At 46.2% G+C, this 144,179-nt stretch overlaps 5 protein-coding genes across 8 annotated transcripts in view; 2 read left to right on the top strand and 3 right to left on the bottom strand.

The window, feature by feature from the left end:
- Positions 1-8,497: 8,497 nt before the first annotated feature.
- LOC119440383 (uncharacterized protein K02A2.6-like) lies at positions 8,498-12,631 on the top strand. The gene has a single exon (XM_037705297.2). The coding sequence runs from the start codon at positions 8,552-8,554 to the stop codon at positions 12,629-12,631; it is 4,080 nt and encodes a 1,359-aa protein (XP_037561225.1). The 5' UTR covers positions 8,498-8,551.
- A 22,778-nt stretch (positions 12,632-35,409) lies between these two features.
- On the bottom strand, positions 35,410-82,131 carry LOC119441762 (serine/threonine-protein kinase PAK 3). Of its 3 annotated transcripts, none has more exons than XM_037706371.2 (12): positions 81,984-82,131; positions 74,924-75,038; positions 72,228-72,346; positions 70,408-70,674; positions 68,782-68,811; positions 65,143-65,216; positions 64,121-64,210; positions 59,385-59,477; positions 57,150-57,383; positions 52,304-52,673; positions 48,360-48,694; positions 35,410-45,634 (listed from the first exon to the last, which is right to left on the bottom strand). In XM_037706371.2, exons 2-12 carry the CDS (start codon positions 74,980-74,982, stop codon positions 45,551-45,553), a joined length of 1,755 nt encoding a protein of 584 aa, XP_037562299.1. In that variant the 5' UTR covers positions 74,983-75,038; positions 81,984-82,131; the 3' UTR covers positions 35,410-45,550. The 3 variants fall into 3 exon arrangements, with proteins under 3 accessions (XP_037562299.1, XP_049517550.1, XP_037562300.1); XM_049661593.1 differs by lacking the exon at positions 81,984-82,131 and adding an exon at positions 80,792-81,937; XM_037706372.2 differs by lacking the exon at positions 68,782-68,811.
- Positions 82,132-84,233: 2,102 nt separating this feature from the next.
- LOC119441761 (uncharacterized) lies at positions 84,234-107,123 on the bottom strand. Of its 2 annotated transcripts, none has more exons than XM_049661596.1 (6): positions 107,006-107,123; positions 103,581-103,895; positions 95,274-95,429; positions 92,125-92,298; positions 88,980-89,346; positions 84,234-84,327 (listed from the first exon to the last, which is right to left on the bottom strand). In XM_049661596.1, exons 2-6 carry the CDS (start codon positions 103,851-103,853, stop codon positions 84,314-84,316), a joined length of 984 nt encoding a protein of 327 aa, XP_049517553.1. In that variant the 5' UTR covers positions 103,854-103,895; positions 107,006-107,123; the 3' UTR covers positions 84,234-84,313. The 2 variants fall into 2 exon arrangements, with proteins under 2 accessions (XP_049517553.1, XP_037562297.1); XM_037706369.2 differs by lacking the exon at positions 107,006-107,123 and adding an exon at positions 106,821-106,999.
- Positions 107,124-107,280: 157 nt separating this feature from the next.
- Positions 107,281-128,702, top strand: LOC119441759 (negative elongation factor D-like). The gene is given in 6 exon segments (XM_037706368.2): positions 107,281-107,669; positions 108,789-109,013; positions 111,493-111,687; positions 115,065-115,301; positions 115,303-115,716; positions 122,149-128,702. Coding segments are annotated over 6 exon segments (1,785 nt in total). The 5' UTR covers positions 107,281-107,378; the 3' UTR covers positions 122,572-128,702.
- Positions 128,703-141,706: 13,004 nt separating this feature from the next.
- The window catches only part of LOC119441757 (E3 ubiquitin-protein ligase rnf168), a 10,298-nt gene continuing 7,825 nt past the window's right edge, over positions 141,707-144,179 (bottom strand). Inside the window, exon 5 of the mRNA XM_049662897.1 lies at positions 141,707-141,955. Within this exon, the coding sequence (XP_049518854.1) occupies positions 141,707-141,955 (249 nt within the window). The remainder of the gene's footprint in view (positions 141,956-144,179) is intronic.

Here is a 144,179-nt window from a genome sequence, read left to right as displayed (position 1 = left end):
ACTCATGACATGAATGTCATGACATGCGTGTCATGTAGGTCATGAAAGAGCCGCCTACGTCTTGGTGCTCTCACGGTCGTTTTGTTAACTTGGTAGGCTCCCCACACACTGCTTCGCATAACATCGATTCCCACAGGGCGTGGGATCTGCCGGCTTTCATTTACAATAAGTCCTTTATGGCCAGGCGCCCAAATTAAATGCACACTTCTCAAGTAGCCAGGTACCAATGAATGAAACGTCCTCATTACGCGAGAGTCACAAGCAGCAGTGAGGGATGAGCACAATGATAATGAATCAGTGACCATCACGGCTGACGTAATAGATGGTCCTAATTTGCGTAGAGCAAGCACCATCGCCATGAATTCGGCTAAAAAGATGGGTATAAAATCTGGCAGCCGAAGAGAAAATGTCCAATTAAGAATAGGGGAAAATACACCAACACCTGACTTTTCTTCACATTGCGAAGCATCTGTCCCAATAACGATGTTTGTTTGGAGGCTCTGCAGATGATCTTGTAATAGATCATCTAGAATACTATGTGGAAGAAATTTTAAATTATTAGGAAAGATGTCATCGAATTGAATATCAGTGGCAACAGATCTGTCGGAAATCGTAAGTACTCGTACATCGCAGATGCGCACGTCCAAAAGGTCAAGTAAATGTTCCGTGAATTTAAATTGCGGAGTATGTGATCGCGGCCAGTTTACACCAAAAAACGACTCAGGTTGGGAAACGAATATTGTTTGAGAAAGTCGCAGCGGTGATTCATAAATTCTCAAGAACGCCTGCACTGTCAAAAGGCGGAACCTGCACGAAAAAGGAGGAACACAGGATTTCATATAAAGAACAGAGTTTGCAACAAATTTAGGAAGCCTTAGGCACACACGTAATGCTTCTCTTTTCAAGAGGATCAGAGGGCGGGACGTGTAAGCTGGAGCTCCAGACAAGAGTGCGCAACCGAATTCTAATACAGGGCGAACGTACTATCAACAAAAAAAAAGTTTACGGACCACGGAATCTCAAAAACCGCTAAATATCCAAGCAGTTTTTAAAAGTAGCCAGTAAAACCGTACATCACAATGTTGTTCGCATATACCAGCAGAGGCTGGAAATGAGAATACCGGGCTGCGTTTTGAGGCTGCGGAGATATTCAGCTTTTTGTCAGATCCCTTGGTTCGTAAACTTTTTTGGTCGATAGCACATGCGATATATCATTAGAAGTGTATCTCTTCTCAATTCTAGTCGACGACTGCTCAGCCTACGCAAAATGCCAATTGCACGGGTACCTTTTCCAGTCACATGATCTATATGTGGCCGCCAGTTGAGAGAGGCGTTATAAATTATTCCAAGCTATTTAGCAGACTCTACCTGTGGTATGTCTTGAAGGTGGTAAGAGAGTGAGATATGCACTAGGTCATGTATCGGAAAAACGAGAATGGCATATTTACTAGCATTCAGTAAAAACTGGTTAACACCTAACCACCTCTCGAGGGCACAAAGTTTGCAGTCGTTGAGTGGATGTCGTTCGCAGAATATCATCTGCATAAACATAAGTTGTTACTTCTTTACTATATGGAATTGTGCTCATGAGAACATGAAAAACGCCTGGGAAAGGACTGAACCTTGCGGTACTCCTCTCGTTTGTTTACATCTAGAAGAAGGAAAGCTGTTTATGTGTATATATTGTCGCAAGATGCGAAGAACGGCACACAGAACGACGGTGGTGCGACAACAAACACAGGCTCTATATTCAAGCCCCAACAATAATTGTCCGCGCTAACTTTAACTTCTTCGGAGAGAGAGATGCTTGCGCTCGTGTCCATCCCTTCATTGTCTTCTTTAGTCGTGACATTGCCTCCCTTCTAAGAAAGCATCGTCTCGATGCTTTATCGTGACGACGCCAGGATCTGTCCACGCGTACGCTGCAGTGATGTCATTCGGACAAATAAGGCTTCATCCGGACGACGTGCACAATCTCCGGTGGATTCTGTCGACGCCTTGAGGAATGTGGACTATCGGAAACGACTTCATAGTTGACATCAGAGAGACGTCGTATGACTTTATACGGACCGAAGTACCGCCTCAGTAGTTTCTCTGAAAGGTCACGACGGCGGACAGGAGTCCAGACCCAAACTCTCTCTCCAGGCTCGTAGGAGACTCTTCGGTGGCGAAGGTTATAGCGCCCTGCATCGTACTCCTGCTGCCGACGAATACGTATGCGTGCAAGTTGTCGGGCTTCTTCAGCACGCTGAATGATGTAGTCAGCATCAGTTTCGACGCCATCGCATCCATGTTCATGCGGCAACATTGCGTCGAGCATGGTTGTGACATCGCGACCGTGGAGAAGGCGGAACGGTGTCATCCTCGTAGTCTCTTGCTGAGCCGTATTGTATGCAAAGGTGACATATGGCAATATCTCGTCCCAGTTTTTATGCTCCACATCAACATACATGCAAAGCATATCCGCAAGTGACTTATTAAGGCGCTCCGTGAGTCCATTCGTTTGCGGATGGTACGCCGTTGCCTGCCGATGAGATGTGCCACTAAGTCTTAAAACAGTGCCCAATAGCTCGGCTGTGAATGCAGTTCCTCTGTCGGTTATTAATACTGTGGGGGCGCCATGTCTCAGTACAACATTTTCTATAAAAAATCGAGCTGCTTCACTGGCCGTTCCCCGCGGCAGAGCTTTGGTTTCGGCGCAGCGCGTGAGATAGTCCGTGGCTACGATAATCCATCGGTGTCCCGTAGCAGAAGTTGGAAATGGGCCTAGCAGATCCATTCAGACTTGTGCAAACGGAGTTCTGGGTACATCGATAGGATGGAGGAAGCCTGCTGGTTTGACGGCTGGCACTTTCCGCCGCTGGCAATCAAGGCATGTGCGGACGTACTGTTGAACGGTCGCCGTCAATCTTGGCCAGTAATACTTTTGTCTCACTCTGTAAAGCGTTCGTGTGAAGCCCAAATGGCCGGATGTTGCTTCATCATGGCACGCCTGCAATATTTCATTCCTGAAAGATGGTGGGACGACGAGCAAGTATAGGGGCTGCCATTCGGAGAAAAGTTCACTTTATAGAGGACGTCGTTGCGTAAGCAAAACCATGGAAGTCCTCTTCCAAAACGTTTTGGCAGAGTAGAAGTGCGACCCTCCATGAAGCTAATAATAGGCTCCAATTCTGGGTCCTCGCGTTGCTGCTGTACAAGCGTAGTCGTGTTGACAACCGCAACAAACGCTGTAGCATCGTCATCTTCTGGACTTGCAGGTTCGAATGGGGCACGAGAAAGACAGTCGGCGTCCGTATGCCGCTTTCCCGACTTGTACACAATAGTCATGTCGAACTCTTGAAGTTTAAGGCTCCAGCGCGCCAATCGTCCTCATGGGTCTTTTAAGTTCGTCAGCCAGCAAAGTGAGTGGTGGTCACTGACAACAGCAAACGAGCGGCCGTACAAATATGGGCGAAATTTGATCACCGCCCAAACCACCGCAAGACACTCTTTTTCTGTGGTAGAATAATTTTCTTCTGTGCGGGAAAGGCTTCTACTTGCATAAGCTATTACTTTTTCAGCGCCGTCTTGCCACTGCACACGTACAACTCCTAAGCCGATATTGCTGGCATCGGTGTGAACTGCTTGTAGTGTCCATGCAACGCCTCCTATAAAGACAATGCCTGGAACGTCGCTCTTTTTCCCATAGAGAGGTCCCTGCCGCGTGTTGTGACCAGGCGCCGTGCGAGGGCGCTCGCCTACCTACTGCCTGGTCACGTGACGCCATTCGTGTAGCCAATGGCGTAGCCCGGGAGCAGCCGGCCTGCGCGCTGTCCGCCGGCGGAGAGCGCGAGCTCCCGCCGGCTCTCCCCGGCGTAGGTTTTCACGTCGCCGACGCCGCGCTGAAAGCTTCCTGCAGCTTCCTGCAGCAAAGCTACCTGCAGCTCTGGAGCAAAATTTTGTACTAAAACAAACTGACCAGTGACAATTAACCCACTAAGGTGACTCGCACGAAGTAGTTATCCAGGCACGTAAGCACAGCAGGTTTTTTTTTTTTTTTCTGGGGGATTTTGTGCGTGCATGCGTGCGTGCGTGCGAACGCACGCACGCACGCGGCGAACTCGGCGAACCGAAGGCACTTTGACCGTGCCTATCTCGGCCTACGCCCCTACGTCTTGATGCTGTTGTAGACGTTTCGTTTACCTAATTTGGTACACACCAAAATTGGCGTGGTATGACATACATATGTTTTCTAACTGTCAAATACAAGCGTACCAATAGGTTTGCTAATGTTGAGTTGTGCTGGCGAGGTTACTCCTGAAATGGACTTTGTCCAACCGCCAAAATCCGGATCTTAAAGCCTGAGCGGGAAGAATGCGGCATATGCATCTTCCCGCACAACGGCATAAGCTGGAATTTTTGACACGCAGGATTAGCCTATTAGCAAGGAAGGTGAGCTCACTGTGCGTCTATTGCCAATATAAATTGCGGAGTGTTATATATTTCTGGTAGAAATAAACTTAACTGTTTGTGTGTAATCGTGCACATGTTTTGTGCTGCTCCGCCTACTAACACGCCAGAAAATATAATTACTCGATTATTAGCACGACTCAGCTCGAGGTGAAGAAGAAAGGAAGGCGCAGATGTGAACACATATAAACGGCGTATTTTAATTGAGGATGAGGGGAACGAAACACAAAAACAACAAAATAATTAGGTACACACGATGACCGCGAGAATCGAACTCAACAGTCCAAAAATAGTTCTTGGAATGGTTCAGTGCTAGCTTCGCATTGTTCACATGTGTCGCATACGCTGTTGATAACAACAACAACACGTGCCATGTGGTTCATCCCAAGACCTGATGAGGATTGCACGCACTTTTGTGCAGAATAAGTCGGTGCTATATGGCACGACGCCTCTAATACTGCGGGGACCAGGAACACCTACAATTTCAAAATTTTTCTTGACAGGAAGCCGCTCACCTTACTTCGTATGACATTGCTGTGTTGCTATCGCATTCATTGCTTCGCCCTTAGGGCGAAACTGTGACATTTTTTTTTCTGAAGGAATTTCACGGTAGCGTTTGTGTCGGTTTTCCCTCGCGCATAATTTGAAAAAAGTGGCTTGATGAGCTTTCGTGCAATGAGCTCCAGCAGAACCTTGCGGTGCTCCGAATCGATGTTGCCGCAGCACAACACGGGCAGGCTCATGAGCTCTTGTACCGACTTCTGTACGCATAGTTCAAGAGACTTCTTCACTGACCGTTGTTGCGAGAGTACGCAGTCAGCAAATCTCCGCAGGCCTACAAGAACTTTGACAAGTTCCTGCGTCGGATAGTAAAGGCCGCCGCGGTCTTGGTGCGTTATGAGGCCATGATTTGGAGCACTGCTATTTGGTGCCTGAAGCAATGCGATGCACTCAGCACAGGCAATGCGCTCGCTGACAACGCGAACTACAAAACCTCCAATCATTGCCAGGCTGGCAACGTCGGGGTTCGGTAGAATTGGCCTGTCTGACAGCAAGTGCTCCCTTAGACGCATTGCCGCTGTGTTCAAAATACGGTCTGCGGTGGGTGTGCTAGTACAGCGCGCCTGCCGAATTGGGAGAAGCTGTGTTGATGTGAATGTCGTCGAACTCTGTACATTACTGCCACTGGAAGCGGCTATGATTCCTGTTTTAAGCATTTTCTCGATACCGCACGTTGCGCTCCTGACGTCCAAGGCATCGTCGCATCCTGCACTCCGCCTCAAGAATCCGAACATGGCTTCTATGGAGTCACTTGACATTTTGCGAGTCAGAACAAATTTAAATTTCTTATCAGTCAGCAGGTGTCGTATGCAGGCAATATTTGATTGTGTTGTGAAGAGTAAGGCGTGGCACGTTTCCTTGCTGAAGAAGTTTTCTGCTTTGCTTGCATCCCTCAGATCTTCTACATAAGCGATGAAAGCGTGTTCCAGCCAATCGAGCCTTGCGTCGTCTACATCAGTGAATGGGCGGCAATCAATATTGTTGCAATGAACGTACTGCTGACAGTTGCTGACGTCCATTAAGGTAATATAAACCATCTTCGCATCACTTCCAGGAAGTGGATCGTAGCACCTGCCGATGCGAATTCTACATCTGAAGTGTGTCCTGCCTGTTCTTTGAAATATTTTAAGGCTCCAATTACTGCGGCTGACAGCAACTGTACGGCTAGTTTAACGCTCATCATTTCAATGTTTGAAGGGTAGAGGTGCTTTCTTGTCAGGAATCTGATTGGCTTTACTGTTGAGTTCTTCTGCATTTTGTAGATCTTGTTTAGGTACACTGATGATATTTCTTTTTTGCCACCGATTTCTTTTGTCAGAAACTGAGATCTAACATTTTTGATTATATGGCTCTGATCAAAAGCAAAAAAGATGTTCTTCGTGACATCCGCGGGGTGCGGAGCGCATATGTGCAGCGCTCCACCACACAGAACTTCCATGGCTGTCACGTTAATCTTGTGATTGTCCGTGACAACACGGACGACATCGAAGCCGATCTCCGACGTTTTCTTTATCACATGGCGTGTGACTTCTGCTAACTCCTCCCCTGTGCAACCTTTTGTGAAAAAATACCCTACAGGTATTTTGTATCGGCCGTGGAGGCCGCATAGCAAAAAGCACAGGACAGAGTTTGCCAGGCGCTCATTCTGAGAGCTTTCGACAAGGTGTTGCAGCTCAGCGCCCATGTCAACGTCGCCAATGAATGCGTCCCGTTGTTTGTGATACTGCAACTTCTGGCGTATTCTCATTTCATCTATGATAAGCGAACAAACTTTTGATTGAGGCGTTTCAAGGGCCAACACTTCTGTTTCAAGGCGGCAACGAACTAGCTCAGTAAACCCAACTTCTCCTGAAACCGCGCCTATGTACTTTTGGAGGGTCTTGTTGCAAGGCAACCTCAGCAGGTCTTCCGAGCGCAAATACTCATACGCCTTCGTTGACAGATTTTGGAGTATGACGCTGACCACTGCGGCCTTTTCTTTTTGTAATTCTTGACCTGGTCAACGATTAGGCGTGCCTTTAAATTCCCCTTCTCGGCGTCGGACGTTACTTCTATAAATGCACTAACGTGCGCGGTTTCTTTTAGCTTCAGTAGTTCTTGTTTGTACGAATCCACTGTCTTACTCAATCTCTCATTTTTTGCTTTCAGTGCCCGCTCTCTCTCGCGCCATCGCTTGCGGTGGACGAAGTACGTCGAGGGATAGAGCATTAATGGTGTCTGTGTCTTGATCGAACGTTTAGCATACACCATTCTCGTTCTTGTAGCATTGAACGTACCCGGACTCTCGGCTGTTACATCCATTGCCACTTGCTGAGGTTGGACGAGATTGTTTGTCAGCTCGCAACCTGCAGTGTTGCTGTCGTCACTGTGTTTATGCGCTAGAGACTTGGCTGGCCCTTCATTTGCGCGTTCTAGTTGTCCACACGACAACGAAGCGCTTGAGGGAGTACGCTTACGCTTTTGCGTTGTGGAAGGCACGAAACTAGTTCGCCGGGTACAGTTGGCACTGTCGTGCTCGCGGACACACTGGCCGCTGTCGTGCTCTCGACGTTTCGGGCAAGGCTCGGCGCCGGTTCGCCGAACACACTAGGCACTGCACCGGGCTTGAGTAACCGCCTCGTGAAGTCTTTCTTGAAGTCGGTGGTAAGAAAGTGCAGGCTGCATACAACAGAGCGCTCCTTGATTGCGGTGCTGGGAAAGACGTCTCCTAATATTGCTTGCAGCCACTTCTCACGCAAGGAGATATCGGCTGGCACTTCGTGAAATGACACACCCGGTTGCTTCCGTTGGCAACTCGAAGAGCAGCCTGGCACACAACAGCACCGAATTACTGTTCAAATGAAATGAAACACTGGCTCTGCAATAACAGACGGCGAAAAACATCACGCAAACCAACGCAAAGCTGGTGCGCTGAGCCAACGGCTCCTGCTAAGCAGACGAAATTACCGCCATTCGTGTGAAGCTTTGTTTCCCGTAAAAAATGAGTTTCAAGAAAGTGGACTTTATTTCATTTACGAATTTGTTATCTCACAACAGCGATACATAAACAACTTGAGTGTCGTCGTCTGCATATAGCAGCGGAAACAACGCGCGGTTGGCAAGGTGTCGTCTGCTCACGACAAGCCAGCTGCTCAGCTCCCGGCCGCCGCGCGCCGGCATGTTTACAAGGATCGCCCGTCAGGGGCGCTCGCCTACCTACTGGTGGGGGAGAGAAAAATCCGAGGGTAGGGCAGCGAGTTCGCGGCTCATTTTCTAGGCATTGTCTTTATAGGAGGCGTTGGTCCATGCATAGCACCTTTTGGAATGTAGAAAGGCAACCCTGGTAGAGAGCAGGGGAGCTTCCAAGATGGCTGCGATGTAGCACAAATGAACCCGTGTGCGTTTCCGACATAATCGGTCGTAATCAGTCTTATAACTCCACCTACGGCACGTTACAATGGCGACGAGAATGCGTCTGAACTACGTGAAGGCTGCCTAGCAACTATTTTAAACGGAACGAAGATATCAGCACACATCGACCGAACTTCTACTTTGCGGTATGGCGCACAGCATGCTTCCCTCGTTTCCTTTCTTCGACGCGCGTGCCACTGACGCCAATAACGTCGGCACCGAATGGTTGAAGTGGGTGAAACGCTTCGAAAACTTCATCGTAGCCTGCGGCATCACAGCCGACGCCCGGAAGACGGCCCTACTACTACACTACGTTGGTGAAGAAGTTTATGACATTTACTGTTCGCTACCTGATTCTCCCGCAGCCGCAACTGCGTCAACCGTTTCAAGCACGGATGGCTCCAGCAACTCAACGCCTCTCTACACCGCAGCACGCAAGAAGCTCGATGGCTATTTTGCACCCCGAGTGAACACTACCTTCGAGATTTACCGCTTCCGTCAAGCCAAGCAAATGGAAAACGAATCACTCGACGCGTTCTACGCCAGACTACGACAGCTCGTTAAGCACTGTGCTTTCGCCGATGCCGACACCGAAATCAAGAATCAAATCCTCCTGTCTACAGTGTCAACACGTCTACGCCGGTATGCCATGCAGCATGACCTCGACTTGCAAGGAATTCTCAAACAAGGCAGGTTGTTTGAAGAGGTCGAGCACAACATCTCTGTGATCGAGCAAGAACGTCAGCAGTACAAAGAAAACTCAGCGTCAGCGTCTACACTTGCAGTGAACTCCAAGCGCACCTCGCGACCTCATCAACCGAAGTACCACGGGAAAGCGCCATCACGGCCTCGCGAGCCTCCGCGCCATCAAAGGACAGACGCAACATGCTACAACTGCGGAAAATCATGGCCTCATAGTGAGGGACGCTCCAGCTGCCCCGCTCTTGGCAAACAGTGTAATGCTTGTCACAAAACTGGACACTTTGCTAGTGTGTGTCGTTCAACACGCAAAACCGTGCATGCAGTCGTGCGGGAAAGCAGCCCTGACAGTGATGAACACGCCTTCATGACTTCCTCTCACTGTCTCCCAATCACGGCCTCTCCCCAGGTGGATCTCAAACTCGATGGTGAGACCGTCCGTTTTACCATTGACACTGGTGCTACCGTGTCTGTCATCGGTTCGAATAGCTTGAAAAAGCGTTTGAGCACGGAAACGCTGTCCAAGACGTGCAAGAAAGTATTTGCTTATGGCGCAAATTCTCCTTTACCGCTACTCGGAAAGTTAGATGTTCTCATCACCTACAAGAACAGCAGCAGCCATGAAACTTTCTATGTTGTGTCCGGAGACTGTCCCCCACTACTTAGTTTCTCTGCAGCTTCCCGTGTAGGACTAGTCCAGATCACGTATAGTGTGGGAGAGGTGCCAAACAGACTGGATCCGAGAGTGGCCTACCCAGACCTTTTCAAGGGAGTGGGCTGTCTAAAGGACTTCCAAGTACACCTCCATGTTGACCCCCTTGTTCAACCAGTAGCACAACCTCACAGACGCATCCCCTTCTCCATGCGAAAGCCACTGGAAGAAGAGCTTGAAAGGCTACAGTCCCTCGGCATAATTGAAAAGACTGAAGGACCAACCCCTTGGGTATCTCCAATCGTGGCAGTACCGAAACCACATGACCTCGAGCATATTCGAATGTGTGTCGACATGCGCTGTGCTAACCAAGCCATCCAGCGTGAGAGACATGTCACACCGACAGTGGGCAACATCCTTGTTGCTTTGAATGGATCCATCTTATTCTCGAAACTTGATCTGAAAGATGGATACCACCAATTAGAACTTGATGCATCATCTCGTGTGATCCCCACATTCTCTACACATGCTGGACTCTTCCGATACAAGAGACTCAACTTCGGAATCAACTCAGCAGCCGAAGTGTTCCAGGACACCATCCGTCAGGTTCTAACCAACATCCCCAATGTGCTCAACGTAAGCGATGACATATTGGTGTATGGAAAGACTGAGAAAGAGCATGATGAAGCTTTGAAGGCGACACTGGAATGTCTACTTGCAAGTGGCCTCACATTGAACGTCAAGAAATGCAAATTCTACCAACAGGAACTTACCTTTTTCGGGCATGTGTTCTCAAGCAAAGGTGTACAACCAGACCCCACTAAGGTGTCTGCAGTAATCTGTGCCTCACCACCCACCAGTGCCAGTGAAGTGAAATCTCTCCTTGGTCTTGTTAACTACTGTGGTCGGTTCATACCGAATCTGGTCCACCTCACCCAACCACTCAGGAAACTCACAGCCAAAGGAGAGGACTGGTGTTGGACAGACATACAGCAAGATGCCCTGGACGAACTGAAGAGAAAGCTTTCCGAGGCCACAGCTCTTGCCTACTTTGACCCAGGAAAGGACATCACACTCATTGTAGATGCTGCTCCTCATGGCCTAGGTGCCATTCTCACGCAGACATCCGGAAGTGAAACCAGGGTGGTAGCATATGGGAGTCGTGCCCTTTCTCCTGTGGAGGCACGCTACTCTCAAATTGAAAGGGAAATGCTGGCTGTAGTGTGGGGAATTGAGCACTTTCACATCTACCTGTATGGGACAGCATTCCACCTACTAACGGACCACAAGCCATTGGTCAGTATTCCCAGCAACCCCCGCTCCCTGCCTTCAGCACGGCTAGAGCGTTTGGCACTTCGAATTCAACAATACACCTTTGAAGTGCAACACACTAGTGGTCCAAACAACCCATCTGACTACTTGTCCCGCCACCCAGTAAACTCCACAGAACCATTTCGGCGCATGGAGTCTGTCGCTGAGCAGTATGTGAACTTCATCATGTCTCACAGCCTACCTCGTGCCATGACCATAAAGGAGGTAACCGAAGCGACGTTAGCTGACCCGGTGATCAACTCACTCAAGCAAGCCCTAAAGCAACCCCAGAAAGGCAAACATTGGAAGAACACAACTCTACAGCCTTTCTCTCGCGTTGCGACAGAACTGTCAGTCTCCAAAGAAGGCCTTGTGTTAAGAGGCACGCGGATAGTACTGCCAGCACAACTTCACACAAAGGCGGTGCACCTTGCACATCGAGGCCACCAAGGCATTGTCAATACAAAACAGCTGTTGCGTGAGGTGTGGTTCCCAGGGATAGACTCTCTAGTGGACCAGACAGTTAAGAGCTGCCTGGCATGCCAAACTAACACACCGCTACACCATCGAGACCCTTTGCCAATTCAGGAGCTTCCTCAAGGCCCGTGGACAGAACTGTCATTAGATTTTGCTGGCCCTTTCCCTGATGGCAAGTATGCCATGGCAGTTGTGGATGATTTCTCCAAGTACCCAGTCGTTAGCATCTTACACACTCTTGCAGCACCTACAGTCATCAAGCAACTGCGCACTATATTCGCTCAGTTCGGCTGTCCGGAAATTGTAAAGTCAGACAATGGCCCACCCTTTCAGAGCGAGGGTTTTGCAGAGTTTGCTAGCGAGCTTGGATTCAAGCATCACCGCATCACTCCACGGTGGCCAGAGGCTAACGGGGAAGCCGAACGATTCATGCGCACCCTCAAGAAGTCGATACTCGCAAGTCGTGTCAGCCACTTGGATTGGACCAATGAGCTTCAGTCGTTCCTCCTGGCTTACAGGTCCACACCCCATGGTTCCACAGGAAAGTCTCCGTTTGAACTTCTATTTGGGAGACCCATGAGGAATCTTCTACCGACACTTGCTGCTGATACTCAGAACTCAGCTCACTCTGAGGCGAGACAGAATGACACCCAAAGAAAAGCATACAACAAGCAGTACGTCGATTCTCGGAGACACACCAGTCACAACCAGCTGCATGTTGGACAACAAGTCCTCTGCAAACAAGACAGGTCAAACAAGTTCTCGTCTTACTATGACCACCACCCATACACAATCAGCAAAGTCACTGGCTCCAAAATCACAGCGTCCAGAGATGGAGTGTCGATTTGTCGCAACTCTAGCTTCTTCAAAGATGCGAGCACAGTTCAAATGGAACGACACCAGGACCAGCCCGACATGCCAGATCTGGACGATGCAGCTGTGCCAAGTAACTGTGACCCTCCAAGCCACAGCACAGCTACTCCTGGTGAAGCTCCACCAGCAACTACCAAGACCGCCTCACAGCGGTACCCCCAACGAACAAGGCAACGACCTAAGCGCCTGAAAGACTATGTGTTTGAACAAAACTGAATTTTCCTTCCCTGAGGGGATGATGTAATGTCCATGCATAGCACCTTTTGTAATGTAGAAAGGCAACCCTGGTAGAGAGCAGGGGAGCTTCCAAGATGGCTGCGATGTAGCACAAATAAACCCGTGTGCGTTTCCGACACAATCGGTCGTAATCAGTCTTATTACTCCACCTACGGCACGTTACACTGCTGTCGGGACGTCTTCATCGAAGTGTCCCAGGACCGGTGGATTTTGAAGGCGTTGCCGTAGCTCGTCGAATGCTTTCTGCTGATCTTCATCCCATACGAATGCTACGTCTTCTCTGGTGAGGCGTGTCAACGGCGACGCAATGCGCGAAAAGTTCTGAATAAAACGCCGGTAATATGCGCATAAGCCTAAAAATCGTCTCACTGCCTTTTTGTCGGATGGCACAGGAAAATGTTCAACGGCAGCTATCTTTTCCGGATCAGGCCGTACCCCCTCATTACTGACAACATGGCCTAGAAAAAGAAGCTCTTCGAAGCCAAAATGGCATTTTTCCGGCTTAAGCGTGAGACCGGCGGACCGTATGGTTTGAAAAACAGCACGTAGTCGCCTCAAGTGCTCGTCAAATGTCGCAGAGAATACAATCACATCGTCTAGATATACTAAGCACGTTTGCCACTTGAGTCCTGATAAAACGGTGTCCATTGGCCGCTGAAATGTTGCCGGCGCGGAGCACAAGCCGAAGGGAAGTACCCTAATTCATAGAGGCCATCAGGTGTCACGAATGCTGTTTTCTCGCGGTCTCTTTCGTCTACTTCTATTTGCCAATAGCCGCTCCTTAGATTCATCGACGAGAAATAGCGTACATGCCGTAGTCTATCGAGAGAATCGTGTATGCGGGGTAGCGGGTAAACGTCCTTCTTAGTGACCTGGTAGAGTTTGCGGTAGTCGACGCAGAAGCGCAAACTGCCATCCTTCTTTTTGACTAACACTACCGGCGATGCCCAAGGACTTTTCGACGGCTGAATAACGTCATCTTGAAGCATGCATTTTCTGAACCTGGTTTTCTATCGCTTCGCGTTCTCGCGCTGCCACCCGGTATGGGTTTTGCCGTATGGGTCTGGCCGTTTCGTCTGTAATAATTCGATGTTTGGTCAGTGGCGTTTGGCCAACTTTGGACGTCGAAGAGAAACAGTTCCGAAACTCATCAATAAGCTCGAGGAGTCTTTCTTTTTGTTTAGGTAGCAAACTTGGGCCGACATCAACAGATAGAGGCACGTTCGGCAGACCGGGGGAATCGTCTTGTTCAACAGTCATGCAGTCGGTAACCTCATTCAGCTCTTCCACGTACGCGACTGCCATACCCCTTGTAAGATGCCGGCGTTCAGGACTAAAGTTTGTTAGTAGGGCGTCCGTCTGTCCGCGAGTGATTTCAACTACACCTCTTGCAACTGATACGCCATGACTAAACAGCAGACCAGGAATTTGTTCGGCGATCATGTTGGAGCACCTTGGCGAGTCCCATGTTACAGGCACAAGAGCGCTCGAGTGCGGAGGGATGGTCACATCGTCATCGAAGATACGTAAATGCGCACGTCGCTGATCGTCACAGGGTACGGCCAAATCTGCATTCATCCAAAACGTGACCGACCTGTCCGGTATGTTTATAATAGCGCCGTATTCGTGCAGAAAATCCATTCCCAGTATCACGTCTCTGCAGCACTCCAGCAATATAACGAAAGTTGCAACAAACGTCGAGTTACCAATATCAATTCTGGCTGTAGGGGTCATCAATTGACCTCCCGCCGTTCTTATGTGGGGACCAGTCCATGACGTCTTGACTTTATTAAGGCTATCGGGGAGTTTCTGGCTAATTATTGAGAAATCGGCCCCAGTATCTACTAACGCGGTTACTGGGTGTCCGTCTATGAAAACAGCGAGGTCGGCACTTACGACTTCCCTTGGGGTCGGCAGAGGCATATTGTCCGATTGCACAGATAGTGTTGGGGATGTTGAAGCATTTCGACGGTCGGCAACCTCCCCCCCCAAAGGTCGCTTCTGTTAGTTTCCCCGACGAGGGCTAGGGGACCTGCCGCCCCTGACTACATCGGCGTAACTGCGACCTTGCGGCGAAGAGCTCGGTGCAGGTGACGGAGAGCGGGTTCGACGATTGAATGGATGTCCTTGTGGAGCAACATCGTCACTGTAGCGCCTGTTTTCGAAGCGAACTCGAGGAAAGGTAGGTGGAAAGCTCTGGTATATCCGGGGTCACGATACGGGCAAAAACGGTAAACGTGGCCGGCTTCTCCACAATGAAAGCACAAAGGACGGCGGTCGACGGTGCGCCACATTTCCGTCCTGCGAACAAATGGTCGACTTGTGGGCGTCCTCTGCGGCCAAGCTGCAGTCGCCTGCGGAGGAAAGTAGGCCGATGTTTCCACAGGTACACTAGGTTGCGTGGTCAGTGGCTGCGCGTTGTACGGCGGGGATGGCGGCTCGTTGAAAGGACGAGCTATTGGTTGTGAGTTGTAGGCTGCTGCTGGAGGAGGACGACGAACAGCCGAAGCGTAGCTGAGAGACCGTTTGTCCGGTAGAGATTCGGGCAACGAGAATGCCTGCCTGATTAAAGTTAAAGTTGGCGCGGACAATTATTTTTGGGGCTTGAATATAGAGCCTGTGTTTGTTGTCGCACAACCTCTGCTACAGAAGCCCCTACTGACTCCTGCGGGGTCACAAGGAGGTTGTGAATCTCTTCACGAACAACCTCCCGGATGAGCTCACGAAGCTCATTGCCGGCAGCCAGAGCAGAAACGTTGCTCGAGGCGTTGCTTGGGCGATCGAAGGGTCGGCAACGTTGTTGCAGTGCTCGTTCGATGAACGTAGCCTCTGAGATGAATTCCGCAACGGTTGTCGGCGGGTTGCGAAGAAGACCGGCGAAAAGTTGTTCCTTGACGCCTCGCATCAGATTGCGGATTTTCTTTGCTTCCGGCATCTCTGGGTCAGCGCGGCGGAACAGGCGGGCCATGTCCTCCGCAAACATGGCGACGCTCTCATTCGGTTTCTGGATGCGTGACTCGATTAGTTGGTGGGCAGAATCGCGACGATTGTTGTTTGCGAAGGTGGTGGTAAGCTGCTGTCGAAACTCATTCCAGGAAGTCAGTGTGGCTTCCCGGTTCTCGTACCACGTACGAGCGCTGTCCGCCAGAGCGAAGTAGACGCGTGAGAGTTTTTCTTCTGCAGTCCACCGATTCGCCTTGGCGACTCGCTCGTATTGCACGAGCCAATCTTCGACGTCCTCGTAAACATCACCATGGAATGTCTCGGGAGTCTGAGGATGCTGCAGAGTCACCTGAGAAGGTCCTGCGGTCTCGTTAGGTAGAGGTCCGGTTGGTGGGGAGTTCTCCAATAAGATTACCTCCGGGCTGAGGCCACGCAGTCGGCGACTGTAGCGGTGGACAGGAGTGTCCACTGGAGGAACTGATTGCGGGTTTGAACTGGGCGTTGCACTCCGTACAGGAGTTCCGGGCATCAGAGAGAGTACCCAGCACCTCCACCAGTGTCGCAAGATGCGAAGAACGGCACACAGAACGACGGTGGTGCGACAACAAACACAGGCTCTATATTCAAGCCCCAACAATAATTGTCCGCGCCAACTTTAACTTCTTCGGAGAGAGAGATGCTTGCGCTCGCGTCCATCCCTTCATTGTCTTCTTTAGTCGTGACAATATATATATATATATATATATATATATATATATATATATATAGCAATAGAATTCTCTTTCGCTTAAAAATGGATGAATGCACGCTACTATATACCCAGGAACACCACTAGGTGCTAGCCAATTCATCAAAACAGTGTGTTCCACGATATCCTATGCTTTAGCGATATCGAGCGTCACTAAGGCAGCGTATTGCTTATGACGTCGAGAAATTTTTATCCGGCTTTCTGGATATGGTCATGCAAGATGGAGCCGCCGGCCCTAAAACCAATCTGGCATGGACTAAGAATTGAATTATCGTTTACAAATTTCATGATAGGAAAGTGAATAAGCCTTCCAGCGGCGGGAATGTGACCGTCGTCTTCTTCCACAGCTGGCTCCGTTGCTGCTCATCATTCCAGCGTAGAATTTCACGTCTCTTTTGTCGCCGTGTTTACGGGGGTGTGAGCCTAAGGGGCTATGAACCATTCATTGTCTTACGTGACGGACAGATTTAATAACGGAGGTGATACGCGAATGTGCGTGCGTACCTATCGTCACGATTACCATCAATAAGGACAATAAATACGTTCGTACCTTTGCTCATAATTCTGTGTCACCTTCCTTGTAAATAGTGTAAATACATCTTTATATGTGACTTCCGCAACGTTACAATATGATTATAATGAGGTACGTCGGAGTCGGGGACTCAGGATTATTTTTGTCCAGCTGCGGCTCTTTAAACGTGCACCCAATGCACGCGGTACCCGAGCGTTATTGTATGTCGCCCCTATCGAAATGGGGCCGCCGCGGCTGGGATTTGATCGCGCGCCCTCGGGCGCAACGTGAAAGGTTCGTTCCACGCGAAACGACCCAGTCCAAAAACCGACCTTCGTTGATTTTCTTGAAAAAAAATTCGGCTACATGGCTATTGGGTGAATAAGGTTTCACCAAAGTATTTCGGTCGAAAAAAATATTTACATCATGTGAGCACTATTTGAAGTTTCCGCAAAGAAGCAATAGTTGGTTGGAGGTAATTTTTTTTTTTCATGTCTGAAACTAGGTGTAATAACAAAGTTTATTTTAGAGCATTCTAGGGCCATCCTTCTTTCATATAATGTGATAACTGAATTGATAACTGAATGCATTTTAGAATTTATCGCGTTTATTTGGCTCAGTAAAAAAGCAAGAAATCTTGCGTTTTCAGAATTTTTTTCGCATAAACTGCGCAAATTCTTCAACTACAATATTCTTTCTTCCTTTCCGCATGTTGCTATAGTGTATGCTAAAAATAATTTGAAATTCTTAAGGCATATATTTTTTTATAAAAACACCTCCAAAGTTGGCAAAAAGTGGATTTTTTGCGAGATTCATGCCACATTTAAGCCTTAAGGCCCTCCAGGTAAAATTGGTATATCCGGGGTCACGATACGGGCAAAAACGGTAAACGTGGCCGGCTTCTCCACAATGAAAGCACAAAGGACGGCGGTCGACGGTGCGCCACATTTCCGTCCTGCGAACAAATGGTCGACTTGTGGGCGTCCTCTGCGGCCAAGCTGCAGTCGCCTGCGGAGGAAAGTAGGCCGATGTTTCCACAGGTACACTAGGTTGCGTGGTCAGTGGCTGCGCGTTGTACGGCGGGGATGGCGGCTCGTTGAAAGGACGAGCTATTGGTTGTGAGTTGTAGGCTGCTGCTGGAGGAGGACGACGAACAGCCGATGCGTAGCTGAGAGACCGTTTGTCCGGTAGAGATTCGGGCAACGAGAATGCCTGCCTGATTAAAGTTAAAGTTGGCGCGGACAATTATTTTTGGGGCTTGAATATAGAGCCTGTGTTTGTTGTCGCACAACCTCTGCTACAGAAGCCCCTACTGACTCCTGCGGGGTCACAAGGAGGTTGCGAATCTCTTCACGAACAACCTCCCGGATGAGCTCACGAAGCTCATTGCCGGCAGCCAGAGCAGAAACGTTGCTCGAGGCGTTGCTTGGGCGATCGAAGGGTCGGCAACGTTGTTGCAGTGCTCGTTCGATGGACGTAGCCTCTGAGATGAATTCCGCAACGGTTGTCGGCGGGTTGCGAAGAAGACCGGCGAAAAGTTGTTCCTTGACGCCTCGCATCAGATTGCGGATTTTCTTTGCTTCCGGCATCTCTGGGTCAGCGCGGCGGAACAGGCGGGCCATGTCCTCCGCAAACATGGCGACGCTCTCATTCGGTTTCTGGATGCGTGACTCGATTAGTTGGTGGGCAGAATCGCGACGATTGTTGTTTGCGAAGGTGGTGGTAAGCTGCTGTCGAAACTCATTCCAGGAAGTCAGTGTGGCTTCCCGGTTCTCGTACCACGTACGAGCGCTGTCCGCCAGAGCGAAGTAGACGCGTGAGAGTTTTTCTTCTGCAGTCCACCGATTCGCCTTGGCGACTCGCTCGTATTGCACGAGCCAATCTTCGACGTCCTCGTAAACATCACCATGGAATGTCTCGGGAGTCTGAGGATGCTGCAGAGTCACCTGAGAAGGTCCTGCGGTCTCGTTAGGTAGAGGTCCGGTTGGTGGGGAGTTCTCCAATAAGATTACCTCCGGGCTGAGGCCACGCAGTCGGCGACTGTAGCGGTGGACAGGAGTGTCCACTGGAGGAACTGATTGCGGGTTTGAACTGGGCGCTGCACTCCGTACAGGAGTTCCGGGCATCAGAGAGAGTACCCAGCACCTCCACCAGTGTCGCAAGATGCGAAGAACGGCACACAGAACGACGGTGGTGCGACAACAAACACAGGCTCTATATTCAAGCCCCAACAATAATTGTCCGCGCCAACTTTAACTTCTTCGGAGAGAGAGATGCTTGCGCTCGCGTCCATCCCTTCATTGTCTTCTTTAGTCGTGACAATATATATATATATATATATATATATATATATATAGCAATAGAATTCTCTTTCGCTTAAAAATGGATGAATGCACGCTACTATATACCCAGGAACACCACTAGGTGCTAGCCAATTCATCAAAACAGTGTGTTCCACGATATCCTATGCTTTAGCGATATCGAGCGTCACTAAGGCAGCGTATTGCTTATGACGTCGAGAAATTTTTATCCGGCTTTCTGGATATGGTCATGCAAGATGGAGCCGCCGGCCCTAAAACCAATCTGGCATGGACTAAGAATTGAATTATCGTTTACAAATTTCATGATAGGAAAGTGAATAAGCCTTCCAGCGGCGGGAATGTGACCGTCGTCTTCTTCCACAGCTGGCTCCGTTGCTGCTCATCATTCCAGCGTAGAATTTCACGTCTCTTTTGTCGCCGTGTTTACGGGGGTGTGAGCCTAAGGGGCTATGAACCATTCATTGTCTTACGTGACGGACAGATTTAATAACGGAGGTGATACGCGAATGTGCGTGCGTACCTATCGTCACGATTACCATCAATAAGGACAATAAATACGTTCGTACCTTTGCTCATAATTCTGTGTCACCTTCCTTGTAAATAGTGTAAATACATCTTTATATGTGACTTCCGCAACGTTACAATATGATTATAATGAGGTACGTCGGAGTCGGGGACTCAGGATTATTTTTGTCCAGCTGCGGCTCTTTAAACGTGCACCCAATGCACGCGGTACCCGAGCGTTTTTGTATGTCGCCCCTATCGAAATGGGGCCGCCGCGGCTGGGATTTGATCGTGCGCCCTCGGGCGCAACGTGAAAGGTTCGTTCCACGCGAAACGACCCAGTCCAAAAACCGACCTTCGTTGATTTTCTTGAAAAAAAATTCGGCTACATGGCTATTGGGTGAATAAGGTTTCACCAAAGTATTTCGGTCGAAAAAAATATTTACATCATGTGAGCACTATTTGAAGTTTCCGCAAAGAAGCAATAGTTGGTTGGAGGTAATTTTTTTTTTTTTCATGTCTGAAACTAGGTGTAATAACAAAGTTTATTTTAGAGCATTCTAGGGCCATCCTTCTTTCATATAATGTGATAACTGAATTGATAACTGAATGCATTTTAGAATTTATCGCGTTTATTTGGCTCAGTAAAAAAGCAAGAAATCTTGCGTTTTCAGAATTTTTTTCGCATAAACTGCGCAAATTCTTCAACTACAATATTCTTTCTTCCTTTCCGCATGTTGCTATAGTGTATGCTAAAAATAATTTGAAATTCTTAAGGCATATATTTTTTTATAAAAACACCTCCAAAGTTGGCAAAAAGTGGATTTTTTGCGAGATTCATGCCACATTTAAGCCTTAAGGCCCTCCAGGTAAAATTATGTCAGATAGCTCAATATGCGCACCGGCCTCTTAGCTTGTGATATAGAAATTTTTATTCGAGTAAATTTGTTTGAAGCGAGCAAAAAATTTTTGAAGTCAACAACCAATATCACAAGTAGGCATTGCGTACGTGCCGCCGCTCCCCTCGTCGTCTGCTCGTCGTCCGCTGCGTGTCGCCGTCTGCCGCCCAGCAGACGGCGGCTAGTATATGGGGTGATCATTTTTAAGATTTATGGAATTTTTAAAAATCGCCTGTAGCAGATATAATTCTAGTCCTTGAGCTGGATTGTTCAGAGGCGGACAATACTTGCACGAGAAATCGAAATGCATATTGAACCAATTAACAAACAACTGCTCATTAACTAATTAATTTCTTCATGGCGCATATATTGCAATTTACGAATTGCAGCCGCCGAGTTTGAAAGACGCACCCACTTGAAATAATTTCCAGGATGACACCAATTTTGAAATATTATTTCCTAAAGTGTGAGACGAAATAGGTGGGCGGTTACTTTTGTGCTTCAATGCCTAGATGAGCATTTTGTTAAATAAATCACAGTTTCGCCTGAAAGTCGAAGCATCGATTGCCATAGTAAATTAGTGGACACAAACATGAACACATCTCACTCGGTGACCGCTAGAAACCCGCTGTCAAAACACTGGGGTGAGTAAGCGCGCCAGCAGCAGCGAGCGAATTGACCTTATTCGTGCTGGCACTCCCATCAACGCGAACTATGCTGCGAAAACGCAGTGCAGGGCGGACTCTGTCCCCGACGCAGATCGCTTTCAAGATACAAGCCGCCCGGAATAGAACGTCCCCCCCCCTTCCAACCCCCCCCCCCCCCCCATACTTGCCGAGTGGGGAGGGCAGGAGCCTTCTACTCCGGGTGGCACGAAGGTCAATTTTCTCGCTGCTGCCGCCGCGCTGCCTCACCGCAACGTTTTGACAGCAAGTTTCCGCGGTCATAGAGTGAGATGTGTTCATGTTTGCTTGTGCGCGCATGACACCGTGCTTGTTAGTTTACTTAGTATGCCTATGTTTACAAGTTTATACGGCCGATAAAACTACTATCATTACGTCCTATCATCATCGTCATCACCAGCCTATATTTAGTATGTCCACTGCAGGACGATGCGTCTCCCTGCGATCTCCAATTACCGCCGTCTTGCGCTAGCTGATTTTAACTTGCGCCTGCAAATTTCCCAACTTCCTATAGCTGTCCACTAATTTGCTATGGCAATCGATGGTTCGATTTTCGGGCGAAACTGCGATTTATTTAACAAAATGCTCATCTATACACTGAAGCACAAAAGTAACCTCTCACCTATTTCGTCCCATACTTTAGGAAATAATATCTCAACATTGGTGTCATCGTGGAAATTATTTCAAGTGGTTGCGTCTTTCAAACTCCGCGGCTACAATTCGTAAATTGCAATATGCGCCGTAAAGTAATTAATTAGGAAGTTATTTAGCAGTTGTTTGTTAATTAGTTCAATTTGTGTTCCGATTTCTCGTGCAAGTATTGCCCGCCTCTAAACAATCCCTTTCAAGGACTATTAGAATTATATCTGCTACAGGAGATTTTTAAAAATTCCATAAATCTTAAAAATGATCACCCCATATACTAGCCGCCGTCTGCTGGGCGGCTAGTATATGCTGGGCGGCCCAGTAGACGGCGACGCGCAGCGGACAACGAGCAGACGACGAGGGGAGCGGCGGCACGTGCGCAGTGCCTACTGGTGGTATTGGTTGTTGACTTCAAATTTTTTTTTCTCGCTTCAAACAAAATTTACTCAAATAAAAATTTCTAAATCACAAGCTAAGAGGCCGGTGTTCATATTGAGCTATCTGATATATTTTTATCTGGAGGGCCTTAAGGCTTAAATGTGGCATGAATCTCGCAAAAAATCCACTTTTTGCCAACTTTGGAGGTATTTTTCTAAAAAAATATGTGCCTTAAGAATTTCAAATTATTTTTAGCATACACTATAGCAACATGCGGAAAGGAAGAAAGAATATTGTAGTTTGCGCAGTTTATGCGAAAAAAATTCTGAAAACGCAAGATTTCTTGCTTTTTTACTGAGCCAAATAAACGCGATAAATTCTAAAATGCATTCAGTTATCACATTATATGAAAGAAGGATGGCCCTGGAATGCTCTAAAATAAACTTTGTTATTACACCTAGTTTCAGACTTGAATAAAAATTTTACCTCCAACCATCTATTGCTTCTTTGCGGAAACTTCAAATAGCGCTCACGTGATCCAAAATTTTTTTTCGATCAAAATGCTTTGGTGAAACCTTATTCACACAATAACCATCCAGCCCAATTTTTTTCAAGAAAATCAACGATTGTCGGTTTTGGGCTGGGACGTTTCGCGTGGAATGACCCCAAAGCCACTTCGCCAACACGGCGGGCTCTTTTTAACGTTTTCACTGCGTTTGGCGACGAGCGTGATAATGTCGCGTTCGTTTCCTCTCCCCTTGCCCCAACGCTGAGTAGCTGGCTTCAATAAAAAAGCACTCTGGTTCAGATGGACGTCTCAACTGACTATCATTTAATATATCCTTCTTTGCCTCTCAGTCTGTGTCTCTCGCGCCACTCATGATGCAGCAACTTTACGCGGGGCAAGGCTGTAATATCGTGTTGCAGATATATACCACGTCGCATAAGTAACGGCTGTATGTAAAATCGGCGTAATCCGACCCGCCGAGAGATTGGAACAAGTTTCGCCGCATTCAACTCGAGTCCGTGCTGCTTGCGTAACGGCCCCAGCAATGCCGGGTACTGATTTGGAGCAAACCGATCGTCGTATATATAGAGTAGCACGAGGCTCAAGGGAGCGACTTAACCGTTGGGGACGGGCCCCACTGAGCAACGAGATGCGCGTCACGGCGTCGAGTGTTCTCGTAGTCTTCGCACTGGCGGGTGCAACGGTCATACCCTAACGTGTCAGAACATTTGTACAAAATCGTCAAAATCATTACAGGGTCCCTTTAAAATTGTCAAATGACCCATTGAGCGAAATGCAGCTCCACTAACGTGAAACCTGGGTAGGTGCGAAGCATGCAGTGATGCACCGCTAATGGGCTCACACTGCCTTAAGGGGCTCATAACCCCGTAAATGCGGCCTCTCCATTACGACGACAGAAGAGAAGTGAAATTCTACGCTGGAATGATGAGCGGCAACGCAGCAAGCTGTGGAAGACGACGACGACGACGACGAACGCGGGAGCAGTGGCACGAGCGCGTGCCGAGCGAGAGCACGAGCCGCTTGCTTTACCGTGACGACGACGACAGGAGACGCCGACAGCCTGAGCGCATAAGGTGCTTAGCACGTAAAAGCCCGTTCCTGCGTCGAGCGTCGGCGTTCCCGGCGTAACCGAGCGAATGAGCCCAGCGGATGAAAGAGCCCGTGTGCTTGCGTTGTAGTGCACGTTAAAGAAACCCAGGTGGTCAAAATTAATCCGGAGCCCTCCACTACGGCGTGCCTCATAATCAGAACTGGTTTTGGCACGTAAAACCCCAGAAAGACGAAGAAGGATGAAAGAGCGAACGCGGAGTACCGCAAAGGATGAAAAGAGCGGCGAAAGCGAAGAGAGCGCGAGGAGGAAAGCGGAGGAGGAGGGTTTGGCGAAATCGTGAGAAGAAAAGCGTAGTGCCGCACATGACGCGTATTGCAGCGATGAGATGGCTACGAGACGGCGCCAGAGCAGCGAGCGTCTTCTGGGAGGTCTGTCTGTGGTGGTTGCTGTGAATCGCGCCCACGCGTCACCCACGCGCTGCTTCTTGCGATCTCTCGATTAGCGAGGCAGCCGCGCCACACTTCGCTCCGTTTGCAACGTGCCCCACAAGACATTGTCCGCGCCGGCCAATATATCGCAAAATGAAAACACATATAGAGCTGCGCTTAAAATTTCGCATTAAAGGGACAATAAAGAGAAACAGGAAGTTCAGCTGGAATAAAAGAGGAACCTTCAGGAATGCATGTAGTTTTTGTTGGGTGCAAAAATATGAGTTACTAGTGGAGAAATTCGTAAACAAAGACAAAACATCTCTTCCTCAATTTTTCTCACCCCAGATTCGGCGCTGAAGCAGTGTCGTCACGGATTTCATTGCTCTCAGCGAATCAGAGGGCGCCATGATACGTCACCGCTTGCGTAAACGGGCGAGGCACTGGCTGCATCATAGGCAGCATGGCCGCTGCGTTTGCGTTCGCTGCGACTTTTGCTTAGGTGTTCTGTGGCCGCGATGGATACCGTTGCTGACGCTGAACCTTGCAACGAAGAGCTCGCCAGGGAAGCAGGACTGCATTTGAGCGACTTCAGTGCAACGGAGCACGAAATGATCGTGCTCGCGCGGTAGGTGTTTCTGCGTACGATGGCGGTGAGCAGCCGGCCGCGCCGACGGAAAGCGAAGCCTCGTTTTCGTCGGAAGGCGAGGCGGCCGGTCCGCCAGGCGACGATGTTCCCGACTAGGGTGCCTTGATGCCCAGCGCCGCTTTCAGGGTGGGGACACCCACGCTTTTCGGCGCCATCTTGGTTCTTTCTAATACGGAGGCGCTGCAGGGCGTGTGGCGGCTGCATATTAACCATTGGGCAGAGAGAAAGGGCGGCGGGCGTGCTAAGGGCGATACCGACGCGATTTAAATGCAGATTTTCTGCTTTACCATCTGATAAACAGTTTGCTTGCATGGAGTGCTCGTTTCAAAAGAGGTTGTCCGACACTTTTCGCGTGTATCGCAACCTGAAGGTAGCACGATTTGTTTGCGAGGTTACCCCCTTTTTTATTTACTCATTTCACTGGTGAACGACCCATGAATATTATTGTAATTGTACACTTGATGAAATGTTAAATTTGAAGCTCTTTTAATAGTAATCTTCTTAGGGTTTTCCCGTCATATTTATGAAACTGGGAGAAAAATTAGGAGACGTCGCGTGACTAGGCCTGCAGCAGCTCAGGTGCCTGCTGAAGAAGAAAAATGCATTGAGAACAGTTTTCAACAAACACAATTTATTTACAAAAGTAAGCACTAATTAATCCACTTTATAAGCTATCAGCGAGGTTATCTGGTTAAAATGTGGTTGGCCCTACTGCACGCTCGTACCTGCTACAGTCTTGCTAGCATAACACTCAGCTGCCTTTTCAGGAGTGTCAAGCCATCGCAGATAGATGCGGAGATGTGTGGACACAAATCGCTCAACAAGTTTTCCAGTCACATCTTTGTGATGATAACATGGGTTTTCTGGCAAGGTTACATTATTTCCAATAATTTCCTTCAGGGCTTTTAATGGTGTTTCTCAGACAGCTCAGATCTTGAGCTTTAGCAAACGACTTGAGAACACCCTCACATTAAAAAACAAAGACCAGAATTTGTCCTTTTGCATAAACTAAAATTTTCCGCCTTGGACACAGTCATTTAGTTGAGCAAGGTGGTGTTCCTGTCCAGGTTCTTCAGCCGCTAGCATGTACATACACACAGAGTAGTGTTCCACAGTGCGGATAATCGGCTTTAACAAAAAGCCTGCCAAGTGGGCGAGCACATCTTCCCCAAGAGAAGAAACTTCCTCTAAGTCGAGAATGAAGTCGCTTCTCTCATCATTCTCTTCCGACTGAGTGATGCTTTGTGCTTGTTTAATATTTGCTGAGAAAAAATAGACCAGGTAGGTACTGTCATCGATCGCGTATCCAGGAAACGTGTTTACAAGTGCCCCAATACTTGTAGCTACAAAAAAAGACAATTCACAAACGTCTAGAATAAATCTACGCCATTGCGACAAGTCAAACACGGCGATCACACCATACTGCAGCCTTATAATCACTAGAAAAGGCACGCCAACATATACGAGCAACTTATCTGTGAGAATGAAAAAGATTAGAAAGGGACATTATCCTTGACGAAATCATGATCCTCACTCGCATATCTTCGTTGTGTCAGTCTGTCACGTTTTACTTGCGCTGCCCTTTTCTTGTTCAACGTCGCGGGGGTAACAAAATAACCGCGGCTCTTTTGCGGTCGATCCAGTGCACAGAGCGACAAAGCAGCCAGTCATGTTTCGTTAACAAGCACGAACATCACAAGGGACTACACAAAACACGAGCTCTCGCACCACAACGCCACAAAGAAAGCAAATGAGCGCGCATCCGTTCAGCTCGACAGCCGGCGCGAAAGAACCAACATGGCGCCGAAAAGCCAGAGCGGCGGCGCGGGGCGGTTCAAAGGCTGTCCCCACCCTGTAAAGCGGCGCTGGCATCGAGGCGCCCTATTCCCGACAGAATAAGCGTAGAAAGTTGAGCGCGTACTCGGTATGGTTTTTTCGTGTCTTCTTTTAATGACATGCAGCACTCACCAAGCCGCCGCTTTGCTGCTGCAGGGGCATCAGTAGGCGATTTGATGAAGGTAACATTGATGGGACAGCTGCTCGAGAAAGGACTGGCCTCTGGGGCACGCCAAGATACGTTCCGAGGGCAGGATTATATACATAACCCGAGAGCGAGAAATGCAGAAAGCACACCATCGGTTTCTCTGACTCTTTTGCCGTTTTATCATCGGCAGAGCACTGAGCCATTGCGAACGCCGGGGCTCATCGCGCGGCACCACATGAAAGGACACAGTCGGGTCAACACTGCCGCTGCCCCAGAGCAAGCGCCTTGCGCCGTTTACACAGGCCTCAACACTACACACACGAGGAATTTTTCGGCTGTTTCCCGCGAAGTCAACGTTTTTCGAGCCACGCAAACGCAACCAAACACTGCAACACTGTAGAGCGGAACAGGCGCGCGCCATGATGCATGGAGCAAAAACGAAACTACGAAACTATCACAACCGCATGTAGCGCCACCGTTCCTAGATCTAGTAACGTTGTGTAGCGCCACGCGATTTTTTCTTATTACTTATTTAATTTTGCGCTAAATTTGTACGTCCTCGCTTGAAACAAAGTTGTCAAATGCTGTTTATGTACGTTTAAGGTGTATTTCATTTCGCGTTTTATTAACAGCGATAAATCGCTCTCGGCCAATCGCGGCCGGGCTGCGTTTGTGATCTCCGACGTCGTGAACGTGTAGTGCGGGTAATTCGAAGGGGCATCAGCACCTATCATTCAGTTTTTCTCTATTTTCTCGCTTATTATACCTCTGTTCGCAATAAGAATGGTATGTCTGCGATCGTGATAGGATAATCTACCATTAAAGCTGAACTTCCGATTTCTCTTTAGTGTCCCTTTAAGGAATCTCGTAATCATCGGTGATTTTTTTTCTAACAGCGGAGCTGTTTAAACCGGCCGTAATGTGTGCCGCCTGCCACTGCGTTGCCGAATAACTACCTCGCGGAGCGTCGCGCGCTATGCTCGGGAGAGAGAAAGAGAAAATGAGAGCGAGAGAGAGTGCGCGTGTCGCGCGCTATGCTCGAGAGAAAGAGAAAATTAAAGCGAGAGAGAGAGAGAGAAACAAATTGTAGCAGCACCAACGAGGCAACGTGCAGAAGTGCTGCCGACGCCATCCGCGCTTCTCTGTTTCCCCGCATTAGCGCCGAACGCTCGCGGTATGGTGACTAGACACCATAGCTCGCGGTGTCCGTGACGGCAGCAGGCGGCTCGGCCGAGCCAACACCACCTAGACTATAGTCGGATACAGCTTTAGCATAGCCTCCTCTATAACGAGGCTATGGCTTTAGAAGACAGCGGCATTTGCCCCTCAAAGGCGGATGCACACGAGCCGGCACCAATAGGCGCGCACTTCAGGTGACGTCATGAGCCGGACGGCCGGTGTCCCCGCCGACGGAGAACATGCCTAACATGGCCGCCCTCGCTTCGAACTGGGCCGAGTCGCGTCAGCTCTGTGCGTCTCCCTTCGTCAGAGTGAATTCGAATTGTTTGTGGTGGTCTGTCATGCCGGAAATATTATTGTGAGCTTACGATGCACAATTTGTGCCACGTGCGTTTGTTCTGAGCCGTGAGCCGGCGAAGAAAGATTGCAGCGAACATCGGTGACGCTGCGCTGCGCTTCGTGTGGAAACAGGATCCCGCGGCGACATACCGCTGCAAAGAAACATCGTACGTGTTTGTTCCGTGGTGTTTTCTTTTGTTCCTAAGTGAAGTTACGACGACGAGAGTTCGCCAAAGTCTGGTGCCTACTGTGAGCGGCGGGTGTGCTTGTGTACTGTGCCCCTGCGTTTCTCGTCGGACGTGGTGAAGTGATGGAGCAAAACCATTATCAGGATTAATGAGGAAAGCGTGCGCGGATGAAACCAACCTGCGAGTTTCTAAACAGAAAAGATTTGTGAAAGCAACCTCCAACGCAAAGATTCGTTGCTGCCAGCTCAGCGTGGAAACGACCGATCGTTGGCAGCAGTGTGATAAGATAGCCGAGCGTCTAGCGGCGTCGTTCGAGTGTTGTGTAGCACCGTCGATTGATTGCTTTCCACCAATGCTAACAATCAGTGACCAACACGCGCTGCTTGAGCGAATGTCATTGGATTGTTAACGGTCAGGCGTTTGGAAGCAGTGTTTGTTTCCTTAATGTCAGCCTGAATGCTAATATAAAATTATGACTGATACACTGGTGCCGTTGCAAGGGAGCTTGGCATGAATTCGCGTCGCTGTGTGGCTTAGAACTCTTCGCTCACTGCACGCGCCAGCTGTAGAAAGCCTGCTGTGACACAATCGCGCATAAGCTGTGCTGTCAGCGCTCGACTTGCTTTCCCACAACACAGCTTTGCGCTTTGTCGTGATATGTCGCTACTAAAATATTCCTATGACAGTGAAGGCAACAGAGCCAATATGTACAGCGGTGAGCACTGTTAGGGTGAACACGCGAGCGCGTGGCCGACAGCACTATCAGCGCCGCGTAACAGCCATCGTTGGAAACATTGCACATGCGCAGCATGTGCTTTGCGAAACACTCTTTCCACCGCGCGCATCACGTCATCGATACGCTTGTTCGTCGTCTGCTAGCCGCATTTTTTGTTCGCTGAGCTGATACCTTCTGCATTTCAAGGTCCATCTGGATTGAAGATTGGCGCGTGAAGGAAAAAAGTGAGTCTAAGAGGGATAATTATTAAACTTTTTATTCAAGAAAATTGCACTTTTGCAATTCAAGTTAAACAAGACCACGAGAACAAATATAAAAACATGAGCAAATCTAATAGCGAGTCATGTGACCACTTACAGCAACGACTGCAGCTATTCTGGACGGTAACGAGTCGTAAAGTGATCGAACATATTCCCGATCGGCTTTCAGCCTTTCCCACTCGTTGCTGACTTGCGCCCACAACTGGTCCGAAGTCGCGGAATAAAGGGGCTTCCTTGCCAAAGAAGCTTTCAGACGGCCCCACACGTTTTCTATCACATTCAGGTCCGCTCCTTTCGGAGGCCATTCCAGTAGCTGCATGTGCTGCTCCGCCTGGAACTCCTTGACAGCCCACGCCGTGTGTATCGGTGACCGGTCCTGTTGGAACAGGTAATCACCGTCTGGGAATAAACTGCTCGCATATGGCAACAGCACATTGTTCAAAATGTTGCGGTATTGTTCCGACGATAAGTGTCCACGTATACGTTGCAGGGGCCCTAAACCATATCTTGAAACAGCACCCCACACGTTCACACTCGATCTCCCACTGGCAGAAACACCTTGCACATTGTCCGGGTCGTTCCTGCGTGGCATTGTGACGTTAACTAAAACAATTGCTTTTCAAAGCAGGAAGTTTGCCTCACCGTGTGCCTGGTAGTCTCCAAACACGCAATCTTTGGTCTTGTCGCGTCGAAAACGTCGACTCATCCGAAAAGATGACGCGACCCCACTCTTCTGATGTCCATGCTTCGTGCAGATCAGCGAACTGCCGTCGTGCGTCCTTGTTTGCCGCCGTTAGTAGTGGCTTCTGCGCTGCGACGCGACTGCGAAGGCCCGCAGTACGCAGGCGACGTCGAACAGTGGTGTCCGAAACGTCCAAATCGAAGTTCTCGCGTATTGCTGGGGCTGGCAAGAAAGGGTTACGAACAGCAGCTGCAACTATGAGGGCGTCTTCATCGTCTGTGGTAGCTTTAGGGCGGGGCGCGCGGGGTGCATCCTGAATGCGACCTTCATACTTGTAGGCTTGAATTATCCTGTTCACAGTCTTCAGGGGCCTATTAACTAAAGCGCCAATATACCGCTGGGAATAACCTTTCAGGGAAAGATCGACAATTGAGCGCCGTTCATCATCGGGAACCCTAGCCATAATACGATCTGGCGACAGAATGAACGGCTGCGAAAGATGTTTGGTTGTTTTATATACGGCGTTGCATGCACAACAACTTTGAAGGGAACGAATAGACATGCCCCCATAGATATACAAGTTTTTTTTGTCTTGTTCTGTTCAAGCACAGATGTTTAAAGAAATCTTAAAATGCAGGATGCCTGGGCTTAGAAAACAAAAATGCGGCTAGCAGACGACGAACAAGTGCATTCATGACGTCATGCGCGCGGTGGAACAATTATTTCGCGGAAGGCGTGATGCGCATGCGCAATGTTTCCAGTGATGACCGTAACGGTGCGCTGACAGTGCCGTCGGCCACGCGCTCGCGTGTTCACCCTAACAGTGCTCACCGCTGTACATTAAAAAAAAAGTACGACAAAGTAGGCTCATGCTGCTTGTGAACTGACTCCTAATAGTTCTACTCGCGTCTGCGTTAAATGTGTGTGCGTGTTTTCTTGTGCGTTTATGTATATTTGTTATTTTGCCGTTTTTGTATTTTAGATCTTAGTTTTCGTGCTCGTGTTTGTGTTCATGTGTGTGAATATGTGAGTTCTTCCGTGCGTGTATGTATTTCTATCCTTTTATATTTGCTTTTGTTCTTATAAGCATGCTGCAGCCACGACTTTCTTTACAATTCCATTAACTCGTCTCATTCAAAGCACCAAGTCCAGTGAATAGCAGGGCTGGCCTCTTCGATGTCATTAAAGCCATTCTCTCTTGTCTACCTTGCCTCCTCAGTCTGTCACCTTGCTTTGTTTTCTCCTACTATTCTGACCTTGCTTCTTGTGCTGTTGCCGCCCACCACATTAAAAAAATCAGGTTGTGCAAACATACAAAAAGTATATATGAATCTTATGCTATTAAGCCAGCGACTACTACGCCCGGTGCCGTCGATCTTGCTCCGTCGCAGACGACGCACAGCGTTGTAGAAGGCACGGAGTTATTTTTCTCTCGCGATCCGGCATGTGCGGTAGCATTTCCATCATGATAGTTTTACCAAACCACTCGTCAAGATACACAAATCTTATTTATACCGACAAATACGCGTTTTAGAAGCAGTCACAATTTTTTGAGCGGGACTATTTCTTGAGTCGCGGAGGAACTGGCTGCAGCGCTTCGGTCAACTGGGCGGGGCCGCCTCCTGTCTTCTAAACCAGCTGCGCGCTACTGCGCATGCGCCGTGACGTCATCCCGGCGTGTCGTCTGCTGCGCGCCGCCCGCACACTGTGCATAGCTTTCGCCCCACTTCCCCTACGTGTGCTCGGACTGCAAGTGCTTCGCGAGGCGTTCCGCTATGCCACGGACAACGAGGAAATGCTTATACACTTCGTATAACTTAGCATCACTTCGTATAGCCAGGACCAGCTAGGAACCGATCAGCTCCGCAGTGTCTTTAGCCTTGCGCCACTATTGCAAGCTACCGCGTGTTTTTTTTTTTCTGTTTTTTTTTTTTTTTTTTTTTGCGATAGCAATACTATGGGCACTCCAAGTGTATTTCTGCCGTCGCCGTGATGTTCTGTATGAAGTCAAGGGCGATAACATGGTCGCCGCGCGCTGTATTCTGTTAGCGCGAGTGAAAGCATGCGAGGGTGAGCCGACGATGGCAGCTCAATCGCGCGCGCAAGGGAGGTAAGCGGGGAGGAAGCGCGACGTCTTAATTCCGTCGCGCGCAAGGCGCTGAGGGAGGGGGGGAGGGGTTCTACTCCAGCCATGGAGGAAGACCCCGGCGGCTGCTGCGTATGGCGCGGCCGCGGGGGCCCTATATCTTAAAAGCAATCTGCGATGAATACAGTCTAGGTCGCGGTGTAAGATATACATATATACTATTTAGGTGAGGACACTCGCGAAAGTAGCAGCGGCGCGCGTTCATCGGCCCGGTGACGGCAGCGGATACCTATCGGCGGGACGACGCAACTTCAAGACAGAAAAGGTTAATATCTCCCGTTGGTATAGCAACCGGCGCTTCGAGGGAAATCCGAAATGATTGTGTGACGCGCGAAAGTAGGTCACCGTGGTGATGGGAGAGCGTGGAGGAGAGGGCATACGCGCATTGTCCGCGAAAGCTCGAGCTCGCCTGCGTTGTAACTGCAGTAGCGTCGTTCCGCCGATAGGTATCCGCTACCGTCACCTGGACGATAGATGCGCGCCGTTGCTACTTTATCTGGACGAAAGCGTCTGGCAAGCAAGTCGAGATCGAAGTATCCCTACCTAAAGCTTACACCATGGTCTAGGTGCGCCGGGTGCTCATAGCTTCGTGTGCGTTGTGTTCTCGCCGCTAGTTGGCGTTGAAGCGAGAGGCAGCAGGAAGGTGAATTTCCTCGCTGCTCCTGCCACTCTTCCTCACGCTGTTTTGACAGCGAGTGTCCGCTCCGATTGAGTGAGACGTGTTCATGTTTGCCTGTGTGCGCGTGCATGACACCATGCTTGCTAATTTAGATATTAGGCTAATGTTTACGAGTTTATGCGGCCGATAAAGCTACTATCCTTACTTCGTATAGCTGTCTACTATTTCTTGCAATCGATGCTTCGCCTTTTAACGCGATAGCGTTTAGGGCCCCGTGTCGCAGAAAATCCGGCGTCGGCAACCGGCGTGTGATCAAGGTGGCGGAGAAAATAATCCAACCACATCGACCGCGCAGGCCCTCCACGTGGTGCAAGGTTTTAGTGAACAAAAATTGAATTTCTCACAGTGAAATCCGTCAGAAAAATAGTAAAGTACGACTTTACCATTCGGCGTCGGATTCACCGTCGGATTGTAATTTTAATGTACGAGAAAACCTAATTCTGCCACGAGGAAACTCAAACATTTCTACCAGGCCTGCGCGCGTCGGGGCAATAGCAAACAATTAATAAAATAATAAAAAAAAAAGGTGCTAGGGCCTTCACATTTTAATATAAGACCACAATGTCTCCGGGAAAAACGTCTTTCCAGCAGCAATGCATTTCTGTTTAAAAGTGAAGCCGGCTTTAAGGGGATCGGTGTAAGCTTGGTGTTTGTGAGCCCCGGCTGGCTTTCCCGCGTTGTGTTGCAGCGAATGATGCCTACTTGCCGTATGCGAACGGGTCCCGATAACGCTATCGCGTTCTACTCTTAAAGGCGAAGCTTGAGCGTCTCCAAGTTTTTATTAATTTTTTCTGCCTGCAGCACATTTTAATTGTCTCTAAGGCAAAATATGTTTTGATAAAGTAATTCAACAGCTAAGTAATTGTTAGCATTAGGTCAGTTCCTTTTATTTTTTCAAGGTAATGAAATGATTGCAACTGTAGCTTAAATAAAGGCGAGCGTTGACGCTTATGGCAATTTCATGCTTCTAAATAAAATTCGAGTCAGCGGGAGGTTATGTTCACTCTCAGATGTCTACAGCGACTGTGGACCGGTATATTTATTGATCTTGTGTGCGTCCTGTTGAATTTGCATTCCGCACTTGGAGCCAGAAGGCTGTGATTTAATTATTCTAGCTCTTTACTGCGTTTGTTTTGCGATATGTACGCAAAATGAACAGATCATTCACACTATTTTCTCTGTTATGCTGAATGTGATAAGTATACATATATGCATAAAGTTGTGTTGTTATTCCAGTACACAGCAGTGTGAGAAGTGTAAAGTTGTTTTAAACTGCGGGGTTTTAACGTACAGAAGCTGAAAAGTGGATGATGGAACACCGTGGTGGAGGCCTCTGTATTTATTTTCCCTATCTGGTATTATTGACTGCACACCTTTACCACGGCACGTACACGAGCATTTCCAAATTAAATCTTTTGAAATGCAGCCGCCGTGGGCGGGATTCAAACCCATGGCCTCGTGCTATAGCCACTGAGCGGATTGAGTAAGTAGAGCCAATGTGAAATGAAAGCAGTGAGTTCGTGTACGAGTCTATTGATATTACACATTTTCTGTAAAAAATTTTAGTGCTCGTTTTCTCACTGTCAAAAAACAGCACAGCCACTCTTCCTGTTTTCGCGAAACATTAGGCCCCTGGGATTGAGAGGGCCTGCTTACATGCAAGGACTCTTGTCTACATTTTGTATTCTTACTACCACTTGAAATAATCAGCTGCAACCTCCTCCCTGCTTTCGTGGCTCACACAGCACTCATTTCTGAACATTTCGACTTCTGTCACCATATCTACCCGCCCACATAGCAATTGCAAGGCTACATGAAATTTTTCTTGTTTAAAAGGTTCCGTCAGCGTACAGCGGCGAGCGTTTCACAAAATCAAAAGCTCGTGCAGTTCTGCTGGCATGCTCAAGAAACGATAAGACTTGTTGCGCGGCTACTTCTGCGCGCACAACTACGATGATGAATTAGCGCTGACAGCTGCATTACAGAAAGCAGTCATTTCGCTGACAATGCAGCAGCAAATCTCTGGTGATGTGCTGCGGGCTTTTGAATCAGTTTCGGCTTACTCCTTGGTGGGCAACAATTGCCTTGAGGGATGGCAACGACTACAACAAAACGTTGCAAGGAAGTAACTTCGGCTCACCCTTCAATTTCGTTATAGCGATGTTTCCCTGTATCACCACAGACAGCATCGACATCTGTACTGGAAAATGTGCATAAGCTCACGCAGCATACACGTCTGGCAACGAAAGGAAGCAGTCAGCGGCCCAATCACCAATCGCACCTCCTATAAAATTCTTTATTCACCCAGCGTTATTGCATCCTTGTTGTTCATTACCTCTAAAGTGAAAAGTCACATGCAAACTAGCACTTGTGCACACGCAAACACGCGCACACACTTATCAGAGAAAGCCAGTCCCAGGTGTAGCTAGAGGTCAAATGGATCGTTCCAGCGCCACACACCACACAATTCATAGGGCAGTGGTGACGACAGCACTGCAGCAGATGACACAGTGTGTGCGACACTTTGCAGCGGTATCAGTGGTACTAGCATAGTGGTTGACAACAGAGGAGCAACAGCGCATAGTGCTACAAGAGTGTAGCGAGTTGTATGACCCGGTCACGGCACATGCACACGGCAACATTTGCATTGCCAGCAGTCAACTGCACACAGCGTGCAAAAGGCATGCACCCACATGCCCATCCCAAGAGACACATACACTTTCTTGATTCTCACAGTGTCTTCAAGCTCACTCAGACAGAGAAGTTGTGGGAGCAAAACCACAGCGTACTCTCACATCCTTGGGCCTTTGCTGAATCGCCACACCCCCCCCTCGATGACAGCATCAGCGACCAGACAGCAGAAAGTTAATCACACTGTGCTTGGTGCCAAGGCCTTAGGCAAGCGCCATACATGAAGAACTACCAAGTCTTCCATGTAAGTGACACAAGTGATACGCAGCCACTAGTGCAGTAACTGGTGGATCGCACTGGAACTATAGAAGGTTCACTTCCAAGCCACTAAGGCAACATCATGAAGAAAGACAAATGAAATAAGAATGGGCACAAGTGATAAACAGCGCGATAGGCCTACTGTGACAGAGTATGCACCTTCGGCCAATATCGACAGTATGTTGCAGTCAGTAGTATAAACCAGTAATGCTGGCCTCAGCTATTAGCCATCATGGAAATGGCAACCAGCAACTTGAGAAATGTGACAACAAAATGTGACAGCAAAATGCATGTGCACTCCACTTTCAGTACTGTTGGGTGTTGAGGCATGATATGGTTTTAGGAGCACACAAAGAGTGCTTACAGCTAAAACAGCATGCTACAAACCGACTCGGAAGCTTTAGGTTTGACAAAAGGAGCTATCTATTAGTCTTGGCTGCATCAGTCAGAAATGTGAAAAAAAGTGATGCCAACACCTAAGCTGATGTCACTACCTAGTGCTGAAGCCAACCTTGGAGCTTACTTATACACCAAAAGTGGTTTTATAAGCCGCAATGAAAGAAGTGGCAACCTTGGTGTTGTGTTTTGTCACATGTCAGTTCTGGTAAAGATAGTTGTCGTAATCACCATAAGCTGTGCTAACTGAACACCAATATTTATGAAAATTCAGCTAGGAAGATAACACTGCCAGAACCAAACAACCCGTACCTTCACAGTAAAAGATGGCCAGAACTGATAAACCAGTTGCACAAGCTGACATGACTGTGCCCTCGGTAAAGAACACACTCGTGCAATACTGCATTTAGAAGAAGCCTGCTGAGAGTGAAATGATGTCTACAAATGCTTCAACATTGATTGCTCAGTAGAGAACTTCACCTTTAGTTCAAGTTGGACTGCAATGCTCTCAACTCGTATATAATGAACATTTTGTTTTTTTACCTTTGTTATGAAGAATCAACTAACTTGCACATTCTCTGCTTTGAAGGCCCTCTCTTCAAGGTCTGTTTAGACTGTAGCATAACTCAATCATATGCTACACTTATAGTGAGACAATGCTAACACTTTAGGTCTGTGTACATTTAAAGGTGTTCCTTTTCACACAGGGCATACTACCATATCAGACCGCTATACTGCAGTTACATATCGTGCACTGCCTCAAGGTAAAAGCAATGCTGACCTGTGTTTGCCCCGAAACCAGTCTTCTGAGGACTTGCTCTTCTGATACATTTTGCAGGCCAAGAGCAAGCAGTAACTCATTGAAAGCTACCTATCAGCAATGCTTGCAATTACACAAATTGGACTATGCAAGGTGGCTTGACTTGAAAAGCCTTACGTCAGAGCAGATTAGTAATTTCTTCATTCGAAACAAGAAGCAAAGATGCAACCATAAACTGTAGTACAATACAGTTGCAGAATGAAAGCTCCAACCTCCAACCAAAATTCATTCAAACCGAACATTTCAGAGCCAGTTCAGCTCCTTCTTCAGGGACTCCTGAAGAAGGAGCCACAGAGGCTCTGAAACAACAGGTTTCCATAAATTTTGGTTGGCACTTTATGAGCTTTGATTCAGTCAGTTGAGCCAACCAGGCAGTCTCTGCCGAATGCTTACCTTTGACAACTTTGACACAGCTCAGATCAAAAGTGAAAACTGCAGACCAAATTTAAATGGCTTGCAGTCATGCCTTCATTCGTTGTTAAGCCAAATACTCTGGCAATTTTTATGGGAAAACAAAAAACGCACTAGTCAGATAATAATGCTCGCAAGCAACTACACTACAGGTAGTTCCACTTCCCTCCACGACATTAAAAAAAAAAAAAAAACTTCATGAAACAGTCACGGCAGTTACATAACCTCTTCAGCAAATCTGTCTTTCAATACAATAGGAATGCCATGCTCTGTAGTCACACGGCTGTAGCGTCTGAATATGCTACAAAGGTACGCCAGCACAGACATGCATGCCAGTACAGGCACCAGAGTGACATGGTGCCAAAGCAGCCTTGCTTCAAATGTGCCTGCATAAAGATAATGCAAAATTTTTTTGTGTGTGTGTGTGTGTATGTACATGTGTGTCCAATTACCAAGCTAACCATTTTGCTCTGCGTTACACATGCATCCAAGACTTCCATGAGGTAAAAAGCAAGGCTCACTGAAACGTAAAAATGTGAAGAAAAAACCAGACTCCAACACAATACTACTGTAGAGAAAAAAAAGGGAGCCATCATAGGGCACCAATATATTTACATCTCATTCATGACTCACAGCTAACACAAGGTTGGTGTATGCAAGAAACGCAGCCAAGAAGTACACCCAATGGTAAAGCCCCACACAATTAACATCACTGCTGAGAAACTCCACCAGCTGCACATCAAATTGAGAGGGTTGTTTGTCCAGAAGCCATAAGTCAGCCGAAGCAAAAACAGCTACCTCAACACAACCTATGTACATGCAAACACTCCATGTCAGCAATCATTAAAGAACTTTAAACATTAAAAACTTTTATGCCATGCTATGGCCCTATTGAATTCAAATTTCAGTGATCACGAAAGGGTTAGACGATTCTTGAAAGTAAGAAAATGAAGGGCAATTTGCTGTGGTGCTTTGCCCTAGCAGCAAGTATGCAAATCATTTAATAGACAACATAGGTTTTTTTTCCCCTAGGTGCAATGAGTACAACAGTGACTTGTTCTGTTATTAACCATTTGTAAAGAGTATGGGTAAAACTTGAAGTATACTGTTAATTACAACTGTTTGAAATGCATAAAGTATGCGTGCAAATGAGGCCAGTATCTTGCAATACACTTCCCCAATTCTTTGGACAGGACAGGTATAAATAAAACTTCAAACAATTTTCACACACAGGTATAGAATTTACCTCTTTTTTCTTTAACTGTAATTTTTTCTCATAAAAAAATGTTTTTTGCTGCCTCAGATGTAAGCCACAACATAGACCATGTTCACTGTGATTAAGCCATAACTTCTTATACTGCCGATCAGTCGACAGTTAGTTGAATGAATATTCCACCAGAACAAGAAAAAAATTCTGCGCTTCAATAGGCACAATCAGTAACATAGCTGCTTGACTACATGCAATAATATAAGAGGTAAGACCCTATGTACTGCATCATTCTTTTTTTAGAAAATATCTGTACAAAAAGGTTGTAAGGCTGCATGGGAAAGCAGTAAGCTAGGTGATGTCAGCTTACAAAAGTTAAGAATTAAATGCAAGACACAAAATGGGGGTGGGGAATGAGGAAGAAACAAAAATAAAACAGTCTGCCATTATGCAAAAGCTCTTAAGACCCATCCAGAAAAAACACCAAAGAATGTAAATGGCTAACTGCGCATAGATATAATACCACCAGGCAATATTTTTTTTTTTTTTTTTAAGCAGGAGGCAACAGTTCTCATAAGCACGAACAACCCACTAAAAGTTCGCCTATCAAATCGTCATCATGGAGCACTGCATTCTTTCTTATCCCAATGGTCAATGTTCAACGAATGTGCACAAGAATACTTAAAACAATCCACCATCTAAAGAACAAGATACACAACTTCACACTTCTGAAGCAATGATAAAAGAGGCCAACGGCAACACTGAACCACAAATCACAAATGCCAAAGTTGTTTCAGTCGGCAAGTAAAAAGAAAGAAAAAGCTCTTCAAATGCAACTATAAAAAGTGCGACTACATTTCATCAGAAAGCACAAATGCAAATGAAAAAAATAATAAAACAAAAATAATAACAGGATAGCAAGAGCGCAATACAATACAAAACATAATAGGTTTAAGAAGAGGACTAAAGTGCAATAAAATGTGCAAAAATATAGAAGCTACCATTCCACAGCATCCACAAGTGGCAAATACTAAAACTAGATCAGCCCAAGGGCGCCACCGTGACACTCACTTCCACTATGTATCTCATTGTTCATTTCATACACAACATGACATTCTCCAAAAATTCTGCAGGAAAAATAAAAGCGGTGAAAACATGACATTCGCTGATATTGCACAAACATGTTAATGTGACCGAAACATTTTTCAAGTGTCTGGGCTGCTAAAATCTGATTGTTCAAACCTTTGGTGCAAGTTCAAGAAGCGGGTCTTCGGCAGAAAGACAAAGGAAACGAGTCTCGCCTACACTGCTTCAGACTGCAACACATAACCGGACTATAGCCACAATCTCGCAAATAAGCCCCAACCAATACTTTTACCAACTCTTCTCAGAGCCCGGCAACCAATTGTTAATATTTCGGTCACTTCTACTCTTTTCTCCAGCATTAGTAGTGTGTTAAAGAAATATTGCAAATGATTTAAGAACCAAATGACAAAGACAATGCTGCAGCCAAAATTATGAATAAGCGAACTGCGTGCTAAGTCACCGATCTCCTCATCTCTTCTTGATCTTTGGTACCACTTGCATATTCGACTAAGACACTGCCTGGTGGGACTGCCCCTACAGGCAACTATTTTCCCATTTTCACACCCAGCTAGTTTGTTTAACAAAGCTGTGCAGGTAGGGAAGGGCTAATTAATAAAATAGCATAAATATACTCATACGTCTGCAAGATAAATACTAGACAGAAAAGCAGTAGGACAAGTAAATAGCGCCACATGCTCTCTATAAGACTGAACAAACTGCAAAAGGCACAGCTTGATGCAGCATCGTGAACACAACTAAACGAAACCGTTGCTCAAGGAAATTGGAAAGCTAAAAACCCATCTGGGAGATGAAGTACTCTATGCAGCATATTCCAGCTATATGCGTGCAATGCCGACAAAACACTGCTGCATTCTCATTTCTGAAGGAAGCGGTACAAGTCCGTAGGCGTCCATTTTTTTTTTACATTATTATTTCAAGGACATGCAACAACCCTTTGACTGCCAAGCAGCGACTTGCATGCTACGCTTCTGTCACACAGTGGCCCCCTTGAGAATATTAAAGCCAACGAAAACCTTCAACGTTTTCAAAGCTGCCCGAAAAGTGAAAAACCTGCACTGTCACGAGGAAAGCTGCCAAGAGCAAAATGAAATCGAAGTGTTCTGCCGGCCTAAAGCACCCATGGGCATGCGAGGAAAAGGCTTGAGTTGTCAGCAGAACCCCCAATAGACGCGCAAGATGGCAAACAGCCATAAGAGTCGAGCTGCTTAGAAGAATAGAGCTGCCACAAAACCAGCATCATCCTAGCGGAACGCTGGTATGTCTAGAGCACATCTACACTAAGTCCACAGAAAAGAGGTGCCTCAATGTTCAGAAGACTTGCAGACTTACGCTCCAGTGCAACTAGACAAGTTAACCTTGCCGGTACCAGAAACCAAAAGGCAAGTGAGCTTGGGGTGTGCTTCCAATGACGACACAATAATGAGAGGCAGCTAATCCCGAGTTGCACAGGCACAGAGCACTTGTCAATCTCCTGGGCACACAGGATAAAGAGTAGTGAAAAACCGACGCCTTTTTCTTCACCTTATACACTAGCGGCAGTTGTAAAGTGCCAACAACATTGAAAATACAAGTTATACCGTCTCCATTTGCACTTGTCTCTCGACATAGGCAGCGGATGAAACTGCTGTGCATATGTCACTTCTCACGTCTCTGCCACTTTCGTCCGCATTCACACTCCACCTACAAAGCAGTAGCTCTCAAACGGCTCAAGTCAGCAGCTTCGCTACGGCAGCTGAAACCAGAACAGTTCATGCAGACTGACACACCTACAAGGTGTGCCTGAATGAACGAAACACATAGTGGCACGTTATCGGGGACACTCGTTGTTTGAATCATCGGCTGATCCACTGTCAAGGACTGTGTCTTATTCCGCAGAGTTACAGCTCCCCTGTGACAAGGGAAAATTTAATGTCATTTGTGTTAAATTCCACTATACAAGTGGATATTTAATTTTGTTAAATTAAATTTATATTCAGAACCAAATGAGTTCAAAGAACTCATACGAATGTGCTTTAGAGACCTCAATAAAGAGTATCGGAAAAGACAAAAGAATAACAAGAAACAACATACATAGAATATTTTTTTCTATATTTCTAAGCAGTTAGCTTTGTGGAATACAAGATCACTAAGCATTCCACCTGCCGCTGTATGCTGCTGCATATTCATCGTACTCCACCCTATCAGTCATGTTTGTTGAACACTTGTTGCATTCATACCTGGTTGTGGAGTGCTGTCTCAATTCGGCATAGATAATTATCATTTGATTATTTGTGTAAGCATGGCATGAAAGTTCAGATTATTACCATAAAACAGTAAAATTATTGTAAATAAAAGCATGCATTGTTGAGAATATTTTACACACATACTTTGACCTTTTTGTGTATTCTATTCATTGACACTTCGTCATCATTGCCTTGTGCAATTTTTTTTTTTAGCCCAATGTGATTTGATGAACGGGCTTAACTACAAATGACAATGAATTTTCTTAAGTGACAGGGGCATTACTGCATCATGACAATGAAAATGGGAAAATTCAATTCACAAGCACTCTCGTATCATCCTATTCAGCCTACAACAGCGTTAGCAAATCGTAGTGCACCCTAGAAGCCGCACTTCATAGGGTTGCAAGCTCTTACTGCGCTTATTTAAAAAAACCATTCAAATGCTGAAGAGAGACATGACAGCAATCACAGTGTATCCATAAAGCCCACTATAAACCCGTTTTTCATGGCAAAAAGAACAACAACTCGCACACTGATGCACAATAGCATACAGTATTGGTCCTGCATCCACGGACTGAACGTTGACAAGCCAACTTGATCTAGGACCACAGACACATTATAGACTCCCATTAAAACAAACATAAAGACACTTCGAAAATCTGGGGCCGCACTGCTGACGTACCACTCTCAGGAATACATGACGTAATGTCCAGCTCGACACTTCACTGAAGCGACAACTTAAGAGCTACACAAAGTGAAAATCATTCTGATAGGAGGCATGGTATTCACTTCACAACGTGCCTACATTTCCATTGGTTTAGCCCATCAATGCACACTAAACGAGATATCCCTGAAAGTGATCAATCTTATCAGAAGTTTGTCTCCGCATGAGTGCACTGAAAGCCTAGTCGAGCATACTGCAGAAGTCGGCTGCACAAAGTTCGTCTTAAAGGGAGTCTACCACACCTACTATACAGACACATCTGCACGCTTACAACATCAACACTTCGGTCACGTGAAACAACTTCCCTTGACAATGAGTCTCCACACTCAGCGATGACACTGATCCTGGAAGATGCAGCCACCAAGACAAGTGACAGAGCCAATTTTCAGACATCTGGATGCAAATGATTACATCGAAGAAAAATTTAAAAGGTATGTGCCCAAACAGTACAGCCACCAGTACTTGGCTAATGCTACGCTGAACTGACTGGATGCTGTCAAACTTCTCTCCTCTGGCTAGCTTTTAATATGCGTGCATTTTAATTGGTTAGTCCTTCAGCCACCGTAATGCCACTTCAAAGTAACAACCACATACCGTGACTGCCTTGTTCTCTACAACCAAGAGATATCACACAGAACATGAGGAGCTCATTCTGCGTGCATGTAATTTGTTCGAACGAAAAAAAAAAAAGGATGCCGTAATGTGGGAAAGAAATAAATGCTGAAATTTACGGAGTGCCTGGTCATACAGATTTACAACCCTTGCTTGGAAGATCATAGTGTCCCTGTCACTCACCTCAAATCACCTTTATCTACTATAAAAGACTACTTTCCTCGTGTCACTGACATGGAGCACAGTGCAAGTGCAGGAATATACAGCAAAGCCTGTTTGCAAATGAATAAATGGGAATTGCAATACACCTCTCTATGTTCATGTTTTTGTCTTAACTGACATGTCTTTTGTAATAAATCCTGGCTAAACGATTATACGCATAAAAACAATTTCTTTTTTTGTTAAAGCTTCCCTAAAGTTCACTGCACTGTGACAGGGGTAAATTGAGAATAAATTTCTTGAGTGAACCAGTAGCACGCATCGGGGAGTAACGTCTGCCATGTTCTATGAGCAATGCAAAAGCTGTTGGCCACATAGAGCTGCATTTTGCCTTGCTGTCATTTGATGCAGCACATAGAACTCCGTGAAACACAGCCTTGTTTTGTCGTGCACACCGCCTTAAAAAATTTATACAGATTTTAGAATGTATCCTTTCATATAATTTAGCTGCTTACGCTTTTGATGCTATGGTACTGTAGCTTATTTGTCATGAATGCTCATACACACAACCATTCGCAAGTGTTGAGTATCATTCGTGAAAAGAAAGTACTTGGCAAACACCGTTAAGAAGGAAGGAATTATCACTGCGAGAGCAGAAATGATTACCGTTGTGTGGTCCAAGTCCACCCAAAGTGACGAAAAGCATTTGAAAGTGCACTAAATGTGTACCACTCAGAAAGCCCTACCCCTGACCACTCACAATGCTTAAGCTTTAAAAAACTATGTTGCATGTGTTGCCGCATGTGATTCCGATGTGCTTGGTTTTGACAACTTGCACTTGTTTGTAAATGCAATGTAGCAGTCAATGCTTAAGTTTTTCCTTCCACAGACTTTGCCGTAAAGCTCATTTTGCAGCCAAAACACAGCGAGTGCTCCGGACACAAGAGCACCAGCACTTTGCACAGGCTCGCCCAATCCCTCTTGCTTGAGATCTTTCTTGCAACATGTTGCATGCAAGGCTGCCGAGTGGCCCACGGTCACCGCATGCTGTACCTTAAGCAGCAATGTAAACATTTTCCAAGCTTGGCTTTGGAGTGAAGTTCACAAGGCATCGTTGCGTACGTCGAAGCTGACAGCAGGAGGTTGAGCTCAGCCCGAGAATGCGTGTGCCTCTGTCTATCAGACCATACACAGAGCAAGTGTGATCAGTAAATACAGCTCTGCACAGAAAAAGAAGAAACCTCAAGAAGGCATCTGCAGGGCATACAATGAAAGTGCCATTTTGCACTAGTATTCTTCACTGCAGCGGCAGGTTGCAGCAGAAAGCTTTCCCGACACCGACAAAAAAAAAAAAAAAAAAAAAAAAAAATAGATCACCATCATTGCGTCAGGTGGCAGGTGCCTGCACTACTGGTTCTGGTGCACACCTACCAGTTATATCACTGCTGGTGAAGCTTCACTGAAAAGTGACTTCAGCACTGACCAGTCGGAGCGACCGGGCGAACGCATCGGCTTTTGAACACCAGCGCAGGAAACTAATCATCATCACCACCACAGTCTTGCGGATGACACTTGCTCTGCCAGCATGCCAGATCCTGATTCCGAAGGCATTCTGACACACGGCCTGAAACTGCACTATCCAAGGTAACGAGTGCAGGCCCAATCTTGGCCCTGCTTTCTGGGGGGTCAAAGCAGCTGCATGGCCTTCTTGTGGAAAGGCAGGGCACTGTCTCAAGATAGCTCGGCCGTGCAGCAGAAGGCAGAACCAGAACGGCAGGGAAACCTGCTTGGGTCTACAGTGCCGGGCGCTCAGTGGCTCTTGGCTGCCTCCTTGGCAGCGACAATGAGCGGGTGCAGGCTGGTGAGTGGCCGTGCTAGCTTCAGAAACGGGTGCTGGGGACATGGAACAGGCAAAGAGAGGGGTGAGGAATGAGGCAAGGTTGGCCACTGTACAATTTCACTGTCCAATGCTACTGCAATAGGTCGACATAACTCTAAACCCTAAATTCACAGGCTCCCCTTGGCTCCACAAACTCTCCATCACTTCATCAAGCAATGAGCCACTGCCACCCTTTGAAAGAAGCATTCAGTGCACTTTGCTACCACTCCTTTCAAACAATGTTGCCATGTCCCAAGCTCAAGAAGTAGCTTTGAAATTCCAAAACTAACCAAAAAAAGTACCCAGTCTAGCTTACAAATGAGAAAAGTAGCGGAGAAATTAGCGAAGCTACTAAGAAATGATCCATGCAGTGCCCACACTCCCTGCTAGTCAATGTGGACATGAGACGACTCACACTGTTCACTCGAGCATGGCGTCACAGCCTTGCTACATAGCACTGAAGACAAATACAGTACTAAGTACAGCTGAAGGCATGATACCACTACAGTGCAACAAATGACTATTTATGCAAAACCGCTATTAGTGGCAATGTTATAGCAGTACTTTATAGCTGAGGTAGTTGAGAAGTACACTCTAAGAACAGTTGCACCCTTTGGGGTGCATTTTTGCCACACAACAATAATCGTCATCTGTCTTGCTTGCGTTTCCTATCTTGAAAACTCTGCACTTGCTACTTTCCTGTCGAGAACGCTGTGTCACGCTGATAACGCTCTTGTCGTTCATGACCGAGAAGTGCCGGGCACAGAGCGTTAAAGAAAGGAAAGCCACGCAAGTCAGATGACGATTATTGTTCTGTGGCAAAAATATGCCCCAAAGGGTGCAACTGTTTTTAGAGTGTAGCCATCCAGTGACATGCCAAAATCTACAGCTAAGACAGCCAATTTGGCACAAAGTAGCCAAAGCTTTTAACACTAGAGGTGCTCAGCGATTCCTGCGATGGAGAGTCATCAGCAAACACCTCTCTACCCTAGTGCCTGTGAGTGTGAACACTGAAGGTGCCAAATATTACAATATTACAGTAACGTTACAATATTTTAGCCCACGAATCACAGAGCAGCATTTGTGAACTGTGGCAAGTACAATATTCATCATGCACATTGTAGCACCTGGCTGTGAACTACATGCACCATCACCGAACCATCTGCTGCTCATGACATCTAGTCCGTACACATCGCACAACTTCCAGTGGATCTCCGCTGGTATCAGCCTTCTTGGCATGCCAAACCCTATCATGCCACAAAGTTCGTACCTGGCAGGAGACCGTGCCAGAGCAGCCATTTACAGTTCCTCGTTGTGCAGTAAAACTGCTCTAACAGTGCCTTGTTCAAGGCAAATTCACAAGTGACACCATCTTTTGGGTCTTTTGAAAAAGAAACACGGTTTCTAGCAGGGCAATGTTTGCTAAGCAGTACTGCAGTCTAGGCAAAGATGAATCACTGGTGGCAGATCAGTATGAAAATGGTATACACAGCTTAGTGTTGTGCTACAACCAATTCCTAAAACAAGGAGGGTTCATATCTAGAACAACCTATAGCCTAGGCATCACTATCTCACAATACAAACATTTGCCTTTTTCTGATGTTCATACCCTGTTAAAAATTAATTGCAACTTATTTTCTGGATGCAATTCGTAACTGGAAAAATCGCATCAGTGAACAACATTCAAGCAAGGTACCACTTTATTGCGGGTCTGCTTCATGATTTCCTCACACCTCCTGATGTACACCTTCCCTGCATGACAATCACTTGGTGGGGAAAACCTGCCGGCAAGTGAATTAAGGTGATTGGGATCAGGCAGTGCTAAATCTCCACTGGTGGTGTAGAGGACACGGAGCTATGTCGGCTGGCATGCCAACACCCGGCACACCGTCATGGTACAATCGGTACAATGGCTAGCTTTGTAGTTGCAAGAAGTTTGCAAGACGGAGGCACACCGCCACTAAATGGCTCCTTGCATACAGACAGCACCACATTTCAATAAAGCTATTTGTAGATTGCAAGTACACAGATAAATATACATAATTTGGAATTTTAGGAAAGATACATTCTTGGGAATTTATAGATGTTGTATTTGAAACAGACAGAGGCCTGTACATTTATTTAGAATTGGACACGGTTTTCGTGGGCTTAATGACAATGTTTCCCCACAGAGGGTCGCTTCCATACATGTCATATTCACACGAGTTTTAGGGCTGATTTAAAAATATAATCCCTTACTTAAAGGATAAAAGTATGCTTGTTCCTATCACTGTGAGTCACAATCTTTCCATCGGGACAATAATCTCAAGATACATTCTAGAAAATTGTCAGTCCATTTAAGGTTGGCTCAATTGCGACATAATTGCATGTGGTTTTTCAAAATTCCGTTTGCTCTCATTATTTCCATGCCCTTGTAGGTCAGTACAGCCATACTGGATAGTGATTCACGAGTGAAAATTAGGCTGCGAGGTGAAAAGACACAAGGGCATAAAAGAAAAAGAAATCATAACAGTAATGGCTGCAATGTGCTTTGGAACTGTTTTTCTTTCAGCCTCATCTCTAAGTGCAGTAGCTTAATCTTCAGACAAGGCAGTTTAAAGGAATAAATACTTGGGTATATTTCCCATTTTCACTTTTTTTTCTAATTTAATATGCAATGGTCAGGCTGTACATAGTGGGGCAGGAATGAGAGAGCAAGTTGTTCACTTCTGAGAGACACGAAAGAGAAAGCATACGCACCTTGAGCAGCTCAGCAGCTGAGTATCGTCGGTCGACGTCGACCTCAAGGCAGCGATCAAGCATGTCCTGGAAGACGGCGCTGAGCTTCTCACGCTCCTTGATCTCGGGCTTGCCATTGGTGGCGATGAGGTAGAGGGCGCGCAGGGGGTTCTCATTGAGATAGGGGGGCTCCCCTTCAACCATCTCGATGGCCATGACCCCCAGCGACCAGACATCCACCTTAGGGCCATACTGTTTGCGTGTCACCACCTCGGGAGCCATCCAGTATGGCGTGCCCACCATCGTGGTGCGCTTGCTCTGCTCCGGCGAGATCTGGGCGCAGAACCCAAAGTCCGCTGCACACACGGGGAAAAGTGTTTTAGCAAGGGCAGCAAAAGGATACGGAAAATGCCATGTGTCAAAAGCAATGCACATTTGCACGAAAGCACCTAGCCATCATGAATTTAACACAGAACCCTAATGCAGAGCATTTTCACGGTGGACTACTAGGTGCACTATTTCTCCCTAGAGCCCAAGTTCCATTTCCCGGCAAAGCATGCAAATATGCAAATATAGTGTGAAACATACAATAGTGAAAATTTACACAATGCAGTCGAACCTACTTATAACGGTCCCAGATATAACAATATATCGGTTATACCAACTATATCTCAGTGCACTTACAATTCTCCTACCCAAGCTATTCAAACCGTGTCTAGATATAACAAACATTGTTTAAAGTGCCCACTATTACAATGAACACTTCAAACATGGTCACAGTAAAAAAAGGAAGCATGCAAATGGAAAAAAAAGACATCAAAACAGGCCTTCTGAAGCACAAAAGGGGTCCAGTCCAACCACAACAAAGATGCGACATCCTAGATGAGCAAGAGCCACGCACAAATTTTGGAAGCAGCAAGCGAGGTCACTCACCTTTCAGGCACTTCTTTAGGATTTGAGACTGGGTTAGGTGGTGTGCCTTGTTACTATGAATTACGGTGCACACCGGGACAAGGTCAGAAAATGACAAGGGCAAGTGTTGACTTCCAACTGTTTTTTATTTCCCGCCTGGAAAGCAATGCACCCACTTAGGTTGTTTCACAGTTGGCACATAGTCACACACGGGTTATCAGGATTTGGTTGTATCATTTTTTCATGATTATATATTACACGAGTGCATATACAGTCAACGTCCAATTTCAGGACTCCCTAGGGGCCGTGAAAATGTCCGAAAAATCAGGGCAGTCCGAAAAAATGAATGCACGCCTTTTACTGCCCCCAAGGGCTCAAATCGCCACAGGCGCATCCGAAATAGCCCTTAAGGCCTGCTAATACACTTATTAATACACGTGCTAATAGTACAGTTATTAAGCGTATCAGTGCTCGTATTGTGATAGGAGATGGCGGGCGCACGCTAGTATAATTAAGGGAAACATGCCGTGACAATTACCCCTTCCCACTCTTGGTATGCTACACCGCAGTACTTTTGCATATGCTTCACCGCGTAACACTGCTGTATTGAGGCGAAGTTCACTTTCGGCAACCAGCGTTATGCAACCCGCCGTGCTTTCCGAGCTTCGAAGCCACTGGCTTCGAACCCAACTCCACACCCGACCAGTGGGAAGCCGTGCTCACTAGCGTGGACCCTCATGACCAGCAACAACTGATGCGGCGGGCCCGGGAGACAGCGAGAGCCACAAGAGCCCTGGACTTAGGGCCCCTCCCAGCACAAGCAGGAAGGCACCTGCTTGCTCTTTATTTTTTTATTTTTTTTTCAATGGATGTTTTCCTCCTCCTCCTCCTCACTTGGCGAGGATTACAAAGGCGCAGTCGGCGCCATTGCTAACAGCAGCGAATTGTTTCAACGAAAACACGGCACCAAACAGCAAGACGCTTGGTAGCGAACATCAAAGTAGCTAGGCTTAGCGTTGCCGTGATGGTGGCTACGTGGATCTGCGTGCGAGAGCACCGGTTCGAGGCAGCGAGATTATCAAAATGGTGGAGGTGGTGGCGTCAATTAATGCCGTTTCGGACCTGTGGTCACGGCAAAAAGTCCGAGAAATAGGACGGCGAAGGTGTTTTGCGTCCAAAATTTCAGACGTTCTTATACACTGACTATACGGGGTACCGGTACCGGCGGTGCGCATCCGAATTATCGGGCATGTCCGAAAAATCGATCGTTGACTGCATATATGTTACTCGTGGGAAATAAAGGAACAGTTGCAAGCCAGCGCTTGTCCTTGTCCCGGTGTGCGCTGTAATTCACAGTAACATCTTTAGGGGCAGTACGGCAGTGAGGAAAGGAAAAACTCAGGAGGGAGAACGGGGCAGTCGGCTTACACAAGGCGACCTCCTTCGACGCTGTTCTCCCCTTACCATCCCTGCTTTCACTCGCGAGTATCATGGGAAATGTACACATTGCACATTGAATCCTGGTGCTGAAGCATTGCTATTGCTACTGTTGATGTTTACGTGGCCTGAATCGCCATGAATGCAATGCACACTAAGGCGCAAAGGGTTGGCGATTACTACGCCGTTATCTGGAAATCCCGGTTTGTCTACACTTTGTTTACGACATTGCTGATAAGATAAATTGCGATGACATTAACCTTTCAAACCTCGTACTTTTACACCGAAGCATTACAGAAAACGTGACTTCACGGCTCTCAGTGTGCTCAGCCTCAGTGTGGCTGATGCGCAGTCGTAAAGGCCATGATGGTGTGACCTTTGCAGAATGGAGGCACGCAGGCCAAACTAGTTTCCGCTTCCAGCCACCTAAAACATTTGATTCTTGTACCCAGAATCCACTAAGTTACACACTCTCGAAGAAAAATGGCAGTTGTACTCACAGTTCTGAAATGAGAGATGATAGGATTCAGAAGACGTTTTGAAAAAACGATGATGACGGATTTCATTTTTTAGATTGACGTGCACAAATTAGGAGGACTCTTTAATCAAATATTCACAGGTACCATAAAAACTGAAATATAGGTCATGCTTTTTTCCAAAAAGTTTATTGGAAATATGCCCCCTGTTGACTTTGAACTGTCAAAGTGGAAACAATGTTTTGTGGTCGCTACGCTATTTACACTGGACACCCTGGAGGAATTTCTTCGCCGGCATCACACATGAGTTCTTCTGATAATGGCAGATTTTATTCATTGCAAAGGCAGTTCAATATGCTCATAACCTCAGAGCAGGCTTCATTGCTTCGTGAAGCGAAAAGGCTTGACTTATCCCCAAAAGGGTTCTTAGTGCTTTGTAATCAGACTGCTGACAGAAGAACGATGGTGTCGCTAATTTTTGCACATTTGGGAAGAGTGAGACAACATATAACAAACAACTGATATAACGGCCACTTTTTGCAGAACCATTGAATTCGTTATAAGCAGGTTCGACTGCATACATACTGTGTGTTGCACTGCACAGCACACACAAGTGCTGCCAACCATAGTGTAATTACCTTACACATAGGGCTTTTTTTTTTTTTTTTTTCAGCATTTTCAGTGCTCGATAGGGTTGTAGGGCTGTCGGGCCATTTTTCTTCCTGATGTAGGGGTCTTTTTGTGTCCCACATTTATTCAGAGTCAAGCAAAACAATGGCCTTAAAATTGCACTGCAGCAAACCAACTCAGTGCATTGTTTTCCTCTTTTGCCTGCAAATATCTCGCAACAACATTGTTTTCACAATGGTTCTAGGATTACCTATAATTAGCAACAATGTGGCAATATGTGTGCTATCTACAAGAGTCTCATTTTCCTATTTTGTTTTTAAACTTTTAGTCATGTGATACAGCTTGACATCAAGACAAGTTGCCCAAAGAACAGTGGAAGATGACAGAAATGCAAATCGAGTCTAGTTTACTGCCAGTGGCATGTTTTTTTTCTCTCTTCGACTCTGCTGTCTTAGATTGCCCAGCTGTCGATTTGTATTCAGTACTAAACAAGTGAGGCACGGAACTCACTCAGCTTGACACTGCCGTCCATGCCAAGTAGGATGTTGTCGCTCTTGATGTCGCGGTGAATGACGTGATTGCGGTGCAGGAACTCGAGTGCTTGCAGCACCTCGCGGCAGACGGCTGCAATCTGGCCCTCATCCATGCACGTCTCGGTGACGACGTCCGTCAGCGATCCCCCCGCCAGGTACTCCATGACGACCCAGAGTTCACCGTCGCCCACCAGATAGCTGTCTAGATAGTTGACCACGTTCGGGTGCTTGTTCTCGCGCATCACCAGGATCTCGTTGATGATGAGCTCCTTCTTTGGCTGCTGCGACAGGTTCATCTGCTTGATGGCCACTTCCGCACCTGTCGACGTCTCGATTGCCGTGAACACCTGCAAGACAATGCGTGCATGCAACCCTGTAAAGCATCCACATAAATCATAGAAAGATACCAATGATGTTGAAAGGCCTAGTTTACAAGACAGGGGTATGGGCAACCGCATATGTAATGAAAGTGCAGCCTATGAAGGTTTTTAGCAGTCAATAGTTACAAGTTACACTGTGTCATGAAGATGCTGAGGAACTTGAGCGGAGTGTAAAGGATGGGTTCGATTAGTTTCACTGCTGCGGATGGTTACCTTATCTAATAAGCTAAGTGATGCTAACTTTCTGTAAGCATCACTATAAATAATTAAATGGATCGGCAGGAATAAAACCTGGGCCCTGTCAATTCTGAGACGTTCACTTAAAGCGAAAAGTAGAAGAAGCAAAACAGCAGTGCTGGTTAAACAATTGGCTGCCCAGTCTGCCATCAACACGATAAGCCCGTGAACGCATCACACTTGCTATGACTTGGCCAGCTACTACAAGTTTAAGACATCATTCTGCTGCCCAAGTCACGATGGAAGACGAAAATGCAAGAAATAGCTGAATGGCACCTCGTATCACGCACTCCCTCCTGTGACAGATAAGCATGGAGATATTTTAACGCCGCCCATCCCCTCGCACTGCTACAGGCCATCCCATCAATAAAGACGTTGCTACAATAATGATCACAATTGTCATAGTAAAATTTTATTTAGAGGTGTGCAAATACTCGAAACTTCAAATATTTGATTCGAATCGGTTGGTATTTGATTCAACTCGAACGACAACTTTTACTATTCGAAATATTTGAACACCAGAAAATTGCTGTTGTTGGTTCTTAAAGTCAGCTTCGCCGCTGTACAGCCATGTTATGCAGCAGATCATGCAAAATGTATTGCGGTGAAGCATATTTTCAGTGCAGTGAAGCACATCAAAAGCAAAAAAAAAAAAAGAGCACCGTCACGGGACCACTGCTGGTGCTTATGGCTACCAGGTGGAAACCTCTGTATCTGCTACTAATCTGGCTAAGTGCCTAAACACACTGTGTCAAAACTACAAATTTGACCACATAGCTAGCTTGGCCATGTTTTTGACCCTCATGCTAATGTAGTTGAGCACCACATCCTGCTTCAATGGCAGACTGAGTTAAGAACCTGGCTTTAGAAAAAGCAAGGAAAATTTCAACACCAGGGAACCCAGATATGTCCTCAACAATGAAGGCCCCCAAAGAGGCTCCTTCCATGTCAGCACTGTTGTGGGGATGCGCGACTCTCACGCGTCCCCTGATGTTGTTTTCCCCGCATGTCTCCTGTAGTCCGGCTTCTCTGCGTGGCTAAGCCCTGCGGTGGTTGCGGCGCGTTGCGAGAGATGGCGCTAGTGTCCCGATGCTAACGCCACCGAACGGCGAGGTCACTTGGAAGAAAAAGGTCGGAGGCGCTCGCTCTTTCGCTTGGGATCGGCGGCCAACACACACGGACGCCTCGCGCGTGCGCCGGCCCGCTTCGCGCGACCGTCGCGCGAGGCTGAGAGCGGGACACCGGTATGGACGAGCACGGATCGTTCGAGCGCGCCACCATTCGCGTGACTGTACACGTGAACGACTAGGCGATGGTGTCATAGCATGGGGCGAACGTATTCGCTCGCTATCGGGTCGCGGTGAGTCGGACTTCCTTGATTTGTCGCGCGCCCATGTGACTGTTCTATTGGTTGTAATTCGGCTAGTGTGCATTAGTGTATGAAAAGTGAAATAAATGCCCTTTTGATTGTTTGCACTACTGCGTTGTCGTTCCTTTGTCCCAAGAGCACATGTGAAACCCCACATCTGGCTGCCCAACGTGGGGCTCTTGGGGCATCGGACGATAATTTTAACAGCTTTGCTCGGTTCGAGATGTTTCAACCGAAGCGTAGTCCTAGCGTGGATTTTGATCGCTAGTGTCGGCGGTGTGCTTTCTTGAGCGAGGCGACGGTTGCTGTAGCGTGTTTGAACTTTTCAACATGCTAAGCCTTTTCGCGAGTGTTTTGAAGTACACTCGTCGGTACGAGAGCCACATGGTCTGCATCTTGGGAGAGCGAGGCCTAGCGACCGCGGAGCATTGGCAAGCCTGAAGCGAGTGAGTATGGAAGCCTCATGGGTGGTCCGAATTTCTTATGTAAATAGCTTCTTCTATATCTTTGACTTCGGAAGTCGCGGCTCAAGGAGCCGGGTGGCCGCGGGCCACGGGTGCCGCTACGGGCTGACTGGTATTGCGGCCTGGCACCGGGCGCTCCGACACCGTCTGGGACGGTGGGCGCCGTCAACTCGGATGCTGTGTGCACCGAGCGGAGTAGGACCACCTCACAGAGCTAACGTCTCCTCGCGGCTGCCTGTTCTTGTGCCCATATTGGGTGTCGTTTTTTTTTTTGGATGCCGGTTGTTGTCAAAGTAGCGACGCATTAGGCCTAAGGCTTAACAAAGCCGCCTGTCGCACGTTGAGGGACACAACCTGGTGGACCGTGGTGTTGAGGTGTCGCACATTGCTTCCCTCATTAGTTCGCCTCGCACGAATTGAAATTACTCGTTCGACTCAAGAACGCAAGCTTTGTTCACGTGAACTTAGCATCTGAAATGCCACCCGAAATTTTTGCTAGCCGAATTGAACATCGTACCACGTGGGCGATGCATGTGCCGAATTCCTCTCCCTTGCACTACTTTAGTGTTTGTCGAGTACGTTGAGTGTACGCAGCGTGAGCTGAGTCGCCCCTGGTTTGCTGTCACCTGCACATCATCTGCGCTGTTGCCCCGGCCTACGAACGAGCCACCCCTGGCAATGGAGATGCCTGTGGCCAGTTCGGCGCAGCGATTTCGGCGGCCGCCTGTGTCCGGCTCGCTACCCTCGGCGGCTGGGAAAAGAGCTGGCAATCACCAGCGGCTCTCGCCGACAGGGCGCGTCGGCGCAAGCGACGCTTGCTCGCGCCGACTTCTGCGTCGCCGTTTCCGGAGTCCTGTGCTGGAGTCGTGCCATCGAATCTGCGGAGCTGATGCTGTGACCAACGGACGCCAGCGGTGAACCCCAGAGTCAATGTCGGCTCGCACGTTGTGGATAACGCGTGGACATTTACTCGGCGGCGCCACTGTCGCATGTACTAACTTTTGTTCACGACGCGCGCGTTGATAGGCCTTGTGACATGTTTCGCCGGCGTATGTGTAGTGATTTAGGGTTGGGGGGATGTGGGGATGTGCGACTCTCACGCGTCCCCTGATGTTGTTTTCCCCGCATGTCTCCTGTAGTCCGGCTTCTCTGCGTGGCTAAGCCCGGCGGTGGTTGCGGCGCGTTGCGAGAGATGGCGCTAGTGTCACGATGCTAACGCCACCGATAGGCGGGGTCACTTGGGAGAAAAAGGTCGGAGGCGCTCTCTCTTTGGCTGGGGATCGGCGACCAACACGCACGAACGCTTCGCGCGTGCGCCGGCCCGCTTCGCGCGACCGTCGCGCGAGGCTTAGAGCGGGACACCGGTATGGACGAACACGGATCGTTCAAGCGCGCCACCGTTCGCGTGACTGTACACGTGAACAACTAGGCGATGGTGTCATAGCATGGGGCGAACGTATGCGCTCGCTATCGGGTCGCGGTGAGTCGGACTTCCTTGATTTGTCGCGCACCCGTGTGAATGTTCTATTGGTTGTAATTCGGTTAGTGTGTATTAGTGTATGAAAGGTGCAATAAATGCCCTTGTGATTGTTTGCACTACTGTGTTGTCGTTCCTTTGTCCCAAGGGCACATGTGAGACCCCACACTGTGGAAAGACTTCGATTAGCTCACCAAACAGCAGCAACTTTCATTGCCACAAGCACCGGCTGAAAGATGTGTGCATGATGAAATTTTGGGCCAAAAAGAAAATCCGCGTGAGTGGTGGTGTAAGCATGGCGCTCACTGTTGGCTTGACCTTGCGAAGAGACACCTGCCAATACCAGACACTAGTGTGCCCAGTGAGCGGCTATTTCAGGTGTCTGAAGGAACAGTAACATGCAGGGAGGTGCCGCTGTTCCCCGAACATGTCGAGCTGCTATTCTTCCTTCATAAAAACATTAAATAACTGTAGTTGTGATACTGTCAAGCAAAAGTGTTATAGTAGACAGTTTTGTTCACCACAAAGCATAATTTTTGCTGTGCAACTAACTTGCTTATTTTTCTTTTGTACTTCTGGTTGGTGAAAACAATCGCATTTTTGCAAAACCAATAAATATTCAAAAAATATTTTTAGAATATTTGATTCGATTCACACTAGGTTCTCATCTTTTGAATCAGCTTTAAAATTGAAAATTTGATATTTGCACACCCCTAATTATAATTTAAAAGCACACATACTTGAGAATGCAGGCTATCAATCGTAAATTAAGGGTATTAAAACAAGCAATTATAGTGAGTGGAGTAATCACATAAAAGAAATAATGCACACTTAACGCCACATGCAGCTGCCTCACGCTCCATGCCACATCAGATGACAGCAATTTGGACACTTACCGTGCCTGAGGCGCCCTGCCCGATTTTCTCCATCTTGGTGTATTTGCGGTTGGGGTCGCCTACAGACACGATGCTGCGCAGCTTCTCCATAATCTCGTCGTCGGTCATCTTCTTCTTGCGGGGTCGTGTCACCGCACCCGGCGCAGCAGCCGTGCTGTTGTTGTTGGCAATGTCGCGTACGTCGTAGCCAAACGCCGCTCCATTCTTGTTCTCCTCCTCGATGGGCTTCGTGTACTGCATGTAGGAAATGCAACAGCAATCCCATTAGGCCGATGAGTGCAGTGGCAACAATGCACTGGGTGCTGTAAGAGTACAGCATGAGCTCGTTGAGTTGAAGTGGTGCAATCAAGAGTTCGACGCAACACTGCCTGGTCAGGTAAAATCATCACCAACAGGTCACTGACCAATTTCAAAAGAAGATTTTCTGGTTCAGTACAGGTTCCTTGTTCACAACGAGCTAATCCCCACATGATTTGCTTATACAGGGTGTTTTATTTTAGCTGCACCAAATTTTAAAAAAATGCCAGTGGCAGGTAGCACAATTATAATCCTTGATCTAAACTACTCGATGAGGCAGCCATTACTTCCACGAGAAATAAAAAGGCCTAATTAAATAATTAACATAATTACGCTAATTCACTTTTTTATTATTTTACAGCACATCTTTCAATCTACGAATTATAGCCGCTGAGTTCGCAAGGAGTACCCACATGGAACGAATTCTCAGGATTGGGCCAGTTTCGAGATAATTTTCAAAGTGTCCGACGAAATGCATGGTCATTCTAGTTAACTTTGCGCTTCAATGCAAAAAACAGCGTTTTCCTTAAAAAGTTAACTGTAACGCCCATGCATTTCGTCGGACACTTTGAAAATTAATATCTCGAAACTGTTTCAGTCCTGAGAATTTGTTCCAAGTGGATAACCTTGCGAACTCATCGGCTATAATTCGTAGATTGAAAGATGTGCCGTGAAATAATTAAAGAGTTAATTAGCGTAACTATGTTAATTATTCAATTAGGCATTCTCATTTCTCGTGGAAGTAATGGCCGACTCATTGAGTAGTTTAAATCAAGGATTATAATTGTGCTATCTGCCACAGGCAATTTTTTTTAATTTGGTGCAGCTAAAATGAAATGCCCTGTATAGTAGACTGCCATTAATTCGACATCAGTTATTTCGATTCACTTAATTTGATCCCCGCCAAAGTCCCCAGCCTATGCCCATGCATTTTAATGGGCCGCAACTTTTATTATTTCGATTCTAAAATTGGCCTTTGCTGGATAATTTGAACTTGATCAGTCAGCACACACGCACTTGACACCTCTGGTGACCCCTTTAGTGGCAGCGTCTGTCTCATCGGAGCTTAGGGGACAGTGAATGTGTTGAACACATGTCGTCTCTTGTCAAAAATGCTTATTTCCAGCCTGCCATGAGAAGGTGTTCAAGCTAGCTCACAATGTCCGATTATGGTATTTACCCGATTGGAACACTTTTTTTGTTGTTGTTTTTAAGGAAGTTGGGCTAACAATTGCCTGTGCTGTGCTGTGCAATCGAACACGAAACAAAAACCATCTTTGCGGCGTTCGTGTGCTTAACCGCGCAACAGTAATGTATCACGGTAAAGCTAACTTTAAAGGACCGTGTGACATGCCGACTTTAGGAAACCCTCGGCGACCACTGAGCAACACATATTAGACCCTTGCCCATTTTTCTTCCTAAAACTTCAGGTGCGCATTAGATTTCTACTTTGTTTAAGAGCTTTAATGTCATTTCTATGTTGGTGTTCTACTTTGGACACATAGCAAGCGGGCGCAAGTTTGATTTTGGGGCGTGTTAGGATCGGGGAAAATACTACCAACTGAATCAGCAGTGTGTTTTGGCATTTTTTCTGCAGCTTGTTTAATTCGACTTGCCGGATAACTCAATCAGTTTCGTCAGTCCCGTCAGGGTCGAAATAACGGAAATTGACTCTACTATATGCTTGAGTACTCGACTCAGAGTTCGAGAATACACAATTCTCAAGTTGCCGTGCATCCTGTTTGGTGTGTTCTTCTATGGTTTGGATAACCAGCAATCTCAGATGTAGTGCTGCTGTTATGTTCCTTACCGTGATAATGGCTTTTGAGATTAGTCAGTGACATGCTGCATGAATGAGCTGAACTAGCAAACACTCATCAAACACAGAGGCACTGAAGAGTCACAAAGTCATGTGCACAGAAGCTTGGAATGGCTTACAATGGACTTGGTCTTGTCTGGCCGTGTGGCGATAGGGGGCGGTGGGCCTGGCTCATCATCTTCTTCCTCAGGTGAAGAGGGTTCTTGCTGGGACTGCAAGGAGCCAAAGCAGTACTCATGGCTGTTATCAACACTGCAAGCTCTAAACGTAATATAAAATTTTACGTACTATTGCAGATAAATGAAATACGAACAAGTTAGGGCTAACTACAACACATTCTTTTGTTTCCTCTTATGCCACTTTGTGTGACGTCAGTCTGGTTTCAGATGGTACACTTAGTTTGGAAGGACCACATCATCTTCGGCAAACGGATACATGGCTGTGAAAAATAGCCCTGGTGAGTTATTACTCAAAAGAAGTGTTCTAATTAAATCTATAATTGATCTAATTAATTAGTGATCTAATTAAATCTATAATTAACAGTTCACATTTCATTTGCCCACAATACAACAGGCAATGCACTCTTGCTGTATCAAAACATGTGGTACATGTATCCACTTCCGAACTCTTAACCCCCGTTAGAAGACTGCACAGCTGAGCTGTATTTTTTAGTTTTTAGTGACTTGGTGCAAGCTATACAGAGTTCTCAGAACTGGAAACCAGAACAAACTTCATACACCAAGGCTTTAAATTTTTGCATGAAACAAGGAAAAAAAACAATTGCAGTTTCCACCGTAGTTCAAAGCAATGACACAACCGGTGCTCCCCAGAAGGGAAAAGTCCTCCTGTTACCTATCCTGCCTTTCACCAGTTACCGCTGGCTTCGTTTGAAATATTTCACCATAGTGCTGGTTCATTATGATGAATGGACGTCACAGCACAATGAAGTTTTTAATTTTCCGAGCACCTTGATTGTTCAAATGAAAGATATTAAAGCACTCGTGCCATGCAGAGTGCTTAAAATGTACTCTGTGTAATCATGTACTCGTGCCATGCAGAGTACGTGATTTCACCTTTCAACAGCACTCTATAGCAGCCCTGAAAATTTATTTCTAATTATAACTTGGAATAATCCACCCATTTCTTGGCCAATCCTCCATGGTGGGTATGAGCCACATGTTAGCTGTACAACAACTACATGATCTGTGAGCCCAAGGCTGCCGCAAGGTGCAGGGATTCAGAGACAACAAACACTCAGATGCAAAAAGACAACCCCAGTGGCCACTGTACTCCTGCCAACAGAAGTCCTCGGGAGTTAATGCGCCTGGAAAATCTGTTCACATCCACATCCTACCATCTCACTGCCAAAGCATTGGGCCCCTGACATTTTTGGATCGTGCTGACGTCCAAGGCCTACTGTCCTGCTGCATGTTGTGTAGCACCACCAAAGGCATTTGTACGTAAATACCTTTTCTTCTCAAAGTAGCCCTGCTAAATGTGGCTTCGTTGCAAGGTTAAGTGACATCCTACGTGGCTCAATCGCTGTGCTACACAGCATTGCGACAAAATTTATGTGGACATTATCAGACCTCCCCAGAAGAACTGACCATCTGTCTCTTCGCTGTTGTGTTGGGTCGTGCCCTGCCCAGGGTGTCTACCAAGTTGACATTTTCAGATTCCCGAGTTTTCCAGGTTTTCCCTGAGTGATTTTGCTAAATTCCCTGAGTGAAACGGAACTTTCTTTTAGATCAAGATGGGCTGACACCATGTTGCCTGATGCTGTCACTCTTTAGTAAGCATGTTAAAAAAAAAAGTCCCAGTTTCACCCGAAAGGAGAAGCATCAATTGCGATAGCATATTAGTAGAGAGCTACACGGAGTAAGGATAGTAGTTTTATCAGCTGTATAAATTTAGACATGCAGCAGCACCAGCAATGCGCCGAACTGTTGTCGACGCCGTCGGCGTTTTGCCCGCGTTCACACCGAACGCGCACGGCGCTGGTGACTGTTGCCTGTGCCTCTGGGGGCGGCTCGGAAGTTTTCGACGAGATCAGAACGGGACACTCGTCGAGCAGCGTCCGAAGTCTTTACCACCTCCTCGCCTCACCACATTTTTATAAATACGCATTTGGTGCTGCAGCTAAATGTCGCCTACCCTCCCTCCCTCCATTACCGCAACTTTCGTTCCCTTTCAATGAAATTACAGCTAATTTAGGGACGGGCGAATAGTGGATTTGAGGTTCGAAGCGAATAGTGATTTGTTCAAATAATTTCGAATCGAATAGTTCGAACAGTATATATCACATATTACAGTAAAACCTAGTTAATTCGAATTTCACGGGATTGAAAAAAAATGTCCAAATTATCAGGTTATGCAGAAAACAATAAGCAAATGCTTACTACGTCAGCACGATTTTATTAGTATAATGGATGTGCAAATTCTTTCGCTATTTAGCCCAAAAGCAGTGCAGATGCTGCAATTCTCTTTATCTCGTGACTGATTGGCTCTCGCAGCGGCGATCGAGGCCTCGCGACTTCCTTCGCAGCACGGCCGCGGCGCGCGCCATCATTTCCGACACGCTTTGCACTACCGCGCGCACATCCCAATAATTTTTTCGCCAGTAAGCTCAACGCCAACGGATCACACATCCATCGTGATGTAGCCGGTGCCCTTCATCCTCGACAGCTTTGCCCCGAGTCAAACCGAAACAACTGCTTGTTGCAACCGCGGCCGCTATCGACACGATTATGAACAGCGACTTTGCGGTGCTTAAGGGTATGGCCACGATAGCGGCAAAAACGCCCGCGTCATGCCGCGAGCGGCAACACATCATAGGCCGTATTCTGAAACGTTCGCCCTAGGCGAAATTTCTTTTTTCGCTTTCAGGCGTGCGCTGATTGGCTGTTTTAGCAAAATTGGATGAGCTGATTGGGTGGTTGAGCCCGACGTCATTCAATTTTGTTCAACCAGTCAATCAGCGCGCACGCTGATTTCGCCTAGGCGAACGTTTCAGAATACGGCCCCATGACGCGCGCAGCAAAAGCGGCAGGAATCGGGGGTTTTACGGCTTGCCGAGGGTGCCGAGAGCGACGAGGATGACGTCACGGAGCCAATGGCAACCGGACCTCCGCCGCTCCGCGCCGGGTTATCAATCGACGATTATCGTCTCTCGCGGTTCTATAGAGGGATTTCTTGACGCTGTCCGATCGCACCCTTTTCGCTCACGATGATTCCGCGTTCCGAGAGCGCGCGAGATCATATCGCGCTGCCGCGCGGCAACTTGCCGCTAGTGTGGCCGTACCCGGCCGACGCACGCACCGATTCAGAACGAAACTACCGTTCACAGCAACAACTTCAGACGAAATCGCGGTCGCTATCTATGCGATCATGGATGGCCACTACGCAGCTCTTTAGGCACGCGGCCGACGTGCGTATTGAGTCAAAACGAAACTAAGCGAAACTGCTGCGAAAGAAACCGCGGCAGCTATCGACGCGATGATGGGTGGCGACTATGAAATCCCGCGGCCAACGCGTTGTTATGCGCGGCGGTAAACGCAATAAGGCACAAATAGGCACGAAGCGTTCCATCGTTGCTGTCATTCACGTACGATTTCCACTGCTGACTATGGCCATGCGGACTCCACCGCTTCGTTTCGGTTGTGCGCTAGCGCCGTTTCTGCTCTTCTGCGTCGCACATTTCAGGCTCTTTAGTGCAAAAACATATAGCCTTCGAGATTTATGGTTGATGTATGGCAGCCATGACGTGAAGCATAGCCTCCGAGATGTGTACCGACCGTCCGCGGCTTTTGGCTGCCTATTCAGGAGCGCTGAATAATTCGAAAATATTGAATCCATGAATTCGAATCCAAGTGAATAGCGAACATAGAATTATTCAATTAAATATTCGACAATACCCTATATTCGCCCATCCCTACAGCAATTTTCCCTGATAGAGGCACAAATTCCCTGAGTTTTTCCAGAATATTCAAAATCCCTGAGAATTCCCTGTTTTCCCGGTTTTCCCGGTTGGTAGACACCCTGCCTGCCATTCTCCAGGCCACTAGGCCTTTTCACTGGCCAGCTCGGTGCTGTTACTACACTGTCAAAGGGTGTGTTGTTGACCGTACACAGAAACAGTGAGGGACCATTTACTGATGGCCAGTGACTTTCAATGGAACTGCGTGGCTGACAGCACAGAAGCCTCCCTGTTGTTGTCCCGCAACTGAGACAAAGTCCATTAGTGGGCCATTGGTGCCAATCAGGAATAAGAAGTATTGTGTTCGCTGAATGCGTCTCGCGAACATGCTATAGAACAGTTACTGTGAAGCTGGCATGCATATGAGTATGTATTGTACTCATATTGTATCGCGTCCATATGTTGTCCTTTTGTCACTCAGTTTGCGTCCAAGTCCTGGTGCGATACAGTTATTTTTCTTTGTGTCTCCTGAATCTCCTCCCTCCGTTCGAGTCCAGATACTACATAAGGATAAGCACCAACAGTATGACGGCACTCTCTAGGCACAGTATCCTTCTGCACTGTAGCATCGATACGACACGAAACAGTGCAACACTTACTGCACATTATATTGCACCAGCTATGGCATCACTGCTGTGCATTACGGGTAGAACTGAAATTGTTTTATGTATTTATTTATAAACTTCTCGCAAATTGCGTTAGAATTTCTGTGATAGAAATCAGCGGAAATCAAAACGACTAAGCTAGTGACCCCATAAGAGCTATCGCTGTAAAACGCTTCCAAGGACTTCTTAACGAGCACTTTGGCCCTCGCATGTTTGTTTCAAGTTCTCGTAGTACATGACAAAACAAAGCTGCAAGATGAGCAAGAACACTGACCTTATAGACAATTTTCTCAGAGACATTCCTCCTGGGCTCGTGGGGTGACAAAAACTTGGGCGCATTCTCTGGCTCAGATATGCTGTCCTCCTAAACACCAAAAGACAAACCGACAGGAGAGAAAAATAGAAAAATGTTGAAACTTTGTGCTCCATGCAACCTTCCTGGACACTCAAAACCTTTGCGCAACTGTCCCATTCTTTCTCTTACACAAAATGTAGATGCATGTTTATTGTACAAAGATTAAGGCAAGTGACAGAACAGACAACTGTAGCAAGCAATTGCAATATTCCAATGTTGCTGCCCGAGAATGCATAGTCTTATTATTTATCAGTGAAGTATCCTAACTTCATCAGTCCAGATTCAGAAGCAACTGCTGCATTATAAAAGAACTAACAAAACTTCATGACATTGTGCTTGCTTAATTACAGAAATCCTCTAGAGTAGCCAAGGTGCCCAATAACGTCTAACCAGAGAGCTCTTGTTTTAGAAATGCTCTTCCTTTATGAGAAACCACAATTTATCTGTTGAGATACAGCTACACTGAGACAGACAATGCAATGACGGACACCATCAACAGCAGGACCCTACAACACACGTAATGCCGCTGCCAGATTGAACCCAAGCACGCATGTCACAATTTGCGCAGCTTCACGTAACAGAGGCCGCATTTACAAAGCAAACATAAGTGATTCTGCGATAAAGACAGACCAAGACCGGACTTTCAAGGCATTGTCATAGGAACACTCTGCCTTCATTGGCAGGAAAGAAGAATCAAGTAAGCCACGTTTTGAGTCCTGCCAGAATGCAGCTGTATGTGCCAGCATTGCAGTAGCAATCTTTAAGTAAAACAGGCCAAATGTTTGCATCTCTCAGGGCACACCCCAGCTTCAATCGCCATTACATCGTTCAACACGACCTTACTATTCAGCATACGATGCAACTGGGCCCATCATCATCTATACACAGTGAGTGCTTACTGTGAAACAAGAAAGGCACCTGCAATCCTACTGACAACTCACCGAGGTGGATGATCCGATCACCGTCGTTGCAACAGCATACTTGTCTCCCAAGTAGCTTGGCCGGGGAGAAGGATCTGCGTGTCAAAGGCATAGAGAGCTCAGACGAAACGCATCACCTACCCCGCAGTGAGGCTGGAACTGCCACCACCGTCATCACATGCTGTCCAACTCCCTCAAGATGCAAAAGTACTCAGCCGTCCAAGTTCTCAAAACCAAAATTCACTGGCAGGACACATTTAAATAGAATAAGAACGCCTGCCCAAACGCATATGACCCTAAAAAAAAGTATTACACTGATAGTCTGTTTGCAAAACCCTAGTCTGAGTTTGCACATAAGGTACAGTGCAATCACTCATGTTGGAAGATTTTCATGCCGCAGTCGAGCCCACTCATAGAAGCCACACTTCAAGCAAACTGTCGTTTTATAAAAACAGTTCCTCATCAATAACCTATTTTGAAAGCAGCCTACGAAGGGTATCCCATGACGGCTTGGTCATCATGCCAGTTACCTGTGTTAGTTTACGTCATGTAACCGTGACACAGCAGTGTCAAAACTAGCCAACACTCTTGAATGCAAAGAGCTTCTATACCAGGAAATTGGCAAGGAAGAGTGCTAGGCAAACAGGGGAGTACTGGCCGCTACCTGTGAAAATGTTTTAAATTCCAGCATGGCCTACCACACGTGCTGGACACTGCAGCGCCCAGTGGTTCCACAAAAACAACATTTACATTTTTTTTCTCTTCATCTTTCTACATTTCTTCATTCTTAGCATATGTCTTCACAGTCTGCTGGCACCATCAGGCAGCTTTGAGTCACTGCTTTCTTTTTTATTATTATCGCGTTTAAAGCAAGTGTTGCTCCTTTGTGATGGCTGGTTCATCTACTTTCTTCGTACAGACTAGATTCCCAATGCTGGAGGTGTACTCAACTTAAATGAGGCCAGCATTCCAAGAAAAGATTGCACCCTTTGGGCCTTAACTTGTTCCATAACAATATTCGTCATCTATCTTGCACACCTTTCTTTAATTTAACGCTGCGCACCCGGCACATCTAGGTCACGAACAGCATGTGCATTATCAATGCGACATTCCACTCTCAACAGGAAAGTAACGAGTGCAGAGTTTAAAAAAAAAATGAAACGGAAGCAAGGCAGATGATTATTGTTGTGGGTCAAGATAAGCCCAAAGGGTGCAAACTTTTTTTAAGAGTGAGGAGCTAAGCATGGCCATCACAGTCTGCAGCCTTTTGACTAAGTTCAAAGTTAAGCAATAACACATAACAGTCCACAAGTGGGCTGAGCTTGAATGGTGAAAAAGACGACGCTTAAATGCTAGTGTTTGTATCATCACATCGCCCTCAGCCCACACTGCTGCATGCTTACAATGTTAGACGTCATGCAATAACGTGACAAATCTCATAAGCCATCGGACATCACACCATTATTTTTGAAAGGAAAGATTTTTTTTTTTTTTTTTTTGGTGGACAAGTCCAGTTACAACGAACTTATTAAAGCCAATTGCTTTCTGTGACTCTTTCACTCGTTTTTCGTGGTTGGTGGTTGGAACAGTGGTGCAACAGCCAAAATAGGATTTGGAGCAATTTTTGGAGTAGGAAAATCTGGCCTTTGGAGCAGGTTATGTGGAGCAGGTTACGGGAAAAAAAGGCTTCCGTTTTGGAGCACTAAATCCCAAATTTGAAGCAGATTCACAAAGAATGCTTACTCATAAAACGCCATAAAATTTACCCCGCATAATAAACGCACCCCCCAACTTTGCATTGGGTTTCGAAAAAAAAAGTGCGTTCATTACGAGAGTATATACAGTAATTCACATTAGCAGAGTAGGTGAGGGCAGGGGCGCGATCGGAAATCGTTGTTTGGAGCGCGCATTCAGTTTTGCCATGCACGGTTGACCTAGGCCGTGCCCGGCGAAATTGAACGCGCGCTCCGAACACTGAGCTCGATCGTGCCCCACCAGTGCACTGCACGCAACTTTTTCCACCAAACATGTGGTAAGTACACATGCATTTCTTTGTGAGTGGTTCCCTTTCGTGTCTTTTTTTTTTTTTCCTGACCATGTGTCACGATGTTCCGGCGGTAGTCAAAACATGCAGCGACTGTTTGACAATCTTTTGGCGTTCATGCGGTGGCCTCCTGTTTCAGATACTATTACAATTTTGGATATTACGGGCTGCGGATAAAACGGACATTTTTTGTTGGATTATCAGGGCCTGTTGTAACGAGAGTCGACTGTGTGTGTGTGTGTGTGTGTGTGCGTGTGCGTGTGCGTGTACAGCGAAAATCGGCACCGTTTCATTACAACCCTGTTGCCGCGTGGAACCGAACCCTTGCTAGTTTTGTGCATTGCGTCGCCTACAAAGCTCACGCCATCAGTGCCGGGTCACTTGCTGTACCGTACAAGCAAGTTTCCCCATAAAGTATTCATACTCGCTCCACTCGTGACCGCATGCACGGATACGGCGAGGATCTTGTTGAGTCAACGCCGCGGCAATGGCGAACTGCTTTTGTTACTGCAAGCAACGCGCACTCTGTGTCTCCACGAGATTTTACTGCAAATACAACATGCCGCACTGCAACCAGCAGCAAAAATATTCTTCGGCGCCCACCACCAAACACGCCAACGTCTCGTCTGGGCATGTGTTTGGATCTTATCTGCGCTACTGCATCAGACTGGATTGGAGGCGATGTCAAAGCTGCAGGTTGCCAACGCGGCCTTTGTTTCCTGCTAAAACTAGCATAACCGAGAAATTTCGCGGCTGGTTGGGCATTTTGGCGCAGCGTGGCGCAATTTCAACATACATCACGGTTTTGGCACAGCTCAATGCAAAAATATGAAATTGTATCAAGATGGCGCAATTGGCGCAGCTGTTGCACCGCTGTTGGAGGTTGGACTTTTACCACAATGCAAAGGGCGTGTCCTCCCACAACCAAGCTGCAGGTCGCGTTCACCGCCAAATGCTATAATAACTCTTGCACATGCTGTCCACCGATACTACTGCCACAGATGTGCTGGTTAAGCACACTGTTCCCTACAGAATTATGCAACAAAACAAAAAACGCTACCAAGATATCCTCGCAACAACAAATATACACTGTCAAGTGCATAATTTCTTTAATAATGTGGATAGCTTTCTAGCAGTGTTTGGTTATTTCAATTACATTGACACTCATCATCGATGGTTCCTGCACAAATTTTATACTGAAGACTTTACCATAAAGGAGCTCTAAGTGGGCTTGACTGTAGCTGCAAATGATGCTAGCATTACAATTCCTGCCTTATAAGACATCATAATTGGCGTTTTAAAGAAGGCATTTTTTAACTGCACACATAGCTAATATTACTGAGCACACCAATGGAAGGAAAACAAATGCCACCCCATGTACAAAAAAAAAAGCAAGGCAGACAAACCTGCATTCGTGCAGTAAGTGAAGGTAGCTATGCTGTTAATAAAAAAGAATAATGCAAGAAGATAGATACTACAGAAAAAGACAAAAAAACGCAGAAGAAAAGACGTAATTCACAGAAAGAACAACCAAAATAAACGCAAGAATCTACATGCTCTTGCATGCACGAGGGCCGAGACAGAGGGGGATGAGACAATGCCAGAGTGTTACGTACGTGAGATCTGCCACAGCTCTACAAGCTCGGCTGGAGCGTTCCAGTGTAAAGCAGGTAGAAAGTAATAAATGTGAGAACAAAAAGGTGACGGGATGGTCGGGGTAGGTTAGAAAAAGAAAGAGAAAGACAGTGAGAAGACAGGGCAATAATGCAAACACAGCAGTTAACAACAAAATTATCACAAGTCCAATGACCTAGCGACGTCCTTGCAGATAGAATGTTTTTCCCTGTTACCACACGGACAGCAATGCAGGGCTAAAGTCAGATGTAAGCTTGTCCAAAACACGCCCCAATTTTGATTTGCCAGCTTATACCTTCCATTATGGATGAGTCAGTCTGACTGACAGGAACATGCAGATGCATGAAGCTAATAAAGATTTATGTTGAACATGAATGCTGTGCACGCTACACTACTTGCTTTCTGGACCAGACCTGTGTAAGATCAGGCCTACTTTATAAGCTGTCTTCATTTCGTGTCAAAATATTTTTGATACTGACCATTTTTGCACACATAAGCCTTGGGATATTTCACATCTCAATTAATCAATATGCTTGTGCCTAAGAGGACACTACTGTCTACATTAAATTCCCACGAATGTTCCACAGGCTGTGCTACCCTCGCCACAAATTCAACAGTGAAATGAGAGGCTTGATCCAGTGTGTGCCATACTTGCAAAGCCATAAATTGCCCAGACACAGTGTGCTTATATGAAAGAAAAGCTGTTAGACAGAAAGAGTTCTGACTGCCTCTTTCGTACTTTTACTGAAGACTTAAAAAACAGTGTACGTATGTACTTTCACATTTTGCGAAATGTCACACACATTTTATATCAAACAAGGTGCACAATGTGCCAAACATTTTACATCTAAGAAGGACTTTTGTAAACCAAGCACCCAACCCATTTCGATCTGCCTGAACAGTTACCACTGCTCCATCGTGTTCCATCATGTTCCATCACAGTTCCATCATGAACGTTTACCAACACGCCCAACTGACAGCTATTCTAAAAAGTTGCCACTGCCTTCTCTGTACACTAAAAAATTAGAAATATGACTAGGTAAATAGCAGAGAAGCTTAAAGCTCATTTCATGGATCATGTAGTCTTTGAAGCAAACTAGTTGCAGAAAGCTTTCAGCTAAGGAGGCAAACTGCCTATGCATGACCAAAGCTCCTAAAAATAGTAATTAGATATAAATAGCAATATAATGCATCTTGTAAGTGCTAGTACTCATATGTATTTATCAGCAGAATGCGCATGGTTAAGTGCCAGCTTGATTATCATAAGATTGCTCCTCTTTTTCGAGCCACTTGGTTCATATTCATTGAATTGATTATTAAGCGTGGTATGAAAACCGAGACCGAGGCAGGAACACGTCGACACTTGTCCATGTGTTTCAACCTCTGTCTTAGTTTTCATTTCACACTCTTCGATGTGTTCAATAGCTTGGTTACCAGTTAGTTAATAGCAACTGACTATGCAGCCATTGAGAGCCAGTTAGCAAACAGTAACAAACAACCAACAAGGCAGTAAATAAACTCCAGCGGCACGGTTGAAGTTACGCAGTGACACATTACACCGTTCCGGGGGACAAGGGAATGCCACAAAGAGACTGCAACCAACTCACCGAGCGTCCGGTTCATGGTCATGTACTTGGAGGCCCCCTTGTCCTTGGTGGAGGCATCGTACCAGTTGAGCACATCCAGCACTGCCTGCGGGTTCTTCTTTTGCTCCAGCTTGGTGATGTTGGAGTTCTGCAGCAGCCGTGCCCACGAGTCCGGCATGCCTGTGAATTCGCCCGTTACGGCGTCAAAGCCCACGTGCACTGTGTGCTCAAAGTTGGTCGGTGGTGAAATGATGGGCTTCTCAAGCTCCTTGCGCTCTTTCTTGGCACCTGAAATCGCACACGAGATGGAAATAATGTCTCAGCAAAACGTCCCATTTCAACTACAAGTTGGTTGCAATGCTTAGGCCCTGCACGATGTCCCTTCATCTCTTTGTTAGTTTTGCACAGTTTTAATTCACACTGTACAGTAGCAGCAAGTTATAGTTACTCATCAATATAGCACAAATAAACTGTCACTCCAGGTACAGATAACAGGGCAACAGCGCACTCGTGCAAGTGCCAGACAGCACCCCACAAGCTACAGTGGCCACTGCCCCAGAACGCGTTACTAATAAATGTGACCCTGAATCTGTTCACCATCAATCATCAACAGTTGTCCAACAAGGAGCTGTCCTTGTTGGACAGTTGTCCAACAAGGGGCTGGACAGTTGTCCAGCTGGAGCCAATGTTACAACAGAGGGACTTGTCTTTGACAAAACAGAAAAGTTTTAAGAAGCAGAGAAGACGAGAGCTGTGCCTGCACGATGCTTAAACAAAAATTTACTAAATAAAAGAGTGTGGGAAGCCCTTGCTTTTCTGAAGTCCTGAAGTCACCGAGTGAATGCAAGAGCTGTTGCTGTGACATTTGGTGAGGCTCCTGTAGCACACTCCAGGAATTGTGCGACTGAAAGAGAGTGAAGAAGGTGCCATGCCTCTGAGCCTTGTGAGCTCTGAAGTGTTAAAACCTCCACAAGAAAAGCGCAAATGGATGGCAACAGCTCCATTCAACAGGCCGCCAAATTCAAAATGATTAGTAAAGGCTAGACCGAACGAAAACCAGCACTTTCTACGTGGCCCAAATGCAGTGCACTGAAGGAACCAAATTCAGGGTCTTAATTGACGGGACTGTCTACCAGTCAGAATATGTCTGATTGTGGTGGGAATGAGAAGAGTGTGTGTCATATTCTCAGAAACGAGCAAGCTTGTATTCCATAAACAAGAAACTATATTTTTAGTATGGCTCTGAAAGTGGTGCAAGGATGATAAGTGGCCTCACATGATGGTGGAACAGTGCAACCAATCCGTGCACTGTCGCGTAACCAAAAGGCTGCGCAGGGAGAGTTATTTTGCTTGAATACAATATTGCATTGCCTGAAATTGTATTTTATGTGCTTCTGCTAACTTTTCCTTATGTGAGAGAGTCATTTACTTCATGTTTCTAGCTAGCGCATGTAGAAAAGTGGCGCTGCCTCCTGCAAACAAATTGAGTCATGGTGAATGCAGTGGTGCACTGACACATGGCCTCCGAGATTGCTATCATGTCTAGTAATCTGTGTTTGCGGTGTTCGTACAGTTTCAAGAGACTACGCAGACCGAAAAATTCCTACTCAGTTTCCAGAGAAACCACCGCGTGTTTAGACACTTCGAATGGTAGGATTTCTATTGCTACAAAATAGATAGTCTTCGAAAAGAGGTAGACAGTCCCTTGAGATAAACAACAACATCAAGACAATTATACGAGCTTGCATGAACCTCAATGACAATGAATACCAGTCGTTTTTCAGCGAACATGCGTATCACAGATACAGGCAGCCCGAGAAGAGGCAAGACAAGTGAGGCACCTTTGGAAGGCTTGAGTTTGCCCTTCTTCTCGAGCTCGGGCTCCTTGGGTAGCGGCCGCATGTCCACGGGCACCGAGGAGGAGTCCCGCACAGGCGTGACACTTGCGCCTCGCACCGTGCTGCAGTGGAAAATCCATACACACGTAAGCTATTCGCAACCTGTCTATGACAATAAAGGCAAATGTTTCACCGATGTCACGTGCACTAAAAAAAAAATAATTAAATTATGGGGTTTTACATGCCAAAACCACGGTCTGATTATGAGGCACGCCGTAGTGGGGGACTCTGGAATAATTTGGACCACCTGAGGTTCTTTAACGTGCACCTAAATCTAAGTACACAGGTGTTTTTGCATTTTGCCCCCATCGAAATGCAGCCGCCGTGGCCGGGATTCGATCCCGCGACCTCGTGCTCAGCAGCCCAACACCATAGCCACTGAGCAACCACGGTGGGTGTCACATGCACAAAGTGACTGTTAGGCAAGAGAGCAGATGCGTGCTCAAGGGGCAGACTTGCCCTTACTTGTAATATCCTGAGTTACCGTCGACCCCCAATTAGCTAGAAAAAGTGCTAGTGGCAATGTTTCAGTGTAAGTAAACGCAGAAAGTTTTTACAAGCAAAGCGTGGAGAATCGCCAAGAGCAACCACAAACCAGCATGCTTCATGAAAAATTTCCAGTGGCGTGTGTTTCTCACAGGTCACTGACATATGTGGGCTGTCATGAGCAACATGCACAATGTTGTTGGGCTTTGTCCATGTGTATTTCCACAGAAGTTCTGCAGATATTATCGTTATCGTTTTGTGAATTATAGCTCCCCCCCCCCTCCCCCAATGTAATGCATTCTTGGCACTATGTGTAAAGCACAACTAAATAAAGTAGTATCTAGGTAAATGGAACTCACTTAAATGGAACAACAGCCTTATGGTTGTTTGGTTTTGCATTAAGGCAATGCAAAAGAAGTTTGTTAAACGAAACCACCTTTTTTTCCAACTCTGGATAAATGTAACTAAAAGTATTACCAAAAATGGAACTGAACATCCAATCAGGCATCTCTGTTTATGCCTTTTATTTCTAGGTTTTCTTGCCAGTTCTATATGATATCGCCAGTATTGAAGAATTCTTATGTCGCCAAGGCGGCCTTAGTTGGTGCCATGCTTAGTGTAGCTCTACCTTGGTCATGGCTTGCTGTGGTTTCTTTGTGTTGGCAATATCAGTGAGCCGAGAGTTTGCTTAGCATTTCCGACGGCGGCACATTAACGCCCGCATATTGCGCTCATGCTCGAGGTTATGATCAAACTTATCAATGACTTCCAAGAGTGGTTGCTTCACTGAAATGGCTACGTTTTTCCCCAAACGACTCTTCTTTCTTTTTGCAGTTACGTTTCGTGCTGCTACCTCTAGTCCATGGCTGCAAGCAAGTAGAAACATTGTAAAAAGCACCATTGTAATATCAGATATGCTACACCTATTATCCTACTGCTAACAAAGTATCTGCTCCTTTAAAAAAAACAGCATCTCGAGTACTCTTAAACTTAATCTCTCGATAAATGAAACTCCTCATAAATGGAACTTTTTTGCCTGGTCCCTTGAGGTTTTGTTTAACGAGAGTCCACTCTCAATAAATAAATAGCATGCATAATGTTGCAAAGTGGCTCTCGAGTCCTTCAAGTAGTGCTGGCCCAGTGGCCTGGAGCTTGACCAGGTTGATCAGTGGAGAACACCCAAGCAGAGACGAGGCAAAATAATGAAAACAAATTGTTTATTCACATCACTGCATAAAGAGCAGTCAGCTTGACAAACTGCTCGTAACTAAGAGTGATGGCGAAGGCTCTAAAGTTGTCGCTGGCAATGGGCACTGTCTTTTTATAGGTTCCCAGGAACTTTCTTGCCCAGGAGGGTGAAGGTATCATCACTGATCATGCTCGCGGCCTAATGCGGCCGACTAGTCCAGGCAGGCAACGCGAGTCAGGAACAACATTGAGTCAGAGAGAAGGACAGAAGGCATTGCACTGGGGCACAAATGCACACACAGATGCCAATGCGTGTGGACAGGTTTGCGCTCGCTAGAAGCACTGTTTTTTGCATTTTTAACCATCCAAATTGTCGCTGTTGTCCAAAAAATAGCTTGAAGAACTTGGCATCATTTCTGGCCGTGAGACATGAATGTTCGTCAGAGACAAGCCGTAACAAGTAAATAATAAAATGCAGCATACAGACGCTGATGGAATGGTGGCCCCCAAATACATGAATTTGCCTAAACTTCAGACTTCCAGCTTCATATGACTTTATGGATTTGCAAATGGACCATCTTCAACAAAATATTGCATTATAAATGCAACAATTGGCGATTATTCATGCGTGCAAAGGTTTAGTGCCTCTATGAAGTAGGAAAATATGATTGCCTGGAAATTTAGAAAACTAAACTTAACCACAAGAACATGTGAAGCCACAGGTCACAAAGATTATACAAAAACCTTAATTCCCTTGGATAAAGCAATCACAGTGCCAGCGTTCCCTCTAGTAATTTTTGTAGCCAACTCCATGGCAATTATGGCTCAAGCAAGCCAAGTGTGGCAAGAACAACCACCTGGCATCACTACAGCGTGCTTTTGCAAGCTGAGCTCCCATTCAAGACTGCAAACGGTGCGGTTTTTATAAACAACCTCATCCTCAAAGAGGACACATGTGGCCTCACCTGGCGCTGGTGAGCCGAACAGGGGGTGCCGGTGGTTTGTCATCCATCTTGTCAGCCATCTTCCGCCACTGCTACTGACCCTGGGAGGGAGGCAGGGTCAGGCCACCAGCCGTTTCTACAGGAAATGCGAACCATACATTGGTATACACTCCTGTAAACTATTGCCACTAGATGGCATGCCACTGTTCAACTTGAGTACAAGAGCCCATCCTTTGTTATATGTCAGAAGAGCAAGAGGAGGGCTGATGGAGATGGGGCAATGAAACACATGGGTTAGGACCAGGAAGGAGATACACATGACATTTCTCTTCAAGATAATGGGACCCCTGTCGCCACCCCGATTCAAATAAGAAGCTTAAAGTACAGCCTTTGTCAAATGTATGCAGGTTACTCGCACATTCACCATTTACGTGGTTCAGCTGTATGGTGTGGTTCCCCTCCATGGGGCTCCTGACAACCCAAACCTCTGGACAGTGAGCACAAGGGTTCTTTTCATTACCCAGGACATCGGAACTCCTGGCATACCACAGTAACTCCCCTAAAGTGCCTGCAGTCAGCCTGGTGGTTGTAGCCAACGTAGCCCGCACACATTTTTCAGACTGTACCTACCTACTTACCTATGATTACTGGCACAGAGTAAAGCGGCCAAGCTCCAAATGGACGGGCCACATTGCGGAACAACTGTTTTCACTAAAACTTCACATAAAAGAAGATGTAGCTATCTGCTAATCCTCACATCTTCGCATTACGCATGCGATGCTCTCACCATTGAGCTACCGCGTAGCTTAATGGTAGCATATGTGGGTTTATTGACCAGTTGCCATCACCCAAAAAGATCACGTACTCGTGACACCTTCGGCAGAAAGGATGTTCCACATCCGCCCCTAGTTTTGTGAGTGGTGGCGCTGGCTAACACTCCTAGGGTTAGTTCTAGTTGTAAAACATAAATACCCCAGAAAGTGGATGGGAAAACGGCTCCGCGGTAGCTCAATGGTGAGAGCATCGCACGCGTAATGCGAAGACATGGGTTCGTTCCCCACCTGCGGACAGTTGTTTTTTCATCCGTTTTCATTTCCATTTTTTTTATCATTTCTTTAATTCAATTAGTAAGTATAAGTAATTTCCCCTATATTGTCCTTGGTGTCATTGTTTGTTGGCTTCTTATGATATGATTAATAAAAATCGGGCCCCTCGGTTCCCTTTCTTCTTGTTCATTGAACCTACATGGCTCTTAAAAGTAGCCCTACAGCTTCCAAAAGGCCACACATAATTCAATTATTTTTTTAATTATCTGGCTTATTGGCAAGTTATCAAGGAGAGAATAGAAAAGGTTTATATCACCTTCTGGAACGTACAGTACCTGAGCAATATAAAAGCAAGCGAAAAACCAGACATTAAAATTCCCCAGGCGAAAATTAAAGCGAAATTCCAAACAAAGTTCACTGAAAATACTGCATCTAGCGCTTTAAGGGAAACAAGAAAATGAGCTGGAAATGCATGAGATGTCTAAATTCCAGCTAGCCCAGCTCTCTGCCAGAAGCACTGAAAACACATTTGCCATAAGCACCCCTTGAAGCAATAGCTATGGATGTGCGAACCGTAACTTTTGAGGCTGAATCAAATATGAATTGAATATTTTTATAACACTTTTTGAATAACAAACAGCCTTTCTTACCCCATTAATATAAAGCAATATAATTCCATCTTAGCATTCCCAACATTAGCAAGTTTCTGCTACTAAACTGTGCATTATGAATCATTTAAGATAATTTAAATTATTTCAAAGCTCAAATGGAACATAAGGAGCAAAGTACCACTCATGTGTGCTGGATGTGTTGGTATACAAACTTGGGTATTTTAGTGCCAGCAGACAACGACAAAAGGGATACAAAGGCACCACGGTGCAATAACTTCAACATTTCATTGCCAGGAAAATCCACGCATTTAACACCATGCGCTACCACACCACTTATGGTCAAAATGTCACACTGCTCCTTCCGAAAAAAACTGTCCGACAGATGCAGCACTAACACACTATTAGGCGGAATGCCTAATAGCGTGTGCCTCAATAATTTCACGCAAGTCCGCATCTCTGTTGCTGGCAAGAATAAAACAGTCATTAAACAAAGACGCGCAGCCACACTCTTGACAAGGGACGAACAGATGACCACCGTGGTAATTCCTTACATTTAAACTATGTTCTCTTCAGCATTCATTAAGGCATTGTCCCGTTTGTACTATGCATTTACTACCACAAGACAATATACACTACTGCCTCTACACATTCAACGAAACGATTTCGATGCCTCTTCGAACAACCAGGCACAGTTTCATTATGACAAGGGTTTGTCAACCGACACACTTTGAAACGGCGACAGCGCAAAAAGGACACGGACAGAGACAAGTGCTTTGTTCAGCTTATCACGACACTCTTTGTTCAGCTTATCCCATGCTGTAAATCTACTCCTGCCTTCACCCGACTAGCGAACTTCTCAAGATAGTGTGCCGTCCTACGTAGGTACGGCACAACCACAGTCTTTTGTTTACCGACCCCTGTTCATTTTCTGTATATTGATTGCCAATTATGTCTTTGCCAGTTTTTGTACGGGACTTCCTCAGGAAACCCTCTGCTACAAATACCTGCAAGCTCTTCGAGTAGGTTGCTGTAGACAAACTTTAAAACTGTTTCTTTAAGCTTGGGTGAATCTTATGATGGCACAACTTTTTATGGCATTGCGCATACACAGATTGGCAATGCCCCTTTTAACCAGTTTTGAATAAGCTATGGTAACAGGTGTTTATTGGCTCTAGGCTGATATACTCAACATGTGTGTTGGTCAGACAAGTGAAGCTGGATATCTAAAAACTAAATTGAACCCTCAGCAGGTGATTAAACAGTGAGTGCTAAACGATGAAGAGCTTCAGTAAAAACCTTTAACAGGTTATCCACCATAGAGTGTAAGTCCACGTTAAAAAGAACTAAAAAGTCATTGACATATCTGAAGATATTAAAAACACTAAAACCGGTTCATTTTTCTAACAACTGTCTATCATGATGGGTTAAAGATATATCACTAAGTATAAGTGCCAAACAAACACGAGCCAATGCATATCCCTTGCTCTTGAATAAAAATAGCATCACTCCACTCTGCAAATGCAGAGTTAAGATAAAAGAGGACCAAATTTAAGGAGCCTTGAACGGATAAACCAGCCGAGTTCTGAAATGCAACTGCACAGAAATCGTCATTGCACTCTCCTAAGCAAGTTAGTAGTTCCTCATGCTGCAAGGAATAATGCAGGTCGTGGTATCTACATTTCTCTTTTGTCCCTGTCTTCTGGTACTAAAATGTGATCCAAACAAATTAGCAGTTTGTTTTGCAGACTCGTAACTTTTTGGACCATATATTCATTATCAGAGTGAAGGTTGAAAAAATTGTTATGTGAGCAGACTAGCAGCTGTATATACCTTCAAGAAGAAGCCGAAAATCTGTATCTGTGGCAATGACACAGTGAAAATAGCACTTTTCCTAGAAGGGGTGGTCACGGTCAGATGGTGCCACGGTTATATGAAATAATTTTGCAATAAAGTGTATTCAGGTTTAATCTAGACCCTAGCCATTTAAACAAAACAATAACTACTTTCAAATGCCATGTCCAAAAAATATTTGAGTGTGAATGATCACAGATTATTTAAAAAAAAAAAAGTCTGGCAACCTGAGTGACGCAGCATGTTATACTACATTACGTGAACTATCTGGCCGGGATGAAAGTCTTCACATTTTTTTATATTCAGTTTCATGTTTGATCCTGCACAGTTTATGAAGTGAAGTATTCGAAAACCATTCGGGTTTGCAAATAGCCACTATTCAATTTGGGCACCAAATCAAACAGGACATTATTTGATTTGCTATTCATAACTTTTGCATGACCCCAATAACAAACAGCCCATTCCGATGTTTTTTTAATTTTTTTTTCAGTTGTTCAGGAAGGTTATTCTAAGGGCCTGTAACAGAAACTACTAATGGCTTATGGAAAAGGCAGCAATGTAGTGGTGTTTTCAAATCAATAAAGAACTTGAAAGAATGTAGCATATTATAATAAACACAGTGCTGAAAGCCAGATGCAGAGGCATGGGCTGCCAAAATGCAAGTTTTGTGGGAGGTGACAAAACTAGACCAACAAACAGGCAGCCATCTCAAAAGACGGCAAAATAAACAGTGTGATGTCTTTAAACATGTATTAAAGCAAGCTAAAACCTTTACCTGAATAATTTTGTATACTTCATAATTGTAATGAAATTTGAATCCACAGCCCATGGCTTCACAAAACCACGACAAAGATTTTCACCATTGTGCTAGGGGAGCAGCTGGCATCAACAGCACTGATAACCATGCCCACAGCCAAATGTTCATGCTGAACAGCACCTCGTGATGCATTCGTTCCTTCAATACATAAATAAATCCCCCTGTGCACAAAGCTAAGTACTTCCAGAGCAGTAGGAGAAGCGATAATGGCACTGCTGCCATCAACGCCACCGACAGCCAACAAGAGATGTTACTCTAGTGTTCCCGAAGACGAGTCAGCGTGTTATCTGCAACATCCTGCCGAACAGTCAACTAAGGCGCAGCAGCCGACTTGTGCTCCGCCATGCATCATTCCTCCTGTTTACAAGGCAACATTTACAAGTGTTATCAAGTGCAAAATGACTGCGGAGCTTGTTACACACTGGCAAGCAGCAACTATTTACTAGCCACACCAAACTGCCATCTTTTCAGAGTTTCGTTAAGTGTCTGTCGAGGAAGAACTAATGTGAATAACGACGCTGACACGCTATGAACAAAAAGAACAAAAACACTTTCATCTTCACCCTCCCTTCTTGATATCACCTGTCTTTCCTGTGCCTTTATTTATTCATTTTTTTATTTTTTTTGCTTGCTTCACTATGTCGTTAGTGTATTCTGCTTCAAAGCATCAGACTACCGGTTTATTTTTCTTCAGCCATAGGAGCTACACTTTGATGCAGAATGCATTATGTGCTAAGGTCTTAATGCATGGTAAAGAGCTTCGCATGATCAAAGCAAACACAGAACTGCTTACTATGTCTAGCTACATGCACACCTGAAGTTGTAGTCAAAAAGACGAACAAAAAAGAAAGGAAAACGAGGGACCCACTACTATACTTTGAACTGCTTAATTATGAAAATATCATGAAATATGTAGGTTGAAATGAAAATGCACACCAGCCGGTGCATCAAAAAATAAAAGGAAAACGAATTACAAGGATGGCGATAAAAACAGGCTACACTTCACTGTCTTTAAATTAAAAGACAGTTAAGGTTGTAACTTTTTCTCTTTTTTTTTCTTGCAATGTGCACATCTTCACACTCAGAGATTTAAATGCACTAGGTCATCTACTGTTCTCCCAATGTGCAGCTGGTCAGAATGTTGTGAATCAGGCGAACCTCTACACTATTGATTTACACGAAACTTAGTATGCATGTCATTCTTTTGAGAATGAAAACGTTTCGCTGAAACTTTTTTTACACTCACTGCTGTATATGCTGGAGCTGTGGCCTCTTTACAACAACAAAAAATTGGGTAGAAACACGATCCTACCCCTCATACATGCTCTTATTTTTACTGAAGACCGTGGGTAAATGCACAGGAATTGATGACAGATTGCAAGAAACTATTTAGCAGCCACTGCTGCAGCCTTTTGTTATTGAGAACAGCGGACGTGCCTGCTAAACAGCAATCAAACTTTCTGCATTAACGACAGCTGTCGAAACAGTGTGCTCCAAAACTGGCAGTGTACAACACCTCTGATAAGTAAACTATGCCATGCAATAGTTAACTAATAAAACGTACGTGGCTCTTCTTATGGATGTGGTAGCTCATCGGCTGCTCAAGCGCAACAACGGATATCGGTGGCTTCGAGACCCGACGCGGCTATGTGTAAACCTTCTACCGATTAGATTAAGCTGCGAGTGTGATCAAGATACGCGGTCGAACGATCCACGCCGGCCATTTTCGGTACTCCTCACCGTAAAGACAAAATTTTCTGTTCCACAGCAGTTTTGCAAAACGACTGGGAAAGAAGCCAACGGACGGATCGGTGTCAAGCAACGCAGGCCCGGAGCCGAGCGTGGCACGCCTGTAGGTAAAAAGTGAGTCGGCTCGAGTAACAAAGTCACAAAGAAACGGGTCATTTCACACGATTGCCAGAACAGCGCGTTGTTTACATTACAGGCGCTAGCAGAGGCGGCTTTTTTTGCCAGCTTCGGAGATTCGGCGGCGTCAGCCGCGAACTCATCGTACGTACGGGACGCCACTAGCAGCGGCGGCGCGCGCACTCGTTCTGCGATAAATCGACGCTAGAGTCGAGGAGAAGCACACCTGTCCAAGAGTTGGCCTCACTCTCGTCGAGGCAGCATCAATTCGAGCTGGAGGAATTGCGCGATAAGGGTTACATGATACGAACACGCCTGTCCCGACATCGCCGCACGCTAGAATAACGGCGCCGCGGAGATACGGGAGACGACACGGACACACACACACACACGGACAAGCGCGGTTTACGGTTTCCCCCTACTGCCGCATGCGCTGGCTCTCTCCGCAACTACTGTTCGGAAAGGGTTGTGCAGGGTTCAAGCGTGCGCAAGAAGCCACTCGGGCCGAGTTTCAGGCTCTACGTGGGGGATCGCGAGCCTAGCTTCGCACGTCAATCAACTGCCACACACAGAAGAAGCAGCAACTAAAGGACTGCTGCACATGGATCGTAGGCATCGCAGTAACGATGCTGCTGGCGTCGCGTTTAATGTCGCAAGGAGTTCCGATTTCACACATTCGATAACATGTTGGAAGTGCAAACCCAGCAAGCGTATCAGACATCGAAAGCTTTCGGTCTGCTGGGCGTACTGCACGGTGTTGTGAGGCGGCAGCACCCGCCTTGCGAAGCTAGCGGAGCGGTGGCGGAGCCGACGTCTTCCCGTGTGCTACACGGTACTGTTATCTCCGGCTCCAAGCGACGCATACTGAGCAATCTGTCAAGGCGACTCACCTTCATCCTAACTTATCCACGCCTTTTCTTAAGATCCAGGGCCATTCGTCGCCGCTAGCATCTCCCACAACATTTCGCACCACCACCGCGACCGACCGCCACACGCACGCACGCACACACACACGCACAACCCGAAAGCGGGGAGAAAAAAAAAAAAAAAATGCGCGATCTGACGGACGCTGCTCTAGGCTGTGACGTCACAAAATAGACCCACCTCCACCCCTCCTATGAGTCATCTCGGCCGAACAACAACAGCAAATACATGTCTGGAATCAAATCATTGCTTAAAACGAAATAATGCCGGTAAGAATTTCATCGTCTTTATTCTTTTATTCGCCGCCAACGCGCTTTAGGCTCTGCTGCGCAATAATCCTTTTACATGCGGCCAACAAAAAGTCGGGCTACAAAATATCGGCAGCTCTGTATGTGCCAAATAAAGAACGTTTACTTGTACTCAAAACGAGAAACATTTTACGCACCAACTTGAGATTGTGATTGTGTCAATGAAGTAGTAGTTAGTTACGGTTTTGATTACAGCAGACGATTGCGAAACGTATGGCGGCCGCGCTGGTTGCCAAGGTGACCGCCAAAAGTACCGTTATTGCCGTTATCGCCAACGTTTTCAGTTTTTGTGCGCGCCCAGAAATCTTAGGCTATGCCAGCGTTGTGACAAACATGCAAACCGCTTTCGTAATTTGAGGACGCGTCGCGTGCCAATTCTTTTAAACGTGAGCCGAGCGCATTTTTCATACTCGCTCACAAATTAATCTCCGCGATTTACGTGTGCAGTGCGGAAAACCCTTACCAAGATCACCGGGAAAGACCCACTGCCACTGACTCGAGGTCGTGTTGAAAAAGCTCGCAGTGGATACGTGTATCAACTTTCCTATTTGCAGGCGGTGGCGAATTATATTTACATTGCAAGACGCAGTCTTCTTACACCGCGGAAGCTCGGCTGGGTCGCAGTTCTTAGCAGAGTTTTGAGTTCTTGCGTACGTATGCAAACCGTCTGCGTCTCCCAGCTTAATACTTTCTATTGACTGATAGGTGCAGCAAGGAGTAACATTGTGTGAAGCCCTTCTCGCTTATACAATTGTCTTGTATCCCCACTGCCTAGTCCCAGAAGTTTGCACAGCGCGCGTCAACGTCATGTTATGAAAGATTTCTATGCAGAATAATTGATATTGCCTATCGCACTTCGAGCCTCCATTCACTGTCCACAACCTTCAAGACATACAGCACACGTGCAATACCTGTAACACCTTGAAACCTCTTATTACAATGCCTTCACAAAAACCTGATAACCCTCAGCAATCGAATCGAAGAATACAGTGGCATTGAGAGGTCCCATAACATCCCGAGGCGATAGTGTTGTCTACAGCCAAATACACCATGATGCTATGAACCATTTTGACTGCAACCATTTGAATACTCATAAATGCCACTTTCAAACGATCACATTGCAACATCGTCAGGTGCTTCTGGGCTCAAATGACGCACAAACTCCACACCATCAATGTGACCCATTGTCCAATGAGGTGCACGAAACCAGTGGAACCACAGAAGTTGACTGCACCCACACTTGCGTCGCTTGAGGCTGGAAGACAGGGAGTGACCGCTGTGACAATTCAAGTTTGCAGCAGCAAGTATCCTTCAAAGAGAACATGTACGGTACATGTGCCAGCGAGTCCAGTCGCCTCTCTGAGTATCCCTCTCCTTTGGCATCTTTTGTATCCATGTTCCCACCTTTTCTCAGAACGGAAACCCCTCACCTGGAGGAGCTTTCTGTGCTTCACAAATGATTGAGAGGTCCTGCAAAGGAATCCAAGATTAACAAAACCTGTCCATTATTCAGCCTTTCCTGGTTCACCTTGGCAGTGGCAAGCATCCACACAAAGAGGTGGAGGGAGTTGGCGAGAAGGTACTTTGAGCACAAGGTCAGAGAAATGCCCTTTTCAAACAACTCATTTGTGCAGTAAGCGATCTTCATTCCCACACTCAAGATTTTGGCTGTTCACAAGTGCTGAAATGTGCTCACAGTTGCTGAACAACTAGAGCTCCTCTTTATGCCTGTGGTATTTATAAGGGAACTATTTGTAAGAGGGCTGGTGTATTCCACCTTTCTTTTCCGCAAGGTGCACCTCTCCATCCTAGAAATGCTACAGAGAGTACATTCCTGACCAGCAGGTAAAGAGAGTACACATGCACTGCATCAGTAGCAGCAAGGAGAAGGAGAAGATACCAAGTAGGAATATTCAATATATACTTTATTGTTATACATGGTGAGTGCGCATTGACGTGTGCAATGTCCTGTGCTATGGAGCAGGTGATTATGTCCTTCGTCCTGCATCAAGAGAGAAAAAAGAAAAGAACATGTTTGCGCAGTCCCACTAAACACGGTGGATTCCCAAAAACAATTATGCATATCCCACATGATGTAGGAATCGTTTTTATAGGGAGCATGTTGCAGCTAGCTGGCTATCCAGCGCTTGGGTTTCTGCAAAGCTTTAGCAGATTGAACAATGTGAGCGTGTGTGCGGCGACACCAGCAAGACGACGACACATAGTGGCGGCATGACAGCCAGACTTTTGTTCTCCGATGAAGAAACACTAAAACCTGTTCTATTACAACCTTGACTGATTTAGAAGGCAGTGTAATGTTGCATAGTATCTACATCACGTTAGCGGCTACGAGGAAAGGACTAGGAGAAACTGCCAAGCTCTCACTTTTATAAGCAGCTTATTGCTGTCACACATTATTGTCACACATGCGAGAGACAACGGTAAATCTGGTCAAATGAAAACTGAAGCACATGTGCTCTTGCTTGTGCTATGCAAAGGTCGCACATGAGCCAATAATTCAGAAAGTTGCTGCTGGCACATGAGAAATCTGCGTGCAACTGTATGCTGGGAGGCCAAGGTTAAATCCCACCATCGATCAGTAAAATTTTTGTTTCACGAGGCCCACAACAGTGCGAGACAAAAACCTGCCTACCTACCGCAAGGTGCCTGGTATGAGCCAAAGAATGCTTCACATTTAAAGGGCCCTGCAACCATTTTATACACACCGAGTTCTGCGTCACAGCTTGTTCCTTGTATTATCCCAAGGTGAATGCACAAAGGGTTATGAAAACTGATGCAGTCAAACAAAAGTTATTCAACTTAAAAATACAAAATAAAATCGGACAACAGAATGAGGCATACACTTTCAAATTTCACTCCCCCAAGGAGGCCTTATGCGACTTTCAATTAAAACATGGCTTACGGTACCAAACGCTTTCTTTCCATTGTGTGCTTCCCACCACAAGCCACAGCCACACTATCCATGCTATTAGACAGCATCTTTAGCATGGTTACAATAACCTCTTGCGCCGCACAACAATAGAGCTCTATCGTAATTAACAAAGCTGTGTTAGTCACGTCTAGCATAGATGAAGTTCAGTTCTCAGTACGAGTCGACACGCACTCGAACGCCTTGCTGGCTACGGCGACGCCACCTAGTTAAGGCACCTACAAACACATCCTTCGTGCACATTAAATTTCATGAATAGCCATCGAATGTTTGTCAAAAATATACAGAATGAACTTTAGACACTGGTTATACGACGTGCAGAAGATGTGATGTACCACTGTCGTATTTATGTAAACGCGACTACTAAAAACCGCAACAAGCTTTCGTTAATTCAAGGTCGGCAGACGCTAAATATATTACAGTATAACCTCGTCGATACAATCCCGTTACTAGCAATTTCCCGGCGCCAACGTTCGCAGTTGCGAACACAAAAAAATGAACTAATTTTTTACCGGTTCCTACGTTCCCGAAAAACAAGATTTTTTGGCACCAATGTGCAGTAGATCGCCAAACTGCGATCCTATCACGCGTTTTCTGACCGCTGGATGCCGTGTGAACAAGAAAATGCGCAAGGCGCGAGCGATCGAGAACAGCAGCCGCCTGCCGCATCAGCTTCCCCGCAATGCTCACCCGCCTGTCTCGCATGAAAACGCCAGCCCAGACTCAGTTTGTTAGTCCTGTACCACCAAATCTCCTCGTGGGTCATTGCATGCCGCATTCACAGCTATCGCCGACAAACCTATTGCGATAGGCATCTTCACCCATCTGTTTTACAGCGCGTGAGGCGTACTGCTGTTGCTAGCATACTGCACACTTTTAGTGTGCAGTATGCACACTAAAAGTGTGCAGCCGTTTCTTGCTGCAGGTGGCACAATGTGAGCGTCACGTTTCGCTTCTGCGGCATCTGGCGTCGCCCCCCCAGCTCGATTTCGCTTCGGTTTCCCGTCGCCGTATTAAAACACAACGCAATAGGAAAACAACAAAGCTTGCCTCGGGCCGCCAAAGCACCACCAGATCAATGCGCGTCGGCGTCTCATGCGCAACGATTTGCGCACCGCTTTGGATTACGTAGATGTCAAATAGAGTTAAGTGTCAAATTCCTTAGCTACTTTGGATCGTACATTTCCTCGGTTAGTACGCTTTTTTTTTCCGCGTCTTTCCCCCAAACGTATGAAAGAGGTTCTACTGCATTAAAGGAGCGCAGACACCAACTCCAGTGATTTATTTTTTACTTTTGAGTAATACACAACATCTAGGGGACCCCAACAGCTGCCAGTATATGCACGATCGTGTCTTCAGTAATTTACTATAAAATGATTTCCATCGCACAATTCTGGATTTCAAGAATTCCCACCAGTTGGGGCGGATAACCTTTGAGTGATGTAAGCAGTACCCGATGTCACGGAGTTCACAGAGTGAACCGCCAGTGCGCTGACGACTACGAACTCGCCCGCCGTCTGCTGCTCAATTTGACACATGCGCCCGTGTTCGTCAATGCTGGAGCTAGGTGGGAGAAGCGCACTTGCATTTCCCGGCAGTGTTTCGGCAAACACACGTGCAGCCACTTTGAAAATGCGTTGCCACCAGCGTCTTTAGCATCGCACTATTTAACTCTCAACAATTACATTTTCATGATGGCTATCGCGATGAGTCCGGAGAGGAGAGCCACGTTTCATTTAGAGACATCAAAATTGAAATAAATTACCTTTTAGCTGTCTGCTGTCAGTCATTCTTCGTAAAAGCGTTCCACGTAAGCGTGCAAAGCTTATGCTATAGTCAATTTAGCCTATAAAGTTGGTGTCTACACTCCTTTTAGTGAAAAGAAAGCATGTGATATCGTAATAAATATTAATCATATATTATTAATATTTATTACGATATACAGTTAAACGTCGATATAACGAAGTCGGTAAAATCGGCAATTTGCTTCGTTGTAGCAAAATTTTGTTACATTGAAATTCAATCTTTTATGCAAATAAGTACAGTCGCCAACAAATTTTTCTTACTCAGTAGGACTGCAAATTTTTCCGAATTACCAGGCAAACAGAAAAGGCAAATTTCAATGAGAAAAAAAATAATTCTATTGAATTTGAGTAGGCAGCACATGATGCCACGCCATCTCAGCATGCCCACTCTTCGCACACACGGCAGATTACATTAAAAATTTATAGGACGCTTAAGCTTCGCCTTTAAGGGTGGAACGCAATAGCATCCCTGGCTGCTTATCAGGCTTCCCAGCAACTGCAGCCTTTTTGTCCAACTTCGCCTCCGCACGCGGCTGCCGAGGAAGCAAGCACCATCTGGACGGTGCGTTTACAAGGAAGAAACCGCGGCACGCCGCTGTATGAATTGAAGAAATGCTGGAAAAGGGGATTGTTGATGGAAAAGGGGAGTTTCAGCCACCGTAAGAGAATGATATTTTCTCATATATTCAAATTACAATCTGTCGTACTTTATGATTTTTCTGACAGATTTTACATTGAGAATTTCAATTTTGTTCACTAATGCCTTGAGTCACGCGGAGGGCCTACCCGGTCGGGACTGTTCGGGATGATTAGTCCCGCCGACTGGCACGAGCGACACACGCCCATGCCAACACCGAATTTTTTGCGACACGGGGCCCTCAATGCTATCGCGTTAAAACAGGGCACATGTGCGGGCTGCGTATGTGCTCAGCAGCGCTGACAGCCATGTGCAGCCACGGCTGTGCTATAAACAGAGATGCTTGCCAAACTGCAGCCCCCCCCCCTTCCTCGCACGCACTTGATCGTGTTATTGCGAGCTCTCTCCCCTCCAACCTTTTTCCCCTTGCTCGAGCAGGAAGATGGCATTCATCAAGCCACCATCCTTCTCAGCTCACCCTTGCAAACTTTCCCTCGCACGCAAAGCATACAATGAGGAAGGCACAATGGCATCTTATCGCATTTGACTTTATACAGAACATGACACTGCTCCTCAGCAGTAGCTCTTGGTCACACAGTGTTTGCTTTGGGAGGTGCGTTCGCAAGCAGCCACTTGTAATTTAACTATTTGACCATCTGCGTCTGCGGAAGTTTTCATTTATTATCTTGGTATTCTTTTGCAGCAACAGTGAAATTTCATTATATTAAAATCGCCTATGAACTCCCTTCAATATATTGAGGTTTAAATACACAGTGTTCTAAGGAAAAGAAGTTATAAAAAGTTAAACACTTCGTTCTAGCGAGAGTTTTGTTATATCGAGGTTTGACTGTATTTGGCCACCTGCTCACAAAGGTGGGCAGTGTTCATTGGTTTTGTAACACCTGCACTTATTCTTGTCCTTTACGAAAAGCGAACCTTCGGATCAGCGTTACCCTGATTTTCACAAAACTTGTTTAAGGTGCAAAAATTGGGGAATCATATTGGGTTTTACCTGAACACGAAGGACCCTAATTACATTTAATAGTTAGTTGTATCGAGGCTCGACTATACTAGCGTGGCACAAACAAGAACAGATTAGAAGAGCCCACGAACCCGCAGACATGCTGCTTATGTGTTCATGAACATGTGTTCCATAACGTGTTCACATGCTCTTCTCGTTCCATCTCGTTTGCACTATACTACTATTCAAGATGGCATGCCAACAAGCCCCCATTGCAACCGAAGTTGCCTTCGGCCCTTACGCCTGATGGGGGCCCCAAAGTTAGTCCTGGGCCGCCGCCGCGAGGCACGCCGCCTGCTGCCCCGCTGTCCGTTGCCATTCTGCTGCTGGTATTGTTCCTGGAGCTGGCGGCCCCGGGCGCGCAGGAAATGGAGCAGACTGACAAGTTCCGATCGCTTGGCAGCACGGTCCCGCAGCCGCGGCCCAAACAGGAACTCGGTTGATTGCTCGCCATCGCCAACGCTGGCACTAGTCGGACGAAGCCCGTCAAGTAGCCGCCGCTGGTCGGGTGCAACACGTTTCAGCACAAAGCGGCGGCGCTCTTCTGACAGCGACTCAAATGCCCGGCCCAGGTGGGCCAGTGCTGCCCCCGTGCGCTCAGCAACCGCCTGGCACAGAGGTGTTAAAGAAAAAAAAAAAAAGAAAAAGGACCGGCTTCATATCACCTGAGAGGGATGTACTGCAATAGCATATGTGGGGGGGGGGGGGGGGGGGATTTTAACAGTCTATGATCTTCCACCATACATTACCACTGAATCAAAATCAAGTTTTCCATGAAATGCACACTGAGAGACATTTTTTGCAATAATTTAGTGAAGATTTCATAAACATTACGTTCTTGCGAGTCGTCCGAGTGACTCACTTCAGGGGTCATGAGTGACCCTTTCATGAAAGAAGAATAAGGGAAACTGAGGGGCCAGATTTTTTTTTGTTCGTTGCAGCCAAGTGAAGCAAACAGACAATTTATTTACAAAATTCCTGCGTCGCTGTAGAATGAATGCAGAATGAATTCCTGCATTACTGCAAGGAGGGGGAGGAGGGTTGCATATACAAAGTCAACATCGTTTGGACACATAGCTGGACAAACCCAGCGCGGTGGCTTAGCGGCTATGGTGTTGTGCTGCTAAGCATGAGGTAGCGGGATCAAATCCTGGCTGCGGTGGTGGCGCTTCGATAGGGGCGAAATGTAAAAATGCATGTCCTGTGCGATGGGGGCACGTTAAAGATCCCCTGGTGGTCAAAATTAATCCGGAGTCCCCAACGACAGTGTGCCTCATAATGAAATCACCATTTGTCACGAAAAACTCCAGAATCCATTAATTCGTAGCTGGACAAATGAACTCGCCAGCCTCATCACCTTGTCACCGAATTAATACTGCATTCAATCTTGGTACCCAGAAACCTGAACGCTGAAGGTAAGATGACTGGGAAAGACAACATATATGACATGAAGCTCTTTCTCGATTTCTATGCGTGGTCAGATCAGACAGTTGGTTGTGATCGTTATCCGCATGTACATCACTTGTCACTTTCTTCCTCACGCAACGCCTTGGATCTGTCCGACACACTTCCGCGGCAGCACTTCCAAAAAGGTTGCAAAATAAGTTTAGAAGGAATGCCTTCTTACATACCTGCTGTTCAGTTGGCCACTTTTCTCAGTAATACCCAGCTGGAGAAACTGGTTGGAACTATACAGGGCTGTTCCTCGGTAAGCCATCTGGCCTATATGTTCTCCAGTCAACCTTCAAATGCTTTGCTAAACGGCAATTCAATTGGCTGCACTTGGCTTATATATGGACAGAACTGTTTTCAACATTCTGACTTAAACTTAGCTTCAATTAAGTATGCCAGTCGCTATACACTGCAAAGCAAAGAATGATATGGGGGAAGCTATATTTGCACTTTTTAGTTTGCAAGAAAGGTTCATAAAAATTATTTGATACATGATGTAACTGGTGCTTGCCAGGTCAAAGAAGGCAATATCATCAACTTAAACTGTTTAATTCAACTCGCAACAAAGAAACCGGAATTAATGCTTCAGCTTGCGCACTACCTGTCTTCACGCATGGACCACGAATTTAAGGTCCAGCCTACCTCCAATACAGATCTTTTTAGATATTCATTTTTTCAGAGAAATAGACCAGTGGAATAAGCTGCCATCAGATGTGACCGGCCGCAAAACAGCCGATTCATTTTATGATGCTTTATGACCCCCCGCAGTAATGCCAAGATTGGATCTGCGGACGATATTAAATAATAAAAGATAGCACGACACACCCTGGAATACAAGATACAGATGTTGCCTTTTTTATTTATTTATTTATTTATTTATTTATGATTATTATTATTATTACCGTACTTTCCGGTGTATAAGACACATTTTTTTTTTCCTGAATTTTTCGGCAGTGCGTCTTATAGAACGGTGCGACTTAAGTACGTTTTTTTCCCGGAAAAACTGCAGTCAAAATCGGATTCGATGTTATGGCCACGCGAAGCTCACTGGTTGACTTAATTGCTGCGGGTTCTGTGCGTGCTATCGAGGTGGCGGGTACGTTCTTCTTGTGATCGGGTTCACGAGCGCCGTGCGAGAAGGACGGAGCAGCAACGCAAGTGGCGGCAGGCCGACCGCGAGTCGGCCGACCCCGAATTTGTGGCATCTGCAGATTGCAGTCAGGATACGGCACGCGCCGCTACGCAAACTACGCAGTTGCTACCAGAGTACAAGACTCCCCTCCCTCTCGCGCTGCCTTCCCGCTTTCCTCCTTTGTGCACAATTCAGCTCACCGTCAGACGCCTTCACTCGCACATACAGCATACGGCGCACGAGGACGATGTTATCGCCCTTGGACTTTATACGGAACATCGCGGCAACCATGATGGCAGAAATGCGCCTGGAGTGGAAATATATGGTACCCATAAGCTTGCGCGTGACCCCCGTTTACGGAGTGAAACGTCACTAATTTTTTTTTAAATCACTTACCGAACAAACAGGTGCGTCTTATACACCGGTGTGACTTGTATATGTTTTTTCTTTCCGGAAAAACTGCCATTTTGAGGGGGGTGCGTCTTATACAAAGGTGCAACTTATAGACCAGAAAATACAGTACATATATTTTTTTGCTGGTACGGCATCAGAACTTTCCATCCAACATAATAGGCTTGATTTGTTCATGGGTGTATGTCCCAAAGCAATGTGGTGGCTATGAAAGACACCAAATCAGTGGGCTCCGTGACCTTGAGCTGAGCAGGACAACGCCATAGCCACTAAGCTGCCGCGGCGGGTAACCAAAGGCAGTTCAGTATCAAACAAAAAATTAAGTAAATGAGCTTCCGTGTTTAGAGCACAGTTTGCCAACATGATAATCAATACAGCATGCAATGCTAACCTGTCGGGCAACGTTAGGACCCGAGCGATCGCAGCAGTCAAGCAGATCCACCAGGGCACCCACTGCACCCATCACCGACGACTGGGTGCAGCGGAATGCTTCGTCCCGCACCCGGTCTAAGCCAATAGCCCGGAAGCGGCTGTAGCCCTCGAACTCGGGGTTCAGCCGAGGCACCTGGCATGGTGAACACAAGCACACTTGCAAGGGTCGCATACACAGAATAATATACACTATAAAAACTGGAGTACATAGTACAATTTTGTAAATGAAAACAATTGCTCTTAAAAGACAGTCTGCTCTTAAAACCTTTTAAAAGGCCCCTCGCCAGCGCCTTAAGGGGATATTCTGGTAGCGAAAATGTAAAATACAGTCACCGGCTGATTTTTCCCGATGGCCGAGTTTTCAGACCTGCCAGATTTTCAGACTTCCCTGCAGCACTGCCTCCAACCCCTAGCTCCAATGTATCACAGCAGTAACCAAAATTTCAGACAGCACACAATGCTTTGGGGTGTGAATCGCACATGCAATGCCATAAACATGGCAGCCATGTCTATGGCTAGGCATGAAACCGCAACACTCGTTGCCGACTGCCGACGAAGCGGCGTAAGTATAGATGCCGAGTGGCTGGTGACAAGGCGTTGCAGGAAGCTCATTGTCAAAATGTTTGTACTTGTAGACATTATCGGCAATCGCACATGATCAGACGCATGGGGTAGACTGACAAATGTAGTAGCAAAATACCACGGTCGCTCCCTACAGTGTCCGAAAAGTCCGACTTGCATTTCGTTCGCATAGACCTGATCACGATTCTTTTTCCACCAATATCTGTCTGTATGCATACTATAACGAATATAAGATACAGTTAAACCTTGATATAATGAATTGTTGAAATCAACACTTCACTTTGTTATTTAAAAATTTCGTTATAATGAAATTTGACCTTTTATGCAAATAAGTACAGTCGCCGACAAATTACACAGAAGAAGCCATAAATGTGTTTGAATTATCGGGAAATCGGTAAAAACAAATTTCAGTGTCAAAAAAAGTCTGTTAGAACGAAACGCAGAGCATTGATAGCAATATCAAAGTATCACACGAAGTAAGAATCAGTTTTATCAGCTGTATAAATTGCGGTATTATTATTAACCCCTTAAGTGGTTTTATTACTTTGACTCAAAGTGACCTTTTTTTTTTTTCATGGCTCATTTTCAATCTTCACTTCATCGAAAAACCATTGTAAAGCTTTTTCAATCAATTTGCTTCACGTTTTAAGCGTGAAAACTTCATTTTACCTCTTCACTACAGTGTACTAGAACAGTTGTAGTGCGCTCACAACGTGGCAGAGCTGGACGCACTTCGTGTCGCCGCCGACAGGTGGCGCGGTTCGCAGCGTCACCTGACACTTTCCTACGTGTCGCGGCAAAGCGGCTGTCGTGCGTTGCTGTTTTCACCGTAATAAAAGTACAATGCATGACGTGCAGCGCACGAAACTTCTTTTGGTGCACCTTCACAGCGTGCAGTGAAATAAATTGCAATTGTTGCGGCTGATCTACAGAGGGTTGGCGATGGTTTGAGCCGGAGGCACGGATGAAATACCCTCGTATTAAGGCTGTTCTGTTAAACGTTTGATATGACCGCTGCAGTCACCGTAGCAAGGGGCACTCGAGTGCTTACTCCAGCTGATCCATAAAATGGTCAGTGTGGTTTCACCACAACGACCGTACGTCCGCGTTTCCAGCACCACAGCGCCGAATTTAACTACCACTTCGTTTTTCTTTTTTTCGCTGGTAAGGCGTGCAGCGCAAAATTGTGTTGTACTAAAGCAAGCATTTTCATGTTGCCCCGTCTATTCCCGAAATTTAATATTTAGGTATCACTGCTGCACAAGTTAAGATGGTTAGCTGGTTATTTATGTATCACATCGTTCGTAACGTTAACGCGACATGAAATCGAAAAGATGAAAATACCAGGTACATTTATGAAATAACAATGTTTATTTACAACTAAATAAAGAATAATCCCGGAAGCGCCGGGAGCAGCCGGTGAAAACTCCGAATAGTTACTGTCTAGTGCACTTCGGCTTGTTTTCTTCGCGGGTGCTTTGCCACTTTCACACCTTTTCCTTTTGTTCCTGGGCTTCGGTGTCGTCTTCGTAAGGCACTGTGGTAAATTTGGAAGAATCGTGGGAACAGCGTTTTCTGATAGCAGTGGCTTGTCACGAGGAATGCGCACCTCTTTGCATTCTATGAGGTGCACAGAGTCCCTAATTATGGATCGCGGTTCGAAGTGCAACTCACAGACCACGCAAGATTCATCCAGTGTCTTATCTGCACGGTTGAGGTTCCTCTCCCATTCCTTTTGCCATTCTTCATCATGTGGAACACTGAACAAAGACGTCTTTCGTGCATCTTTCATGCGACTGTAGCCAGTTCTGCACCCGGGTGCAAAGCAGTAATTTCGACAGCGGCTAGCCATTCTCATTCACTCGCAGTGCACATTGAGTAAAGCGTCATGCACAGAGCAAGCACAGAGGATACTGCTGAAAACGCCGGCGAGACATGCAGTCGAGAGCCGATAACTTCGATCCAACGAAACGCACTCCATACCAAGCGAGGGAAGTTTTCAGGGGAAACAGGTGGCAGCGCCTCTGGCGGGCGCCGGAGCAGTCGACGCTGAGAGCGCCGCAGCGACGTGGTGCAGGGGTACGGCAGTGAGTGCACTGCCCCTATTCTAGTACACTGTACTCTTCACTATGCATATACAGGGTGTCCCAGACTACCATGCACCAAGATTTAAAAATATGCAAATGACACGAAGCTGGATAGAATCAAGGTAATGTTGTTTGCAGTCGCTTGGAGATAATGCATGATTTTTGCATTCCACCTAATAGCATAATTAGTCTTAATTAATCAGCTTATCAAATATTATAATTTGATAAAAAGTGCCAATGAGAAAGTTGTGGAGCAACATGAACTCCCGATACAGCTTTCTATTGCTCAATGTGTGCTACATAAAAGTGTTTTCCGAGCGTGAAAAAAGCCTGCGAATACACGTAAAATTGCTGCGCGACTGGCCGCTCGATACATAATGCTTTTCACCCGTTATGCCCAGGAGCTACAGCCAGTTAGTACAGCAGGCCCTGCACATACCTTCAGAAAAGGCAAGTTTGGGTTGGGGTAGGCTGCACGAGCCTTGCGACAGCGCACCGCTCGCCCACGGGCTTCCCAGCATCGGCGCACAAAGCGGCCTATGTAAGGCGCCACTGGCCGGCTGGCATCAAAGTCTTCCTCCGTCCACTGGTTCTCCTGCATGCGACAGCAATAAAAAAAACAAAAAAACAGTGTTTATCTCACTTGTCACAGGCAGATGAGGACAGCTGCAAGCTGAAGTTCACTACGTAAAAGAAGTGGCTGCCACGTTCTTAAATGCCTGCAGGACACCGTGTGAATTGGTAAATACTATAATGGTGGAAACGTAAGTGAGAAAGGGAGTGCAGGTATTGTGACAAGAAAACATGTGATACAATTAATGAGCAATCTCAACTTGTCTTACAGCTGGAACAGACAAAAGAACCACACTAGATATAAGAGTCCAGAGTTTAGCTAGTTGGTTGAGTAACATTAAAAAAAAAAAAAAAAAACAGCAAGCAACAGGACAGGTGCGTTCTTGTTTTTCACTGGCCTTGTTGCCACACTGTTTTCTATTTGAGAATGTCACACTAGACGTATTGTACTATGTTATGTTAATTCAAGAACAGTGTGCAGATGCTGCAAACTAATTTCTAACTGTTCTCATCATTAGCATACAAATGTTAGTATACATACTATACACTATTGCCAATACTGTACGAGTGCTTTTTACATTTTTTCCCCCTCTCTTTTTGTAGACCCACAAACATCTACGTTTTGCAGGCTCTAACGACCTAGTCGGCTGACTGCTCATATCACCTTCAGCCAAGAAGCCACCACATTCGTGCTGTATGGTGTGGGGAGGCTTGAGTCTCTTGCATCCCCTGATGTTTTCTCTACATGGCTGTCACGTCTCCTGGAATCTGGCTTCCTCATGTAGCACGTGCGGCGCCAGTAGTTGTGCAGTAGTATGAGAGATAGTGCAAGTGTTGTGCTGCTAACTCTACCTGACGGTAAGACACTCGGGCGCAACAGGAGCTAATGTTAACATCTTTGGTTTGAGGATGGCGCCGTGCCAGCACGCATTACAGAACCATCCCACGAGAGGCTTCCAAAGCAGGACACCGAGATGGATGAAAATGATTGCTTGAACAGACCTCCATACGCATGACTGCATCCGCGAACGACTTAGGTGCTGGTGTCTGGCATTGGGCAAACGTATTCGCTCGATATCCTGTGGCGGCGAGTCGAACTTCCTCCACTCATCAGCACCCATCGGCTAGCTGGAACTGGTTCATCATAGGAGCAAGAAAAGCCCTTTATGTCTTGTTTACACTACTGTGTTATCATTCCGTTGTCCCATGAGTCCACTAGAGACCCCCCAATCTATTACAAAATGAATAAAACAGAAAATAAATTATTTGCTTACAAAAACAAAATGAAAACACAGTAAGGCATATTTAAAATACCAGACACTAATATAGCTGTACGCCATTAAAGGGACACTAAAGACAAAGAGTACATCAGATTAGGCTGCTACAGTATTTTATTGCGATAGCAATTATATGGACACTTCAGCCGGATTTCTGCCGCCGGCATCGCCGTCGCCGTGAGGTTCCGTATAGATTCCAAGGGTGATAAAACCATCGCCCCGCGCCGTTTGCGTGAGTGAAAGCGCGCGGGGGACGCGTGCTATCACGGAGAGCGAACGCACGGCGGAAAGCAAATGCGACCGTCGCACGAAAGGCCGTGGTGGTATGGGAGGGAGGGAGGGAGGCGGGGCGACACGTGCTGCTTCACCAAATGCTTATCTTGCAACCGGGCGCAAGGGGAACTGGCCACTCAATCTTCCACGCGAAAGCAAGAAAGTGGGAAGGCAGCGCGGGAGGGAGGAGGGGGGGGGGGGGCAGCTTTTCCTCTGCCAACAACTTCTCCTCTGCACTTTGCCCGACGCTGGCGGTCACCCGTACCCTCTCTTAACTCCACACGGCTCTGACCTTTGTATGCGCTGTGCATTCGCCGCTCAGTTTCCGTTGAAGCATTGACCGCGCGAACAATTTGCCCGCTGCAGCGGCTGCACTTGCTGCCAGCGTTTTGACAGTCGTCGTCTGCGGTCATTCGGTGTGACCTATTCTTGTTTGTTTGTGCGCCCTGACACCAAGCTTGTTAATTCAGTTAGTCCAAATGTGTCCAAGTTTATGCAGCCAATCAAACTACTATCCCTACTCCGAATAGCTCTCTACTAATTTGCTATCGCAATTGATGCTTCGCCTTTCGGGCGAAACTGCGACATTTTTTATAAAAACTATTTTCAATAATTTCGTGGCAACAGGTTGGTTATTAGATGATAAAATGAATGTCAGTTTCATTTTTATAACTTTGCGCAGCATGACATGATGAATTTAAAGGTATGGTTCGTATTCGGGTTGCTTTGGCTCAGTAAAGGTTCTTGAAACTTGCCATGTTTGCCTTTTTTTATAATTCAATGTAGCCCATATTTACCAGTAAAACATTAACTAGGCTCGAGCAGACGCCAATGCCTAACGTGCCAGCATGCAGGTGCGGGCCGTGTCACCGCTAGACTTCTTACACTTTTTCTGGCTTACTAAGCCTCTTCTCATGGTAATAGCCAACAATTATAGATACCTTTTTTAGTTCCACAGCTCCTCATCTCTTGGCAGGTGCAATATGTTCCAAGGGACTGTGAGGGCTGCACTGCTAACATGTGCACGCTTGCCACGGTTGTTTGCGCTGCGTTGTGTGTTGGTAGCCGATTTTATTTTTTCGCCGTGTGTGCCTCATCACCGTACAGTGTGCATGTGGCCAGCTTTCACACATACTTTTGCGTCCGGTCCAAGTACTGCACTCATGAAGACACTTGAGGACCTTTGACGTGCGGGTCACCGAGTGTTAATATCACGCACGTGCTTTGGTCTGTAGGCCCATCTTTTTTTTTTTGTTGCCTCCTGAGATAAACCTTATTCGTGGTGCCATATTCTGCATCATAATATAGAACTTCACAATAACATGCCGATGTGTTCCATGCCCGTTTGCATGGAAAGCTCCTACAAACGCCGCCTAATTCCCCCTTCTGCAAGACCCATTGTTACTTTAGAAGTGGCAAAGAGCCATTTTTTGCACAGACAAAGGTTTGAGGGAAATCATGCAAGATTTTTGATGTACAGTTTCAGGAACGTGATGTAATCAAGTCAAACCTCGCATGTCATAAAGGCTAAAAGTGAGCACGGTGCATGAGCATAGAAGTATGTACGGATCCTTGTCTGTTCCCGAACCTTCCACTCTGCTTTTGATCCCTCCAAAAAGGCAAACATCGCGAAGATATAGGGCACTTGCGCATGGGCAAGTAGTACAATCACCCCTGCCCCTTCCATAAGAACTTCAAATTTAAGAAAGAAAAAAAAAAATGGTTGAAAGAAATGCTGCTCTTAAGCGATCCCAAAAATTGGAGGTCGACGAATCGGAGCTCTTTTCTATCTTTTAATAGACATGCACATTTCACATGAGTGAAATACCAGAAAAATGACCGTGCGATTGAAGTGCAACAGGAGCATGAAAAGGCAAACTTGAATGAGATATACTTTAGAAGATCCATGAACTGTTGTGTGCACTTGTAGTGAGTGCTTTGTTTTAATAAAGGTGACCTATTTTCCATTCTGAGTGCTCCTTAACTTTTATGCGAATGGTAAAGGTGAGATTTCTTTTTTTTTCTTTTCAACATTAGCTTTGGAATACTGTACAGGAGTAGATGAAAAATATAGGTGCTTGCAGCTTTCAAACTACATGCACTGAAGCCGTTCTGCGTGTGGATAGCAATGATGTAATGCTTCCGGTGCGCAGCCAATTATTTGGCAATTAATGAAAGCTGTGTGTGACTACATGACTACAAAGATGCAGTTTCAACTGCCTTACATTACAGAAAGCTGATTTGTTTTTCCGCTGCACACGGTTTATGCGCGGAGTGTCGAAGATCTCTCCCAGAAACTGTTTTCACTTTACCTAAAAGGAGAACGCTTACAGGACATGCCGCTTTTCTTGAGCTTCGAGGAGACACAGCCTCGTATACCTAGCTACACTACACACTACACTACAGGCTACCTCATGTTCACAGGATTTCTGCAAATCCGCTTCAGGGAAGTTCATTGCTATTCCCCTTTTTACTATCTGAGAGTGGGCCCAAATTGTAGTTAAGGAGAGTTTTTGGGGGGATCTGGGACAAAACGTCCAGCAAAGTAGGCTGTAGTTGAAGCTTCCCAGTTAAGCCTCCCAGTTAAGTTCTTCATATCTAAGAGAATGAAAAAGTAGTGGAGCAAAAGGGCTCGAGGGGCAGTCTGGTCCAAGTAGGCCAAAAATTGCAAAAAAATCTCATTTTTAAGACTTACATTGTTGACATTATTGGCGTCTCTTTTTTTCACTAATCTGTAAAGTACCTCACTTCACAAATCAATACTTTGGTCAAGTAATAATATTAACTCCATAAACCAGTGTCCCTCCTATCTTGAGTTGTTTTTTGCAATTGTCTTGTAAATAATTGTTCTGACACGTTGCTGTCTGCAAGCGTTGATATCTCAGCACCAAGAGCAGGCAGAATCCTTTTTTTTGCAGTAGAAAGGTGCGTGTATAAGTGGTATAATGCAAGCCGATTTGAAAGTGATGGCTTCAAAATTTAGTTATATTTAGCTCTATTTCTTGCTGCATTGTTCCCACATCGCTAAAAGTGATTTTCAATTAAAATGGCCACTTATATTAACCACTTTTTAAAAATTGTTGCATTATTGCATTCTTCGCCTTTGGGCTATTGACCCATGCACTAAAATTAATTATTCTGTTATCCTCTCACAATAGAGGCCTGAAACAATATAATGTTCAATTAATTATAACTAACTCGTGAAATAATTGACCTGCACAAAGTAAGACAAAGTAATACTTGAAATCGGCATGGAAAACTAAACTATGCATAATTTTATCAAGATAGGTCAAAAAATAAAAAATTTCAATTTCAGAACCAGGCGTTTAAACCCTGCAAGTGTTTTGGACGAGCTCACCCTCACCAACAGCAATAATCCCATTTTCAAGAGATTTGGAGGAACTTGGCATGTCCACTTAGTTTTTGTTTTACTACATAGACGGACGGCTGCAGTGGCAGCACTAAATCTTCATGGTTACTTCGCTCTTTTTTTCTTTTACTGCATAGATGTCAGCACTTTTTCAGCACCTCAAAGGCCGCATTGATTCAGTATTCATGTTCTACAACATTAATGGCAGCCATTTCGTCAGCACTGGAGGAGCGTGTTTATTGCAGTCTGTTTTCTACTACACAAAGGCAGCACTTTGTAGGCGCTCAAAGACTCCACTCTTGGAATTGAGCAGTTTTTACGCCTTTTGGCAGACGTGGAATGATGGCATGGTGTCAGTACCATTGGTGGCAATGACAAGTACATATATATATATATGCAATTGTGAAGAGGTCATATGCGATCTTAACACTTAGAACATGAAACAAATTGGTTGAAAAAGCTTTAGAAGGGTTTTCGATGGAGTGAAGTTGGAAAATCAGACTTGAAACATCATTAACTAGCGCAAAAAAGACATCAACGACAGCGAGAACAACACTAGACTTCAACTGAATTTTTTACTGTAAAGAAGCCACAGGGTTCATGGGACGCACAGAACCTCGATGCAAGGAAGCAACATCCCTTCCCCCCTCTAACACAGGAGCTATCGGAACAATTCGGTGGACAGGTTAATTTCCAGATACAAACAATCTTTCTTGGTGAGAGCCAGGGACGGGATGCTTACACACCTATCACCCTCTTATTTGATACAAAACACTTCGAATATTTCTTTATGGACCCGCCTCTGGAGCCGCCCAAGCACACGAGTGCTTTGAAACTGCGTGGCGCACAAGCAGATGCGGCAATGATTAGCCATATGGCCACCAGCCGCTAAGGCACTGACAGCTGCCCTATGCTCCCTCAAGTGATCATTTAAACACCGACCCATTTGGCAGATATAGCACTTGCTGCACAATAGGGTAATCATGTAAACTACAGCCACATGGCAGTCAACAAAGCGCGTAGCATGCTTCTTCAAACAAAGCATCAGTACGTTGACCATTCATTCACTACGTGGCACATCGTTTTTGCAGCGCTGAAAAAACGACCAAAACACCACACTTCCCTGCTGCCTTCCAGAGGCGGTGTGACATATTGTGCATTTATGGCACCAGCACAGGACGCACCTGGTGCCGTTGTTCCCATCACCCGGTGGGCCGTCGGTGTTGCTGGACCTCGTGAATGAGATTCTCAGCCACAGACACTATCATGTGTTCAGGGAACCCGGCACTACGCAGTCGACTAGCTTGCTATTACACACTACAGGCTACCTCATGTTCACAGGATTTCTGCAAATCCGCTTCAGGGAAGTTCATTGCTATTCCCCTTTTCACTATCTGAGAGTGGGCCCAAATTGTAGTTAAGGAGAGTTTTTTGGGGGATCTGGGACAAAACGTCCAGCAAAGTAGGCTGTAGTTAAAGCTAATAAAGAAATTTAGGAACTGCAAGCAGCCCTCAACCGACGTCTCATGAGTGACAAACCAAACACACCATTCACAATGTCCTCCCTCTCTTCACTGCCAACCACTTTTATCAAAATAATAAAATCATCTACATATCCGAAATCTTGGCAACAAAAGTATTGTCAACACTTGCCTCAACATGCTTGTCAAATTTTGATAAAAACAGGTCACTTAAAGCAGGAGCTATGCACGAACCTATGCATACGTCATCCTTTTGTGCAAAGGTGTCGCAGTTAAAATCAACAAGTGCAGAAGAAAGATAAAATCTAAGCATTTATAAGAAGCTGTCAATAGATACACCAGAAGTATTCTGGATGGCAGCAGGGCCGAGTGTTCCCTAACAATGCTAAATATCTCAGCCTGCGGTAATGATATGCATGCTGATAATGATATGATATGCTTTCTGTATATGCACAACTATGTAACCTTTTTAGGTATATAATAAACTTGGATTGAATTGGAATTGAAAAAACAAATCTTGCTGACCCAGATTCCAAGTAAATATGCATAAATTTCTTTCATTTCGATTATATTAAGTCAAAATTTATTCTATGTGTATCAGGTATGAAACGCCATGTAGTAATGGGTTAAGGCAGGGTTGCACAGCTCAAATCCAGCGAGGGCCAAAACGAACTTCTCTTGGAGCCACATGGGCCACAATTTTATAAGGAAACATTGCATCTTTTGCTCGCAGAAAGGCAGCCTGTTCAGTGTTATTCAATGGACGCATATAGGGCAAGCGCATGCTCAATTCTATTAAAGACGCTGCCCCAATAGCGCGGTCTTGATAACTTTCTTTTAGTGAATGCACACCTTTATCTACTACCAACAAGAGCTACTTCGCTACCGCACCCTTCTTGTTTGAGGTTCATTTCATGCCCTGTCTTTGGCATTTTCCCCACTGTATGGCCATGCTTCAATTGCTGCACCAGTATACTATAAATGTCTAAACTAGATTGCGGTCCGCAGACCATGGGGGAGCAGCCCTGGGTTAAGGATTTAATAAATCATGAGGAGGAGGATAAGTGTTGACCTTTGACACGCCGTACTGCACTGATGAAGATGAGGTAAATGTAGTAGACCAAATGGATTGATGAACCACTTTTTGCTATGTCAGGGTTTGCCAATATGATGCCCACGATGTCATCGGTGCAAGCTGTCCATTGGTGCCAATGCATAAGCAAATTTATTTATTACACACTGCAGAAGAAACTGGTCCAAGCAAGTCGGGCAACACAGATAAAACAAATCTGCATTTCAGAGAAAACATGGTAGCCCCATATGAGAAAAAAATCTATCAAATAAAAATGATCAGCACCTATTCAGACAGGGAGTCATAAGATTTAGCTAGGTCATTCCAACTGTATACAGAATGCGACACGAAGGAAAACTTATAAATATTAGCTCTGGCAAAATATGGGGTTAGAAAGTGTGTTAGTAAATGTTGTGTAGGTCTGGTAGACAATAGGGAAAGGTACAATGTGTGGCCAATAGCCAATTTAATGTTAAGAAAGCAAGCTCAAGAAGTTCAAAACCACATCTTGTCCCTCTCACTTCAAGTAGTTCCATGTTGTTAGTATTCACGAGTTCAGTACGAGAATCAGTGTGCTTAAATTCAGAGCAGATAAGCCTCACAGCTTTCTGCTGAATCCTTTCAGAGTGTTTCCTAATGTTCAGTTTAGTTAAGGAAGTTGTAGAAGGATGTAAATAACCTCGTATGCAGCACCACCAACCTGGGAATCTTCAGAGAAGTCACCACCGCCTCCCTCATCATAGTCATCGGCAAAGAAGTCGTGCAGGAACTCCGACCCAAAGGAGGCCGCCGAGGATGATGCTGCCCCTCCTCCTCCGGCCGGCTGCTGCTGTAGCGCCTGACTGTTTTCAAGGACACGGTGCAGCAGAGGCCGCAATGTCTCCATCTTCTGAGACAACACGAGCAGCGACGACTCCAGGGCTTCCAGACGAGTCTCCGTTGACGGAGAAGCAGCACGACGATGCGTCGACATGGCAGTTCTTCTTTTGCCGTCCCAAACTTTGGATGCCACAAACTACAAAAATAGGAAACGCAAAGATGCTTCGCAAATCATACGGGAGTGTGCATTAATTGGCAGAACACCCGACAGCATCACTTTACATAAAGCTGACCCTTACTTTAAACTAAGTAAGGGTCAGTTTATAAACACATATATGTGTTTGTCCTTGTGTTTGACCCATCTGTTTGCACACGCCTAGCACGCACATGCCTGCTGGAGTGTTACACCAGCCATTCCTCCTCGCAGCGCATGTTTGTCGAAGCACTGATCCTTGGAATGTCACACCGTGGACGCATGTCGTTTCGCACAAGCGCGAGGCTTCGGAAACGAGGAGCGAGCGACACGATGGCGTCGTAGCATTGTATAGTGTCAGGTTAGTGAAGTGAAGCGCAGAGACTTGCAGCAACATCAACTGGAAAAGGAGAGCGCCGGCAAGGTGGGCTATGCCAGCTGCAGCAAGCGGTGGGATCAGGTTTGAATGAAGGGAGGGGGACGGTGCACGCCCGTGGCGGCAAGATCACCGGGTCGAGAGATGCAGGCCCGCCTCACGCACGCTCGCACACACGCACACGTGTGCTCGCTCTCGCCTCGCAGTCGCCGTGAATTCGAGCACGCCAAGCGCGCCACTGCCGCTTCACATTCCGTAGCGGCGGAGAAGGTGCTTCCGGTAGCTGCTTGTGCAAAAATGACAAAATTTGGGGCAAAATCTCTAGGTTGTGGGCGGGGAAAATTCTTTATTTCAAGGGGGTCTCCCGCTGCCACTTCGTTACGTAGAGGTTTCAAATACATGTGCTTCTATGGAGTAATGGCAGGGGAATAGAAAAACTTCGTTATATCCAGGAATTCGTTATATGGAGGTTCGTTATAAGCAGGTTTAACTGTATTGCAATTTACCAATTGCCAGCTGGTGAGTTCGCAAGGCATATCCACTCGGAACGAATTTTCCAGGTGACAGCAGTTTCGAGATATTTATTCCCAAAGTGTGTAACAAAATACATGGGCATTCCAGTTACTTTGTGTTTCAATGCATAAAACAGCAGTTTGTAAAAAAAAAAAGTAAAAATACAATACTGCATTTTTACCACAAGTTTCACCGTGCATATCTCAAAACACGTGCTATCCTTACTTAGTATTTGTTCCAACTGGATATGCCTTGCAAACTCACAGGCCACAATACGTAAATTGCCAATATGTGCCATAAAATAATTTAAAAACTGATTAGTAAATTCTTATTAAATAGTTGATTACGCATTTCAATTTCTCATGCAAGTGATGTTCACCTCTGAGTAATGCAACTGAAGGACTACAATTATGCTATCTGGCGCAGGCGATTTTTTTTTTTTTAATTCTGTACAATCAAACAAAAAACAACAAAAAAAAACCATATACTGACAAGGAGAGTTGCTCACAGTTAATGTGGCAAACTTATGCGAATCTTTGTAGGAGGTCATCATTTTCCCCTTTACAAACCTCAAACGAAAACAAATAGAGATGTGCTTGGCACTCTTGCTTAATTCATTCTCTTCGTTTTTTTAAGGAAAGAAAAACCACACAGGCATGCTTTGCAAAAGGTGTGATGCTTGTAATTACAAGCGTTTGTTGACGTACGGTATCATTCACATTTTGAGCATTGTGTCAATCCTAGACATGTCAGGGCTTTGACCATACCCCCATCATGAAAACATCCAACATCCCAGCTAGCATTCGCAATGTCACTGCTAGCTAACGATGACAGTGCTACATGTGCTAGGCTGGGGTAGCGGACAGTGGCATCTTGCCAGTAGGTCAGCACACCAAGTGCTGTTATCGGGGCTTCATTCCAACAAATATTCTTTATTCTCATCCATTAATTACCGCACTTCTGGGAGAAATGAGTCCAACCGGACTATCCTCAACTTATTTGGGGTTCAAAAGTTGTAAATTATCGGTTTTTTTTTTTTGCCGAAAACGAAGAATCCAAATTATACCTAATAAACAGCAATAACATTGTCAAATACATTCACGTGCTAGCTAGCATGCTGCCCGTAAGTGCAGCATGAACCAGAGAATGACAGAAGACTCGCAAATGCACAACACACACTCTTGTTTTGCTTAAAAAAAAAACTGAAACCTGCGAACATCATCGAACGCAATTTTCTTTTTTCCCCACAATGCGTCAACTTCAGCCTCGGCCACCAGTAATGACAGCTAAATGAATGTGAGCACAAAGTCCAGCTACAGAAAAAATGCATGCAATAGATACGCGGCCGTCTTCACTAGTTCGTTTGCAAAGTGCTGCGGCAAGCACTGACTGGGCTACACTCCAAAGCACAAACTTCGTCAAAATACAACCAGCACCCGACTACTGGGGCAAGCAAAAACGTAGAATATCGTTTGCTCGATTTGGCAGGGCTCTTCTACTACTTAGCGCATTTGGCATAGAGTAATAAATAAGAGCAGTACGCGATTGAAAATGTATAAAACCCGAAGAAACGACACGTTAGAGACGTCGCGCATGTTTGCCCAAAAGTAAACATGAAACCAACAGCGCATTTACGACACAAAATAACCGAAGTTCGTGAACGCAGCCAACTAGGAAGTTGGCGTGAGTGGACAAATTTTAAGACAAGAGTAAAGCTTTGTCGCAGTTACATTTTCTAATAAATACTAGCGAAAATTCTTCCTTATGCAAAAGTTCAGCGATGGTACAGGTGCAGTCGGCAAGTCATTTTTGTGGGAAGTGTTAGCGAATATTTCTTGCGCCGGCTGAATCGCGTTGCAAGAAAGAGCCGGATATGCTCGTGATTGTCTTCAATCGTTTCTTGCGCAGCATGCCACGCAAATTACGGTGAAAGAAAAAAATTTCAAAGCAAGTGGAAAACTGTTTAGCTAGCTGGACAACGCTCATGCAAATTGGCCTAACGGCGTGTGGAGCGTCATGAAGGGTACAAGTTCACTTACCAACGGTAAAGATGCGAGCTCTTGACAGTGAATAACGAGAAGCAAATGGAAACAGGAGCACGCGAGCTTGTAACTGCCAGCAAATGAATAGAATGGCCTGTAGTGAGAGCCGAAGTACGTGGATCTTTTCGGTCCCTCTAAAGCAAAATCACAAGGGCACGATTTGAGAAAAATAAAATACTAACCAACTGTCAGCTGTAAAGTGGAGAGCGCGAAATTGTTCCCTACAGCGTTGCCTAATGCTATCGGCGCCAGAGTCAAAGCTGCTAAACACGCTTCTAAACGTTTTCAAAGTACCAGAATTTTCTTAAATATCTTAAAGTACTGTTATTCTGAATGCTTTGCTTGGTAGAGCAAGAATAAATTTGTAAATCAAAACTGCCATGAAAGCCCGCACTGCTGATATGTGGCTGATATAGCCGTTCGAGGAAGCCAATTGTAGCCCACTGTCAATCCTATTCAAGTCAATTTACAGTTAGCTTTTTGTTTTGGTTGACGCAACGCGTTGGTTGAAGACGAGTGTGGAAAGTGAACCCGAATATTCTGTCCCGGTAGAAGATGGAAGAATTCGACGAAGAAAGGACATGGGAGGAAGGCGACGCCGATTCGCCTCTGGGCGAAGATCAGGAGGCTCTTGTCGAGCGAATTCAACAGGAATGCATCGAGAAGTTCAGCAGCCTGGACTTCATCATGGAGCCCGGCATATTCGTGCAGCTGAAACGCTACTTCCAGGCGGGGGGCAACCCGGAGCAAGTCGTCGACCTGCTGCTGGAGAATTACCAGGCAGTCGCCCAGACGGCGAACCTCCTGGCCGAATGGCTCATCATGGCAGGGATGAAGATTACCGAGGTAAAACTCGGTGCACCAGCTGCGTGGTTGTTGACCAAGCTCAGACTTGCGTTTGTGGGACGCTGTGTTTCTGTGCGTAGACATCAACTTTACTCGAACAATCCCGTTCCTAGTAACACATTGCGACCAACGTAAAGAAGCGATTGCGATGACATTTGAGCTCTTGTCACTTGACTTCTACGACACTGTTTAGCGTCTTCTAACCTGTCTCGGTCACTGATTGGCCTGTCAGTGCCTGTATCATTCATTCCGCAGTCCACACGGGGAAGTAAACACGAACATGTACAATCCGTCAAAAATGACTTGCGGCCAGTCGCGTCGCAACTGGCTCAGGTGTTTACTTGTTCGTTTCTCAACACAGAGCCGCCAGCAGGGCAACCGAACTCGCTTGCTTTCTTTACCACGTACTATAGCGGTTGGCTTTCGCTGTTGACACTTTGGTGTTTTGATGTAGCTCGTAACATTGGCACGAATTGAAATGCGACGGTCAAGTATGGCGCGCTTTGCGTTTCGTCACACGTAGCTCTTATGGCTCAATTGACTCAATTATTACTTTCACATGGGGTTTTATGACTACAGCACGCTTAGAAACCACTTGTGCAATGACTGTGCGTCATAGTCTGAAGTAATCACTTGTGAGAGCTGTTCGGACATCTTATTGCGATAGCAGTTTTACAGACGATTGAGACGCATTCGCGCTGCCGTTGTGCTATCACTGTAGCAACGCGTAGGGCATTTAGCTGCAAAAGCGACAGTCAAGCGGGCACACCGTCACCCTCCGCCCCAATCAGCTCTGCCGTATCCAGGACAGCATTCGGGCTTCTGCTGCAGGCATGGGCGTTGTATGCACACTCATTAGCATTCCTTTGGTCTCATCTCAAGCACCATTGAGATGTGACGCCTGCAACACTTTTGGCAGCACTCCTCACCATGCCAGCATTCCAAGACCCCTTCAGTGCACCGCTAAACCTTTGAATCACTTTAAATACTTTACCTTTGCAAGAAACTGCCACTTTATTTTATAATTCTAATTTCAATTTATGCATGTGGTACGACAGAAGTGTAGTGAGGTCCGTTTCTGCTCTCACCATCGCATTTTATACATCTTTCCTGATACAGGTACAAGGCCTGGTGGAGGACCACCTGAAGGAGATGATCCTGAAGCACTTCGACCCCAAGAAGGCAGACTCCATCTTCAACGATGAGGGTGAGACGCCTGCCTGGCTGACGGAGATGATTGAACACCCCACGTGGCGCTCGCTCATTTACAAGCTCGCCGAGGACTACCCCGACTGCCTCATGCTCAACTTCACCATCAAGCTCATCTCCGACGCTGGATTTCAGGTAGGGGCACGACCCCAGAGGTTAAAAAAAAAAAAGCACAGGGTTCAGTTTCACACTTTACACGAATATCACATACGACTGGTTTCTACCGCGCTTGAACAAATTTTGCAGCCCTCTCGAGATTAGAGTCAGAGAAAGCCTGCCACAGCCAAATGTTCAGCTGCTCCCAGAGCAGTTGGAGGAGCCACATGACTGAGAATATTCTGTTGGATCTCGGTCACGCTCCCACCTCGAAAGTAGAACGCCTCCGATTGCTCTGAGCGAAAGCACGACGCTCTGAACGAACCTGCTGAATAAGTTCTGAAGCACTCGATATCGGCCAGCCAAATGTAAACCACACAGCAAGAGCAAAGCACACAGTGAGAGCACTTGAAAGTGAACCAGTTGAATGCGTCATTAGAAAACAAATTTTTTTAAATATGCTAATTTCCTTGTTCTCTGTGAGAAGACCATTGTTTAGACAAAACAAGACAGCGTGGAGTATGAGCAATGGGAGGAAAAGTGATAGTTATATTGTACCGTGCTGCCACAAACAAGGAAGGACAGTGCCAACAGCCCATGTTCTGGCTGAGTTGATGTCACACGTATTGTACATATGGGTCCATGCATGTGTGTATGTGTGTGTGTTTACACATTTTTGTTTTTTTTCTTCTTGCACTGCTTGTTTTCAATACCTTCAGCCGATGTTCTCTGAAACACTTCTCAAAATCCCAATGCAAAAGCCTCGTTTAATACCATCTTTGCATGCAGTACTTGCCTGTTTCAACTGCAATAAATGGCAAGTATGGCAGTCATCTTCGGCGAGGATTGAACCATATAGAAATTTTCACAATGCAAGGAAAATGCGAAACTCCTTCCACTGAGAAGACAAAATGCAGGAGTTTCATGCTACTAGTGACAGATGGCTCCACTGTTCCTTAGACTGGAAAAAAATAAAAGTGGTTATTCTAGTCCAACAGTGTCACAAATTAAAGGTACCTGTGATCCATTCTGCATGGAACCTCTTTTAACGAGGTCGCATTCAACAGCAAGACACATTTGCTATATCCAATATTTGTTATGGACATGTATTTATTACAACCTGACATCGGCGAGAAGCATTTCAGATTTACTTCAGTACATGTACAGTGGAATCTCGATGATACGAATCTCACGGGGTCACGAAAAATATTTGTATTAGCCGAAATTCGTATCATCGAAACACAATTAAAACTAGCTAAATTAAAGAGTCGGAGGTGAACTCACTCGTAAAAAGCATTTACAGCATAGGCCACTTATAACGCAACCATTTATAGTGCAGAACTGGCTACAACGCGGCCTTTTCCGACTCCCGTTTACCCTCCCATAGAACTCCATGTATACGCATACCGCTTACATTGCAGCCGCATGAGACGAAATACCGGTTCTAATGCGGCTTCCGCGGAAAAATCTCGCCGACAAGGGCGGTAGCGAGCACACTTCTCAACGAGGTGCGCCCACCGATGGGAGAGATCAATGAGGGCGATGCGGAGGAGGAGCATGAGATGTGGAGCAACAGGCCAAGGGCGATAATATAGTCGCCGCGCGCCGTATGTGCGAGTGAAAGCGCGCGGGGGACCCGCGCCTTTGCGGAGAGCAAATGCACAGCGTAGAGCAAACGTGACTTCCGTCGTGCGAAAGGCCGTGGGGTATCAGAGGGAGGGGGGGCAACGCTGTGCTGCGGCACCAAATGCGTATCTTGCAACCCGGCACAAGCGGAACTGGCGCCGTGAATCTTCCGCGCGAAAAGGAGCAAAGCGGGTAAATTTCAATCTATGTTACATTCAAACTTAAAGAGTTTTGTTTTTACTACTGGCACATTGTCAAACTCATATCTTGTATATCAAGCACACTTTGCAGCAGTCTGTTTTGTATAGTAATGCATTTAACATAACTACTTCATTCGTTTGTCTGGCAGAAAATGAAACCTGCTGACATTAGCGCCCAGGCATTTAAACTGGTGTCACCAGTCACTTAACTGGTTTTTTGACACCCGGAGTTTTTTTTTTTTTTTGCTTTCTTGACATCATCTGTCAGTGCTCATCCACTGAGCTGGTTAAGTTCAAAATTGTTAAATGACAGGTCCAGAAAGGCTGGCGATTCTTCTGTTCTGGATTGATTATAACTATGCACCATTACAAGATAATTTGTTTTATGGTATTGTGAAAATGAGCACTCAAGTCACACTCTGCGTGCACATACAGGCTCGTCCACTGCTATGAAAAACACATAATTAATGTATAAGCACTCACAGCAACTTACCTGTAACTTGAAGACCTGAAGGTTAAATACCAGCCTGACATATTTTGTCAACCACCTATTTTTTTTTTTCTCTCTCTCTCTTAAAAGCAAAAGAAGTGGTGAAGTTGTATCAGCTGGTACACCTATCAAGTTTTTCCTCTAAATATCGACAAGCCTGCGCATTTGTTCACTTGTATTCTACTTTTTGACCTCTGTGCAGGCTGAAATCACGTCCATCTCGACAGCCTCGCAGCAGCTGGAGGTGTTCTCGTGTGTGCTTCGAACGTCCACGAACACCTTCCTCGAGGGGGGCGAGGAGCGCATGAGCCAGAATCTCACCGAGATGACACGCATGGTTTGCCACGGCGAGCACACCTATCTGTACAGCCAGTCGGTACTGCACACACTTGCACAGGTGGGCACAGCTTCTCTGGTACAAATGTCGCAGGGTGCAGTAAAGGGTGCCTCGTGCCAATGAGCGTAAAGAATGCACCGAGGGGGCTAAATTTCCTTTTCATAAGTGAACGTTCTATTTTAATTATTTGCGCACTTGCTGACCTTCCCTAATTTTCCGTAATGTTTGCGAACTTGGGTTCGTTTTATGATTTTTGCGATTGTTCCATCATGTCTAATGAAAGATAAATTCTGTTCGCAAACAAGTTTGACTCGTCGGTCTCTGAACCTTCTTTTGCAAGTCTTCTAATGGTAAAGGGATGCAAGAGAGGTAGAAGCCTCGAGCAAGTTTATGCAGACAAGTTGCTGAAGCAGGCAAAATCAGTGACACCAAGTTTGCTGGAAGAAGTCACAGCAATATAAAATCAACATGTTGTGTGTCAGTATTTGCTGTGTCAAGTTTGTTGCTGCTTGTGTGCTGTGTCTGAACACAAGTCATCTTTATTAAAGTGCACTTGTGTCCCTAAATAGCCGTGTGCTGAGGGCAAGCTTTTCAAGAAAATGCATGCTGTCTGCCACTCTACCCTCTCAGTGTGTGTCTGCTGGATTTTGCAAATTTTAATGTTCCCACGTTGGCAGGCATGTTAAAGTTAACTGAAATGTATAAATAATGATGAAAAAGGAAATGAAAGTGGTGGCAAGGACAACTTGCCGCCGTTGGGAGCTGAACCCACAACATCTGCCTGACACGTGCAGCACTTTACCAATTGAGCTATAGCAGCAGCTGTGCCTCCATCCACTTTTCTTGGGTATCTGTGTACATGCATTAAGCCTAGCCCCTGGGGATGTTAGCCAGTGCTACTCAAAACTGTGGCTTTGGATATACAACATTCTCTCAACCACAGACATCATGTAGTATATGATTTTGATGCAGGTTCTAATTTAGCTGCGGGTCACTGACACATGACCTCACGGCACCCAACCTAGGCCAAAATCATTAACACTGGCACAGAAGAAACGAGAAGTAGCGAACAGACACTTAAAACAGTTAACAGCATGATACGTTTCAAAAAGACATTAACAAAGCGCTAGAATACCAAACAGCATGAAACAACGCACTTAGGAGCATGCGGCTCAGTCATCAAGAATAGTTCATCGCTGAGTGATAGGCGGGCAAGGCGATGAGCTAAGCAGCGAGGATCTCGCCAAGCCAGTGATGAGGCTGAGGGACGAGTTAATGGCGGCTGGCTCGACGTAAAGTCCAGCCGGCTGAGGAGACACTGGCGTCGCAGCGGAAACTTTGAAGTTGAAGTGGCTAGAGATTGAGACGTCCTGGCCAGGCAGCTGTATGCAAGCTCAGGCCCGTAGCTCGACCGCTCATGTTCTGCCAACAGGTGCAGGCGTCCACAGTTCTCGGGGCAGAATTCCATGGCCTGGCAAAGTCACGATGGGCAGGAACAGGTTGACAGGTTGCCCCGTCGGGTGAAATCCTGATGGCTTCGAGGACTTCCATGGTTGGCTCCTTTCCTTTTATTTGTTTGTTGCGCCGCGTGATCTCATGCTTGGCGCTCTTTGTCTGCTTCGTCTTTTCCAAAAAAGCTGCAATTACGTCCGCGCATGTAATCTTGATTATTAACTTCCTTTTCTTCTTCACTGCACCTCTGCTAACCTCGTTCTCGCGCATTTCACTCGTTACAGTGGTATTAATACCTTGCAACTGGCCAATAAGCCTTTCTATGCTGCCTCAACACTACCAGAGTTGAGACCTTCTCTATGCAGTGAGTGAAAAGAATTGGGGGAAACGAGGGAGCTTGTTTTCTTGCTTGATTTCTCGCTAGTAACAACTGTATTGGGAGCGAGGAATTACGGAGTCGCCATCTCTCGGAAGCACCTCGCTTGCTTAGTATGAGGGATAACGCAACGCACTCCTCATAGGTTTGGCTGTCGGCGCTCAATAGTGCGGGAGCCCTCCTGGCCATTTCTGTAAGTACTCTCCAAACGAGGGAAGTTTCTTACTGTCAAAATAATAATCTTGGGCAAACAGAAAGCGCCAAATAGTTTACAGGCGCTATCTCTTATTGATGCCCATTGCGCGCGGTCGCCGTGATGGAGTCCCCCGAACCAGCTTCTTGCGTGAAACGTAGGTAGTCACTGAGAGCTATGTGAAATGTGTTTTTGTAAAGTGCTGTCCATATAACTAAATGGAGCATCACAGAATGAAGCCTCAATGCAGCGATTGCACGGGTTCGCAGCGACCGACTGCGAGTCTGCATGCATGTCCGCGCACAATGTTTCGCTTTCGCTGCCCGAGCGCGTTTTCGCACCGTGCCATGAACTTTAGGCCGCAGCATATGAACATTTGTACACTATCAGAGCGGTTCAAAAAATAATTTCGTTATAACTAGGGACTTCGACGCTATACCGCGACTGGTGTTGTGCCATCGCCGCGATTCAATCATTTTGTTTTTCCTTTCTTGTACATTCTTGGACGTTTCATTATTGCTATTTCTCAAGGTGTGTTGCACTGTATGTTTATTGGTCTTCTCAGCAAGGAATTGCCCGCTGCTTCTTTTTGGTTAATCCAGTACATTCAATGTTTGGTGCTAACACAAACATCAGAATATGTCATGCCTTTTTTTAATGTGCCGTTCCCTTTCCAATCTGGTGAACTTGCCAGTATCTAGCACCAACAAGTTGATAGACCAAGTCTTCATGACATTAACTGGGCGAGCTTCTCAGTGTGCACTTTCAGCTACTCACCGAACATCACAGCCCCAACGCTGCAGCAGAAATCCCCTCGCGGAAGTGCTTGCTACACACTCGAGTTGTAGCCGATGGCTGCTTGCCGGTTCTAGCAATCCAAGCTACACACAGCTTCTTGGCCTTTGGGTACATGTGAAGGCTGACAGCGGGCTCTGTTGCGTACGCGTCCGGCATAGCGGTACCGAGCAATAGCCTACCATGTCGGAAGCCTTCAAAGGCAGCCACTAACTACTATAGCGCTTTCAAGTGCTGTCAAGCAGGCACCCGATGGGGAAAACATCCCTACATAATCAGAGTCATAGCGCAGGTGGGAGTAAACTTTCGTTTTCAGCTCGCTTCCGAAGCAGACGACGCGGCCGCTGTGTCCACGTGATCCCTCATACCAAATCACACCGACAGTGGCGCCAGCTTCTCCAGTGGTGGAGCTCGCCCCCAATACGGCGAAGCCAACAGACAATGAAGCCAAGGAAAATATAGATGAAATTAAAGGGTGTTTTTTCTTTATTTTTTTCCAAATTTTTCCTATGGCACTTCCTCTTATGGGAGATTGACCCGAGAGTAAAGTTTTGTAATTGTCACCCGAGCCCTTGACATTTTCCCTCTCTGTTTCTGTCCCCTTACTACACCCTGTCGCAGGAGCCCCGCGGTGGTTCCAACGTCAAGCGGCTCTCGCAGGAGATCAGCCGGTATGCACAGCGCGCGGGCCACGACCCAACACCTATCACGATGGCATTGAACGGCGCCGCAGCCTACCCGCGCGCCTGCCAGGCCTTGTCGGCCATGCTGTCACGCGGTGCACTGAACCCGGCTGACGTGACGGTGCTGCACAAGATGTACCAGGCACCCGACCCGCCGCCCGTCGAGCTGCTGCGCTGAGCCGCACTTCCTGGACCTGCTACTTGACGCGCTGTTCCGGCCGGGCTCGCGCCTCAACCCAGAGCATCGGCCCAAGTACGTGTTCCTGCTTGCCTACGCGGGCAGCGTGTACGAGACGCGTCGCAAGGGGGTGCGCAAGTCCCTGAATCGGGACGAGCTGCGTGCCACGCAGCAGGCAGTGGAGAAGGTGCACGTGCTGTGCCAGGAGCGCCGTGGCTCGTCGGAGCTGGTGCCCGAGCTTGGGGCACTGTTCCAGGCAATGCGCTACCCCGTGGTGGCCTTGGGAGTGGTGCACTGGGTGGAGCACACAGTGTCCGACTCCTCCTACTTCAAGCTGAGTACCGAGCACACGCCGCTGCACCTGGCTTTGCTCGACGAGGTGGTCGTCTGCCACACCACCCTGCACCAGAAGGTGAGGCCTCTCCTCCTCGACGTAACATACTGGTTGCGTAATACAGTTGACAACCAATTATTCAGACACTGATAATTCGGATATGCTCGATTATTCGGACAGCCCCACAGCACTGCCACTTAACTCCCTTAGACTTAATGTATGAGTGCGACCGAAATTTCTGACACCGTGCAGCACGTCGTGCAATAATTCGGACTCCGACTGCACAACTCTGTGCTAATACTATGGCCACCAAGTCAAGCAAAATAGCAATATTTTTATTTTTAGGCTTCCCCGGCATGTCGGCCATGTCACCAGCGCTCCATGATACTGAAACTAGCGAAGCCTAGTTGATCTAGTTGTGTTACCGATCAGCATTCGGTGCATGCATTGATTGTACTTATGTGTCTATTTGCAGCAACAGAATGACAATGGTCAAGATACAGGCCGCGATTTTGTAGCGATGTTTCCCGCTCGATTCTATGCCACTCTGATCATCCACTGTTCATACAGCTCGCACCCAAACCCTTCTGAGCCACTGTTCATGGTCGGCTGATCTCGTTGATAACGCCTGTAGAGCATAACGTAAGAGCCATTGCTAGAAAATTACGGCCATGGAATGTCTAGGCCGTGGGCAAGCATGTGTGTTCGCAGCAACATGTGGTGACAAACTTTGGCCATATTCTTAGACGATCACTTTCGAAACAAACTTTCATTTTTGCAATATTTCATATGACCAGCACCAGACAAGTCGACGGGCAGCAGCGTTTCCACCCTGTGATAAGATAGCTTGCTTGGCCAAGAATGACGTCGCTCGTAGACGCCGACGCATCTTGTGCTAGTCACGCGAGAGATAGCATGCTTGGCTCTGTGCCAAAAATGCTGTCGCTCCTAGACTCTGATTGCGTCTTGCGCTATAGTCACGCAGAATTGAAGGTATATTCGAAAATGACCATCCGAGAATATGGCACACCTCTTTTGGCCATTTGTGAAATAAAGTCACCTATTTTTGGGCGAATCCGGTATTCGAGCTCTTGATAATTCGGACGTATTGCTGGTTCCCGTCAAGTCCGAATGCAGGGGGAAACCGGAAGATGGAAATTGTGGGGTCTCGTACGTGCTCTTGGGACAAAGGAACAACACGGTAGTGTAAACAATCACAAGGGCATTTATTGCGCCTTTCATACACCATTGCACACTAGCCGAATTACAACCAATAGAACATTCACATGGGCTCGCGACAAATCAAGGAAGTCCGACTCACCGCGACCTGACAGCGAGCGAATATGTTCGCCCCATGCTGTGACACCATCGCCTAGTCGTTCACGTGTGCGGTGACACGAACGGTGCGCGTTCGAACGATCCGTGTTCGTCCATACAGGTGTCCTGCTCTTCGCCTCGCAAGACGGTCCCGCGAAGCGGGCCGGCACACGCGCGAGGCGTTCGTGCGTGTTGTTCGCCGATCCCAAGCTAAAGAGGAAGCGCCTTTTTCTCCCAAGTCACCCCGCCATTCGGTGGTGTTGGCATCGCGACACTCGCGCCATCTCTCGCAATGCGCCGCAACCACCACGACCGCCGCCAGCACTTAGCCACGCAGTGAAGCCGGATTACAGGAGACGCGTGAGAGTCGCACATCCCCACAAAACTCAAAACGATGAACAAAATGAGGACAAGGTGAAAGCAGGAGCCAACGTTTCGACAAGTGGACTTGTCTTTCTCATGTCCTTGAAAAAGACAAGTCCACTTGTTGAAACGTTGGCTCCTGCTTTCACCTTGTTCTCCTTTTGCTCAACTTCTGAACGATGAACTACGCGGCTCTTATTGCTAATTGATCATTTATGGAGATATTGCTTGTTGAGTGTGCATTGATTGACCAAGCTAGCAAAAGTGTATGGGGTGAAAAAATGGTACGCCTCCTATAGCATTGGTTTTGTTTCATAGATCCGTGCATTAACACAGTGCATGTGTCTGCCATCATCATAATCATCAGCCTATATTCATGTACCCCGCTTGTAGATGCCAACTGCAGGACAAAGGCCTCTCCCAATGATCTCCAATTACCACTGTCTTGCCCTAGCTGATTCCAAGTTGTACCTGCAAATTTTCTAATTTCGTCCCCCCACCTAACTTTTTGCCCGCCTTGAATGCACTTCCCTTCCCTTGGGACCCATTCTGTAGCTTTAATAAACCACCAGTTATCTGCCCTATGCATTACATAGCCCGCCCAGGTCTATTTTTTACCCTTAATATCAAATAGAATATCGGGAACCTCCTCTGCTTTCTGATTCACAGTGCAGTCTTTCTGTCTCATCACGTTATACCTAACATTTTTTTTGTTCCATCACTCATTTTGCAGTCCTTAGCTCTTTCCCTACTGCACCAATTGGGCATAGTTAGTCCTCTAACAATGGTTTCAAATGCCGTTTTCTAGAACTTCCATGCCGCTCACGGACGCACTGCGTCATCTGACATATAGTAAGAGAAGCAAACTTTAGTTTCTGATAGAGTTGTTTTTTATTGCGATAGCAATTATATGGACACTCAAAAGCAGATTTCTGCCGTCGGCGTCGCCGTCGCCGTCGCCGTCGCCGTGAGGTTCCGTATGACGTCATTTGGAGATGAAATCGTCGCCGCGTGCCGAACGCTGTATGTGCGAGTGAAAGGGCGCGAGGGGCGCGTCTTTCACGGGGAGTGAACGCACGGCGGAGAACAAACGCGCGTTCTGCGCCGTGCTCGCTTAAGGGCTGCAGAAGTAGGCGTCTCTTTTCTCCTTTACAATCACCATATATGTAGAGCAAACGCGCCTTCTTCGGACGCGCGAGAGGCCGTGGGGGAGGGGGAGGGAAGGGAGGCGACGTTTAGCTGCGGCACCAAGTGCCTATTTATATCAGAGGCTCCAGCAACAGTCACCAACGCCGCACGCATTTTGAGCTAACGCGGGCAAAACGCCGATGGCGTCGACAACAGTTCTGCGTGTTGTTGCTACCAAAGCCGCTCACCTTACTTCGTATGACATTGCTGTGTTGCTATCGCATTCATTGCTTCGCCCTTAGGGCGAAACTGTGACATTTTTTTTACCACTTGGCAGCGAATTTTTAGTGGGCTCTGAAGGTGGCACTCGTCGGAGTTGAAAGCGAAAACGGCCGCCTCAGGAAGGGGCATGCATGCTCCGGAGCATCAGAGATCTTGTGATTATGCTGCATCTGCATTTGATTTTATCAACGGGTCAAATAACAGCTAGACAGAGGATGCTGCCTTTTCATCTGACTTTAATTCTGAGAGCGATGACGACAGAAATCAACCCGGAACTTGAGGATGCTCCGCTAGTTCGTGCTCCTCCACCAGCTGAAACCATTCAGCATCAGCCAGCTAACATGGAAACACACCGAAAGTGCAAGAAATTTTACGACAGCAATATGCACCAGAAAACAAGAGTTTACTGCAAGATTTGCAACGTTTTCCTATGTTTCACATCAAGGAACTGCTTTGCTGCATGACACCCTACTGTAGAGCTTTCACATAAATTTTTGTAGTGCGAGTAGTTTTCTGAGAAATTTTTTTATTTCTTTGCAGATACATGTAGTGGCTATAGCAAAACATTTCATATATTTCACAAAATTCTTAGCATTTTTGTTCTTTTTACATACAGTGTAGACCGCTTATAACATAAGTCGCTGGAGTCGTGAATATCCGCACTATAACCAAAGCAACAATTTTCAAGGCTCGCACACATGCAAAACATGTGCACCGAGCCGCCACGCCTATGCGACAGTCGAGTAATGCGGCTAGAACGTTTGCATTCAATTTACAGTCGACTCTCGTTAATTCGAACCAAATCACGCGGCGGCGCCTCCGACCGGCATTGCTCCGGCACCGCCATAGAGTAAAAGCTTCGGAGAGACCCCTCAATGTCGCGCGTGAACAAAAAAAAAAAAAAAACGAAGGAAAAAAAAAATGCCGCCGAAATTTCACCCTCTCTCAAATGGCAAGGTCGCCGATTCTGCATTGCACCGGAACATGCGTGTACGTGCCGAAGTCTCAGCCACGCCTAGAAAATGGCAGTGAATTTTTTTTTTTCTAGTCACATGTTGACCTTGCACGCTGCTGCTACGGCGCAGAGGGAAGCAGCGGCGCTGTCCCAGGCCGGCCAACGAAACTGCCCACGCCGGCAAACGCCCGCTTCCCGATAATGGCAGAAAACGAAACTTTGGGGAGCTGGCGCCGGGCCGGCTGAAGCGGCGGCGAGCGCGCACGGTGACAGTCGAAAGTGAGGGAGGGCGAGGGGAGCCACCGAAACGGCGGAGTTGCCGAGACGAAATCCGCTTCCCTGCCGCCCTCCTCCCTCACGTTCCACGGTATCCGCGTGCGCCCTTCGCCGTGCCGGCGTTGGCAGTTTTGTGGCCCTCGCTCGCTATGCGCGCCGTGATATTTCATGACTCGCACTCAAGATTCTGGTTTCAGCCTCACTGGCTGTTCGTTCGCACCACGTGCCCTTCTCCTCCACTTCGTCTCTCTTTCTTCCTCGAGCACTCCTTGGGGCGCCCGTTTGAGGGGAGCGTTCACCGTTTCCGCTGACTTGGGTACTCCCAGGCAGCCGCACTGTAACCGGTATTTCGTTTCCCACAACTGCACTATAAGCGATACGTGTATACATGGAGTGCTATGGGAAAATTAACGGGAGTCTGAAAAGACCGCACTATATCTGATCCTGCACTATAAGCGGTTACGGTATAAGTGGTCTATACTGTACAAATGTAACTTTATACTATAGAGTTTTGTTCAATCTTGTTGCACAATCTTGTGTTTAACAATTTATATTTTTAACAGCAAAGCTGCTTAAGCCAGCCGTAAAAAGTGCACGTTTCACAAAACTATCATCATCAGCATTGGCTCGAGCATCGTCGCCTTCTTCCGCAGCTGGCTCGTCGGCGCCCCTCGGTTAGCGCTCGAACTCGTGCTTGGCATGCACTCATGCCACTGCTCCCACATTCATCATCGTCTTCTTCCACAGCTGGTTGCGTGGCCGCTAATCATTCCAGAGTGCAATTTCACTTCTCTTCTGTCATCGTAATGGGGAGGCAAAGCTTGCAGTAGGCCGGGCAAAGCTCAAGTCACAACGAAGCTGGCTGATCGATTGCGTCTCCTGGTAGTAGCTAGGTTGAACTTGGCGATGTCGAGGTTGAACTTGGTTGTATATAGGTTGAACTTGGTAGCAGCTAGGTTCATGCCTGAGTTGAGCTTGGTTCTGCCAGGTATCTCTTAGCTTATGACGCAATCGATCGGCCAGCTTCGCTGTGTCTCAAGCTTTGCGTGGCCTAGTGCAAGCTTTGCCGTTTTTTATTATCACATAGATCTCGTTAATAAAGTTGTATGCCTTAAAAGTGGATTCATTCTATTTTGCTTTCATGTATTGCATAAAATTTTCAGTGCAATAGTTCTTTCAGAAAGAAAAATCTAGTGTAATCTATAAAAAACGGCCATTTTTGCCACAGTAGGGAAAGAGTTAACTTGTTCTCAGACTTCTTTGTTAAGCTCCAAGTTTCTGCCCCATATGTTAGTACTGGTAGAATGCAACGATTGTGCACTTTTCTTTTCCGATGGGGGCGAAATGCGAAAACACCCGTGTACTTAGATATAGGTGCACGTTAAAGAACCCCAGGTGATCCAAATTTTCAGAGTCCCCCACTACAGCGTGCCTCATAATCAGATCGTGGTTTTGGCACGTAAAACCCCATAATTTAATTTTAATTAATTTTTAACTTTTCAACAGTAGTGGTAAGCTCCCACTCATAATGCTTGCCGTATGCCATTCAACCCATTTTTCTCCTTTTGTAAATTTCCTTCTCATGATTGGGCTCCCCTGTCGGTAAGTGGCCTAGATAAACATTCTCTTACATGGATTCTAGAGGCTGACTGCTGATCATGAATTCTCATGTGACTGAAGTGAAGTGTAATGCTGTTGCCAAAAGTGATTGAGAATATTTCTGCCAGTTTAGCCACAGTTATCAGTTTTTCTGCACACATAATATTGCCAACAGGAACCAACAGCATTCTTGTGCACTTTCCCAGGCAGGCCAAACCAACTCACCCTGCCATGTGCAGGCAGGTTGATTCAGGCTGACCTTTAAGCGCAACAGGCTATCATTGAACGCAAGCATGACCAGCAGATTTCATCCCAGCAAGGCAACTCAGCTAACTTTTATCGCGTTCATGTAAATGCCCTGACTGGAAAAGTTGCCAGTAGAAGGCGGGAAATTAATGCAGCTGCACGTGTTGTACATCCCAACACACAGATTTTTACCTTGCTCTATTCTTTGCCCATGGGTTTCACAACAAAGCTGGCTTCTGTTTAGGTCATGTGGAGAAAAGCCTTGCTTGCAGATGTGTAATCGAGCAAGTTCATCCGTAAGCCATTGTGTCAACCTGCTGATGACCATCCCCTTGCACTTCCAGGTGCTGGACCTTCTGGTGCGCCTCTTTGAATCCCCACCGCATGAGGAGCTCGACGTGCTGGTTCAGCTGGAGCGACGCAAGATGCTCTTAGACCGCATGGTGCACCTGCTGAGCCGTGGGTGCGTCATGCCAGTCGTCAGCTACGTCCGGGCCTGCTGGGAGCGGCAGGACACGGACGTGTCTCTCATCCGTTACTTTGTCACCGAGGTGCTGGACGTCATCGCACCCCCGTACACACAGGAGTTTGTCCAGCTGTTCCTGCCCCTGGCGGAGAGCGAGGAGATCACGGGCAGCCTGCGCGCTGCGGCCGCGGCTGCAGAAAGCAGCGGGGCTTCCGGTGGAGGAGGTGGCAGCGGTGAGGGAGACGTAGTCTCCGAGTTTGTGGTACACTGCAAGGCAAACTACATTGTCATGATGACCTGAGCAGTGCTGTTCTTTTGTGCAAGTATTGCACTTTTCTTTCAGAGATGGCACGGTGGTTTTCCTGCAGTGTGTTGCTGCCCAAGACATGGCACTCAGCACATTGTTGGAATCTCGATTGTGAGTGCAGTTCGTGAGGTTTTCATGCATGGAGCAAGTGTGTACTATCGAACATTATTTTCATAAGCTTGCCAACATCTTGACACTTAGTGCTGACATTGATAGCGTGCCTTGGTGCCTTGTTTAGGGCAGTGATACTTTGCCAGAGAGCCAACTTTGCACTTTTGAAAGATTAGGCTTATATTTAGTGGCAGCGAATTGTTGCTATCTTGCTGCTTTTTTCTGTGATGACTACGACACGGGCAGTGTTGCAGAGTAGGGAAGGGACTGTTCCACCATAAACCAATGGAGGTATTGTTTTTTAGTTAAGTTCCCCTTTGCCCGTCTTTTCATCAGGTTTATGTATATATACATGTTCGTCTTTAACGGGTGTTTCAGCTAAGGCATCTGAAAGTCCTTAAAGGTAAAGGAGTCGTTACATTTTAGTTATTTTTTGCAGCAGAGCTGTTAAGGAAATTCCACAACAGTTTTTGAGTGGTGGCGTGGTTGGTGTCGAATGTCAAGCCTGAAAATAGCCGGTATTGCAGCCTGTGTTGAAAAATGCAGCGTAGCATGAAACCATAGTGGCCATATGACTAGGGCATCGATGAGAACGCACAGCCAGATGCCAATATTGATAATGAACTGTCACTAACAACAGCCAGCAGTGACCGTATAACCATGGCGTCTAAATGCGCTTTCAGATGCTGACATCAGATATAGTAGAAAGTATGGAAGCTTGGATATAGTATAGCATTTGAAAAGACTTCAGTATAGCAAAGGAATTGCACAAGATATAGTGAAGCATATTAAAATCTTGGGTACACTTAAGTCAATCACAAATCAGACCTCTAGGACTTCCGAAGGGCATGAGAAGTCCCTTTATACAGGCTTGCTGTCTTTGACGTAGGAGTTGCTCTGATTTGCATAAATTTTCAAAGGCTTTGTGTTATGGATGTGCCTAACTACAGCGACAACCATTAATTATGCATAAGTTTACCCATTTGAGGTGCTGATTAACAAGATCTTCGATTAGCCTTTTATTTAGCGTAGCTATGCAGTCTGGGAGAACCTGAGGTGCTTGCATGATAAGAACAAGGTAATGCTCCGAATGTTTCCAGGCTTGTATACTAACCAAGAATACTTTGCGTGACAAGGATAAGTGAGCTTTGCAACAACAGTGCAAGATACTAGTCTATCAGCAGTGGCGCAATACACATCATAGAATTGTAGCTGTGCTCTTGACATGTTCAATCTTGGTTTGGCATGTCAGACAGGCTATCAATCACTACACTGTGGTAGTTAGTATAATTATGGTCTTCAAAATCTGGAAACTATTATGGACTACTCTGAAGGCATGCTGCACTGTACTGTACAAGGGTGGGAAGAGGACAGGCAGCCTGCAAGTTTTACATTGTAAAAGGACAGCATAGCCATTCTTATTTCGATGGCTCCTGCCACAGCCTCAAACTGAGGCTAGCAGTATGTGTAAATAAAGAATAACTTTTAAAAAGTCCACTATTGTGATTTTGTTAATCAGTGGCCCAATTAGAAAAAATGAGACATTTTAAACTGTTTTCCACTGCCACTAGGGTCACCTCATAAAGATAACTCGAGTATCTCAACTCGTCTATCTCTAACCTTTCATGGATGAATGTTGCCTACAGGCAACAAGTAAAAAAAACTTGTTTTTTTTTTCTTACTGAGTTTTGATTTTGAGTATGGTGTTTTTGGGTAAACGTCATCAGCCAACACTGAATGATGAGCAGCAATCATCATTTGTTGAATTGGAGTGGGAACAGAGGAAGAGGAAGAATAGTTTCATGCGCAATTTGCCTTCTTTTTCAAAGCACAATCAGAGGAAAAAGACTGATGCAATATCCGCAGCTTCACAGGTATCGTGCAGGTATTGCAGAGCAAATGCAATGTACACCTCTGTTTCACATCTGAAGAGAACTGTCTGTGCGACTTTCACATGGATCCATAGGTGGTTTGGAGCAAAGCTCACTTCCACTGTTCTGCCTGGCATTGCCTACAGGCATCAAACCCATTACTGAAAAAGTTTCCATAAAATATATAAATTTTTTTTTTTCGTTGAATGTCTCCTTACGTGTAGTTCACAAATTTCAACAAAAACAAGCATTTTCTTCAGGTATTTTATTTATTTATTTATTTCATACTGCAGACCAAGAATTGGTCCAAGCAGGACAGGTACAAGCGGTAGGATAAAAGTACAAACACAAAAGATAACATAGGAAAATATTACGTAATATGGAAACATAACATCAATAGTACGTATCACCAATTAACAGTACTGTAACATGGGAAAAAATAATGTTAATGGAAATGCCAAATAACAGTACGTATCAAGGCTCTACGTTACACAAAATTGGCTAAGATCAGTTAGACGGTTCCATTCTAACACAGTACGCGGGAAAAAGGAAAACTGAAACGCGTTAGTTTTAGCAAAGTACGGGGTTAAAGAATGGGCTTGGTGATGTCGTGTATGTCTAGTGGACAGAGGAGATAAATATGCATGTGGGTCAAGGGCTAACTTACGATTAAGAAGTAGGTAAAGAAAGTTGAGGCGGTTCTTTTTTCGTCGTAGTTCAAGTTTTTCAATGTTGTTAGCAGCCATGAGTTCAGACGGTGAGTCTGTACTTTTATATTTAGAATAAACAAACCTAACTGGGTTTCTTTGTACAGCTTCAAGTTTTTTTATGTTAGATTTAGTGAAGGGGGTCCCACACAACACAAGAGTATTCTAGTTTAGGTCTAATATAGGTAAAGTAACTAAGAAGTTTAATGTTAGAAGGAGAATTTCTAAGCTTATGCTTTAGAAAACACAACTCACGAAAGGCGGCAGAACATATGTTGTCTATGTGTAGGTTCCAAGACAGGTCATCAGTTATTGTTAAGCCGAGATATTTGTAGCTGGTTACCTGTTGCAGTGATGATGGGCCAAGGTTATATGTAAAGTCAAGAGGTGTTTTTGTACGAGTTACACAAAGATAAACAGTTTTTTGTACGTTTAGGGCCATACCATGTTCATTACACCAGTTTAATATGTTATTAAGACTAAAATTCAAATTGTGTTGATCATTAGTACAAGTAACTTGACGAAAAAGCACACAATCATCCGCGTACAGTCTGATTTGAGTTCCTGGTAGTACTACGTTAACAATGTCATTTACATAAAGTAAAAACAACAATGGCCCCAGAACACTGCCCTGGGGTACGCCTGATGTTACGGGAAGAAAGCTCGAATTGTTCCCATCTACTGAAACAAACTGGGCACGTTCCGTCAAGTAGTCTTCAATCCATGCAATAAATATATCTGGCAGATTAATGTCCTTAAGTTTCGTAATTACGGTAGTTTGTGACGAATAACTTTGTCAAATGCCTTACTAAAATCGAGGAATATGACGTCCATTTGACCATTATTATCTAGAGCTTCTGCAAATGAATGAACCACTGTGACTAACTGAGTTACGGTTGAATAACCCTGTCTAAAGCCATGCTGAAAGTTAGTTAGTATAGAGTTTTGTTCGAGGAATTCCGCACTGCGTTTAGATATTACATGTTCAAGCATTTTAGAAATTGGTGATGTTAATGAGATAGGACAGTAATTTTCTAAGAGTAAATGGTTGCCTTTCTTAAAGATGGGAACAACACGAGCCCTCTTGCAATCACTAGGTAGTTTTGCAGTTAACCGTGAACATCGAAACAGCACGATGACAAAATGAGCAATAATTTCTGCATATCGGCGAAGAAATACATTAGGTATGTTGTCTGGTCCACAAGATGATTTTGTGTTCAAGTTCAAAATCATTGAAACAACCCCAGAGTATGATATGAAGTCAACGTCAGTGGGTTGAAACAATCTTGGATGAGACGTAGTAAGACTTGTCTTAGCAAAGACACTATGAAAGAAGGTGTTAAAATGCTCCGCAATGACTTTCAGATCCGTAACTGTTTTTCCGTTAACTAAGATCTGTGATACTTGCCTCTTGCCGTCGCTTAGGAAGTTCAAGAACTTATTAGGGTCATTTTTTAGAAAGTTTGGTAGGGTTGTTTTGAAGTTAAAAGCCTTTGATTCACGTAAGGTGCGTGCCAAATTTATTTTAAGTTCATGAATAACAGCAAATCGTGGGTTATTCTTTTTCAGTCGTTTCAATTTGCGTTTTAGATGGATAATTGTTCGTGTAATCCAGGGTGTGTTTTTAGCAATCTTTTTACATTTGGTCGGTACAAAGGTGTTTATGCAGTGATGGGGGGGGGGGGGGGGGCACATTTCAGTAAATCGGCTCCATAGCGCATCAACATCACCCTCATGTTCAATAAAGTCAGTATAACAACTTTCCATGTATTCTACAATAGAGGCATCGTTAGATCTTGAATAATCCTTGAAGCTTCGTAAGGTTGCACGTTTGGGAGTGACACAGTTGATTAGGGGAATAGTAACACTTACAAGATGATGATCGGACAGGCCCTTTTCGATTAAAACAGTATACTCATAAAAATCACGGCTTAGAAACACTAGGTCCAATATTGCATGAGACGAACCTTGTTCACGAGTAGGCTGTTTGACCACTTGAACTAGATCATGAGTAAGCATGATGTCAAAGACAAAGTTAGCATTTTTGTTCGATTTGCGGCTTGCCTGAACGAGTTCCCAATCAACATTTGGTAAGTTAAGATCACCTATAAGAAAGATTTTTTTATTGTGGAATTGTATCATGTGTTCTTGCAATTTTAGCAAATATTCAGGCACAGCGTCTGGTGGCCTGTAGCATTCATATAGCACAAAGCAGTGATCCCAACAAGTTATTTTAATGCACAAACACTCAAGCTCAGCGACATCTGCTAAAACAATCGCTTGTATTGAAGGCTTCATAAGAATAGCAACACCTCCACCCTTACTTGTCCGGTCCTTACAAAAGACACTGTAACTCGGCGGAAAAACTACATCATCACTAATTTCATTTCGTAACCACGTTTCAGTGGTTACTGTAATGTGTGGGTCGTATTCGAGTAGTGTAGCCTTTTAAGTCTTATCATTAAAGGGCGAAGGACTTTTGGACCCTTAGTTGAAACACTTGTCATGTATAGTTGAGTTATTTTCATGGGAGGAAATTATTTTTTTCACCTGCTTGGTACTGACATCAGTGACTGTGATTTACATTGGTGACTTTGCGAGAGGCCTGGACGGCCTCACAAAGCTAGCCCGAAGTTTGTAAGCTTTGTCAGGGCCTACATTAACCTGATGAATGGTACCTAGAGCTTGAAGTGTACATACTCTGTGAAGTGGGCTTGATAATGTACATGATAGACCCCTTTTACTTGCTTAACTTTTCCTGTTTGATTACTGCAAAAATTCAAAGCACCACTGCTGTTGCACATTTTAAGCCTTTGATGCACCTGGATGTTTTAGCAAAAGCAGATGCTTGTTTACAGGTAGCTAACGTGCAGCCAGATTGTCATGTCGGTGTTGTTTCAGGAACATTTTACTGAGTTGGCGCTGTTTAGAGCACCTTCATGTTTCGATGTTATCGTGCAACCAAGGTTCTGTTATACACCTTAATTTCTTTCTCTTTTTTTTTTTTTTTTCTCCCCGTACCACAACATACACTTCTGTACTGTTTGCAAAGTTAGCACTGTGCTTAGTGCGCATGTATACCTGGACATTCAAGTTTCATCATTTCCCAGCTAATGTGTGTTCTGTCACAGAAACAATGGGACATGGGCCGCACAGATAGATGTAGGCAACAGTGGTTTGTCATGCCGCTTTTTGGCTCACAAAGCTAGCTACCTTGTCTTACAAGCCAACTACCTTGTCTTACTTTTGGTGGAACAACAATTCTACATGGTTTTCAATTGCATCGCATCACACTGCGACTTCTTTTTTCTCTCTCTTCCTTTCATTTGTACATACAAGTGGCACCATTCAAGATCTGTCATGAGTGTTAGCCAAAACATTGCTGCTGTTCAAAGTTCATTGTAGTCGTTGTAAATAAAATTTCATATAAAACACACTGCCATTTATTTGTCTGTCAGTTGTCGGAGCTTTGCATGCGACGGAAAACGGTGTACTTCCTTCCTGCTTTCCTCCCTTGCATGCGCAAGATGGAGCCGCGATCGCTGGCCCACCCTCGCACGCTTTCATTCGCACATACAGCATACTGCGCGCGGCGACGATTTTATTGTGATAGCAATTATATGGACACTCCAAAGCAGATTTCTGCCGTCGTCGTCGCCGTGAGGTTCCGTATGATGTCAACGGCGATGAATTCGTCGCCGTACTGCGGACGCTGTATGTGCGAGTGAAAGGGCGTGAGGGATGCGCGCTTTCACGGGGAGCCAACGCACGTCGGAGAGCAAACGCGCGTTCTGCGCCGTGCTCCCTGAAGGGCTGTAGAATTAATTAAGCGTTTCTTTCCTCCTTTCCATATATAGAGCAAACGCAACTTTTTCCGTCGCGCGAAAGGCTGTAGGGGGACGGGAGGGAGGGGAGGTGACGTTTAGCTGCGGCACTAAATGCGTATTTATATAAAAACGCCGCGCGCATTCGGTGCAAACGCGGGCAAACCGCCGATGGCGTCGACAACAGTTCTGCGCATTGCTGGTGCTGCTGCATGTCCAAGTTTATACAGCTGATAAAACTACTATACTTACTCCGTATAGCTCTCTACTAATTTGCTATCGCAATTGGTGCTTTGCCTTTCAGGGTGAAACTGCGACATTTTTTTCAAAGCAGCTTGTTGTATCCGTCATTTTCAACAGTTCAACTGTTCCGACGCAAAAAAGCACCCGCCAACATTTGTGTCCGTACAAATTTTTTATCGCCCTTGGACTTTATACGGAACCTCACGATGACAGTGACGGCAGAAATGCGCCTGGAGTGTCCATATAATTGCTATCGCAATAAAATCCTCCGTCGCCGTCATTGAGCCTGGCGTGGGTCCTGGTGGTGGCGTGGTCTTCTACGCGCTGCTGCAGCTCCCGGCGCCGCCATTCGAGAAAGGAATCGCCAGCACAGGTGGCATAATGCGCACGAGTGCACCAACACCGCCTCAAGAGCGGCTCCGTCCCTCGGTGCGTGGTTCTCTAGTTCTTTGATGCGGTGCGGTGTGGTCTCTAGGGCAAGGCATTCAGCGGGCGGCGGCTCCATCCGGCGACCTGCTGTGTACACTCGTCAGAACGAGGTCGGAGAAGAAAACTAGACCAGGTGTGCGCCAGGGGATGCTTTAGGGCCTTTCGGTTCCTGCAAGACCTCAACATGGTTTAGGGCCTTTGGTTCCTGCAAGACCACAACTCTGAAGCTGCACCACCTGGTCTGCTCAATCTTCGTGAGGAGTCCGTCATGGAAGCCAGTCAGGTTTAGGGCCTGCGGGTTCCTGGAAGACCTCGGTGACTTGGCCTTGACGGCTCCGCCGGAAGGAGTGTCATGCCGTCGCTGCCAGCCACCATGGACCAGTGTTGTCCTCGCAGTGCAGCTGCGGGGAAAAGTGCTGGCCATGGAGGAAGGAATGGCACTAGCGAATGCTTGCACCCGTCCTGCGGGCAGACCTCCTCACGCATGCTCTGGGAGTGCGGGTCAAGATACCCCAAGTTTAGCAAGGAGGAGTGGGACTCGCTTCTGCGTAGCCCCGCTCTAGACAAGCAAATCCTGACTGTCCGGCGTGCCCGCGACCGGGCCGGGGGGCTAGACCTGCCGGCCCCAACGTGGGACTAGAGGGGTGCGCGACGAGTTCGCGTCCTCGCCGGACTTCCAATAAAAGTTATTTCACTCACACTCAAGATTCAGCTCCGCTGATCAAGTTCCACTTCTTTCTTCACCTATCCCACTCTTAAGTCGCTCTTGTGGTCTCTGGAACTTACTACCTCATGCATGAACTTGCTCCCAAAGATGGGTGGGTCATATGCAGTGCCGTCATTGCTGTTAGATATTCGAGCAACTTTATAAACTTTTAGTGATGGCATCAGTCAACTGATACCGAACGCCATACATTCAGAATCTAATCTTTGGTGAATCTCTCTTAATTTCTGCCCTGAAAAGTGGAAGGTAGAGGTCTTTAATAACACGGTCAAAGTTAAGTGCACTTCACCACTGGTGTCATTCGCAGTCTGTTTGGCGAACTCACTTCACTGCGTCGAAGTGTGTAGCCTCGGTAGCAATGCTTAATAGATACACAACGTGATATTGAAGGCAGATTCAGTAGTAAATTTAAACCATGTTTTTCGTGACTGGAAATCTTATAAGCTTATAAAATATGCTATACTTAAAAAAAAGCTACTGTACTATTCTCGATCTCAGGCTGTTTATGTGTAATGACCGCGCATATTGATTCACCAATTGCCATTTTTATCAATGCAAAAGGACGCTTTTCTTTCTCAAGTAGCAGCGCACCACCAGAGTGACACTAAAATTGCCCGTGTGACACGGGTATTACACGAGTAAATACAGTATTTCATTCTGGTGTATACAAATGTACCCATGTGCATCCGTCCACACCAGAGCCACATCATGTAACTTCAAGTTCACTTCACAACCCAGAGTCAAGTTGCCATCTGGGGTCTGCATTGTACACTACAGGAAGCTTCGTACAAATTCATAACTGAGCATGCTGGTACCACTTGTTTATTCTTGCATAGCTTTCCTGTGTTTTTTAACCCTCGTGGGTACGAACATAACTTGAGTGTTGCTACGAAAATGGAATGAAACACCACTGTACAAGATGTCGGCACAGTCAACAAAAATATGTCAGTACCATACATAATGGTTTGTGCCCACAGCAGTTCAACCCAGCACCGAGTTGTCCGTTGGAGCCAGTCATCTCGTTGTGTTTTACAGATAGACTGCTTAGCCCTGGCAGAATGATATATCAGCAATTTATACGACGTGGTCTACAGCTTATACCCGTGCGAAACGGGCAAAGTTAAGTGCACTTTGAGCGAGTGCACTTCGCGACTAGTGTCATTCGCCGGCTGCCACACGGGAAGACTTAGTAACATTCACTGCAGAGCGCACTCGCTGGCGAGTGTGTTCGGCGAACTCACTTCGCGGCGGCGAAGTGTGTAGCCTCGTTAGCAATGAGAAAAAAATAAGTAAAGCATTATTTAAAGAAGAGTCAGGTAGGTAGGTAGGTAGTAAACTTTATTGACGTCCTGAAGTAGTCAGGAGTAATTTTTAATAACATTGTGTTAACTTGCTAACGTTGCAAGATAATAAAATGTGCCACACCACAAAAAAACAAGAACAGCAAGTAACTACTCTCGCTCTCAGGCTGTTCACAACCACGCCGAGTAATGGCTGCGCAGTTGTTTGGCGGATCGAGTCATTTTGATTGTTGCTGGTCAAGTTGCCGTCGTTGTCGGCGCTTGTAAAGGTGGATTGTAAATGTTGTTTCTAACAATAATAAACTTTTTTTGTGCACACATTTTTATATAAACAAATATATGCTTTCCCGTCTGACTCCCAATCGCCATGGCCATCAATTTGAAAAAACACTTTTTTTTCTCGTGTAGCAGCGTGCCGACAAAGTGACACTCGGAGCACTGAAGCGCACTCGCTCAAAGCGCACTTTACTTTGCCCGTGTGTCACGGGTATTACATCCAAATTTGAAGTTCACTTTCACGTTAAGCTATCGATTGATACAAGGCTGTCATTTTTTGCCATCACCGCTTTTAAGGTGAAGGATAAGGGCTTCGCTACCCCAGCTTAAATTTGTCTCCACAGCTGTAACTTTCCAGACGAGATTGGTACCTGTGAATTGAACAGCCGCCGTAATGTTTTTTTTTTTCGAGTTTAAAATTCCTTGCAGGCTTTTTTGTCTTTTGCTGCCAAGCTAGACTTCGCTTTTCTTCAGACAAGTTTTATTCCTTGTGGTTTAGAGAACAAAATTCTCGATGCAAATGAGTGTAGTGCTTCGATGTCATGGATACTCCTCTTTGTTCTGTACTTGGGCACTAGTTACAAACATTAGTGGCAAGGGCATTGCGAGTATCGAAGCATGAAACAAAACAATATTTCTATGGGCGTTAGAAATGTTTCAAGCCTTTGTTAAAATAGACAATGCCCTCACAAACGTGGGTACACCACCTTTTGTAGCTCTGTGTATACAGAATTTCTATGGTACACTGCACAACAATGCCAAGGAAAATGCTCCCAATAAAAGCACACAAACCAGCACTTGAGTGACATAAGGGAGTTTATTGACCACCTTTCTTAGTCAACACTTTTCCAGCATCATACTTGGAACGCTAGCATGAGATGCAAAACTTCTCAGCAACACAATGCGCCTGCTCGTATTTATTTTAATGAAAGGCACAGCTTCGTGTCATAATAAAACGTGAGCTGCCAGCATACAATACAATTTCTTAGTTATGCAATATACGTGCTTGTCGTTCTATGCAAGGTAACCTTGCCCAAGTCAATTCAGAAGTGGCAACGCGTAATCCATTTATGTAAAAGGCACAACTTCAGCTCAAAACGAAGAAGGTCATCACACACGGGTGGCCATTCCTGTCACCACTTTGGCAGAGCGCAGTAAAGTTTGCGGCAGCCTTAAAAATATGAACAAGTAAGCAGTACTGCTTCAAGAACAGTAAATTTTTGTCTGACTGCAGAGCAGATTTTGTTAATTTATCTAGACTATTAGCCTTGAAATTTTACCCTTGATTCACTGTCCACAAAAATACTATCTTTTTCATAAGGAGGTGTGGAAGCCAATCCCTCATGTGATGTTTGTCCATGCCTTACCATGGAACAAACACCTTGGCAGAAAACAATGTGCCGCTTAAGTAACTCATGCATATTCCTAAGCTGCTGGTTAAAAAACACATTTCTGCACTGTGCATTTCAAGACTATTTTGGGCATACATGTCCAGCAATGCTCAGCTAGAATGCAAAAAAGATCACAGATTCACAGGGTGTTATAGCCACAGTGTTGTTACAGCACAACAGCAACATAAATGCAAATGGAATTTGTTCGTAAAATCATGAAACACAAAAACACAAGAAATTTAACACTGCAGAATGGCCAGTCGACATAAATACACACCTCATTGCCTCTGGCTACAACGCAAGTCTGCGAAATGTCCAAAACACTAGCAATTCTGAACTAAATGCAAAAATGGCAAGATACATACCAAGACAGATCACGCTCTTACATTCAAAAATACTTAATATCATAAACGGTGCTAAACAATGACAAGGTTGTCAGAATAATGCTAAAAGCTAGAATAAGTTAATTCAAAATAAAACATTTTAAATTACAGTTAAACCTGCTTACAACGAACCTCCATATAACGAATTCCTGGATATAACGAAGTTTTTCGATTCCCCGCCGTTACTCCATAGAAGCACATGTATTTGAGACCTCTACGTAACGAAATGGCAGCGGGAGATCCCCTCGACATAACGAATTTTCCCCTCCGACCACCTAGAGATTTCGCCCCAAATTTTGTCATTTTTGCGCGAGCAGCAACCGGAAGCACCCTCTCCGCCGCGATGGAATGCGAAGCGAGCGCACGTGTGTGAGGCGGCCCTGCATCCCTCGACCCAACCGGCGATCTTGCCGCCGTGGGCGTGACCTTTCCCCCTCCCTTCACTCAAACCTGATCCTGCCGCTTGCTGCAGCTGGCCTAACCCGCCCAAGCCGGCACTCTCTCCTTTTCCAGCTGATGTTGCCGACGCGCTGGTACACGCTGTGGCACATCTGACTCGATGAGCGCGGACACGCGCTGTCAAACGCTGGCGGCGTGTGGAAGCGCCGCTGGAGAAGCGAGTGAAGTGACCTTCATGCTGTTGTCTATCGCTTCAATGCAAACTGAGCGCCGAGAACACACAGCGCTCAGAAAGCTACGAGCCGCCGACGCACCTACACTGCTAGACTCTGCCCCAACGCAGATCGCTTTCAAGATACGGCCTGCGCGACCGCGCGCCGCCCCGCTATCCCTCCCCCCTCGCTCCCTCGCCGGTGCCTCGAGCGCAACGGAATAAGGCGCGCTTCCTCCCTGCTTTTCTTGCGCGCGCGAGATTTAGACGCGGTCGTCGGCTCCCCTCGCACGTTTTCACTCGCACATACAGCATACGGCCCGCGGCGACTGCGTTATCACCCTTGGACTTTAGGGTACGGCCACGCTAGCGGCAAAAACACGCAGCAAAAACGCGCGTCAGAAACGCGCGGCAACGCGTCATGCCGCGCGCGGCAAAAGCGGCAGAAATCGGGGGTCTTGCGGCGTGCCGCGCGAAATGGGTTCTGCGGCAAATGCCGCGTGCCGCGAGATGAAGAACCAATCAAGAGCGACGAGGGTGACGTCACGGAGCCATCACAACCGGAACGCCGCAGGTCCGCGCCGGGTTTTCAATCGACGATCGTCGTCTCTCGCATGAAGGAACGAGCGCTCGCGGTGTTGCTCGCCCGTTCGGAGAGCGCGGGAGATCTTGTCGCCCTGCCGCGCGGCGAGACGCGCGTGCCACGGCGGCCTCGCGGCAAGGCGCTGACGCGCGGCAACTTGCCGCTCGCTGCATGACGCGCGCGTTTTTTGCCGCTAGCGTGGCCGTACCCTTATATACGGAATATCTATGAGCCAAAACCAATTTTAGCGCCACAACGCGTCATAGACACCATCTTTATATAGCAAATACGGATCTCAAGGGCCATACTTTTGCTGGCGGAAACCGAAAATACGTCATAGTTGTCGCCCCCGGCACTTTGGGCGGCCAATGCCACCGTCAAGCCACCAAGCCAAGCGACATGAAAAGTCAAAATGGCCGCTCGGGCCGGCGCGGGGTGGCAGTTCGCAACGTATGATGCGGGAACGGTCCCACAGTTGCGACGCAACAGCGGGGTTACCAATGCATTGAGTTCTATGGGAGCTGCGCCGGGACCGGTCGAAAACGACGTAACAGCCGGGAAAACGCAGCCCCCGGGAACGTAACAGCGAGGTTCTACTGTAACACTATACGACGCTACGACGCCATCGTGACGCTCGCTCTTCGTTTCCGATGCCTCGCGCTTGTGCGAAACGACACGCTTCCACGCATCCGGTACCTGGTGTGACATTCCGAGGATGAGTGCTTCGACGAAAACGGAAAACGGGTGCGCGTTACAATTGAGGGCGCGTTAGAATCAAGTAAATACGGTAAACGTTTATTTTTAGAATTTTCGTGCCAAACCTGCATATAACGAAATCCTCTTTATAACGAAGTTTTCCGGGAATTTGTCAATTTCGCTATATCCAGGTATAACTAATTAAATTATTGGGTTTTAAGCACCATAACCACGATATGATTATGAGGTATGCCACAGTGGGGGGACTCTGGATTAATTTTAACCACCTCGGGTTCTTTAATGTGCACCCAATGCATATACACGAGCATATTTGCATTTCGCCCCCATCGAAAGGCGGCCGGGATTTGATCCTGCGACGTCATGCCTAGCAGCGCAACACAAAAATTCAAAATAAAGTGCAGAATTGTGTTCTTAAAAGAAAGGCTGAATTGAGCAACACCTGTTGCCAGCTAGTTGCCTGGCTATCGTATGTGTTGCAGCACAATGTGACATATATTCCTGTGGCTTGGAACAAAAGTTCTAAATACAAGTTGAGAATGCAAACACCACAAAAAGTGAATGTGACATGTCATGACAGACTTTGCAAGCAAGTTCAGAGGTACTCACAAAATTTTTCCACATTGTTTAGGTTTAAAATGTGACCAGGGTACCTAACTATAAGGAATAGCGCCAAGCAAGTCCAGTGCAAAGACCACACCAGTCACTTCAGTTCCGCGCATTTCCAAGGGAAAAATTGTACAAAGTTCCCTAATAAGTTAAAAAAATGCAGGCTTTTCGTCCACAACGGCTGTAAAGCATCTAATTACCCGTAAATAAAACTTTCCGTGATACTGCTGTACACAGTTAACGCAAGCAGCACTTGGCTTCATTAGTGACCAACCCCCAGGCCACCATTCAAGAACACAACTTCAATGAAGTCAGTTATGTTCAGGCAAGGTCACCATGCCTTAGCACAAAAAGCCGATGCCTCAAATAGAAACTCCATGCCATAGTACAGTTAAACCTCGATATAATGAACTTCCAATAAAAAAAAATTATTGATATAACAAAGTATATCACTTTTTATAACTTGTTCATAGAACACCATATATAGGGTGCCCCAGCTAATGTTAGCCAAGCTGCTCAAAGAATAAAAGATATATTTTTTAAAAAAACACGGTGCAAGATACAAATTTAGGAACTGCAGCATTCGGTAGAGACTTCTAAGGACAGAACACCGTAGGTCTTGTAATTGTATCTTGAACAGTCCTTCCTAAATATTTTTTTTTTTTTGTTAAGCAGCTTGGCTAATGTTAACTGGGAAACATGGTATTTAGAACCTCAATATATAACGAAGTGTGTTTATGCATGATTTCAATATAAAAAACTTTCACTGCCACCGCAAAGAAATATCGAGACAATGAATGGAAACTTCCGTGGATGCAGATGGTCAAATGGTTGAATTACAAGCAACCACTTGCAAACGTGCCTCTCTTCTGCCTTCCCACGCGAGCAAGGGAGGGAAGGGGGGGGGGACAGCTTGGCACGCAGCTTCTCTTCTGCACGGCCATGGCTGCGTATGGCTATCAACAGGGCTGAGCATATACAGGGTGCGCACAGGTTCTTGAAAACCTTGAAAACCCTTGAAATTGAACGTTCCGTTTTCAAGGCCTTGAAAGTCCTGGAACTTCTTTGCCGTCCTTGAGAATCCTTGAATTCTTAGAGTTTTCATGGGGTCCGACTGTGCGACTCGCATTGTATGGCGGTTGAGGGTGGTCCCGGCAAGCTTCATTGCTTTCCGCAACGTCGGGACCGCGAAGTCAAACTTCCTGCGCGAGGAAAAGGCGAGCGCACGTCTGCCGCGCAATTTATTTTTTCCCTCTGGCTTGCTTCTACATTGGGGTTGGCCGAAAGCCATAAGTTGCTGGCCACTATGAGGCTAGAGTGTCTAGATCTCCTTTGAAAAAATACAAGTTGTGCCATCATGCTTATTTGTAACGACAAAGCAGTTACATGAACCTGAACAGTTGAATTTGGTAGTATTTCACTTCTTGGGGGGTTCGCCTTGGGCTGGATTTATTGGCAACCCACTAAAAACAAGTACAGCCTCATAGCCTGAGCATTGTCTGTTGGCCACATTGTGCTTTGTTTATCTGTGCGTGTGCACCACGATGCCCTCGACGCTTTGTTTGCTTTTCCCACCGTTTCGGTTGTGGTGCGCATAGTTCAGAATAGTGCCTGGGAAATGTAAATTCCAAAGCGCCTGGCTCAGCAATGACGATTAAAAACTTTCGGTTGCGTCGAATACATCGGACCCTGTAGCATAGCCATGGTGTGCTTGCAGTAACGCCAGATCTCCGTAGAGAATCTGAAAGGTTTGTCATATATTTCACAGCGCATTATATGTGACGCAGTGGACAGGGCAGGTGGAATTTTGAATATTCCTATAACAAAGGAACTCAGAATAGCCGTGTCCGCAGCGAGGCAGCATTACAGTGCACACTTGGAATCCGAAAAGAAATGGTACCAGGAAAACTCAAAGCAGACAAAAAGGCGCACAATCATGGAAGAAGTTGAAGGGTTGCAGACGAAGAAAAAGAAGCTTGAGGCAGTTGCCGATTTAACGTCCTCTGCAGATGGATATGCAGAAAAAGCCGAGAGAACTGGTGACATCACGCATGTGGAGAAATCAAACAGCTTGAGAAAGACCGCGAAAGCTGAAGAACTCAGCAGCATTAAGATGCAAATAGAAAAGAAACTGAAAGACCTGCCCTGAGCTTCAAAATTTCATCTAGATGAATGAAACTGTATGTGCACTAAGTGAAATCACTTTCCTTTGTTCTGTCCAATAAAATGTAACGTGTGTGAACTACCGTATTAAACATTAAAATTTTTTGAAAGGTCCTTGAAAAGTCCTTGAATTTTTTTCTTGGAAACCTGTACAAACCCTGATATACAAAGCCCCGTGTGCCCTGTTGTAGAGGTAGTCCGCTGTGTGCGCCAAGAGTGGACGTGTCTAGAAGGCGTGGCATTATGTGCATTGTCTTCCCGTGAGTTTAGTACTGGAGGTTGTGTAATGTCTCGTTTCGGAGACACAATGAAGTGGGAAGCAGATGAAGCATTCATTCCCTGCTGGTGAGAATGAGGCGCTTTTCGTGGTAGCGTTATCCCACTGCGGGCGACACTATCGGCCAGGGGGGGCGTTGTCAGGGAGGGCGGTCGTGGCTGGCTTCGCTTTGTACCACCGATGTGAAGATATCAACACGGCATGAAACCATCTCTTTCATTGCCTACTATGAAATTCAACTAAATTATTTTTTTTTTCATTGAAGTTTGCCTTTTCTAACTGCCTGATAGTTACGAGAATTTTGCGGCCCCTTCCATTTAAGAAAAATCCATAAAAATCAAATTTCAAAATAACAAAATTTTGGTACAAGGAAGCAAATTGCTGATTTTACAGACTTCATATATTGAGGTTTAACTGTACAAGAATCGTGGTCTTTCATTTTGAAGTAGAGGCATTCTTCCAGGCACAACTCACATGCACAGAGATATGTACAAAGCAAAAGACAATATTATACAATGCCTCTCAGACTACTCACCACATATAGTCGAAGCAGCAGGCAAGATTCGCCTCTTTGGAAATGCACCTAGTAAGCCTCAGTGAAACAATGCAATCCTAGTAGCTCTCCCTTGTGTTCAGTAGTCCTAGAAGACTACTAATGACAGCAAGCAAAACAAAAAATTAAAACGAAAATATGTATATATATTGTCTAGAACACATTTTACAGGAGAGGTTAACCATTCAATGCCCAGGATAGGCAACCCTTGCAGAAGGCACTTATGCACCTGTGTAAAAGGTATCCGAAAAAAAAAAAAAGCATTATATATTAAATAAATTAATTCCTGCTGAACCCATCTCACAATGAATGTTGATGTTAATGCGATTAGCATTGAAGCAGTGTAGCGAAACATTATATTGCCACCGCCGAAAAGCGTCGTGTGCGAGGCATTTGTGCACCCGGGCCCCTCTCGTACTTCCCACTGTGCACCTAGCGGTGCCGGCATGAAGAACACGCATGGCCCGTGTGTGTTCCGCCAAGCACCGGATAAATTTTAGAGGACTTTTTTTTGTCACTGAAGAGCACCCAGTGGCCCATATCCAGTCACTCAAGTTGGTGTCCACTGAGGAGCAGTACGTACCCAGTACCCGAGTGAGTGACCCTAGTTGGTTGGACAGTTGCTTTCGAACCCAGTTCGCCGAGCACAGCAGCCCGATGCTTTAACCCTTAGACCATGGACTACCCAGAGACCCAAGTTGGTGGGAAAACTGTTAGCGACGCAGATAAGTCGTTAAGTGTGTGAAGTATCCCAGGAATGCTAATGGCATTAAAAAACTCAAGATTCTGGGGTTTGACATGCCAAAACCACGATCTCATTATGAGGCACGCCGTAGTGGGCGACTCCGGATTAATTTTTACCACGTGAGGTTCTTTTGTAATAGCCAAAAATATTTTCTAAGCGGGATCATTATAAAGTGTGGGCTCGACTGTACAAGCAAACAGACAAAAAGTAAAGGTTCATAAAAGGGATAATTGTCATCAACCTGATGGTAACACGAAGCTACAAAGGAAACTTGCCGGAAACAAGCCTCCTGGTTAGCTCAGATGGTTGAGGGACTGCCCCGGAAAAGCCTTGGTCCCGGATTCGATCCCCAAACCATGACGAATTTTTCTTCTTCATTCTGAGAAATCCGTAAGGGTTTCCTTTGAAGCTTCATGCTACGATCGGGTGGATGACAATTATCCCTTTCGTGAACTTTACCCCGCCTTGTGCGCTTCCGCAGAACTGACTTGCCAAAAATAAAGGGTGACGAATTAGCTGCAAAACAAACATGTACTGTCTACATGAGCAAGCATACCGATGGTCATATTAATATTAAGCACGGTGCTAACAGCGAAACCAGTTCCTGTTTCAGTGTAAAGTTCCTGTTCCAGCGTAAATTAGTATGTATAGAAATAGTATAGGTAGTATGGAAATTAGTCAACTCAGAAATAGGTACTGTATTTAGAACAATCTTTTAAAATGTAAACTACCTATGTTAAGCAACTTAAAACTGTTCACATGGCTCTTCACTAAAACTCGAGGCAAAACATGTCTATTGCTGAAAACTTTAATGTTTAGTATGCAAATTCATTTAACGATCAGTTGTTCAGGATGTCGGCTGTCCATGCATCCCAGTACTCCGCATTAGATGTATCCGCCCAACATTAAATTTAATTTTAGTGGGCAAGGACACAAAAGAATCCATTACGCAATCCTTTTTTTACACATTTAAATAAAAATATATTCTACTGCAAAGGCCACACAGCCTTCGACGAATTTTGCGGATATCAAAATCAATATCTCCTGACTCAACAGAAAGCTAGAACTTTAATAAGATTGGCAACAAGCTGCATTAGGAGAATTATTAAGCAGAACAAAAGCAAAACCAGTTCCATAATGTATGCATGCAACTTGAGCATACAGTTCACAGCAGTTTGCAAGCACACAAAGTCGACAGCACCATCTGTGCTGTCGGCTAATAACCACAGGTGCTATCTGCAAGGGCATGAGCTTGGATGGCAAAAAAACCAAACACACAATATTAATCCATGTTCATCTCTCGAAGCTACAAAGCGACCTGGTTTCAAGCAATCCAAGGCCAGAAAGCTCGCTGACTGACAATGGATCACTCGCGAGCAAATGGTACGGTTAGCTGCATCAATGGTGAGTATCTGCAGCCCAAAATGCCAGCCGCTTCTGGGAACTTCTTGAATATCGACACAAAGACTGGCTACTTTCTAGGCCCACTGAATGAACTCTAAACAATTGCAATTTGTGCACACTAGCAGCAAAGCACCTCGGCCCATATTACAAGCAAACACAATCAAACAGGTGCCACGCACGTGTAAAAATGTACAGTCAAACTGCTGCTCTTTCAATTTGCAACGCGAGAGCGCAGATTGTAAACGCGGCCGGGTATCTGCCTGCTCTCCCGGTTCAGTTGCCGCTGGATGCGACGTGCCAGTTGCAAGTCTTCCAAATAGGAGGCTGTGTCGTCACCATGCTCGCTCGTCTGCGTCTCCTGCGGCCGCATCTCTAGCAGTGCCGTCTGCACACTGCGCGAGCACAGCCTGTTGGCATCTCCACGTAAGGGTGTTGTTGGAACACCGTCCCTTGCGGCAATCTACAACAAGAAATGCAGGTGCAAGAGACCTTCAATTTCATTTCCAAAAGCTTCCATGGGACGTAGTAAGCATCTTAAGCATGGTGCGCTCAAACGGGGACCCGTGATAAGAGGCACAAGGTGCCGCAAAACACTGCTGCTCTCGCTGGTCAATTATTGGACGCATGATCACAGCTATAAACAACAATCTGCAATAGCCAGGTCCTAGCGTAGCAATGTAGCCTGCATGAGTTCAACATGCTGTTAAAAGACAGTTATTTTTCATGTGCTTCTTATGGAATAGCTACTTCATATAACTACAACTTGTGGGCATAATGTTACAGTCAAATCATGCATTATTTGTGCACCTTTATGGTTCCGGTATGTGATGTACTATTGTGTTTCGGTCGCGAGCGTAAATGGTGTGTTGTGGCTGCTGGTCGCAGAAATGTACCATTCTATTCATTATATGAGAAATATGTCCATATCTGAGATGCCTTCCATGTAATAATTAGATCATATTGTTACGGGGATAACGTTTATTTAGGGAGTATGGCTATATACAAGGTTTGGACAAGCAGCAGCGACGGATGCAAGGCTGTCGCGCGCCTCTAGCCACTTCGTCGCCGTTGTCTTCGTCCGACCGACAGTAGCAGCCCCTTCACTGTCTCGTGGCAATATGTTGCACCACAAAATTATGAGTCTTAAAATGCTGCATTGAATTGCATAACGCATACCTACACTTCTCTTTCATATGAAGCACTATTTTTGGTCACATTGCGAGCAGTGAGAGGAGTCTCTCGAGCCTTCATAGCACTGCCTTCTTCGTATGAAATAACGAATAGGTATAAAAGCCGTCAAAAATACACGCACAAAGATATCTTTGCAGGCATGCAAATTTCAACTTTGAAATATATGCTACAAAGCCAAAATGTACTAAATTTGTTGAGAAATACAAATTATTAACGTAATGGCTAGAGAAATGATTGCGAAATTATGCTTATTTAAACACATCAAAACACATTTAGACCTAAACATTGTGGGAAACGGCAGAAATACGTTACTTTACCTGCCGAGAGGCGCACTGATACACTCTCGCCGGACGCCCTCTCGACACTTGCTCTCGGTGAGAGGAGGTCCCGGATGGAGCCACCCACGCCCGAGCCCTCGAAGAAGGTGCCAGGGGGAGAGTACGACTAGACACTGACCGGAGTGGAAGCAGCTAGAATCGGCATCTTTCGAGTACGACCATTGAGGAAAGCAGACAACGATGAACGCCAGAGGCCGTAGCACTAAGCCAAGGTGAATACCCTCGCTTCTTGCTAGCTTGCCTTCTGCCCATTCATCAAGCATTCTGGAAGCCAGTATGTACTGTTGGGAAGACTCAATAAGCCATTGGGTCTGTTTAGTTATCAGTGTGTGTCGTGTCTGCGCTCGCGCGCCAGTGGGCCTCCGAAGGTGGGTAGCATTGAGATGCGAGTGTGCGCTTAAGCTAGACAGTGCCCGTAGCTCCCAAGTAGGAGCTAGACCTGGTGGAAGCCACTTTTAGGGGCGAAGCTCCTTAGGGTGTGGGTCGTTCCCTCCTCTGTAGTAGTAGTAGTATGTAGCCACCTCTCGTTTATGAATTGCTCAATAAATGGCGTTGTATGTCCGTAGCCACTAGAGTTACTGTATATGCTCCCTACGGGAGCAGAGTTGCGCGTAGGTCCGCCATCTTGCCTGGCAAGCAACCAAACCTATGTGGTGAAGCCGAACTCCGTTTTTGCAGGCGACATGCCTACCGTGTCGTCGGTCGACCATGGGCGCTTTTCCATCGCGTGTGGACCGCTTTTCCGTCTAATCGCAAACAAAGCGCGTGGAAACAGCTCACTAGATAAAATAGTCAAGAAGAAAAAAGGCACTGCTGATTTTTAACGCGCGGCGTGAGATGGAGCGCGAATAATATTAGTTGTTTTTTGGACTTGTGCGTTTACCTGTGCACCTTCTCGGAACTTTCCGCTTTCCGAGCGATTGGTGAAGTTGGGAGCAGAGCACCCGGTCAATTAGAGAGGTTTAGCTTGTCCGGTTATCGGGTAAGCGCAGGTGGACCGAGCGTTGGGGCCTGTTGGCGGAACCGTAAACGTGAGCGGCCTGTATGGTGCTGCCATCTGGTGGCGCAGAGCGCAAACAGACAAGAACAGCTAATACGGCAGTAACCAAGTGTTATGGTGGCTACAAGTGTATTTTGCTTCGCTGCTGGCGTAAG

The sequence above is a fragment of the Dermacentor silvarum genome, chromosome 2 (assembly GCF_013339745.2).
Source record: "Dermacentor silvarum isolate Dsil-2018 chromosome 2, BIME_Dsil_1.4, whole genome shotgun sequence".
Lineage (NCBI taxonomy): Eukaryota > Metazoa > Arthropoda > Arachnida > Ixodida > Ixodidae > Dermacentor > Dermacentor silvarum.
The sequence above is the reverse complement of the archived record's forward strand: the minus strand, read 5'-3'. Positions and strand labels throughout refer to the sequence as shown.

What these genes read in the sequence shown, in the direction of transcription:
- LOC119440383 (XM_037705297.2), top strand. Translation starts at nt 8,552, where the DNA reads ATGGCGCACAGCATGCTTCCCTCGTTTCCTTTCTTCGACGCGCGTGCC.
- LOC119441761 (XM_049661596.1), bottom strand. Translation starts at nt 103,853, where the DNA reads ATGTCGACGCATCGTCGTGCTGCTTCTCCGTCAACGGAGACTCGTCTG. An exon ending in ACTTCTCTGAAGATTCCCAG is followed by an intron (nt 95,430 to 103,580) that starts GTTGGTGGTGCT and finishes TGTCGCATGCAG; the next exon opens with GAGAACCAGTGGACGGAGGA. An exon ending in CAAACTTGCCTTTTCTGAAG is followed by an intron (nt 92,299 to 95,273) that starts GTATGTGCAGGG and finishes TCACCATGCCAG; the next exon opens with GTGCCTCGGCTGAACCCCGA.
- LOC119441762 (XM_037706371.2), bottom strand. Translation starts at nt 74,982, where the DNA reads ATGGCTGACAAGATGGATGACAAACCACCGGCACCCCCTGTTCGGCTC. An exon ending in TGATCGGATCATCCACCTCG is followed by an intron (nt 64,211 to 65,142) that starts GTGAGTTGTCAG and finishes TTTGGTGTTTAG; the next exon opens with GAGGACAGCATATCTGAGCC. An exon ending in CAGCTGCTGAGCTGCTCAAG is followed by an intron (nt 45,635 to 48,359) that starts GTGCGTATGCTT and finishes CCATGTCCCCAG; the next exon opens with CACCCGTTTCTGAAGCTAGC.